The 144,179-nt window shown below is 47.1% G+C and overlaps 1 protein-coding gene and 2 pseudogenes across 8 annotated transcripts; 1 reads left to right on the top strand and 2 right to left on the bottom strand.

Annotated features, from left to right (window-relative positions):
• Positions 1 to 20,155: 20,155 nt before the first annotated feature.
• On the bottom strand, positions 20,156 to 20,945 carry LOC138443183 (COX assembly mitochondrial protein homolog; annotated as a pseudogene).
• Positions 20,946 to 30,050: 9,105 nt separating this feature from the next.
• On the bottom strand, positions 30,051 to 127,804 carry SUSD6 (sushi domain containing 6). Of its 8 annotated transcripts, XM_069595143.1 has the most exons (9): positions 127,542 to 127,804; positions 88,709 to 88,800; positions 85,001 to 85,307; positions 81,203 to 81,362; positions 80,720 to 80,924; positions 39,675 to 39,872; positions 38,552 to 38,690; positions 35,909 to 36,327; positions 30,051 to 33,886 (listed from the first exon to the last, which is right to left on the bottom strand). In XM_069595143.1, the coding sequence occupies exons 5-9, from the start codon at positions 80,838 to 80,840 to the stop codon at positions 33,861 to 33,863; spliced, it is 903 nt and encodes a 300-aa protein (XP_069451244.1). In that variant the 5' UTR covers positions 80,841 to 80,924; positions 81,203 to 81,362; positions 85,001 to 85,307; positions 88,709 to 88,800; positions 127,542 to 127,804; the 3' UTR covers positions 30,051 to 33,860. The 8 variants fall into 8 exon arrangements, with proteins under 8 accessions (XP_069451244.1, XP_069451245.1, XP_069451241.1 ...); XM_069595144.1 differs by lacking the exon at positions 85,001 to 85,307; XM_069595140.1 differs by lacking the exons at positions 81,203 to 81,362; positions 85,001 to 85,307.
• LOC138444437 (U6 spliceosomal RNA) lies at positions 123,627 to 123,727 on the top strand (annotated as a pseudogene).
• Positions 127,805 to 144,179: the final 16,375 nt, after the last annotated feature.

The following is a 144,179-nucleotide window of genomic DNA, read 5'->3' as shown; positions in this document are numbered from 1 at the left end:
CTCCACCCTGAACTCCCTCAGGGGTTGTTGAAGGTCAACAGCTATTGCAGTATGGGGTTCAATCTCCGTAGAGGCAGATGGCTGATGCCTTTCTGGTCATGCTCTTGGTAAGGACCAATTTATAGTTGACACTATACAACCACCTTTTAAGTCAACAACTCTCAAACTCAGGTAACCACAGAATCAGCCATAGGAGAGTTGGCAAAACCACGGGATTTCAGGGCCTTCCTCGACCCACGGAATCATATTCTCCAGAGGTTGAGAAAGAACCTGTCCCGAACTCAGGTGGGAATGAAACTCTGTGGTCTGGTATAGCTGTTCCTTCCTAGAACTCTGCATCTTGAAAAACACTTCAGCAATTTTCTGGTATACATTAACAGGTTTAAGTACCTTTTCTGGAATCTCACTACCCTTCCACGATCTTAGGAGGAGCCTACAGACCTTTAACCAATCCTGGGAGGTTTCTGACAATCTTTAATTGGACGTCTTTCCCCCCTCCCTCTCCTTCTCCCTTTCTTACTCACTCTCCCTCTCCCACCCCCGTCTTCTTACATTTCCCCTCTCCAGTCTCTTTCTTCTCTTCTTTTGCCACCGGTATGACAATGATGCTGATGCTGGGAAAGATTGAGGGCAGAAGGAGAAGAGGGAGTCAGAGAATGAGGTGGCTGGATGGCATCACCAATGCAATGAACACGAACTCCGGGAGAAGGTGAGGGACAGGGAGGCCTGGCATGCTGCAGTCCCCGAGGTCGCAAAGAGCCCTACACAATTGGGCGACCAAACAGCAGCAGCCAGTGACAAAGACTGGGCATCCCAGGTGGCTCAGTGGTAAAGAATCTACCTGCCAAACAGGAGAAGTGAAGTGAAGTCACTCAGTAGTGTCCGACTCTCTGTGACCCCATGGACTGTAGCGTGCCAGGCTCCTCCGTCCATGGGATTTTTCAGGCAAGAACACTGGAGTGGGTTGCCATTTCCTTCTCCAGGGGATCTTCCCAACCCACGGATCGAACCCAGGTCTCCCACATTGTAGGCAGATGCTTTTACTGTCTGAGCCACCAGGGAAGTCGCCAAACAGGAGACAAGGGTTCAATCCCTGGATCAGAAAGATCCTCTGGAGAGGGAAATAACAACCCACTCCATTATTCTTGCCTGGGAAATCCCATGGACAGAGGAGCCTGGCAGGCTACAGTTCATGGGGTTACAAAAGAGTCAAGCACATCTTAGTGACTAAACAACAAAACGGAAACAATGATTATCTGAACCAGCACTCTTCAAGAGAAATATAAGCCACACACATAATTAAATAATTTCTAGCGGCCATATTTTTTAAAAGGTAAATGAAACATGTGAAATTAATTTCAATAATATATTTCACTTAACTCAATACATTCAAAATGTTATTGTTGCGATACACAATAAATATAAAAATTATTAATGTGATATTTTACCTTTTTCCCGTCTTACGTCTTGACAATCTGCTGTGTTGTTTTGCTCGTGGGCACATCTCTACTCCGTCTTGCCATGTTTCAAGTGTTCAATAGCCATATGAGGCTTGAGTACTGTGTTAGCAGAGATTTAAACACTTTTAGTATTTCCTTTTAAAATGTCTCTGTCAAAAAAGAAGTCTTTGAATTAGGTCTTTTTTTTTTTTAGGAAATTTCCTTCAGTGGAGAAATTAGGGTGTCATAAATTAGAAAGTGATAAGGATTCAGAAACAGTGGGATTGTGTGACCTTGGCCAGGACCCCTTAGCAACATTGTTTCTTTCTTTTTTTCTTTTAAAGATTTTTGATCTGGACTATTTCTAACGTCCTTATTTAATTTGTTACAATTCCATTTCTATTTTCTGTCTTGGCTTTTTGGCCAGGAAGCATGAGAGATTTTAGCTCCCCAACCAGGGATCAAACCCGTATCCCCTGTAGTGGAAGGTGAGGTCTTAACCACTGGTCCACCAAAGAAGTCCTCAGCAACACTGTTTTAGGTGTTGGTAGAAACTGTCTGACTGCCACCAGGGCCAGGAAGTGAACTCAGGATCTGGTTTCCATTCCACAAAATGAAGCTACACAGGGAATGTCGCATCCCCAGACCCTTTAAGTCAAGCTCTGCACCTAGGATGGAAATCACAGTCTCTATGTGTTACAGTGACCTGCATGGCTCAGAACCCTGGAATGTTCCACTGGTATGGAAAAGAGTTAAAGCAGTAAAGCTTCTCTTGGTCCATGGACTTTAGAGAACAGAGTTCTCAGCCCTATGTCATTAATGCTAAATCATACAATTTTATAGTTCATAGTGGTAACAAGACTTAGGATGAGATAATGTATGCAAAGTACACAATAAGGGCTCAATAAATAAACGGCAGATGCTCTTCCTAGTGGTCAGAACACTGTTAGCATTAGCGTTTTTAACCTAGGTTTCCTGTAAAGTCATTCTTCCCTTCTGCTGCCTGGGCTGCATCCGGTTAAAAGTTGGACAATTTTCTTTAAATTTCAGACCACACGGGATTCCTCCCCATAGAAGCACCACATCCTAGTCTGGGAAGGTCTAACTCTGCCCAGAGTCACAGGTCCTTTTTTTTTCACCAGTGATAGGTGAGCACTGCTTGCTTGCCTAAGACTCCTGCTGTCTTTCATCTGTCAGGGCTTTACTTCTGGACTTTGTTGCATTTCTCATGCACAAATCACATAGAGGCTCTTTTAAAGAGAAACTTATTTTATCAGGAGCCAAGGCTTCCTTTCAACCCTCCTGCGCCAGGTCAGGGCTACTTGTCCAAAGTGCCCCCCACCCCCACACACACCGTGTCCAATGTCTCCCCAGGTTCTGTGGGGTGTTTTGGTTTTTACACAATGCCCACACCTGGATCCCCCACCTCTACGCTCGTTCACACATGACGAAACAAAGTAGTTTTCAGACTGGTTCTCCCAGTTCTTGATCTGCTTTCTCTGAAGGTAGAACCCTTTGGCCAGTTGGTGGTATTTTTTTTCTTTTTTTGGCCACATCACGCAGCATGCAGGGTCTTAGTTCCCTGATCAGGAATCGAACCCATGCCGTCTGCAGTGCGAGTGAGTGAGGAGTCTTAACCACTGGACTGCAGGGAAGTCCTTTCTTTATTTTTTTGGTGGTACTTCTTGCTTTCAAATACAATGGTACTGGAATTAGTAAGATAACAATGCACTTATTCTGATGTAACAGTGGTTCCTATCACCAGTTAATCCCCAGTTAGGACAGGCTACAGTCCATAGCTCATCTCCCTGGTGGCTCAGGCAATAGAGTCTGCCTGCAATGTGGGAGACCTAGACTCAATCCCTGGGTTGGAAGACCCCCTGGAGAAGGGAATGGCAACCCACTCCAGTATTCTTGCCCGGAGAATTTCATGGATAGAGGAGCCTGGCGGGCGACAGTTCGTGGGGTCGCAGAGCCGGACACGACTGAGCATCTGAGAGCACTGGGGACAGAGATGACCCAACCAGTCTCCCTCCTTGGGGAGCTCACAGTCTAGCCACTGATTACACTGAATCTTCCCTCTTCAGACCAAGACTCCAGCTCCTCATGATCCAGCGAGGCCTGTACTATTTGTGTTATCCCGAGAACAAGATGGTATTTGCATCAAGGGAAGGAGCCTCTTGGCTGGTTGAGGGAATTCCCCTATCCTGAAGACATTAAAGCCCCTACCTCAGTTTCCTTATCTGTAAAATGGGCTTTCTCCATCCTCAGCGTGGGGAGGACACAGTGCAGATATTTGAGCTGAGTGCACAGGCCTGAAGAGCGATCCAAGAAGGTGAGACTGGCAGGCAGAGAAGTCCTGGGAGCAGGACCCCGTGCTGGCCCCCCAAGAACAGCCTTGGACCTATGGAGAGGGCACCACGGGCAATGAAACTGCTTCAGGAAAGAGAGCAGGGCACGAGAGGATGGTCATTTCCCAGGTCACGTTCGAGTCCCTGGAGTAGCCACCAAGTGTGGGTTCTTGGCTTCACACAGGAAAGAATTCAAGGGAAGCCATAGTAAAGTGAAAGAAAATTTATTCAGAGAGAAAACACACTCCAGCGACAGAGGATACCTCCAAAAGTATGGAGTTGTCATTTCTTATAGGGGTGGGTAATTTCATAGGCTCGTGAGTGGGAGGAGTATTCCGGCTATTTTGGGGAAGGTGCGGGGATTTCCAGGAGCTGGGCCACTGTCCACCTTTTGGCCTTATGGTCATGGCACCTGGGGTATGTTACAATGAGCTAAGTGTTGCGTATGTTACATGCTAAGTCATTCAGTTCTGTCCAACTCTTTGTGATCCCCTGGACTGTAGCCCACCAGGCTCCTCTGTCCATGAAATTCTCCAGGCAGGAATACTGTAGTGGGTAGCCATGCCCTCCTCCAGGGGATCTTCACCCCAGGGATCAAACCTGCATCTCCTGTGTCTCTTGCCTTGGGTTCTTTACCCCTAGTGCCACCTGAGAAGCCCTACCAGGAGCCGACGTGCTTGTGTGCCTACGTGCTGAGTTGTTTCAGTCGTGTCTGATGCCGCAACCCACGGACTGTAGCCTGCCAGGCTCCTCTGTCCTTGGGATTCTCTGGGCAAGAATACTGGAATGGATTGCCAAGCCCTCCTCCAGGGCATCCTCCCGACCCAGGGCTCAAACCTGTGTCTCTTATGTCTCTTGCCTTGGCAGTTGGGTTCTTTACAAATAGTGCCACCTGGGAAACCCCCACAGTGAGCGTATACTGAGGCTCAAATTCAAGTGGAAGTCGAGTCAACCGTCTTGGACCTAGCTGGTGCTAATCAGTTTATGTCGCGTCTTATAACCATGTCATTATTTTAAAGATTGTGCCCTGCGCTCTTCTGTCCCAAAGCCAGACACATGGGAGACCCCCCAGGCCTCTCCCTGCCCACCTGGCTAAGGCTGGCAGAGCCCCTGCCCACCCAGTCTGTCTGTCCAGAGTAAGTGTTAGTCGCCCAGCCGTGCCCGACTCTTTGTGACCCCATGGACTGCAGCCCACCAGGCTCCTCTGTCCATGAGATTTTCCAGGCAATGATACTGGAGTGGGTTGCCATTTTCTTCTCCTGTCTGGAAGGGAGAGGCTAACCGGAGACTCCTCTCCTCTAAGGCCTTCACCTTTCTCCTTTTTTCTGAGCTGGACTCCCAAGCTGAACTGACTTGGTTCTCCTGTGGATTCCAGCCTCCAGTTGGCAGGAAAACCAGCACCTTTTCTGTGACAGCTGCAGGGAGGGCCAAGGAGGGAGGCCTGGAGGCCCCCATTCCTGTCCGGCTGACACCAGCAGCAAAGCCACCCCTGTTTCCACTCCTGCAGGTGGCTTCAACCACGGGGTGCCCTCCGGGCAAAAGTCTGGGGAGACACGCCCCTCTCCTTCAGCAAGGCTTTCTTAGCTTCATGCATTTAAGTTTGAATGAATGTAGAGTGATTCTTTCAACTAAGTGACTCAGATCACTTAACCCTCCCACAGTCCTGTTCTTTTTCCCAAGAGGCAGAGGAGACCCAGACTGCCAACAGCAGCATCTTCATGACCCCACGGACTATAGGCAGCCAGGCTCCTCTGTCCATGGGATTTCCCAGGCAAGAATACCGGGGCGGGTTGCCATTTCCTCCTCTCCAGAGGATCTTCACCGCCAACAGCAGCAGACCTGGTATATTTGACCACTAAAGTAGATCATTTTTGAACACCATCCTCTTCTATACAACAAAATTATTTTCATTAAGAATTATGGAATGAAACCAATAATAAGAATGGCCAGAAAAAAAAAAAAGACCACAATGAAGTTTGTCTTGTATTTCTCACGTTAAGCTTTGTATGTCAAAGTATATATATATGTGGCTTCACTTTTTTATTCCTTATCAATTTATTGTAGCAATAATGTATGATTTGTAATAGAGGAAGAAACACACACAATTCCAGTTCCCCCCAAAATACTACAAGTTTATTTCTCCATTGTCCACTTCCAACCTATATCCATATGAGCACATGTCTTTATATGGCTATAATGACTGCAAATCTACTTTATGCCTTTTCTGTTGCCTGTCGTACTACAAGCTTTCTCAATGTGGCAACAGAAGCTTTATAATCGTGGTTTAAAGTGCCTGAATGGAAAAAATTAGAGGTGTCCTAAGTGAACAACAGGTTGGGGAGGGTGGTCATAATGTAAATGTAACAACTCAGTGGGCTTTTTAGAAAGTAATTGGTTAATTAACTAATCTATTGGCTGCCCTGCATCTTAGCTGTGGTGCTCGGGCTCATTGCAGTGGCTTCTCTTGTTACGGAGCACAGGCTCTAGGCACATCGGCTCAGCAGTTGAAGTCTGCGGGCTTTAGCGGCACACGAGGTTAGTTGCCCCATGGCATGTGGGATCTTCCCAGATCAGGGATTGTCCCCTGCACTGCAAGACAGATTCTTGACCACTGGGTCACCAGGGAAGTCCTCAGTGGGGTTTTCTGTGTTTGTTTCAATAGCTAAAGCAACGCATCACCTTTCTCAGTAGTGGAAATATAAAATCATCTCTGTTAAAAATTTAAAATAAAACAAATATTGCATTATAGAAAACAATATTGCATTATAATATTGCATTATCCACTATTATGGATAAAACACCTTAACTACATTTACATTAGTTATGGATCAAACCATTTGTTTCATCCTTTGAATTATCTCTTCTGGGAAGAGGATTAAGGGAGAAGAGGCCGAGGATCCAATCCAGATCCTAGATTCTGTTATTGTAAGTTCCTGGTCTAGTACACACCACACATACACACACACACAGAGTTGACTATGGAGTCCTGATCTTTCATTGGAAAAATCTCCCATTTTTTACCTTACATTTCTTACTGAGATTGTTTCTTCCTCTCAGAATTAGACTACGTGCTTAGTGCACCACCTGGTGGACAAATTGCATTGCATGCTGTCTCCCTGGCTCAGAGGTGAAAGCGTCTGCCTGCAATGCGGGAGACCTGGATTCGATCCCTGGGTCAGGAAGATGCCCTGGAGAAGGAAATGGCAACCCACTCCAGTATTCTTTCCAGGAGAATCCCATGGATGGAGGAGCCCACTGTAGCCGTGCAGTCCACGGGTCGCAAAGAGTCGGACACGACTGAGCGACTTCACTTTCACTTTCACAGATACTGGAAAGCTCTATAAATGTTGGGAAACAGGTTTATCTCCCATTACCAAATCCATTTTCAGTATCTGACCACCACTCTAGTAACTTGAACATATTTATTTTGTAATTGCTTTACAATTATATGTTCAGTTCAGTTCAGTTCAGTTCATTCACTCAGTTGTGTCCGACTCTGTAACCCCATGGACTGCAGCACGCCAGGCCTCCCTGTCCATCACCAACTCCTGGAGTTTACTCAAACTCTCATGTCCATTGAGTCAGTGATGCCATCCAACCAATTCATCCTCTGTCGTCCCCTTTTCCTCCTGCCTTCAATCTTTCCCAGCATCAACATCTTTTCCAATGAGTCAGCTCTTCGCATCAGGTGGTCAAAGTATTGGAGTTTCAGCTTCAGCATCAGTCCTTCCAATGAATATTCAGGACTGATTTCCTTTAGGATGGACTGGTTGGATCTCCTTGCAGTTCAAGGGACTCTCAAGGAGTCTTCTCCAACGTCACAGTTCAAACAGTTCAAAAGCATCAATTCTTTAGCACTCTGCTTTCTACAATAGTGTGTTGGTTTCTGCCATACATCATCATAAATCAGCCATAGACATCCATATGTCCCCTCCCTCTTGAACCTCCCTCCCACCTCCCACCCCATCCCACCCTCCAGGTTGTCACAAAGTACCAACTTGAACCCATTTCTAACCTTCACCAGGGTTTTTAATTTGAAGACGGATCATGTGCCTGTACAATAAACTGTCCAAATGGAGCAAATAAGAATAGAGCTTGGCATTAAGGTTCAATAAATACACTGGAAAACCAACGTGGCTTGTGTCTGTGATAGTGCAGGAGAGTTTCTTGGCACAAGGCAAGCAACACGTGACAAAATAGTCACACTGCAGTTTGAGATATTGCCACACTCCTGTAGGTCTACCAATACACTCAATAGACTGAGTTATTAGCTATACACAGCACTCTGAACTGGAAAAAAAAAAGGAAGACATACACTTTTTTGAGACATGCAGCCTTTAAAACGGTATATGTGTATGTGTGTGTTCAGTTGTGTCCGACTCTTTGTGACCCCATGGACTGTAGCCCGCCAGACTCCTCTGTCCATGGGATTTTCCCAAAAAGAATACTGGAGTGGGTTGCCGTGCCCTCCTCCAAGGCATCTTCCCGACTCAGGGACTGAACACATGTCTCCTACATTGCAGGTGGACACGTTACCGCTGACCCACCAGGGACGCCCCTTAAAACAGTAAGCCACAGAAGAAACCTCTACAAATTCCAAAGGATCCTTATCATTCAGACTGTACTCTTTGATGACAAAGCAATAAAATTAGAAATGTATAACAAAAGCAGTTTTGTTTTTTTTTTTTAAATCTCAAGACGGGCAAAGGTTTGTGAAACATTGATGGATGGAAATAATAACTTCATTTTTTTCAAAAAACTTTGGTGGCCTCTAAAGAATGGAAATACAATATTATGTCTTCCCACTAGAGAAGTGTAAAACAGAGATTATAGAAAATTGATAACATTTTCAATCCAAAAGAAAGCAGGAAAAGTAAAATGAAGAACAATTAGAGGGTAATACAAACTAATAGATGTAAGTTCAAATATATTAATAATTATAAGGAAGATAAACATAATAAATTCATATACTAAAATAATTTATCAGATTAAGGTCCTACAAATCCAATAATATGCTACTCATGACAGATATCTGACAACAAAACCAGAAAGAATATTTGAAAATAAAGGGATGAAAAGCTAACTTAGCAACCTAACATAGGCAAATAAATAAACTAGGTGGTATTAAATTTTTAAAAAATCAATAGGGCGTAAAGAAGAAAAGTACATAATAAAGAAATATTTCGTTAAGAAAAGAGGACATCATAAGTCTGGATAGACTAAAGAGCAACTGAATTATTTCTAAGTATGCACACAAATGCTTTAACCCTCTTTCCTTCAAAAGGTGGAGCATAACTCTCCTGCCTTAATATGGGCTGAGCTTAGCGATTCATTTCTGATGAGTAGAATATGGTGAAGTATGTGATTCCCAAAATCACATCATAAAAGACATCACAGCTACTTCATTGTACTTTCTTTTCTTTTTTTTTTTTTGGTAAATTAATTTATTTAAATTGGAGGCTAATTACTTTACAATATTGTAGTGGTTTTTGCCATTGGAGAAGGCAATGGCAACCCACTCCAGTACTCTTGCCTGGCAAATCCCATGAACAGAGGAGCCTAGTAGGCTGCAGTCCATGAGGTTGCTAAGAGTCGGAAACGACTAAGTGACTTCACTTTCACTTTTCACTTTCATGCACTGGAGAAGGAAATGGCAACCCACTCCAGTGTTCTTGCCTGGAGAATCCCAAGGACGGGGGAGCCTGGTGGGCTGCTATCTATGGGGTCCCACAGAGTCGGACATGACTGAAGCAACTTAGCAGCAGCAGCAGCAGTGGTTTTTGCAATACATTCACATGAATCAGCCGTGGGTGTACATGTGTTCCCCATCCTGAAAACCCCTCCCACCTCCCTCCTCATCCCATCCCTCTGGGTTGTCCCAGTGTTCTGGCCCTGAGTGCCCTGTTCCATGCATCGAACCTGGACTGGTGATCTGTTTCACATATGGTAATATACATGTTTCAGTGCCACTCTCTCAAATCATCCCACCCTCTCCCTCTCCCACAGAGTCCAGAAGTCTGTTTTTTACATCTGTGTCTCTTTTGCTGTCTCGCATACAGGGTCATCATTACCATCTTTCTAAATTCCATATATATGCGTTAGTATTCTGTATTGGTGTTTCTCTTTCTGACTTACTTCACTCTGTATAACAGGCTCCAGTTTCATCCACCTCATTAGAACTGATTCAAATGTATTCTTTTTAACGGCTGAGTAATACTCCATTGTGTATATGTACCACAGCTTTCTTATCCATTCATCTGCCAGTGGACATCTAGGTTGCTTCCATGTCCTGCCTACTGTAAACAGTGCTGGGATGTACATTGGGGTACATGTATCTCTTTCAATTCTTGTTTCCTTGATGCGTATGTACATTCTTGAATCACTTGCCCTGGGGAAGGCCAGCTGCCATGTCAGTGGACACTCCTGCAGTCCCAGAGAGGTCTACGTAGGGGAAGACTGATGTACCAACTTGCCAACCACGTGAGTGAGCTTGGAAGCAGGTCCCCAGACCTGTGCTCACCTTTGGAGAACAGTGGCTCACCTTTGGAGGACAGTGACTCCTGCCAACAACGGCAAACTCATGAGAGACCCTAAGCCAGAACTGCCGAATTAATGTATGGAACCCAGACTCAAAAACCACGAGACTGTAAATGTGTATTGCTGCTTCAAGCCATTAAATTCAGGGGGTATTTTGTCATACAGTAGCAGGTAATTAATAAGATGACCTTGGGCTTCCCTGGTGGCTCAGCGGTAAAGAATCTGCCTGCCAGTGCAGGATACATGGGTTCAATCCCTGGTCCAGAAAGATCCCACATGCGCGGGAGCAGCTAAGCGAGAGCCACAGCTGCTGAGCTTGCGCGCTGTGACTATGGAAGCCTGAGTGCCTACAGCCCTTGCTCTGCAACAGGAGAAACCACCCCAATGAGAAGCCTGCCCAGGACAACAGAAAGTAGCCCCCCCTCACTGCAATTAGAGAAAAGGCCTTGCAGCAATGAAGACCTGGCGCAGCCAAAAATAAACAAAATTATTTTCAAAAAAACAAGACGGTCTTAAATTATAGAAAGCAAAGAGTTACTTGTTCAGTTTTGTCTGACTCTTTGTGACTCCACGGACTGTAGCCCACCAGTCTCCTCTGTCCATGGAACTCTCCAGGCAAGAATTGGAGTGAATAGCCATTCCCTCCTCCAGGGGATCTTCCCAACCCATGGATCGAACCCAGGTCTCCTGCATTGCAGGCAGATTCTTTACAGGCTGGGCCACTTGGGAAGCCCATGCAGAAAGCAAAAACTAATATAATTATAAAAAGAAATTGACAAATCACAAGGCCTAGTGGGAAGACCTAACAGCCTCTATCACAAATCAATAGGTCACGAAGAAAAAATTATAAAATGAAAAACAGTACTATTAGCTAACAGTTAAGAACTTACAGGCCTGGCACCATCCTAAGTATTTTGCCTGAATACAGAACCTTGCACCAAAAAACAGAGGCATACATTATATCAAGTATGAAAAAACCATCACAAATGTTGACCAGCTATAAAGTCACAAAGAAAATCTTAAGATAGTTCAAGTAATCTGTTATACTAGTCACTGTCTCTAAGAAGTACAATACAATTACATTTAAAACCAATAACTAAAACAACGTGGTTTTTTTAATTTTAATATCTTTAATTCTTACATGCGTTAAACAACGTGTTTTTAATTCTTATTTGAGAACTTAAAGTTTTATTTTCAAATAACTCATGGTTAAAGGGGAAATGACACTTATTTAGAATTGAAAAATGGAAATGCTACTAATCAAATCTTTCAAAATGCAGTTATAGTAGTATTTAGAGGGAAATTGGTAGCCTTAAATGCATTTCCTGAAAATCAAGTTAAAATAAATAAATTTTACTCAACAAATGGAGCCAAACAGAAATACTTAATAAACCTAAATTAGGACCAAAGAGAAATATCAATAACCTCAGATATGCAGATGACTCCATCTTTATGGCAGAAAGTGAAGAGGAACTAAAAAGCCTCTTGATGAAAGTGAAAGTGGAGACTGAAAAAACTAGCTTAAAGCTCAACATTCAGAAAATGAAGATCATGGCATCCGGTCCCATCACTACATGGGAAATAGATGGGGAACAATGGAAACAGTGTCAGACTTTATTTTCTTGGGCTCCAAAATCACTGCAGATGGTGACTGCAGCCGTGAAATTAAAACACGCTTGTTCCTTGGAAGAAAAGCTATGACCAACCTAGATAGCCTATTAAAAAGCAGAGACATTACTTTGCCGACTAAGGTCCATATAGTCAAAGCTATAGTTTTTCCTGTAGTTATATACGGATCTGAGAGTTAGACCATAAAGCAAGCTGAGCACCAAAGAATTGATGCTTTTGAACTGTAGTGTTGGAGAAGATTCTTGAGAGCTCTTTGGACAGGAAAGAGATCAAACAAGTCAATCCTATAGGAAATTAACTCTGAATGTTCATTGGAAGGACTGATGCTCTAAAGCTGAAACGCCAATACTTTGCCACCTGATGCGAAGAACTGACTCACTGGAAAATACTCTGATGCTGGAAAAGATTGAGGGCAGGAGGAGAAGGGGATGACAGAGGATGAGATGGTTGGATGGCATCACTGACTCGATGGACATGAGTTTGAGCAAGCTCCGGGAGCTGGTGATGGACAGAGAGGCCTGGTGTGCTGCAGTCCATGGGATCGCAAAGAGTTGGACATGACTGAGGGGCTGAACTACTAAACTAAACTGAAGACCAAAGAAGGGAATTTTTAAATGATACAATAACAATAGAAAGCAACAACAACAAAACGCAATAGAGAGGGGCTGACAGGCCCCCGATCTCATCATATATTTTTTTTAACTTATGAACTTCATTTAAATTGGAAGCTTCTGGGCTTCCCTAGTAGCTTAGAGGTAAAGAATCCACCTGCCAACGCAGGAGACACAGGTTCAGTCCCTGGTCTAGGAAGATCCCACATACCAGGGGCAACTCAGCCCACATGCCACAACTCCCGAAACCCATGTGCTCTCGAGCCTGTGTTCCACAACAAGAGAAGCCACCGCAATGAGAAGCCCAAGCACCACAGCACAGAGTAGCCCCTGCTCATCACAACTAGAGAAAGTCCGTGTCCAGTAATAAAAACCCAGCTCAGCCAAATAAATAAACAACAAAATATGAACAACTGGAAAACCTGGTACATCCAGAGCCTAGAGATTGTCATACTGAGAAATAAGTCAGAGAAAGAGACATATTATATTATATCCCTTATATTCAGGATCTAAAAAGAAGTGATCCAGATGAACTTATTTATAAAACAGAAACAGACTCAGACTTAGAGAAAGAACTTCTGGTTACCAGTAGGGAGGGGTAGAGGGGAGGGGTAGTTAGGGAGCTTGGGATTGACACGTACACACTGCTTTATTTAAAAGTGATAACCGACAAGGATCTAGCTCAGAGCACAGGGAACTCTGCTCAGTATTTTATAACAACTGAAATGGGAAAAGAATTTGAAAAAGGATACACGTGTATGTATAACTGAATCACTTTGCTGTACCCCTGAAACTAACACAACATTGTCAATCAACTGTGAAACAAGTGAAAGTGTTAGCCGCTCAGTCGTGTCTGACTCTTTGTGACCCCATGGACTATGGTCTGCCAGGCTCCTCTGTCCATGGAATTCTCCAGGCAAGAATAATGGACTAGGTAGCCATTCCCTTCTCCAGGGGATCTTCCCAACCCAGAGATCGAACCCAGGTCTCCTGCATTACAGGAGGATTCTTTCCTGTGTGAGCCACCATGACAAACTATGCTTCAGTATAAAATAAAAGTTTTTAAAAAATGATACATGAGTTTTTTTAAAAAGCTGATTACCAAACTTTGTTGAAACAAAACAAACAAACAAAACCCTGGTACATCTGTACAATGGGAGGCTATTTGACAATTAAAAGGAAGAACTCATTGATACATGTAAACCATGGAGAAAAATCAGACACATTATACTAAGTAAAGGAAGCCAGACTCAGAAGGCTGCATAATGTATGATTCTATTTATAAGATATTCTGTAAAGCAGAAATTTTATAGACGTAACACAAATCAGTGTTTGCCTCGGGGCTAGAGTTGGGGAGGGGTGGTTACACAGGAATACAAAGAAATCTTAGAGGGTGATGGAACAGTTTTCACTGTAGTGGTGATTACGTGATTATATTAGTGTCAAAACTAAAAATGAGAAAGTGTGAATTTTATTGTATAAAAGTAGCTGTTAATAAACCCAACTAAAACAAATGAAGCCAAAGGTAAGACTCTGGTAAACAGCTCTTGAACTCTTCAAAAAAAAAAACAAAAAGACTCTGGTGAGATTGCTCAAGAAAAAGTGGAAGTCACAACAAGTAAACAATTTTAGAAATTGAGAAATATTAAAGGGGTATGATTACAGAGTGAAAAAGTTGGCTTAAAGCTCAACATTCAGAAAACGAAGATCATGGCATCCGGTCCCATCACTTCATGGGAAATAGATGGGGAAACAGTGGAAACAGTGTCAGACTTTATTTTTGGGGGCTCCAAAATCACTGCAGATGGTGACTGCAGCCATGAAATTAAAAGACGCTTACTCCTTGGAAGAAAAGTTATGACCAACCTAGATAGCATATTCAAAAGCAGAGACGTTACTTTGCCAACAAAGGTCCATCTAGTCAAGGCTATGGTTTTTCCTGTGGTCATGTATGGATGTGAGAGTTGGACTGTGAAGAAGGCTGAGTGCCGAAAAATTGATGCTTTTGAACTGTGGTGTTGGAGAAGACTCTTGAGAGTCCCTTGGACTACAAGGAGATCCAACCAGTCCATTCTGAAGGAGATCAGCCCTGGGATTTCTTTGGAAGGAATGATGCTAAAGCTGAAACTCCAGTACTTTGGCCACCTCATGCGAAGAGTTGACTCATTGGACAAGACTCTGATGCTGGGAGGGATTGGGGGCAGGAGGAGAAGGGGACGACCGAGGATGAGATGGCTGGATGGCATCACTGACTCGATGGACGTGAGTCTGAGTGAACTCCGGGAGATGGTGATGAACAGGGAAGACTGGCGTGCTGCGATTCATGGGGTCGCAAAGAGTCGGACACGACTGAGCGACTGAACTGAACTGAACTGATTACAGACAGTAAAGTTTTAAAAATCAAAATGCTCTATGCCAACAAATTTGAAAAACATTCATTGAAATAGATAACTTTATAGAAAGAAAATCACCAAAATTATTTCAATAAAATGGAAAACCTAATTCAATCAATAATCATTCAGGGAATTGCACATATGGTTTTATAGGTCATTTTCATCTGACTGTTAATAAACCAATAAGCTTCCAAAAATTAAAAAGAGGGAAGTCACAAAATACTGTTACATGGGTTACTATAGCTCTGTGGCAAACAAGGACAAGAAAAGAAATTTTCAAAAAAATGCAGAACATGAGAGCTGTGAGTTAAATTTTATTTGGGGCCAAATGAGAATTACAGCCTGAGAGACCTCCACTCAGAAAGGGCTGAGGACCCACTCTGAAGGCGGGGCCAGGGGTGGGCAGTCATAGTATATATATGATTTTAGTGAAGGAAGGAAGTGAAATTCGCTCAGTCATATCCAACTCTTTGCGACCCCAGGGACTATACGCTCCATGAAATTCTCCAGGCCAGAATACTGGAGTGGATAGTCTTTCCCTTCTCCACGGGATCTTCCCAACCCAGGGACTGCCCCAGGTCTTCCACATTGCAGGCAGATTCTTTACCAGCTGAGCCACAAGGTGAAGGGGGATACATACAAGCAGGCACACATTTTTGGCAGAAGACTGCTGCAGGTCACGAGGAGCAGATGCTTCTGTTAAGAATTTTAGTCCTTTTCTAGCTATGAGAAGATGTGAGAAATTGAGCTCATAACATCTTCTCCTGGAAATGTCCGAGTATCTGAAGGCTTGTTCTGCCAGCTTTTCCCCAAGCACAGAGGGCCTCATTACTGATCTCTGGCCCGGAACTCCTTCTGGGGTGTGTGGAGGGTCTGCAATGGCAGGTGACAGTGGCTTCATTCTTGCAAAGCCAGATGGTGATCAGCAGCTTTTAATTGGCAATAGATGCCAATTAAACAAAAATAGCAGTGTATTTTAAAACACACAATCACACACATGCTTTTATCCTAATCAAGCTGGGTTTAGCAAGAATATAAGGATGGTTTAATAGCAGTCAATTCTATTACTATTCAATATAGTGAGTTACATTAATGGATTAAAGAAAACTATGTTATGTCTTATCTATTCTAGTAGAAAAAGTATTCCATGAAGTCAAATGCTCATTAATTATTAACAACAGTTGGCAAACTAGAAATTAAATGACACTTATCAGCTACGTTGATACCCACAACCACAGCCTATGGGGCACACACCTGAAGTCACATAGATTGGATCTCTTCGTATTTGCTGCCATGAAGGAGCTTGCGAGGGGCTTGTTTTGGAAGTATGTGTTAAGTAGCTGGGGCAAGTTTCAAGCCACTGTGGTTTTATTCTGCACTAGATGCTCTCAGAAAATGCGGGCAATTCTGAGATTGGATATTTTCATTTTTACCCAGGACGCCCTCTTAAGCCCTTTTTCATGAGTCTCTGCCTGCTTCAGTCTCTGTGTGTGTGTTAGTCACTCAGTTGTGTCTGACTCTTTGCAACCCCATAGAGTGTAGCCCACCAGGCTCCTCTGTCCATGGGATTCTCCAGGCAAGAATACTGGAGTAGGTTGCCATTCTCTTCTCCAAGGATCTACCTGACCCAGGTCTCCTGCATTGCAGGCAGATTCTTTACCACCTTAGCTACCAGGGAAACCCTGCTTCAGTCTCTACCCCTGGTAATTTTGACACCTAGTGCAGGCTTTAAAACCTCCTAAGGTGTCTGTCCACCTAGAGGTAGTATTTAAAACCCTGAGAATGGCCCACCTAGCCTTCACCATAGAGCACAGCACAGGCAGAATATCCCCCGCCACACACACACCCTCCCTTCCAGCCACACTAAACCCCTCAATGTCACAAGCCTCCTTCAGGCTTCTAGGTCACTGCTCAGACTTTTAGCTCAGCCCAGAAGGCCTCTCTTCTGCTCATCTCCTTTCTGCTGGGCAAACTCGAGTCCCAGCTTAAGGTCACCTGCTCTGCAAAAGCTCTAGCCTGTGGTCCTGAGGCCCCTTCCCCATTTTCCGCTGTGTCATCTCTCCCCTCATCCTTCCTGCAGCCCCTCCTTCCTCTCTCCTGCCCTTCCTCCATCCTCTTTTCCTACTTCAGTGAAACACCAAGTCTCTGGACCTGCCCTGCTGGGTTCACCAAGGGTGAACCAGTGACAAGACTCTTAAGGAGCCTCAAGGCCCCAGCAGTGTCCACACCTTCAGCTCAGCAAGCCTAGCCCTGGCACAGGCCTGGCACTTGGCAGACACGCTGTTGGATGAAACGAGTCTGTTGAAGGTTGAATTGCATTTCCCACTATGGTAGGTTCAACTCCTAACCCCCAGGACGTGTGAACGTGACCTTACTTGGAAACAGGGATTCGCAGATGTCCTCCTGTTTAGATGAGGTCATGCTGGATCAGGCGGATCTGAACCTGATTACTGGTGGAGATAGAGGGAATGCCGGAAGCACGGGAAACTAATACAGAGTCCCAGGCTCAGTGCCCATGAACTCTCGGCCAGATTTCCTCTCCATCACCCCTGGAGGCTACAGCTGCCCAAAACTCTGCTGCAGGCTGGACTCAAACTTTCCAGTTTATCCCATCGGCCTAGCCTAAGCCTCCCCTCTGACGGGCAGAGGACTAGTGTCTCAGTTCAGTTCAGTTGCTCAGTCGTGTTCGACCATTTGCAACCTCATGGACTGCAGCACACCAGCCTTCCCTGTCCATCACCAACTCCCAGAGCTTGCTCAAATTCATGTCCATCGAGTTGGTGATGCCATCCAACCATCTCATCCTCTGTCGTCCCCTTTTCCTCCCGCCTTCAATCTTTCCCAGCATCAGGGTCTTTTCAAATGAGTCAGTTCTCATCAGGTGGCCAAAGTATTGGAGCTTCAGCAGCAGTCCTTCCGAAGAATATTCAGGACTGATTTCCTTTAGGATGGACTGGTTGGATCTCCTTGCAGTCCAAAGGACTCTCAAGAGTCTTCTCCAACACCACAGTTCAAATGCATCAGTTCTTCCGTGCTCAGCTTTCTTTGCAGTCCAACTCTTACCAGTCGTACACTAGATGGCGCCAGCAGGCTGAGCCATCCCAACTCCCCCCAACTGTGGGCTGATCTTCCGAGGCCAAGACAAGGACCAGGCATCAACTACTTCAAGTTCTTCCCCAAGAATTGGCTTTTGTTCTATCAGAGAGAAGAAATCAGATCCTTCTGCCTGCAAATCATCCTTCCCAGCCTCAGTTTGAGGTGCTGGGAGGAAAAATAAGAGGAACCAGATTACTGCCCCCACGCCCTCACGATACCCGCAACCCTACCCTCCAGATTCTGCCTTCCCAGGTTGGGTGTGCTCTGATCCTTTGGAGTTCCCCTACATCTTCCTGTGGGAGGCCAACCAGTTCTTTTTTCACCCCAGAAGCAATTCCCTAGGACAGGCCCCTTCCCTGAACAAGTGTGATGACCCTTCCCTGAGTACGGGACCCTCAGCCTCTCACTCCTGAACCCTCTGCAAGACTCCCTACACACTCTCTTTCCAGTACTCCCTTTGTGTATTTCTCTGTCCTTCCTCTTTTTCTCCTCCTTACCATAGAGATATGAGGTTGACTCTACAACAACATGGAGGTTAGAGGTGCCCACGCTCAGAAGTGGAAAATCTGAGCATAATTTTACAGTCTGCCCTCCATATCCAAGGTTCCCCATCTGTGAATTCAGCCAACCTCAGATCCTGTTCTATTTGTTGTTGTTCAGTCGCTTATTCGTGTCCGACTCTTCGCGACCCCGTGGACTGCAGCACGCCGGGCTTCCCTGTCCTTCACCATCTCCCGGAATTTGCTCCAACACACGTCCATTGACATGTTGGATCGGCGATGCCATCCAACCATCTCATCCTCTGTCGTCCCCTTCTTCTGCCTCCAATCTTTCCCAGCATCAGGGTCTTTTCCAATGAGCCAGCTCGTCGCATCAGGTGGTCGAAGTGTTGAAGATTCAGCTTCAGCATCAGTCCTTCTGTGCTCTTTACTATAGTATTTGTTGTTGTTTAGTCTCTAAGTCATATCCAATCCTTTGCCACCCCATGGACTGCAGCGTGCCAGTCTTCCCTATCCTTTACCGTCTTCCAGAGCTTGTTCAAACTCACGTCCATTGAATCGATGATGCCATCCAATTCTCTTATCCTCTATCATTCCCTTCTCCTTCTGCCCTCACTCTTTCCCAGCATCAAGGTCTTTTCCAATGAGTCTGCTCCTAGTATTTACAACAGAAAAATATCCGTGTATCAGTGGGCAAGTGCAGTTCACAGCCACATTACTCCAGGGTCACCTGTACTGTCATTTCAACCTTTCTGTCTCTTATTCCTCTCCACCCAGTACAGTCAGCCACACAAACCTCAGATCTCTTAACCTGAACCATCTTGGGCAATGATCTCATTTCTCCACAACTTCTAATCATCTGACGGCTGATTTTTCCTTCCCTCCCAGGGTGCTTGCAGTAGTCTCCTGGGTGGGTTTCGATTCTGATTCATTGTCCACCAAGTTCTTTTCTAATATACTCAGAGCCTCTCCTGCTCTCCAGAATCCTCTGATGGCTCCCACTTGCCTAAGGGAAAGGGAAAGTTAGTCGCTCAGTCGTGTCTGACTCTTTGCAATCCCATGGACTGCAACCCATCAGGCTCCTCTGTCCATGGAATTCTCCAGTCAAGAACACTGGAGTGGGTTGCCCTCCAGGGCATCTTCCTAATCCAGGGATCGAATTCGCATCTCTTACGTCTCCTGCATTGGCAAGCAGATTCTTTACCACTGAGCCATCAGGGAAGCCCTCTTCCTTCTGTATATATGTATTCAAATTCCCTCTTCTTATAAGGACACCAGTCATACAGGATTATGACTCTAATGACCTCATTTTAACCTACTTACGCTTTTAAAGATGCTGTCTCCAATTTCAGTCACATTCCAAGATATTTGAAATTAAGACTTCAACATATGCATTTGGTCGGGGTGGGGGTGGGTGTTATGACCAATTCAGTTCATAACACTAAAGATTCTAGTCAATAGTTTTATTTTCTCCAGAAAGGCAGATGGAAATAACAGGCAATGAATATGGTTTATTAGTTCTTTTTTTTTTTTTTTTTTTTTTTTTTTGAGGTTAAAAAAAAATCTTTATTTCAGATAAAGTTATTTCCATAATTAAGGATAAAGGAAACACACTTCCCTGAGTCCATTATTTCAGGTGACTGATGTCCATGAACACTGGCGTTCCTGAGCATCATCTTGAATATCTGCCTACATACTTGTGGGAAGCTTCTGTAGCCTTTTCTTGGTAGGAATTCCAGTTCTTCTGAATTCCTCCCTTTCCTTCAGGTATTCCATTTTGCATTCTTCATAAAAGGCTGGATCTTTATAGCTTGGCCACGTCAGTGTCACAGAGCTTGTTCACAGCCTGTTTGATTTGGTGTTTGCTGGCCTTGACGCCCACAGTGAACGCCAGTGTGTTGCTGTCTTCCACTTTCTTCATGGCTGACTCGGTGGTGAGGGGGGATTTGATGATAGCATAGTGGTCAAGTTTGTGTCTCCTAGGGGCACTCTCCCGAGGATAGTTGGGCTGCCTCCTGAGCCGCAGCGTTTTGGGCCGCCGGAAGGTGGGTGACGTCCGGATCTTCTTTTTCTTGTGGCTGTGGACACCTTTCAACACTGCTTTCTTGGCCTTCAAAGCTTTTGCTTTGGCTTCAGCTTTAGGAGGGGCAGGGGCTTCCTTCTTCGCCTTCGGCGCCACTAAGAGGTCAGACAGTCTTTCAGCGCAGAATTTTCTTTCCGGCATTTTACTACCATAAGGACTCCAGAATCCTTGCAACACTTAGTGAAATCTTGAACTTGTTCAGAACATCTCTCTCGGGCCTTTTCTCTCATTATTTTAGGGATCAAAACATCTTTTTCGACGTGTCTGAGATGCTGCGGGGTCGAGCGCCATGTCCACGCGCGGGAGGCGGCAGCCGCGCGGCCGCCCGCGAGAGTGGGTGGGGCGGGGCCGCAGGGGAGGCGGGGCGGGGCGGCCCACGGGGGCGAGAGGAGGAGCGCGGCGCCCGGCGCAAAGCGCGGCGGCTGCGACGCCTCTTACTCGGTTTATTAGTTCTTAAGCAAAGCTCTTTGGGGAGCTGTGTGTCCCTTCCCAGAAGGCAGATTACTGATTTGTAACAAATGAAAAGATCAGATACATTTTCATCATTCTCTGAGAATATTTTCTGTGTGCCTCGTTATCAGGCATTTTGCTTTTTTAAGGAATAATGTATCTGGAGTGATTCTCTGTGCAGAGAAAAGGCTGCACATTGACACATGTAAAAGATCTTTTTTCTTGGGGGCGGGGCGGGGGGGTATACAAATGATAGTGTTTCAGCACCCTCTTCTGTGCCTGTTTTTTTGTTTTGTTTTGTTTTGTTTTGTTTACAACAATGTATCCTGAAGAATAGTCCAGAGCTGTTTTATTCTCTTCCCCTGCCTTCCCCACCGTGTTCATTTAATGTTTGATGTATCATATGTATTTAGCCTGTGTTGATGATCATTGAGGTTATTTTGAAGTTTTGGCTTTATTCAGTTCAGTTCAGTTCAGTCTCTCAGTCGTGTCCGATTCTTTGCGACCCCATGAATCGCAGCACGCTAGGCCTCCCTGTCCATCACCAACTCCCAGAGTTCACTCAAACTCATGTCCATCGAGTCATCTCATCCTCTGTTGTCCCCTTCTCCTCCTGGCCCTAATCCCTCCCAGCATCAGGGTCTTTTCCAATGAGTCAACTCTTCGTATGAGGTGGCCAAAGTACTGGAGTTTCAGCTTCAACACCAGTCCTTCCAATGAACACCCAGGACTGATTTCCTTTAGGATGGACTGGTTGGATCTCCTTGCAGTCCAAGGGACTCTCAAGAGTCTTCTCCAACACCACAGTTCAAAGGCATCAATTCTTCAGCACTCAGCTTTCTTCACACTCCAACTCTCACATCCATACATGACCACAGGAAAAACCATAGCCTTGACTAGACAGACCTTTGTTGACAAAGTAATGTCTCTGCTTTTGAATATACTATCTAGGTTGGTCATAACTTTCCTTCCGAGGAGTAAGCATCTTTTAATTTCATGGCTGCAGTCACCATCTGCAGTGATTAGACAACTGCAATGAACAGCTTGTATACATTTGATATTTTATGCAAGAACATCTTTCAGAAAAAAATTCCTGAAAGGAGAATTTCTTGGTCAAAGAGTACATTGTAATATTTTTTAAGTAAATAATTTTATTTAGAAACAAATTTATAAAAAGTTTCCTGAATCATTTGGGGGAGTATGTTGTTGGATCCCCTTTAACATGTGTTCCCTATGAACAAGGATATGGCCCTGAATAACCTCAGTATAACCAACAGAACAAGAAATTAACACAGATACATTACTACCATCTAATCCTCACACTGGACTCAAGTTTCACCAGTTGTCCCAATAACGTCTTTTATGTCAAAGGATTCAATTCAGAATCACGCCTTGCATTTCTCAGTGATTTTTGGCATTTTGAGGACTATATGCCAGTTTTTGTAAAAAAAATCACTGTCTGGGTTTGTATCATTTTTTCATGATTAGATTTAGGTTGAGTTTTGGTGGACGTGTCTGGACGTGATGCATTCTGTCAGGTGGTACATGATTTTTGATTTGTCCCCCTGAATGAAGTAATATCTACCATTTCCCTATATGGATTTCCGTTTACCTATATGGATTTGTGGCCTCCCATTTTATGCAATGGAGTAAAATCTATTCTCATTATTTTGATGCTCATGTCGCTCCTGATTTGGTCAGTAGATACCCTTGCAAATGGGAGTACTTTGGACATGTACCCATCATTTTCTTAGCACTTTCTTTTTAAACTTTCTGATACAACAAAATATTGCAAGTTCATCTAGTAATCTTCCTGCTGGGGCTCTGGAATCAGTCATTTCTTGCCGGGAGCCAGCGTGAGGAACTCCGCCCATGGCAAAGGTCATGAGGAAGGCGGCTTTGGCATACGCAAAGGCGGATCGAGCCTCAGGAAACCCCCTGTTCCCGAGCATCTACCCCCAAAACCAGAGTCTACCTACTTTACTGTTTCATGCTCTCACCTATACCTCTGACTTGACGGGGGGCTGACCCCCATTACCTCTCTCGGGGAAGGAGTTAACTTACAGCTCCAAGTCAATAAAAATTCCTGGGCGTGACAAGAGTGTTTCAACTTAAACCTCTCTGCTGACAGACTAGCTTGTGTGACAACCTCTCAACCATAAACAGCACAGAGAGTTTGGAGTATCTTGAAAGTCTTAATTAGCATAGGGCTTTTCTCATTGTTGAGTCAATGATTGCTGCCAGGCCTCCATATCCTTAAGCACCTGGGAATATATTAATCAATGTATTTGGAATATAGAAAAGGAAATATAGTAGTTTTTGATGTTAGCAATACTAGACTTTTTGAGTTAATGAATTTTCTCTTTTGTTATAGATCACTGTACTTTGTTATAAATCACTGTGTCCTTGTTATGCAAAAATGTAACTTTATCACTATCTTAAGACTAAATAGACTTAAGGGGAACATTGGTGAAGGGTTTTTCATTTGTTGGGCTGATGTTTGCTGCTAAATCTCCATATTCCCTGCCCTTATAATGAATATAACTAGCATATAGGAGAAATAAGTATTAACCTTTAAGATTAATCATGTTAACCTTAGGTTAAATAAGTTCCTTTCTTAGTTGTAACCCACTACACCCTCACCCTATAGGAATGCAACTTTATCTGTTACCTTCAGAGGGTGGCGCCTGGTTTAGGAAGAAACACCCTTGGAAAAAATAAGTTTTTTGGTTATCAGAAAGAAAGGATCATAAAATGTCAGCAGGCCTCATTGCCAGAAGACGATGTAAAACCCCAAAGACCTTTTTTTTTTACGTTTATGTGAAGCACCTGATTTTGATAAAGGTGAGGACTGCTGACCCCTGCATGACTTTAAAATTTCCATTTGTCTCTATGTGTAACAAAGGGTATATAAGCAAACCTAAAAAATAAAGAAATGGGATCAGTTTCTGGAAAGACTGATTTCCCCGTGTCGTTTCTTTCTTGCTCCCCGTTTTTCTGGCTGAATTCCCATCTGGAGTGTGGGTGCTCGCCATGTCTACTTACTTGCCCCTGCTTTTAAGTTCCACGGTAGAAGGAGCCCAAGGAGGGGCACCTTCCAATATTCAAGTGGTGCCGGTGGCCCAACGTAGATGGTACAAATTCCTTGTCTTGGAATTTTATTGGTATCCCACGTAAACCAAGTTATTCAGCCTCTTTTTCTCCACTAATATTTCCTACTACACTATCCGTTTCTAATCTCTCTATATATATCTGTAATTAAATAAGGTTTTTCCTAGGATGCCTATTCCATCCCCACTTCGAATTACCCTGGATCCACCGAGGCTAGACCCCAGCAATTTCTCCAAGGAGCCCAGGTTCCTTTTAGTGGCAAACAGTCTTTAAAAGCCAAGATCCAAACTTTAGGTGTGCTCACTGCTGTTGAAGTATCACTGATCTCAAATCCTCTGGAAAGAGCTTGGGAATATCTAGCTTGTGTGTGTGTATGTGTGTGTGTGTGTACCTGCATACATGCATTAGTTTATTTATATTTCTGTATTTATATAGATTGAAACCATGAAATCTTACCGTTCCAATCTGACGTTGCAGGGTTCATTGTGCTCGTTCTGTTTCCTTTTCTGATTGTGTAATTCTGCTTCCACTTTATGGTATTAGAATTGTTCAGTAAATAAGGGAAGAGAAACTGCATTGTAATTTGATGGTTGTCTCCTAATTACTCTTCATAGAGAATGTACCAATTTACATTCCCACTAGATATTTTTAAGCTTTCCCTTTTGCCAAACTGATGGGTGAAAAAAATATTACTTCCGATGTTTTAACATGTATCACTCATTATAAGAGAGCTTATTTTCCAATGTTTCTAATGAAAAAGAAAGGTGATGAGGAAAGAGTATTGTAGTTGGATGTAACCACTGTCCCTTAATTCTGCCTTAAGGAAATGACAGAAAGGACAAAAATGCCTCTTAACATTGAAATGGCTGCCTGGCTGCTGCTGGCAGAAACTTGGTTGCAAGCCCTGGGTGTCCCTTCTGTCCCCAAAGAGCTAGTGAATTGGCCCTGTACTGGAGACTTGGACCCGTTCGCGCTTTCTCTGAAGACGCCCCCTGCAGGCAGGAGCAGGAGCTGCCAGGTTGGCACCAAGTGCTCTGTTTCTGTAGGAAACAGACTCTGGGACAGGAAGTCTCAGACTCTTGTCTATGGGTATCCTGGATTTCTTTCTTGTGATTAAAGTAACTAAAGTTTAATCAACCCAGAGGAGAAAGGCATTTATAATTTTGGCAGATCTTAAGTTTTAGGTTGAAATTGCTCATACTGACCTTTTTAAATTAACCTGCAGAAGAGGCAACTTCAGATGCTTCCTCATCTTATATGCTGGTGCTTTGCTCCTATAGGTCTCTGTAGCCTGAATAGGCTTTCTATGTGGCTCAGGGGTAAAGAATCTGCCTGCCAATGCGCGAGATACAGGAAACTCGGGTTTGATCCCTGGAGTAGGAAATGGCAATTCATCCCAGTATTCTTGACTGGAAAATTCCATGGACAGAGAAGCCTGGTGGGATGCAGTCCATAGGGTCGCAAAGAGTAGGACACGACTGAATGAGCATACACACGCACATAGACACAGCCCGAAGGAACCACTTCTGCACACTCCCCACCCTACAGCTCCTTGCTGACTTACTCTCCTACCTAGAGTATTAAAACAAAATTCATCCCTTATGATGCAAAGCAAATGGCATCTTCCCTGGGGAATCTTTGCTTGTCCCCCAAGAAATGAACTCTTTACTCTTTACTCCCCAGGCGCTTTGCGGGTACTCCAATAGCTTCCTTTAAGTTCTGCCTTAAATTTTAGGCAGCTGTTTAATCTCTTTCTCCCCTATCAGTCTGCAAACTCCTTGAGGACAAAGACTGACTCTTACTCACTGCTGTACTCCTGGGACCTAGATTTTGTGTAAAGCTAACTCTAAAATAAAACAGAAACAAAGAAAGAAAGTGAAAGTGAAGTTGCTCAGTGGTGTCCGACTCTTTGTGACCCCATGAACTGTAGCCTACCAGGCTCCTCTATCCATGGGATTTTCCAGGCAAGAATACTGGAGTGCGTTGCCATTTCCTTCTCCAGGGAATCTTCCCAACCCAGGGATCGAACCTGGGACTTCCACATTGCAGGCAAATGCTTTACCATCTGAGCCACCAGGGAAGCTTTAAAACAACAACAACAACAACTGTTGAGTAAATTGGCAAATGAATGAATGACCAGAGCAGGAGTGGGAATAGCCATCCCATAAAAGGGCAACAGCACCAAATTCTGTAAAAGTCTTCAGAGCTCCATGTTCAAGGGCTTTGAGACCACCCTAGAAGTCACAGCAGCAGCCCCCATCCTTGGTGTGTTTGTGTGGAGCCGAAGTCCTTCCTTCACACACCCGAGATCACCTCAGATGCTCAGCCCAGGTCAGCAGGCTGAACCCGCAAGCATGCTGCCTTTTGCTGGAGGCTGGACAACCCGCTTCCCCAGGGAGCTCCACGGTGGGGAAGTCCACACTTGCAAAGCCTCCGCAGTTTTCTGCCAAGTTGAGAGTCGTCAGCCACCCCAGGCTCGGGAACAGTTCAAGTTACCCCAGACGGGCTGTTCAGGACATTCCTATGTTATGAAATTTCCTTTTCTGGTGGCCCTGGGGCATCATGGGAAATCTGAAATGCCAAACAGCTGTTCACCTCTGGGTGTGGGATGGGACAGTCCCCAAGCCCTGTGATGCTCTCTCTTACCTCCACAGAGCTTAGAGCAACAATCTGGGCCTGTCGTCGTGGGAATGTGCCATGTCTACCCAGGTACAGATTCATTTCTTGCCTCAGGAACTTCTCTCTCTCTCCCAAACCTGGATGCCTTGGACCTCAAACTTGGACAGTTTTCAATTGATTTTAAAATTCAACTTCATAAATAATGAAACAACTGTAGATCAAAATGCCATTTTCTCTCAACTGGCTTATTTTTTTAAAAAGGGACTTCCCTGGTGGTCCAGTGACCACCTCCTGCCAATACAAGGGACATGGTTTTGATCCCTCGTCTGGGAAGATCCAACAGGCCTAGGGGCAACTAAACCCCTGTGCCGCAACTACTGAGCCCACGTGCCCTAGGGCCCATGCTCCGCAACAGAAACGAGAAGCCGCTGCAATGAGAAGCCTGAGCCCCACAACTACAGAGGAGCCCCTGCTAGTGGCAACTAGAGAAAGTCCCTGTGCAGCAATGAAGATCCAGTGCAGCCAATAAATTAAAAAACAAGGACAAAATAACCCATGCTGGCTGGTGAGGTTGCTGGGAAAATGAACACTGCCTATGAGATTGTAATTTGGAGTAACTTTCTTCATGGGCAATTTGAACTGTATCAAAAGCCTCTAAAATGTGCTTCTTCTGATCTTGCAATTCCATTTCCAGCAGTTTATGCCAAAGAAGTAATTTAAAATACTATCAAACCATTGGTTATAAGAATTTAAAAAAACGTTTGACAATCTACAAGTCCAGATTACCAATATGATAAAGTCTATGCAACCGTTAAAAATGGTATCAATGAAATCTTACGATTAGAACATTGTCAGTAGAAGGTGGAATTATGGGTGATTTTAATTTTTTTCCTAAATTTTCTGAAATGAGTATGTGTTACTTTGGCATATTTAAAGATGTTTTAAGTAGTCTGAGAAAGCCCTGCCCTGGAGATTGTTACTTTTGTCTTTGTCTAGTAGTCTCAGCTTTCCAAATTGGGAAATGGGGGTTCAGTAGCAGGGTAGGAAATTTCTTTTCTCCCCTTCCATCTCCTTTCCAATCTGGGCCAATCACTTCAAAGACAGCCCTTCCCCCAGCAGTTCTGCAGGTTTTGTGGGCTGTTTCTTTTGTTCCCCTCCCTCACCTGTCATCAAGAGAAGGGCTGCCAACCTGTGGCTGACCCCGTTTTGACAAAACTCCCTTCCCCAGCATTCCTTACCTGATGGGATATGCTTCTCCCCTATATTCCAAAGAGAGAGATGACTTACCTCTCATTGAAACAAGCGGTCTTGTCTTTCTGGTTTTTTTCCTCCTGGAGGAACAACTTTTGCTGCTTGGTGAATTTATTTCTCATCACATTCTGCATAGCTTAAATGCCTCCTCCCTCAATGCCATGAAGGGCACATCCCAATCCTCTGAGATGAGGGTACCTCATTATCCTCATGACAGTATGCCATTTCCCTGCTCTGAAATTGAAGAGTTCTTCCTCTGTCTGAAGCTCACTGCTGAGAACAGAGACTCTGAAAGGCAGTAGGAAGGGGATGAGGGCCTTGAGAGGCAGGCAGAATCTGGTGGGGTGGGAAGTGGGCCGGGGAGGGGATCACTCCTTCAGGGCCATCTGGGTTTGAATTCAATTCTGGCTCCATCTTGGGGAAGTCAGTTCACCTCTTTAGGCCTCAATTCCATTCTATGTGATTCAGGGCTCTGGGCAGGGAAGCTATTGATACCTGCCATGTAGAGCTGCTGCGTGGGCTCCACGAGCTGGTACAAATGGAACACTTAGAACCCTGCCTGGTGAAGAGTAAGTGCTTTTTAAGGACCAACCATTACCACCATCAGGCTTCCCTGGTGGCTCAGATGGTGAAGAATCTTCCTGCAATGCAGGAGACCTGAGTTCCATCTCTGGGTTGGGAAGGTCCCCTGGAGAAGGGAATAGCAACCCACTCCAGTCTTCTTGCCGGGAGAATTCCATGGACAGAGGAGCCTAGCGGGCTGCAGTCCACGGGGTCGCAAAGAGTTGGACACAACTGAGTGCCTTTCACTTCACTTTCACTATCACCATCACTCTTCAAAGCTGGAACACTCCTCTCTCCACCCCCTTGCAGTTATGGCAGTGTTGCTTGGGCAGAGCCTACTGAAGATGGGTGTTCTGAGCTTGAGACTGGGTGTTGGCACAGATACCCCTAGAATGGTTTTCCACATGACTGTGTGTAAACACATCCTGACCATTTCCCAGGGGGACAAATCTAAGGGTGGCCTGAATTTTTATCCCAAAGTACCTGGTACATCTTTCTACTCATACCCTTACTACCTGTTGGGTACTGTTGGCCTCTCCTACCTGGCAATGACCTCTTTTCACCTCTACACTTTCTGCTCTTTCAGCTCTAGGCTCCAGCACTTCCTCTCCCCCTCAGAGAACGGTGTTGCTGTTCACCTAGCTGCTCAAACTACCTTATTCCCCACAGGACCAACAACTTCTTACATGGTCTCTCTCTTATGTATGTTTTTATACCCGTAAATTCATTCTTCTTAAGAGACAGAGAGAGCTTCCGAAAACAAAGTGGAGCTAAGTCATTCTATTAATGAAAACCATGAGGGCACTTCCTGTTGCCCTTAGGAAGAAGTGAAACGTCCCAGCGTGGCTGGCAAGCGTTTCCTACCATTAGCCTCTGTCTGCCTCCTCCAGCGGTCCCTGAGCCCTCTGCCCTCAGCCCCCTGCAGCGGCCCTAGACTCCTTTTGGTTTCTCAAACTGCAAGTGCTTCTCTGTTGCCCACGCAGACGCTGGGTCCTGCCCCTCAGTCTCACGGTTCTGGCTTCTCTCTTCTCAGTTACATGGCATTTCATCCATAAGGTTTTCCTGACTGTCCCCTCAACATAACTTCCATCACCACAGCCATCACTGGATGCCGCTCTGTCTTCCTTCCTGACATGTCAGGAATTCCATGAAGGCCCCCAACTCACCATCTTACTCACTGCTGAATCCTGGCCTGGGCACAGTGGTTGGCACGCTGAGAGTTCTAAAAAGAGGACTGGTGTGTTTTCACTTGTGCTTGTGGTCTCCCCTCCTTGTTCTACAGACCACCTCCCTGTCCTGTCTCCTCTTATCAGGCACCTCTCCCCATCAGAGCTTGTGTTTGCATCCCCTTCATGAGTTTCTGCCCCTGGGAGGGCTTCTGCAAAAACTTTCTGGAAGGATCACATCTCTCACAACTGCCTTCAAAAGAACTTTTTTTTTTTTATTATTATTATTTAGAAATGCAGTTATATACAGAGAACAATTAAAATTAAATTAAACTTTGTACAAATATTAAAATACTATCTTCACACCCACTGCAATGTACAGGATACCAAAAAATATATATATAAAATAAAATAAAGCAAACCCAAACTGACTGAGTGACATCCTGCACAGTCAACAATGCGTGCGTCATGTGAAACCACTGCTGAGACTCCACAGTGGCGTGATGAGCCGCCAGGCCACCCTCAACCCTCTCTTCTCCCCACCTGGTGATCCAAGTGCTTTGCCCAGGCGCATCCCCCCAGCTCCTAGCACAAGGCTCAACCTTGGGGTTCTCGTTCAAAATTCTCCTAGATTTTCAACTGGCGGTTAAGAGGGGTTGCTTCCCAGGAAAGCTGAGCCTGCCCTTCCCTCTCCAGGGAACTGGCTACTCTACCACTCGGTCTACAAATCTGCCACACAAAATCCTCTCCGAGCCCCTCACCAGACTCCAGTAACAACAGGCCTTGTGCTGAAGGCCAGGAGCCCTGGCAGGCTTCAGCAAAGCTCCTGGACTCTGTCCTCAGCAAGCACATCTGCAATGAAGCTGTCAAGCCTGCGTCCTTTCCCTTCTGGGCCCTGTATTTTCAAGGAGCTGGGGCGGGGCGGGGAACCAAACAAACAGGCAAGGATCTAGAAATGTCTGCAGCATCTTCCATTCTCTATGTAGGGATGCTCCCTGGGAATGGAAGTGACAGTTATGTGGGAAGCAAGTGGTTTGAGCTCCATAGGGGTGGGAAGGGAAAGGTCAAGTGCTAGGGTTCCTGTGCCACCACTGACTTAGCAGGAAAAGTATACCTTTGTCTGGCCATCAGCTTCTCCATGAAGCTTCACGGCTGGGGGAGGGGAGGAGGCGGTGGGCAGGAAGAATGGGGATGGGACAGGAGTTAAGTTCTGTTTGCAAATGGAGTGTTGGGAGAATGTACGTTGAAATGCCTTATAAAACCAAAAGAACTCACGGCCAGGACTTGGCCCATTTCACAGTTCACACCCAGTGAAATGGGAACACAGCACACAAAACTCAAAAATGGCAAAAGACAGAGCCTACCTGCTGAACTAAGGCATTGAAAAGGTTAGAAATTTTAAGTGATTTTTCACCATATACTGGCCCTTGAAAGTCACTGGAATGTGACTGCAAGTTACCAAGATATAAAACCTGCACTGAGTCAGACTGTGCATGCAAATAAAAAGAAAAAAACGCTTCTTAAAAGTCCTTTGGTGCCGACTGTTCCTCCTGTACAAGTTCTCTGCTGGGCTCCCCTAGAGGTGAGCCCGGGGAAGCCAACCCGGCAGCTTTCCCCACTGCTCCAGGACCCTCTGGTGGCCCCCAATACCACCTTGTCTCTCAGCCAGACCCCACCCCCCAAGGCTGCCGTGGAGGCCCTGATCCTTCACAAGAGACAAGGGCCAGAAGCTCTAGAAACAGCAGTTTATGGCTGATGTGGGAGACGAGAACTAACTGCCTGCGGGAAGCCGTCACGGGGGTAAGCAGGGAGGTGAGGCTGGCCCGGTACCCACATGCCAGGGGCCTCCAGGAGGCAGGCCTCATCAAAGCCAAGGACAGGGGAGCAGGGGAGGGGAGCCTCCCAACTTTTCTCTCTTCCCTTCCAGGTGGCAAGTCTGGACTTGCTATCCCCTCAGGGTGGGCGGGCAAGGTGAAAGAAGGGTTCAGAAGGCAGGCTTTTTCATTTTTTTCAAGCGGCAGGCGGATCATCTCTGTGGCTGGATAAACCGCAAACAAAAAGTGCAATCTCACGGGGAAAACCCCCAGAGTACTTCTATAAAAAAGGGTAAGAGCCCTGTTTAAAAAAATATTCTAGACTCGAGTTCAGGTGCTGGAAGATGGGGAAATGAAAGCTGTGGGCTCAGCAGTGAGACTCTGGAGGCACCCCCAAGCACCCCCCCCCACCCCCGCACTGGGCCTTGCTCCCTTCTGGAGGAAGACAAGGGTACTGCGGGTGGAGCAGAACCTGTGTGGGCTGAAGTGACTGGGGTCGTGGGGATCCTGCCCTCCAGATGGACCCCGGGCCAGCGACAGCTGGCAGGCGCATCTCTGGATATGGCCTCTTTGGAGGCCAAGGGCAGGCCTGCTCCGTTCTGCACTTTCCCTTGGGCACCTCCTCCTTACGGGCCAGGGCTGTGGGTGCCAGGTAGGGAGGAAAGAGAGACGCTTGGCAGGCGCTGCCCTTACCTGAGAGGAAGGAAGACTACAGGGGTGAGAGGCCAGGATGAGCGGGAATAAAGTGCGAGTGTTGAGCGAGGGGGCGGGAGGCTGAGAGAAGGCCCTTCGTTCCCCTCCTCTCCAAGGCCACCGGAGCTACCCTGTTAGGTCAGGAAGTGAAAACGCCCTGAGCTCGAGTATTTTCAGGCTCGGGGGGAGCAGAGGGCAGCGCTTCAGGAACAAAAGCAACAGCACATCTCGTGAAGAGGCAGCAGCCCGGCCGAGGGAGAGGCCCCAGCAAGGGCCCGGCCACTCCTTCCACACCAGGGCCCTGGAGCCAGGCTGCTCCCAAACCGTCCCTACCAGCAAGCGCACCGAGTGGGGGTGTGTGCTGATGCCTCCAGGGGGTCGTCTGTCAGCTGTGACGAGTGGAAGGCAGCAGGGGAGGGCAGGAGGAGGAGGAGAAGCAGCAGCGAGCAAGCGGCAGCATGCTTCCCGGGCACAGTTACTAAGGCACGTGACTGCGGTGATGAGGACACTCAGGACCGGGCCAGAGCTGCCTGCAGCCGTCTGGGGTTTGGTCGGTATCCCGCAGGCCCCCTCCCATCACCACGAACCCAGGACGAGGCCACTGGGCCCCAACTGCCAGTGACCAGTGGGGCATCCCATGGCATCTCAGAACTCTCACGTCCCATGGGGGACGCTGCCGGCCTTGGCCGGCAAGGAAGCCAGGGCCGCGTGGCGTCACACCCAGGAGGCAGCAGGCACCTTCCCCTTAGGCTCCAGGGAAAGAGAAAAAAAAAAAGAGGCCAGGAAGGCCAGATGCTGGAAGTAGGAAGCGAGGACTTGCATATTAGGAAGACAAATCATTAACAGCCACCTTCCTCCCCTCCCTTGGGATCTTCTGGACGCTTCTCAGAAACTCACCAGGGCCAGGAGCCACCACCTCTGAGCTAGACAGCTGGGCGTGAGGATGGCTGCGGGGTGACTTTTCACAGCCTCCATCCTCAGTCAAGGCAGCACGCCATCGCTGTCAGCCAACGGCAGGCCCAGAGCCCCACACTCTGGCCCCAGCTGAAGCCACTTTTGGATCTGCTCCTGCTAAGGGCAGTGGTGCCAGCCTCCAAAGCAAACGGGCCAGACCCAGGCCTGGCCCCCATGGGGGGCAGCAGCGCAGCCATGAAGCCTGCGTGACGGGGGAACCGGATGGGGCAGAAGGAAGGCACAAGCAAGCACAGCGTACCCGGGCCACATGAGCCGGGGCTACCACCCAAGAGCTGGTCGGGGGGACCACAGGGCTCCTGGGAGGGGTGGGTTCAACCCAGCACGCTCAGTTCACGCCCCTGACACAGGTGGGAAGGCTGGGCTGGGCAGGGAGCCGGCTCCTCCAGTCGTCCAGCAGGCAGTCGGCGAGACTCTTCCCAGACTTTCCAGTGAAGTGGGCCTGCGGGCCCTCGGAGGTGCGGAGATACAGACACACAGGTGGGCAGCTCGGGTCTCTGGGCAGGGTGGCTGGAGGACATGGTGCTCAAACGCACAGGAAGAAGAGGAAGGGCAGAGAGGAGAGGAGCCTGTGGCAGCCCTCATGCTTCTTTCAACAGTGGGATATCTGCGGGCAGAGGAAGACGGAAAGCAGAGTGGTTACCCGTGTGGGCAACGGCAGCGCAGCTCACCCTGCTGCAGGGGCCCTCTAAACCCCTCACCCCTTCTCCAGGCCTTCCCTGCTCATCTCTCCGTCTGTCTGTGTGAGAAAACCTGAACAGTCAGTCCGGTATTCAGACCCTTTCTGGTCCTGCCACCCTGCACCCTCTTCTCTGCTTTGATGCTGATGGTTTAGTCGCTTCTCTTTCTACCCTTATTCTCATCTTATGAGGCTACTGAGCCCTGGTTAAGTCTCACCTTCTTCTTAAAGCCATCCTCCAGCTGTGTGATTCTGAGTAAATCAATCCCCTTCTCTGGGTCTCAAGTCACCTCACACGTCACCTGGGTTAGACTGACATCTGAAGGGCCTGGCTTCCTTCAGAACTACCTGCCCTGGATAACTTGGGCTTAGCCTGCAACCAACTCAATAACCTATGTGTCTGGTTTTACGCACCCCTCATTCTGACATACCTATTCAACTGACATGAATTTGAGCAAACTCTGGGAGATATGGAAGACAGAGGACCCTGGCATGCTGTAGTCCATGGGGTGGCAAAGAGTCGGACACGACAGCCACCGAACAACAACATTCTGACAGGGACCCTACCATTTAGGTTCCATTTTTTTTCTCAGGTGTATGCCCCATCTTCCCAGCTGACTGACAGTCCATGCATGCAGACAGCATGTTTCGTGGTTCTTTCCATCGCACCTGAAACCTAATCCAACACCAGGCACAAGATGGGCTCTGTCTGAATAATGCTAGTTCAACATGTGGAACAAAGCCAGGGGATAAGGAGGAGAAGGGAGAAGAGCTGGCGCCCCAGGGCTCTTTAGGAAGGACAAGGGCTGAGGTCTACCTCAGTATGTGCAGACATACAGCAGGCACAGCTGGCTGCCCTGGGGGCCACTGGCTTTCAACTTCAAATCTGGCCCAAGTATTTAATGGCCCCTTCCTAGCTCTACATCCCACCAAGAAAATAGAGGAGGCATACTGCTGATACTCAGGAAACCCTAAACCTGATCTGCACTTAAAAATTTCCAACTTCTTGGCTCTCAGATATTCTAAACCTTAGACACTAACTGTGCCCAGGTCTCGCAGGAAGGAGAGAGCTCTAAAACACTTTTGGCAGAGGGGTTGGTGGGGGCGGGGGGAGCGGGATTGGTGAGCATGGAAGTCCTGACTTTCTAAAGGGACACATCTAGGTTTATTCTGCATCCTGAACCACAGTGGGATTTCATGTAAAGATGGTTTTTAAAGTGACAAGAATCAATCCCAGTGTTTGACGCTCCAGGCTCCGGTAAAGGCAGAGGTATTGGAGGCAGCAATTTCATCCTCTGACGGCTTTACCACAAAGGCCCCAGAGTTATCTGGGAGGCAGTATGGCACCACGGATTATGATACAGGCATGGGAACAGATCCATCTGGCTTCAAATCCCAACTCAGCCATTTACCAAGACTTACCCTCTTGGAGCCTCAGCTTCCCTATCTGTAAAAAGGCGTTGGTAAAAATACCTACTTCTCAGGATCACCGTGAGGTCTGACCTGAGGTAGTACAAGAAAACCAAACAGCACAGGAGGTGACAGGTTCTTATTTAAAAGGAAGCAGCAGAATGCTCTGGGAGAGAGACAGGCTCCGGTTTTTCTAAGACCCCACATCTCCTTGTCATTCCTGTCCTTTCATGAACGTAAAAATTAGAACAAGAGGACAGGCCCCACTTCTACCTCCAATTGGCTGTCTACCCCGTGATTTAGCATTTCCCTGAGGCCATGAATAGTTTCGGGAGACTCCAAACCTGTTAAGACTCACAGACAGTAGCAAAAAGTCTCCTAATACAGAGCCCAAAGGCCCACCTAGGGTAAAATCCTATTTTGTACGATAATCCCCTAGGTATTATCCTTCTTTGCCCCCAGGCACACCAATGATTAGAAAGGCTCACTATCCTTCCTCACTCCCAGCAAGGGCCCTGGGCACCAGCACAAACCACCTACCATCTCTGTAGTCCTCTGACGCGAGGCTTTGTACGTCACTGCTCTCCGAATCTGGGGCTTCTTTGTGCGCCACTCGGCTGTTCCCTGAGCCGGCCACCCAGGGAGAGGTGGCCGCCTGGTGCACCATCACAGTCTCTGAGCCCCGAGAGCCCCAGGCTTCACGGAGTCCAGACTGGCCTGGGGCCTCTTCCTCACCGCCTGCAGAAGAACAGGCCCCCTGGTCCTGCAGGTGCGGCTCCCTCGGTCCGCTCCTCCCGCTGGGCCCAGATCCTTCTGACAGCACAATCTGCACTCTGGGGTCCGCTGGCGGCACGCAGTGACCAGAACTGCCATATACAGCCTCCTCGTACGACGGGAGCGCAACCTGGACTCCGTCCACCATGATGGAGACCTGGTCCCCGGACACCCCCTGGTCACGCCTGCATCCGGAGAAGAAAAGGACAAAGGAAGAATCAGAATATGCACATGAGTGGGTATCACAATACCAACGACACCAACCATTTCTGAGGGCTTACTATGTACTAGGTACGGCACTAAGGGCTTTATACACTTCATCCTACCACATCCTCACCTGAGTCCTTCACCAAGAATGCGGATGAAGCTCCGGGGAGTTAAGTAACCTGCCCAGGCACACAGTTGGTAAGGGAGAAACTAGGATGTGCATCCATTCTACCTGCTTCCAGAGACTATGTTACTAACCTCTGGGTATACAGGCTCCTGGCCCTCTGGTCCTGTGCAAAACCTAGGAAGCTCGAGACTCAGAAATAAAGCCACTGGCTCAGCACAGCTAAGCCAGGAAAGCGGAAGAACAGGGGCTGCACGTACCTGTGGACGTACCCTGCCTGGACACTTCCAGCGGGCACACCGTATGGCACGTACATTCATTGTTTAGTTGCTATGTTGTCCCTGACCCCTTTGTGACCCCATGGACTGTAGTCCACCAGTCTCCTCTGTCCATGGGATTTCCCAGGCAAGAACACTGGACTGGGTTGCCACTTCCACTCTAGGATCTTCTCAACCCAGGGATTGAATCTGTGTCTCCTGCATTGGCAGGTGGAGTCTTCACTGCTGAGCCACCAGGGAAGCAAATTACATCTCCATAAAGCTCCTTTTTAAAAGAGGAGAAGGTAAAGAAACACCGTGATCTTGAAATGGGACACTGGACTTGAAAACTGAAGGAAGAATTCTGTTCTTTTGACTCAAGTCACTTTACTTGCCTTTTATTTTTTTAATTTTGTAAACTTAAAAAAAAAAAAAACCTGTGGATTATAACACAAATGTCAGACAAACATAGAAAAATGTATTTATTCCAAAGGTAACACTAGCGTATAGGCTTCCCTAGCGGCTCAGCAGTAAAGAATCTGCTTGCAATGTAGGAGATGCAGAGAAGCGGATTCAATCCCTAGGTCAGGAAGATCCCCTGGAGAAGGAAATGGTAAATTACTCCAGTAATCTTGCCTGGAAAATCCCACAGACAGAGGAGCCTGGTGGTCCAGGAGGTCGCGAAGAGTCCGTCATGATTGAGCGACTAAACAGCAATAATGCTAATGTAAAACCTCTATCTGGGTCAAGAAATTGAGCCCTGCCAGCACCCAAGCCCCAGCGACCCATGACCATTCCTGTCACCTAAAATCATTCCTTTGACTTTTATTTTAGTAACTTTAATGCCTAAGCATGAATTCTTCAACATCATTTAGTTTTGAGATTTTGTGACCTTTTATGAATGAGATAGATAATAAATGTGTGTGTTTGTGTGTTAATAGGTGTGTGTGGTATGTTTGGGAAATTTAGCTATGCAAATACCTTTTTTTCTGGATCACTTTTATACACAGGCTCCAGCCCCAAACCAAATAAATCCAGATGGAGGCCCAGGTGCTGGCGCCTGTGTTTAGTTCCCCACTGGAGCCTCTCTGTGCATCCAGGAGTGGGGACCAGGGAGAGAGGGCAGCAGCTTGCAAACACGAGCCTGCCCCAGAATCGCCTGGAGTGCTGATGAAAGGCAGAGTCTCTCATTCTGTCAGTCTGGGTGGGGCCTGGAAATCTACATTCCTAACAGGTTCCCAGGTGATGCTGCTGCTGCTGGGACCACATGTGAGAACCACTGACACAGTGGAAATAACACGGCACTGGAGTGAGACAGACTGGGGTTTAAATCTCAGCTCTGTCGTCACCTAGAGCAGTGGCACCCAACCTTTTTGGCACCAGAAACTGATGTCGTGGAAGATAATTTTCCACAGACAGGGGTGTGTCAGGGGGTGGTTTGGGGAAGATGCAAGTGCATTACTTTTACTGTGCACCTTATCTCTACTCTAACACTGCCACTGACCTGACAGGAGGGACTGGTCCGCGGCCCAGAGGCGGGGGCCGGGGCGGGGCGGTTCCCCTGACCTAGAGGGATGACCCTCTCTCACTTGAGCTCTCTGAGCCTTAGTTTCCTAATCTGCAACAATCCTGTGAGGATTACGATGGATGTGAAGCAAAAGCACACTACCTGGTACACCTGGAAGTTTAACACACACAGGGCCCTCCCCTTTCCCTGGGCACACACAGACCAGCAGAGGCCAGCAAGCCCACCAGCACCCCTCTGCCAGTCCAGGGCCAGCCCCCCACAGTGACGCCTGCTGCCACCACCACTGGGCTCACCGGCTGTGATGGAAAGACTTCAGCTTCGGCTGCAGCAGCACAAACAGCACCACGAGGAGGAGAATGAGCGCCACGGAGCTGGCAGTTGAGGCCACAATGGACAGTGTGGGGACCCCGAGCGACGCGTGGGTGTCTTTGTCTGTGGAAACAAGCCATCATCAGCGGTGTTTTGTACCCAGACACATGGAACGTGAGCCCCACTGCTGACCTTCAAAGGCCGCCCGCATGGTGCCCCGGTGAGACATGCCAGGTATGGCCAGTGTCGCTCTGGGGGCAACGGTGCGGAGCCAACGGCTTCTACGTCAAGAAAAATGGACATTTCCCTATTCTGTTCCTGAAACTAAAACTCCCTTCACCTTGGACCGCTGAGGACCACCTAACACCTAAATTCACTTACCCCTAGAGATCTTACCTTTATAAACCCAAGCTGATCCTGTCCTCAACAGCAGGTTGAAGACATGAGCCATTCAAACGCACACATCTTTCCACCATCTAAAGTCCCACCCATGTGGCAGGAAACTTTATAAAAACAGGGCTGTAATAACCCTCTGTTCTAAGGTCCTGCATCTTTAGCTGTATATCTAAAGCCGGTCCCCACCGTTCTCCAGGGTGTCACGGTCCTGAAACTGGGGTAAAAAGCCCAGGGATGGCTGCATGACACACACTTTCCTCAGGATGCTGGACCTCATGTCATGTACGACAGGAGGAGGCTGAGGGGGAGCGCACTTCTGCCCAGCTGGACTGCGGCTCTGTAACTAAACAGCGCCCTTCCATTCAGGGAAAAAAAATATACCACAGACACTACAGAAGGTGCCTGCATTGTGCTGTGTGTCAGCAGAACACGGTCAGAGGTCACTGGCCCTGGGCTAGAGCATCAAAGGGACTTTGCATAGCACAGCAGCCGCCTCAGTGGCTCAGCTGAAACGCCGCGGGACACGCATCAGCGATCCAAATGTATAACCGAGACGTGAAACCCCAGAGGAGGGGGGCTGCAGGGCGTCAGAGGGGCCACACTGCCCCCACAGCACAGGGCCCTCTCGAGTGAGTGCACGTCACTTCCCGGGAGCTGGAAGGGAAGCAGGAGCCCGGCACCAAGTACCCAACTCTCGCCTGCCAAACTGACCCTCGTTGAGATGGCAGCTGATCTCCATGGCTGGTTTCCACTCGCCGTTCTTACACGTCAGGTATTTGTAGTCGCCCTTCAGCATGTAGCCTTCGGCACACAGGTACTCGATGACGCTGCCAGAGTTCAGGGGGTCTCTGCAGGGCCGGGGGTGGCAGATGTAGCCACCATTCTCTGGCTCTGGCGGCAGGGAACACACTGCAGAGATGGAGAGAGAGGAGGTACCTTGGTGAGGTTTTCCAGCGGGAGTGCCCTTGGCAACATGGAGAGGGGCAATGCTGAAGGTCTCGGCAGGAAACACCTCAGGAGCAGAGCGCCAGCCCCTTGGAAAGGCTGCTGCCCAACGCTGGAAGCTCAGGTTGCCAAAGACAGAAGGAGGCGCCCTGGCAACAGGGGAAGCCGGGCTGCCAACACCACGTCCCCCTGCCCTCCCCTTCCCTACTGCCTGCAGAGAACCGCATCCTTCACTCAACAGTAGACTCTGACCAAGCCAGATTCACAGAGACCTAGTGTGTAACATGGTTTTAATAAAACCTACTGGAACACAATGAAACCAAGTGACAGGTGGTAAAACACCAGTAACCTGCACGGGGCAAAGCTAGCCTTGTTTCCAGATCAGGATCAGAAAGGACTCCTTTGTGTGATAAAATGTGCCTTCTCGGCTCCAGAGGGGATTTCTGATGCGTTTCCTGGGAGGCTTCCCAAGCCCCCGGCACCACGAATTCCCTGACCTGCGTGGTCACTGGCATCACTCAACTCCACCCTACAGTGAAGCCTGTATTTTTCACTGAGGTAGGTCTGCTCAGTTTTAAAGGCACCTTCATTCATCTCCTATCTTATTTATTTGTCCTGACAACTCTGTGGAGTAGTTATCATGCCTCCCCTTTGACGATGAGGACACTGCTCCACAAAAGTTAAATGACTTTGAGCCAAGTGTAAGGCAGCGAGAGCCAAGGGCAGACTGGGGAACAGAGCTGGGTCTCCTGATTCAAAACCTGCGCCCTTCCCACCAGCAGACACTGCTTCCACCCCAGGAGTGAGCGGCCCTTTAAGGACTGTGTATGTCAAGGTTACCGACCCTCTGAACAGGGGAGATGGTAAACGGTACCTAAGTGTGGGACACTGCAGAACCTAAGTCGCCAGGCAATAGATCAAGGGGTGTGCCTCGCAAACATAGGAAGGGGACAACAGGGGCACTCAGGGATCATTGTTGGGAAGAAGATATGCTGGCAGGTGGCCAGGCACCCACAAACTTCAGCTTAGCCCAAGGTTTTACTGACAAATACCCTGTCCCCATCAAGATATCACAAGGACATCAATATGAAAGTAAGAACCGCTGGGTTCCTGTCTTTCACTTCCTCCAATAGATCAAGTTTCTGACTGTCTGAGGTAAGGTGCTCTCCCTTCACAGGCCTGCCCACCACCGTCACCAAATACCACTTCCCTTCACCTGCAACCTGCTCTTATGTAAGATGACTGCCAACCAAGAGAGGGGGGATATGAAGTAAAAAAAAAGAGATGATGGTTCCCTCCTCTCAGGCTACTTATCACTGAGATTCAGAGAAAAGACTCCATTACTTAACCTATTAAAATAATGAGGCAGGTCCACAGGTATCAAAGAAGTCTGAACATCCTCTATGAAACTAGTAGATGAGCCCAAATAAACCCACTCAGCGCCCTCTGAGGACACACCGTCGTCTCTAGACTCTTCCCACGCCACCCACCTAGCCCAAAGGCTAGAACAGGAGGGAGACACAGGCATCACACCTCTCCTGGTGCCTCTCTAAACTCTGGCCAAGTTGCTCAAAGAGCTGGCCAGCTGGATTGCCAAAGGAAGCTCAGCAAACCGCTTTACCTTGTACACGCTCCCTCTTTTGTTCAGGGCAACAAGCCTGCCAGAGATCACCTGGCTCTCTCCAGATTGTGTCTAATTGGTTCATTTCCTCAGTGTAATTAATGCTGAGCATCTGACAGCAGCTCCCAAAAGCAGGCAGGACTCACACAGATCCAGTGTGTGAGGGAGGACAGTCCCAGGGGAAGGGCTGCTGATTCTCAAGTCATTCCAGCTCTGCTGGGCACTGCTGCCCAAAAAGCCCACATCATCATGGAATCCCTGAGAGGGCCCTGGACATCACCCGGCACTCATTATATCAGTACAAAAAGTGAGGTCTACAAAGACGCTACTTACAATTCATTTTGATTCACTAATATTTACTGATGACTGGGCAGGGATCACTGTGCTATGCTCTGAAAAAGGATAAAAAGATAAGCACTTCAGGCACATGTGTGCTCAGCTGCTCAGTTGTATCTGACTTCTGGCGACCCCATGGACTGTAGCCCACCTGGCTCCTCTGTCCATGGGATTCTCCAGGTAAGAATAACTGGCATGGGTTGCCATGCCCTCCTCCAGGGGATCTTCCCAACCCAGGGATCAAGCCTGCGTCTCCTGCATTGCAGGCAGATTCTTTACCACTGAGCCATCAGGGAAGCCCAAGCACTTCGGAAAGTGCTTGGGCTACTTGTAGCCAAACAGGGGTATGACAAATACACCACACGTGTATTTCAAAAGCTTCTTTCTTCATGGCTTCTGAGTTTTATGTCGTGACACATTTTGGAGAATATGTTTAGGACACTTTTCTAAACATACTCTCCAATATTTTCTTCTCAAGTTTTACACACTGGGTCTTTGTTATGTAAATAATACCTTCAGAAGGGGAAAAAATAATCATAGGAAATATATACCTGGAAAAAAATTCAGAAAGAAGAGGGTGAACACAGAAAAGCAAGCCCTCTTTCCCAGTCACTCAGTGCTTCTCCCCAGAAATCCTCCACACAGATTTCATCCTATACATGTCAAATAACAGGATTAGTGCTGCAAGAGGGGGAGTTCAGAGCAGGAGAGATCAACCTTGTGTGGGGAAGGCCAGGAATGGCTACTGGAAGAAGCACATTTTCAATGGGGCTTGATTTCAGCAGCAAAGGAGGTGGCAGTTTGAATCGAATGCTCCAAAGTAGCAAAGTGTAGATTAAGCCCAGAGAACATCAGGTAGCCTAGGTTAGCTTGACTGCATAAAAAAATTTGTCCAAATAAATAAATAAATAGATAAAATGATGATAATAGTAGTAGTAGAAGTAATAATATTGTAAAGAAACCATCTTGCAGAGGGGCCCTGGCTGCAACAGGAGGTGTTCATACCACATTCAATGGGTGAAATCACAAGAGGCGGGGACTTTGATGTAAGACGAAGGGAGGAGGAGAAAACCTCTGGAGAAGGCCAGCAGTCAAGCCACCCTTGCATGGGGAAATAAACTGGATTAAAACGTTCCATGAGGATCATACGAAAGAAACAAACTAGGGTACAGCAGACTCAGCATCACGAAGGGACTGCCCCACGTCAAAGGAAGAAATAAGGAGGTCTCAGAAGGAAAAACCAGAAAAAGGCAGGATTGTTTTAAGATGCCAAGAACATAAGGAAAAAATATGGCCCTCCCGCCCAATCAGAAAGCAGAGTGGGAGCGCCTTGGCAGGAGGACCCTTATGAGGAGGAGCAAATAAATCACTCGGTGGCTTCCGGGAGCCACTGTTCTGGGCAAGAGGCTGACTTAATCTGTGCATCAGGCTTGCTCTCTCTGACAGCCCCAGGTCCGCAGAGGGAGTTTCAAGATCTGTTCTTAGCCCCAAGAAGACAATGAACTCATCTGATTTGGCAAAGCTGCATAATTTTAAAAAGAAGAGGGAGAAAGCCAGAAGATGGAAATTTTACAGGAAAAAAAAAATCAATTAGCTCTCTTTAGCTTCCTTCTCTGCTTCCCATTATCTCTTACAGCCACTTTTTTTGGCCTCCCATGAGCACAGGAATCAGCGAGGTAATTCTTTAGAGGGCCTGTGGAGTGCCCAGGGCACAGCTGTCACGAAGCAGGAGACATAAGACCAGATGGGGAGGGAGCAGACGGAGGGGAGGCAGAATGATCTGGCTGGTACTCCTACCCCTGAGCCTAAACTAAGAGCAGAAATCAGTAAGAACCCCCAATCAGCCCTCAGATAATGTGATTTTCTTCTGCTGTTCTGGGGACCAGACTTTTAAGAGGAAGAGACCAATCAGAGACAAACAAATTCTAAGATTCCATAACGAATTAAAACAAGCTCCAGGAATGGCCTTGGAGTCAAAGTGTCCAGTTTAACACACTGAGCGCCTTTTAAAATGAGGTGTGGAGGGCAGGGACGGTGATCAGCTTGAGGAAGGGAAGCAGAATGCAAATACCGAGTGCAGGTAAAAAGACTCAACAGAAGAGGCTTCTGTCTGATGTCAGGCATCAAGGAAACCCTAAACTCCCACACACTAATATGTGTAAAATAGATAATGAGAACCCGCTGCATGGCACAGGGAACTCTACTCAATGCTCTGTATGACCTAAATGGGAAGGAAATTCAAAAAAGAGGGGATATGTGTATACATATAGTTGATTCGCTTCACTGTACAGCAGAAACCCAACACTGTAAAGCAACTATACCCCAACAAAACACAAAACAATACCCCCCACCAACTCCTTCACGGGGTGCGTGCATGCCAAGTTGCTTTAGTCGTGTCTGATTCTTTTGTGAGTTTCAAGTGCCTGTGCTTAAGAAACTGTGTTAAGTGTTCACTTGCAGGTTTGAAATAATGTCGTTTTACACTAAAACCAGTGTAGTGGCATTTAGAACATGATTGGGCACAGAGAAACAGGTGCTTAGTGAAGGTGCTGCAACAAAGGGTGGTCAGAGAAAACTTTCCTGGGAATTCAGAGGAGAAGAAAGTGGTTCCCCCAAACCCAGCACATCAACACAGCAGCTGTGGTCACCAGGGGACACAGCTGAGGCGGTTTCACATGTGTCCCTGTGTGGCTGTAACTCCTTGAAACAATCAGAGCGCCCCTCCTCCTAAGATGCTCTAGCAGGGCCACAGAGCTAAGCGTGACAGGACCAAAGCCTCAGAAAGATTACAATCGACAGGACACAGACATGCAGGGCTAACTCTCATGTAAATGAAAAAAGCAAAGTACTCAAAGCTGAGCTCTTCTATTGGCCCTGGGTGTCCTTCTGAGCAGGGACATCTTTTCTGTTCATCTGAGAACTGCTGGCAACCAGAGGAAGGTGAGGGCCCAGGCAAAGAGAAGCAGGTGCAAAAAAACAGAAAGGGGAGGAAGGAATGGATGGGAAGCAAACACCGAGCACAATACTGTCCCCCAGAAATGATGCTGCCACAGAGGTGCTTTTAGATTTTTCTTAGTCCCATTAATCTTAATGATATATTTTATTTAACCAATATATGCAAAATACACATCTGATATCTCAACACATAATATAAAAATTTATTAATGAGATATTTGATAATATTCTTTTCTACACTTCTGGCACATTTCAGGTCAGACAAATTGCATTTCAAGTTCTCAACAGTCACTCAAGGCTAGTGGCCACTGTACTGATGGCACAGATGATGGGGGTCTGAGAACAGAAGAAGGGTTCAGACCACACCACTAGGTGTGAGACAGGAGGGTAAGCAGCAGATGAAGACGCCATGGAGCACACAGGGTCCCTTCAGGTTGTTCTTTAAAGCACTGTTTACGTGCTTGCTTTCAAAACCCTTTCTCAATACACGAAGGTTTAATTTCTATTTCTAGCCCTCAAGGCTTTGTTAGGAATAGAGAGAGCCAGAGAAAAAGCAAGGCAAAAATAGGGGGTGGGGGGTGGGGGGGAAAGGGATTCAAATGCGCAAATTTCTTTTCAGATGTAAAACTAGGAAAATAATAATTACTGCAAAAAGCCTTATTACCTGTGCCAGGCACTCTTCTGAGCTCTCTCTTTAGAGCTCTCTCTTTACACGATTTAAACAATGAGGCTTAATATTTTTTTCCATTTTACAGATTAAAAACAATGAGCCTTAGCTGAGTTGAGTAATTTCCTCCAAGCCGCTCATCTCTAAATGACTCAACAGGTGCTTGGCTCCTGAGCTGCAGGCTTGACCAAGAAGTCCAGGCAGACATGCAGAGGAGGCAAGGGTACCAGTCCATCCCCCGATGGGCCAGGCCTGGGCCTCCGGAGCATCTCGCTGCTCTGGGGAAGGTGTGAGCTCACTAGTTCAACAGGGAGGTGATTCTCCTCAAGAAAGCCTCTCAAGGAAGTTGGAACTGGGTATTATAGACAAATGCAAGGGGCTGGGGTGGGGGTGGGGGTAGTGGGTAGGTTACCACATCTCACTGTGGTATAAAGGTTTCTTCTAAGGACTCCCTTAGAAATCTCAGTAATAACAGCTCCTATTCACGGCTGCTGCTGCTAAGTCACGTCAGTCGTGTCTGACTCTGTGCAACCCCATAGACAATAGCCCCCCAGGCTCCCCCGTCCCTGGGATTCTCCAGGCAAGAACACTGGAGTGGGTTGCCATTTCCTTCTCCAATGCATGAAAGTGAAAAGTCAAAGTGAAGTCTCTCAGTCGTGACTGACTCTTAGCAACCCCATGGACTGCAGCCTACCAGGCTCCTCCGTCCATGGGATTTCCCAGGCAAAAGTGCTGGAGTGGGGTGCCATTGACTTTTCCTATCCACTGACCATCTACTGTATGCCAAGTATCAGTCTAAGCACTTTACATGTCTTAACACATTCAAATTTCACAAAAACCCTGTAAGAAACATATTGTTATAACATTATACAGATGAGCAAACGGAGTGAGAGAGGTTAAAAAACTTGGTCACGTCACCCGGCAAGTAAAGACCTGAACCCAGGAAGGCTGGCTTCCGCTCCATGGCACTGGGCAGTAACAAGGGTTCTGTGCCCAGCTTCTCCCCTCACAGCCCACCTGAAAAAGTGAGCCCCAAGGAGGGGAGCCCAGTGACAAAGGCGATCTGGGTGCTGCCTGTGGACACTGGTCTCTCCTGGCCTCAATTTCCATACATGAAGGCGCTGAACCAGAAGGCCTCTGAGGTCTTATCTGCCATTTGCAAACCTGCATCAAGTTGGGTGGATGGCCAGCCTCACCACACCCTGAGATTCCTCTCCAGTTAGTCCTGCAGCCACTCCAGTTCTGAACTGAGCACCGTGTGGGAGGCTCGAGGAGAAGCGTCCTATCTGTGCAGAAGCACCTGCAGCCATGTCAGGGCAGAGTCCCACCTCGGGTGCACGGCGGGAGTGGAGAACCAGGCCAGAGGAGGTTGTCTGTTCCAGAGAGAACCAGGGGCTGCTTCTGCCCATTGCTTTCCCCTGCGCTCTGCTTTCCTGACCCCCTAGTCAGACAATCACCAGTCTAAAACAGGCAGCATGCGGAGAGAGGGAAGAGACGATTTCTCATGCCATTTGCAACCTTCCTCTCCTCTGAGACAAACCTTCCCAGCGGTCAGACAGGAAGCCCATTGTCCAGCCAGGATCCCTTTTCTCATGAGAACTTCCCACACGCGGGGGACGGCCAGCTGCAGGCGCTCCAGCCTTTCCCAGGGTGTGGTCCCAGAGCAAAGGGGGCTGAGCAGCAGCAGAAGCCACCGTGGCTCAGGCTGCCCTCTCACAGGGGCCCGGCCCAAGCCCTGCTCCAGGGGACTGACAGGCTCACAAGCAGGTCCAGCTTCAGAGGCTGTCCCTCCTGTTTCAGGCCTGCATCTTTCACTCCCCTCACCTCACAGGAGAGGGGACATGCCAGCCGGCAGGTCAGAGCCAACAAGAAGAAGAACATTTTCTTTATGGCACCTTGCCCCAAACATGAAAGCTCCTGTCGTCTGAGAGCGACCATCAGTGTCATTCTGAAAGAAGTGGTGCTGTTCCTTGGCCTGGAAACCCTGACCTGAAAGTACACAGGGTCAGCTGGAGCCCCACCCAACTTTCACGACTCAGTTTCCAGGTCGCCTGCCCCAGGACACCGTCCCAAAGAGAACTAAGCGGCATGGGGCAGAGCCTATCCCCAGGCCTACAGTGAGAGCAGCCGAGTGAGCTGGGACAGTTCCCCACTGTGTGGGCTTGGGCAGGTCTTCTTATTCCCCAGTTCCCTCAGCTGTAAGAGGGGGACAGCAGAGGTGTGTACCTCACGGGTGCTGTGCAGATTCATCACAATCACGCCTCTCACACACCAAGCAGTCAATAAACAGCAGCTCTGTCAACCCTCCTCTCTTCTCCAAACATCCTCCGGCCTCCCCATAAAGCACTGGCTGTACTGCTGTTTCTGCAATTATTTTCTCACAGGTTGGTCCATCCCCACCTCTCCACTAACCCACCCACATACCCAGGCTGTGGGGCAAGCATTTGTTCTGCTTCTTGTAGTTCCAGGTCTTGGTACAGAAACTGGCAGAAACTGACTTCACCTACAAAATTTTGCCCACATTTCAAGGCACTGTCTTTTTAAACGCAAAGGGTCATATGGTTTCTGACTTGAGATGAATCAGAAGCAGATAACAGCTGAAATAGGAGGGAAGTGGGCAGGCAGGGCACAATTATGACATAGTCATAGGACTATGGAGAAGGAAACAGCAACCCACTCCAGTGTTCTTGCCTGGAGAATCCTGGGGACAGGAGAGCCTGGTGGGCTGCTGTCTATGGGGTTGCACAGAGTTGGACACAACTGAAGCGACTTAGCAGTAGCAGCAGCAGTCATAGGACACAACAAAAAACTGGTTAGAACTAACAAGGCCCAATATGGTGGAAGATGAAACTTCCAGGAGACTTTGAGCCTCTTTATACACTCACTGTAATGCATTAGCTAAATGACACACCTACCAGGGCCAGGACAGTTCTGAGGCCAACCATAAAAAGTTGAAAAGTGGGTGGTGACCCAGTTCCTGGAAATCCCCGCCTTCTTCCCCAAAACAGTTGGAGTAACCCTCCCACTCATTAAGCTATGAAACTACCCAATCCATACAAAGTATAACCACACCACATTTCAGAGATGGCCCACACTCTTCTTGTCTGTGGACTGTGTTTCTCTGTAAATAAATCTACTTCTTACCTATCACTCACTGAATTCTTTCTGCAATCAGACGTCAAGAACCTGTGCTTCATTAAGCCCTGAGACCAGCTGTGTGATCTCAGTTAAAAGACCTTGGGCTCCACCCTAATCTGAGCTGCATGATTTCTAGCAGAGAGACTCCCTCAGCATGGTACATCTCATGTTCTCTGAACTGCCCTCTCCCCGTGAAAATACACTCCCAGCCACCAGAATCAGGGCCATGCAGGGTCACAGCGTGGTCTGAGGGTGAATCAGGGTTTCACCTGAGGGCCTACCGTCTCCTGAGCCTTACTCCCTAACAGCCAATACTCACCTTCGTGAAGTGCTTAAGGGGATGGATGAAACTGTGTACCTGAAAGTGTCTTGCATCATGCCCGGCACATAGTAGGCACTTTCTTTAAATTCTTTACATTTATTATTCATATTATAAATGTGATTTGTAAATGTAAACTGATTTGTATAAATGTAAACTAATTTCTTACCTCTAGTTTTTCTTTGCGACCTCGTGGACTGTAGCCCACCAGGCTCCGCTGTCCATGGGATTCTCCAGACAAGAATACTGGAGTGGGCTGCCATTTCCTTCTCCAGGGGATCTTCCCAACCCAGGGATCGAACCCAGGTCTCCTGCATTGCAGGCAGATGCTTTAACCTCTGAGCCACCAGGGAAGCCCAGTTTTTGGAACAGGGTAGGGCAAAGACTCCAGTAAAGAAAAAGGATTGCTTCAGAAATTTCTGGATGTCTGGAGAGGGACAGGCAGTGAGAGGAGTAGGATGAGCACTCTGGCTTGCCTGCTGTCCCCTCCTCCAGCTCAGTAATATGCCAGCCCCCTGCCCCACTATGTTCTCAGCAGAGCCTGAGCTGTTCTTGGCTAACAGAGAAGTGAAGAGGCTCAGTCATGTGCGACTCTTTGTGATCCCACAGACTGTAGCCTACCAGGCTCCTCCGTCCGTGGAATTTTCCAGGCAAGAGTACTGGAGTGGGTTGCCAGTTTCTTCTCCGGGGCATCTTCCCAACCTGGAATCGAACCCAGGTCTCCAGCACTGCAGGCAGACACTTTACCCTCTGAGCCACCAGGGAAGATTAATGGCCTCCATATGGCCTGTTACCCTTTCACCCCTTTTCTCACAGCTCAGGGGCTTGAGAGACATGCAGCCACCCAGGACTACCTCCTCAGCCCACCCCTACACTGTACCACTGAGAAGACGAGCAGGCAGGACGACCCTTCTGCTGCTGCTGCTCCAGGCCTGGGCCTCACAGTATCAAAGCCCTCCCACTCACTGCAGTGACTTAAGAGAGCAGCACCCACAATTTTCCACCGCCTCCACCCCAGGATGGTGGGATGCCAGCAGGGCTGTGCATTAACAAATGATACTATGTTCCCCTGAGAGCAGTAAAGGGTTAAGAGAAAACATGTTTATCTTTTCTCATCAGCGATTGCTACTTCCTGGTCTCATCTCCTTTATCCTATCATTGAAAAAGCTGCCCACGTGTCTGCTCTTACCCTCAGAATTCCCCACCTCTAAGAGGATGCAGGCTGGTCCTCTGCAGGAAGGCCCCAGTCAGCTGCTTAAGGCACTGACCAACCTCAGAAGGAGAACTGATGAGCGAGTGATAACTGACTTCAGAGTCTGGCTGGGAGCTTACGACAGGGCTGGACTCACAGCTGTGGTTTCACTCCCTGTCTACCATCTGATGGAAATACCTTATGCCAAGTCTGCTGTCAGGCACACACAGCAGGCCTTTGAGAAACACAAATTTAAATTTAAAACAAATTTAAAGATCTCTGCTGTCCAACAGGGTAGAAGTGATGAAGAGAATTAACATTTATCACCAGGCGCTATGAGAAGCACTTTAAAGTTACCATCCTATTTTTAACTCTTCCATCCTATGAGGAAAGTGGTGTCATACTCAGTCTGTTCAGATGAAGAAAGTGATGCTCTGAGCAATTCAGTAGCGGCCTGAGATTACAAGTCTACCTGGTAGTAGAGTCATTCAGTAGTGGCCTGAGATTACAAGTCTACCTGGCAGTAGAGTCTGGATTCAAACTCCAGCATGCCTTTCTCCAGCTCCTTGGTTACAGATGCCACCAAAATAGTTACCCCAAGACCTACAAAAGTGCAGCATGGGGGTGGGGTCCATCTGATGAAAAGTTGCAGTAATTCCTGTTTGGAGAAGAATGTGGACTGGTGAGTTTACTTGTGCCCAGAGAACTCAGCTCATATCTCAAGTAGGGCCACATTTTTCCAAAGAGGTGGGGGGTGGAGGGGGGGGAAGGCAAGCTGGTTTCCTTTAGTAATCTCTGAGCATTACAAACAACGGAGCTATTTAAGGAGCATGGATCCCAAAGCTGCAAGTGGGAGGGGGCATGGGGGCATTTTCAGCTTGGGAACACCCACCTTCCAAGAGGGATACATGACAGGAAGCCCGCCACTAAGAGCAGAACGGGGGTGTGAGCTACATTTAGATAAAGGGCTGCCCTGCTGCCCGCCGCCTAGAATACAGAGGATCACCACGGCAGCTCTGCCAAGGCCCAGAATAAACAGCATCTGCCGCATGCCTCCAAACAGGGAGTTAGGCAGCGCCTTGCTTATGCCAGGCGCTCAACAAGCCACTGCTGCGTACCCAGGCCCACACACCTGCAGAGAATGAAGGGGAGTAACTGTTAAACTCTAGCCACAGAGGGCGGCAGAAATCAGCGATGGGGGTCACCTATAACTGGCAGGCGCCACACTTCTTGGAAAAACACTCACCTGGTAATTGAGGGGTAAAGGTCTGAATAATCTTTTCTGAAGAAAGACATGTGACTGGATCTTGTTGTGACAGACAAGGTGCAAATAACAGACTACAGGTCAAAGGCCGGCCATAAAGTGAGCCCTGCACATCCCGGGGACTTGTGTCAGGCCTGACCCTACCACCAGACTAGGAGATATAAAAGGGAAAGGACAAGGCTCTTTTGGTTCTTCGGAGGGTGGGGTGCATGGCATGGGGAATGAAGCGGGAAGGGCCAAGGGTCAGTGCCTTAATCACCTGTGAGCCAAGAAGTATGAGGAACACTGTGACCGATGGGCCATGGGAAGATGGGAGTCAAAAGTTACAAAATCCACTCATCTGGAGAATCTTCCTCCATCTCGTGAGGAAGGAGAGAGTCTTCTTTAAACGCCTCATCAGCTTAACCACACTGTTATACAGGCACCACAGGAAAAGGAGCTTGTCCGGCCTTCTTGGTTTCCTCTGCACTTCCTAGAAGGGGAACTGCCCACCCTCTGCTATCATCAGCTGATCAAGGGTGGTGAGAAGTCTCCCCAGAGGAGTTTTATTCTTCTCTACTACCAGTCAATCCTAAAGGCAATCAGTCTTGAATATTCATTGGAAGGACTGATCGATGCTGAAGCTGAAACTCCAATACTTTGGCCACCTGATGCAAAGAACTGACTCATTAGAAAAGACCCTGATGCTGAGAAAGATTGAAGGCAGGAAGAGAAGAGGACAACAGAGGATAAGATGGTTAGATGGCATCACCAACTCGACTGACATGAGTTTGAGCAAGCTCCGGGAGTTGGTGATGGACAGGGAAGCCAGGGTGCTGCAGTCCATGAGGTCACAAAGAGTCAGACATGACTGAGCGACTGGACTGAACTGATCTTTCAGCTTGTGGGTCTTTCTAAAGTTCTGGGCCAGACAGAGCCAGAGGACTCCTGGCAGATCCCTTTCCTCCTCCCAGGCAGCAGGGAAGGCCGGAGTCTCTCTCACCTCCTGTGAATTCACTCACATCAGACCCGCTGTGAGGTCCATGGCAGGGCCCCTGCCCTCAAGCGCTTTCTCACATGTCTGGGGCCCTCAAGCGCTTTCTCACATGTCTGGGGCCTGCTTCCCCTTTGATTTTAGCCTGAGTATTTATTAGCCTGGCTGTGACAGGCTGTCAAGATCCCTTGATCATTAAACAAAGCAAACGCAAAACAGACTACTGAGCTTCAGGGACAGAGTCGCAACCGTGATTTTTATTTGTCCATCTGAGGCCCACCTTCCTGTTGCCTCCCTGCCTCTCTCAGGTCTTTGGACCCCTGCGCCTGGTAAGCCACCTGTGACTGACCAGTCAAGATTCCTGGTCAGAAGACACTGCCTGTTGCAGCCTCAATCATTTGTGCGTCAGTAGATACCTGTGTCCAAACATCACACACGTGAACAGAAAACATCCTTTAATCTTTTGTCTTCCAAATAATGGTTCAATGACTTTCACCCAGAAGAGAGTTAAAAAACACTTGCAAACCTTGATTCTTCTTCCCTCTGGATTTCACTCTAATAGGAATGCTTTCTCAATGTAACAAATTCATACCTATGAGCCCCGACCAGTGTGCCAGGTTGGTGATAGAAGTTCGAGAGTAAATAATACATCCCTGGTGACTCGGACGGTAAAGAGTCCACCTGCAATGTGGGAGACCTGGGTTCAACCCCTGGGTTGGGAAGATCCCCTGGAGAAGGGAATGGCTGCCCACTCCAGTATTCTGGCCTGGAGAATTCCATGGACAGAGGAGCCTGGCAGGCTACAGTCCACGGGGTCACAAAGAGGCAGACACAACTGAGAGACTTTCACGGTCCCTGAGGAGACTTCATACTCTTCGGGGGTACAGATGAGGCGCCCCAAGTAGGATATAATAATAGTAACATTTAATCTGTTTATCCCCCAGAGTTCACCTAATGATTGCATGTATCCATTCGTTCTTTCAACAGGTTTTTACTAAGCACTACAGCACTGTGGCAGGCAATGAGGAAGGAGGGTTGGGAAGGCAGCAAAGATACAGACCCTACCTTCTGGGAGCTCGCTGCTGCTAAGTCACTAGACGGCAGCCCACCAGGCTCCCCCGTCCCTGGGATTCTTAACCACAGGAGACACATGTTAGAAATCAATCTGGGCTATACTAGGAGGTTCTGAAGAAGGGTTAATTCAATGGGGGAAGAGATCAGAAAGGAAGAAAGAAATGATACCAGAACTCCCAATCTAGAGGTAAACAGGACTGTGACATGGGATGAAGGACTGTGACTAGGGGACTGTGACTTGCATAAAGGAGGGGGAAGAACATGCAAGGGGGAGACAAGGGCATAAACAGAGGAGCAAGAAGAGGGTGTGTGTGTAGCAGGAGATAGCTGGAAGCTCAGAAAATCAGGGAGGGCCCCAAATACAAATCTGAATAATGAAAAACTCTTGGGTTCTTCTTCCCTATAACGAGATTTTCAGGATCTTTCCAGTTCCTAAAATGCAAAGTCATGTTACTACTAATAAAACGAAAAGCCTGCTCTATGTTTCTAATTCAGCTGAAGAAGCCTTCTGAATCTCCCTGCCAACTCTGGCAACTAGTTTTCAGTGGAGCTGGGGGTGCAAGTGTGGTGGAGCCAGGGCGGCAGAAGGACCGAAAGGAAACCCCGTGAGTTCTCTGGCGCAGATGCATCCTGAGGGTTAGGTGTGCCGAGGTGAGGGGGACCGGGAAAAACTGCAGGGACTAGAGCAGAGAAAAGCAGTCCAGAGATATCCTGCGGTCGATTTCGTTCCCAGGGTTCTCTCACACGGCAGCAGATGGCCCGTCCCTGGAGGACTGAATCTCGGAAAACAGCTGCTCCCAGATCCCAGTCTAACAGCTGGGGTCACGGGACCTCTCCGCGCAAGCTGAATGCCAGAAATCAATGGGTTCCATTGTGCCTGAGCTCTCATGTCCAGGCTTATGCCCTAGGCCTGCCTGGAATTGAGGACTAAGAAAAATAAAACTATACACTTTGAAAGACTACACTTGTAAATTCATGGAAAGATATAGTATTATAAAGTCCAATTTCATTTAAATTACCTTGACTTTGCTAGGAAACTATTGAGATGCTAATTATTTGAGAGATAAAGGAGAGTGGTGGGGGGCAGGGAGCAGAGGGACAGATCATAACCAGAGGAAAACCCCAAACTGTCTCTGGCCCTCCTCGTCTTCCTGCCCACGGCACAGAATACCAACCAAATCAAAAAGCAGGCGAGATGCCCCACGTACTGGAAAAGGGGATAAAAATCCATAAAATGATGTGTGTGTACACAGAGGAGTGTAAGTGTATGATTACATAATTAGGCACATTAAAGTATTTATACTGCTGAGACTAAAAGCCCCCACTCAAAGGCATTCCACCAAAGTTGAAAGGGGAAAAAGAAAATAGAAAATAAAGCATCTAATTGCAATCTTCCACAAAGCCAGACATCCCCAGCTGGTGCCACAGCTGAATTCTCTTAATTAACATGTTGTAATGGCAAGTATGAAAGACACTGTATGCTTATCAACTCCATGCCTTGGCTAGCCAGGCATGGGAGAAGGCCGCAACACTGCTATAATTAAGGAGATTTTTCTCTTTCCATTATAATGGTACCTTGGTGTGGGATGTCAGTGGTTTTTGCTTAAAAACTTAGTTGTTTAAAGCACACATATAATAAAACTCTATACTCACAAAGTCAAGGACTGAGACTGTAGTATACAAAAGAGTTCACAGTCCAGGCACGAGTTTCTAGCTTACTTTTAGTGCTTGATTTTCTCTTACCTCCCCAATCCTGGGACTTTTCCAGTTAGAGAAAGCCAGCAGTGTTTGAGCAACCTAGCCTTTTAAATAAATGCAGCCCATCTGACAGCTTACAATCACAGGTTAAAAGTATCTAAATGTAAAAAAGATGACAGAAATCAGCATATAAATGAGCACACTGCCAGAGGAAAGGCCTTGACAGTAGGTCAATATGGACTGTGTTCCAAGGGACAGATTCAGCCCCAGAAAGGCCTTGCACCCTTACAAACAGGGTTTTGTTTTTGCACAAGTCTTGATCACAGGGGAACCTGGTTAAAGTCTTTCCATTTCTCCAGAGAGAGGCCCCCCTGAAGTCAAATGACAGGTTTATATATTATAAGGAAGATGGGCTCTCAGGAAGCCAAACAAGATGGTAAAATGCCTAATTATGCTTTGGCTTTTATTCTCTGGACAGCATAACTCAGGCATTGTTTTTTTTTTAACACTATTCTTTAACTATGTTCTTCCTCTTCATCACTGAGGAGGGCCACTGACTTAAGAGTCAGCAAATGTTCAACTGACACTAATGATTTCCGGCTCTTGGCATGCTGAGTTTCAAAATCTTCTCCTCAATTATTATCAGCTTTAGAAGACCTTTCCTTCTTATAACTACCATCAGCAATGTCATTTTCCCATTTTCAACTCATCCGTAGAGAATAAAGGGCCCCAAATCCAAGTTACTGCTGCAACATACACGACTGCACAGATGGAGTCCGCAAGGCTGCTCAGAGCGTGCTGCAGGCTGGCAGGCAGCCACACCCCAGACCCACCGCCCCTGAGGTTTCCTTCTCAGCTGCTGCACCAAAGTCCAAACTCATTTCCCAAAAGGCAACTGGGGTGTCAATTTACAATGTACCAAAGTACAGGTTGTTTCTAAGACAAACTTTTAAAAGCTGACTGCTCAGCACTGCTTCAGAACCACCTCAAGAGGTATCCGATTTGCACTCCTTTAGGCCCAAATACGAATGAGGAATGTGTCTAGGGATCACTGGCACTGAGCAATACACACACACCTGCACTTCACAAAGAAGCCAGGACTGCAGCCAGGGTGCAGAGGTTTGCACGGCACCAAGGGAAGCCAAGCACACGCCACAGGCCTGTTACTCATCCTGGGTTTCCAATTCTCTCTGCCTTGTGGATGGAAAAGGCTTGTTACATGTGCAAGTGGCAATCCTGAGTCTTTGCAGGTACTTCTCGCAGTGGAATAATGTGAGCAGAACAATAGTCTCTCCCTCCCCACCCCACCCCCAGCTGCTGGGAGTAACCAGGCCTACAGGAAGAGAATCCATGCGCTTCACAGACTCCACAGGAGTGGGTGGGCAATCCTCTGGGCTAGTCTGTTTGGACTTGCAGCCCATGTGCAAAACCAAATGGAACCATACACTCCACGATGGCAGAGAAGCTGCAGAGCAACTGATTCTGAACTGTGGGCCTGCTGCCTTCTCTCACACAATCCTCTCAATTTTCCCAGCCAGCCTCACCTCTCTGAGGGACAAAGATAATAAAGAACAGAGAGAGCTGTGTGTGTCACAGAAATCCCTTGCATTCCTATACACTAACAATGAGAAAACAGAGAGAGATTAAGGAAACAATTCCATTCACCACTGCAATGAAAAGAATAAAATACTTAGGAATATATCTACCTAAAGAAACAAAAGACCTATATATAGAAAACTATAAAACACTTGTGAAAGAAATCAAAGAGGACACTAATAGATGGAGAGATACACCATGTTCATGGATTGGAGGACTCAATATAGTGAAAATGAGTATACTACTCAAAGCAACCTATAGATTCAATGCAATCCCTATCAAGCTACCAACGGTATTTTTCAGAGAACTAGAACAAATAATTTCACAATTTGTATGGAAATACAAAAAAACCTCGAATAGCCAAAGCAATCTTGAGAAAGAAGAATGGAACTGGAGGCATCAACCTGCCTGACTTCAGGCTTTACTACAAAGCCACAGTCATCAAGACAGTATGGTACTGGCACAAAGACAGAAATATAGATCAATGGAACAAAATAGAAAGCCCAGAGATAAACCCACGCACTTATGGACACCTTATCTTTGACAAAGGAGGCAAGAATATGCAATGGAGAAAAGACAATCTCTTTAACAAGTGGTGCTGGGAAAACTGGTCAACCACTTGTGAAAGAATGAAACTAGAACACTTTCTAACACCGCACACAAAAATAAACTCAAAATGGATTACAGATCTAAACGTAAGACCAGAAACTATAAAACTCCTAGAGGAAAACATAGGCAAAGCACTCTCCGACATAAACCAAAGCAAGATGCTCTATGACCCACCTCCCAGAATACTGGAAATAAAAGCAAAAATAAACAAATGGGATCTAATTAAAATTAAAAGCTTCTGCACAACAAAGGAAATTACAAGCAAGATGAAAAGACAGCCTTCAGAATGGGAGAAAATGATAGCAAACGAAGTAATGGACAAAGAATTAATCTCAAAAATATACAAGCAACTCCTGCAGCTCAATTTCAGAAAAATAAATGACCCAATCAAAAAGTGGGCCAAAGAACTAAACCGACATTTCTCCAAAGAAGACATACAGATGGCTAACAAACACATGAAAAGATGCTCAACATCACTCATTATCAGAGAAATGCAAATCAAAACCACAATGAGGTCCCATTTCACACCAGTCAGAATGGCTGCTCTCCAAAAGTCTACAAGCAATAAATGCTGGAGAGGGTGTGGAGAAAAGGGACCCCTCTTACACGGTTGGTGGGAATGCAAACTAGTACAGCCACTATGGAGAACAGTGTGGAGATTCCTTAATAAACTGGAACTAGAACTGCCATATGACCCAGCAATCCCACTGCTGGGCATACACACCGAGGAAACCAGAATGGAAAGAGACACATGTATCCCAATGTTCATCGCAGCACTGTTTATAATAGCCAGGACATGGAAGCAACCTAGATGTCCATCAGCAGACAAATGGATAAGAAAGCTGTGGTACATATACACAATGGAGTATTACTCGGCCATTAAAAAGAATACATTTGAATCAGTTCTAATGAGGTGGATGAAACTGGAGCCTATTTTACAGAGTGAAGTAAGCCAGAAAGAAAAACACCAATACAGTATACTAATGCATATATACGGAATTTAGAAGGATGGTTAACAATAACTCTGTATGTGAGGCAGCAAAAGAGACACAGATGTATAGAACAGTCTTTTGGACTCTGGGTGAGAGGGTAAGGGTGGGATGACTTGGGAGAATGGCACTGAAACATGTATAATATCATATGTGAAACGAATCGCCAGTCCAGGTTTGATGCAGGATACAGGGTGCTTGGGGCTGGTGCACTGGGATGACTCAGAGGGATGGGATGGGGAGGGAGGCAGGAGGGGGGTTCAGGATGGGAAACAGGTGTACACTCGTGGTGGATTCATGTCAATGTATGGCAAAACCAATATAATATTGTAAAGTAAAATAATTAATTTTTAAAAATAAATAAATAAAATGAAGCATTAAAAAACAACAACAAAAAAAGAGAGCTGTGTGTGTGTTAAGTTGCTTCAGTCGTGTCTGACTCTTTGTGACCCTATGGACTGCAGCCCGCCAGGCTCCTCAGTCCATGGAATTCTCCAGGCAAGAACACTGGAATGGGTTGCCATGCCCTCCTCCAGGGGAACTTACCAACCCAGGGATCAAACCCACGTCTCTTAGGTCTCCTGCATTAGCAGGAGAGGGTTCTTTACCACTAGCGCCACCTGGGAAGCCCAAAGACAGCTGGGCCTTCTGCAAATGTGGGCTGGCCCATTAAAGTCAAATCTTGTTTTATGGACTACTCTGTTACTCAACTGTTTAAAAAAAAAGAAGGTTACTCAGAATGGTTTTAGCGTTTATCTACCAGCAATCTGAACAGAGTGTCTGGGGCCTTAGTTTTCACACACACACACACAAAAAAAAAAAAAGGGAAAAAAGCACTGGTCTTTAAAAGCAGCAACATGAGGTCAAAGCTGAAGTCTCGAGGCTTCAGGCTAAGCCCTCGTCTCTCTCCTGCACCAGGGCCCATACCCCAGTGGCAGCCGAGCCTCTGCTGGCCTACACCCTGCCCTGGAGACAGGCTGGGATGATCCCCAAAGAGGAGCCACTCACTTCCCAGGTTGCAAACCTGATACCTGCCCTGGACATGCTCTGGGTCCGTGCCAGGGAGCTTGGGGTGGGTCAGCTGGGAGGGGCAGGCCCTGCCCAGGCCCAGCGGCTGGTATGGAAACTGTCACTACGTTCCTGACTTAGGCAAACTGGGCAGTACTTCCCTTGGCAATCATTTACTCTTCCCTCTTTCTACTGGAACTTAATAGATCTTGTGATGATGTGTTTGTCCCCACTGACGCAATCTCCCTCAACAATAATTTATTTTCTCAATTTTCAGTTTCTATAAACAGTAGCTACTAGTAGTCTATTAAGAAGAGTACTTTCTGACTGATCCTCTTTGGTATTATTTGTAGTCCAAAGCTACCCAAATTCCTTATTTACAATTGCGAAGGGGTGGAAGGCACGGGTGCACCCCGACTCCTGATGAGGCACGAGGTGACCCGTGTTGTCTGGATCTGAGCGATCATCCCTGGCCAATCCCAGCCTAAAACGAGCAGCATGGGGCCCACCACACCGCGTGCCGGGCTCCACTGGGCCCACCTGGGTACAGCACCTCCACAGGGGCCCTGATCAAAGCCTAGCTCGAGCTGGCACCTAACACCTGCTCCTACTCAGCCAGCACCAACCTCGTGGCCTGAGATGCTGTGCCCTGCCAGGAGGAGCTGCAGGGGCCATAGGCCACAGGCACCGCGTGACCATGCTCACCCAAGACAGAAGCCGTGTACCGGGCCATCCCTCTCTCCAAGGACCAAGTACGACTTCCTCCCAAGAGCTGTGGATGGAGCTGAGGTTCTCCTCCTGCCCACCTGAAGGCATATTCTAGCTTACTCTGGTCAGCTAATATTCCCCAAAGCCACGTTTTTCCTAATGCTGCTGCTCTCTTCTCAGAATCTGGGAAAGGCTGACCATTTCTTTCTGTAGTATACATGTTTCTCCTGGATGTGACAGGCTCTCCACAGTTTGGTATGTCCTGTTTCTCCGACGTCAAGTCCCGCTAGGCTGCCCCCACCATTGGGCTTACTCACCCACATTCATGGCCTCAGGTCAGCCTGCTGGCTTTTCTTCCCCTCTCAATGTCCTTTCTTACCCGCCATCAGCTTAACACCCCACACAGTGCAAGGCCTGTAGGAATGCTCTCTTCTGTAGGAATTCTCTTTCCCTGAAATGAAGTGCCCACGACTTCACAATTTAGCCCACAGTTACTACCGTTTTGTTCACCGTTGCTATGTGTGAGTTGGTCTTGCCTCTCCAGGGTACCATGAGCATCTCAAAAGAACAGCGAATCCACGTTCACCAGCCTGGGCACACTGAAGGCACTGGACAAAAACGTGATAGAGTCTGTGCCCAGAAGGGATGATAACCGCTTACAACATGGACTGTTTAAATGCCTAAAAGACCCCAGTTCTTGCATCTCAGGGAGTCTCTCCCCCTCAACACCCCACTCCTGGACCCAGTCCTGGCAAATCCTGACACTTCTGCCTGCAGACAGCCAGCATTCCAGCTCTCATCAAAGCGTCAAACAAAAGATTTCACAACACCCCTATCCCGCTTCAGGCTCCAAAGCTCTTCAAGGGCACCCTGTTTAAACAAGAGGTGCGGTATATTTTTGGGAAATGATGAAGCAACTTCCCATAAGAGAAAAGAAAAAAATTCCCCAAGTGCAAAAAGGCTTCTTTAAAAAACAAATATAACAGCCTGCCTTGCCAAGAGCAGAGAGAAAGAATTTGACATCCAAGCTCTTCATCCCTGGCAAAGAAGCCTGCTGTGCAGGAGCAGAAGAGACAAGCCACGGGGGGTGGTGGGTGGGAGGGGGAAGGAGGCAAATCCTCACGGCCAGATGTAGAGCGCAGCAGTTCTCAGAGTTGGTGGCCCTACTTAATGCCTCATTTCATTCTGCCAAGGTGCCATGGAAGCTCCCCATCTCCTCCTTCTCTTCCTGGACTCCTTCAACAGCAGATGTGACCCTGTCAAGCTGGGTGCTAATGCAGTATTTCACACCCACCAGAGATACTTCCACTTAAAAGCAACTGCACAGGGAATTCTCTGGCGGTCCAGTGGTTAGGACTGGGTGCTTTCACTGACAGGGCTCAGGTCTGATCCCCAGTCAGGGAACTGAGATCCCACAAGCTGCACCACACAAAACAACTATGGTAACTCCTTTGAAGGAGTTGCTTAGTCACTAAGTCGTGTCTGACTCCTTGCAACCCCATGGACTACAGCCTGCTGGGCTCCTCTGTCCATGGAATTTTCCCAGCAAGAATACTGGAATAGGTTGCCATTTCCTTTGGAGAATGGTAAAATCCTTTTGCAATAATCACATTCCTCTTTTTTTTTAATGGGGTGGTCGGTATGTTTTGTATTTTATACATTAGGTTTGATCGTAAGGATTATTTTCTCACATATTCCAGAGTGTCTGCATTTCAGGGGAGGGTGGTATGTTTTGTACTTTATACATTAGGTTTGATCGTAAGGACCATTTTCTCACATATTCCACACTGTCTGCATTTCAGGGGAGGGTGCACCAGCAAACTGGGTTAGGAGGAGAAAATTCATATCATTTTGCTTGATCTGCAAGGCTTACCTAACTACTCCTCATCTTTCATCTTTATAACTACCGCTAATCAAACAGTACAGCAACATTAGTAGTACTCTTCAAATAAGAAGAAAGAAAAGCATCACCCGCAAAGGAAACCACTCAGGTCCATGTCCATATAAAGGCCTAATGTTTTCATACCCAGCAACCAGCATCTGTGTGTTCAGACCTCACTTTGGGATAAGCCCTTTCTCCCTGAACTTGAGAATTCATGCCCATATGGCCTGTTTGCATGAACCAGGAGGCAGCGTGCAACAGATCAATCCTAGCTTTGTCCTTATCAGCAACAGAGCAAAGAATAACTTGTCTCCTTCTGCTTCTTACTTTCCCAATCCACCTAGTGACCATTCTCAAGAACCAATGAAAAGGCCATAAACAAGCTGTCAAAGAAAGTCAAGTCTTTCAGACACAATAATGATGTGAAGAAGGCTCCTGCAAGCTGAGTCTCTGACTTGCAGCCCCTTCTTAGGTCCCCACCCCAACCTCCTACAGCAAGCACACAGGCCTGCAGGTGTTCGTGCGGAAGCCCCCTTTCTCTAGAACCATGTGGATTCCTGCTACAAAGCTCTTTCAGAAAAGAAGTTAATCTACCTAATCTGCATCTCTAACAGATTTCCATATTTCGTGAAATTTTCTTTTTTTCAGCTGCTGAAGGGGAAGCAGGAGTCTGAGCGTGGCTAAATGGGAAACACAACGTCATCCAGAATCCCTTTCCTGCGCAGCGCCTTTCCGCTGGCAGCGTTATCGCATACATACAACTCACGCAGCACTTTCAAAATAGGCTAGTCAATTTGAAATAAATGTCAGTTTATTATTTTTTTCAAAACGAGTAATAACTGTGGGGGACTAGGTGCTTTCGTTTGTCTGTTCAGCACATTCCCGCCCTTGCAAGTAAGACATACTGGAAGACAATTTATTAGGATGTCTACATCAGCTCCTTAACCACAAAAAAGAAATCCCCTTCGCTTGTGGTTACTAAAGAACTGGGGTGCAAAGTGACAGGACTCAACGAAATAAACAATTTATGGGGAAGGAACTTGCGGGAAGGGAAGGAGATGGAGCAGCTGTCTCCCAGAAAAGCCACAAGTGAAACAAAGACTAAGAAGAGGTCAACTCCAAGTCTTCATTTTAATTGGAAAGGCTGAGTTCGTGGGGATGAAAGATGAAAGGGATCATCTTCTTAGAATTTGTATTTGAGTTTTGTGGAGCCTGCCTGAGAGTCAAACAAGCTCTCCCCTGACACATGGAGAGCATACAAACACTTCTAGAACATAACTAAGGGGTAAATAATATAATTTATGGTGTTGCTTTACTGGTAAGGTCAGCAGTCAAAAGCAGCATCTGAGGTGGAGGGAACAGTATCTGCGAGGCACTGGGGGCACATTTGATGGTGTGTCATGGGAATAAACGCCCACTGGTGTTTCCCCGACAGAGCACAGGCTAAGGAAGTGGCTGGAGAGACTGCACAGGTGAGGGTACAGACCTTACTAGCGGCCTCACAGCAAGCTTTGAGTTTGTTTTTGTTTTAAGGGGAGAAGAATCATGCTAAGTCTGAGATTTTGAGTTATGCTGCCTGCTGGGTAGAAGACAGATTTGAGGGGAAGGAGGTAAGGAATATACTGGAATCAGAGAAACCAGTTAAGAGTCTAGTGAAAGGTGAGGCCTTGGATGTTAGCAGTACTTCCCCCCCACCCTTAAAGGGGGCTACCATTTATGCCCCAACTGTAGTTAACCTGGCAGCTGCCTGCCTGCACACTGGCCCCACACCCCTGCCCAGCCAGCCCGCCTGGACACAACCAGGAAGAAGAGATCTTCCTGGTTCCTTCTCTAAAAGGAACTTAAATGTCCAGTGGAAAATGGGGGCTTTAGAGAGTGGAGGCGCTTCCAGAATCCCTGTCACTGGTGAGTTCTGGTTCCTGGACAGCCAAGTTGTGATGAACTAATGAACACAAGGATCCAAAATCAGAGTGCACCAGCATCTCAAGGAGACACGGCAATAACTGGCAGAATGCGAGGACCCTCTCTTAAACAAAGGATCTGGGAAAGGTGACTAAATCCCTACCTATCCTTCCATCACCCTGCTCCCCTCACCCCAAAAAGCTCCAAAAAATTCTGCTATTAAAAAAAGGCATGGAAAATGTTCTACTAAGGCTCTACAAATGTTCTGAGAAGGTATAAAATTAAGTGGCTGAAGGGCCTGGAAAACGGCAGACAGCATCCACAAAAGTACACTAGTAAACTTCTGGAAGAGAGACTTCCCGTGGTGGTCCAGTGGCGAGTCCACCTGACGAAGAAGCAGACGCCAGCTTAATCCCTGGGGTCTCAGAAGAGTTCACAAGCTGCGGGGCAACTAAGCCCGTGCACTACAGCTATCGAGGCCCCACCCGAGAGCCCCTGCTCCACAGCAAGAGAAGCCGTGCACCGCAACTAGAGAAGGCCTGCGCTCAGCAAGGAAGACCTAGAGCAGCCGTAAAGAAAGAAAGAAATTAAAAAAAAGCTTCTAGAAGGAAATATGAGCCCATCTTTTATGAAATTTGAAGAGGGTTTCTTAAGAAAGTCAAAGAAAACACATTTCAGGAAAAAAAAAGTATGAGTAAAGGAGCAGTGGTTCTCAACTCTTTGTTCTCCCTTACACTATCAAAAATTATTGAGAATCCTCAAAGTTGTCTCTGTGTTACATCTATCAACACATACCATTGTTGAAAATAAAAGTAATTTTTATTACTAGTTTATAAATTCATTTAAAAATAATAAAATCACAGTGATTGTGTCAACACACGTCCCGTAGTCTCTGAAACTCCACTACACACCTGTGAAAGAATGAGTGCAAAAAAGGCAGACAGTATCTTAGCAGTGATATGGAAACTGTTTTAGCCTTGTCAATTGCCTGAAAAGGTCCCAGTGACCCTTCAGAACCACTGCCACAGATAAAAGTTAAAATAATCTGCAAACTAGAAGATAGTCAAAGAAATATAAAACTCAAGAGTTTTATGTCCATCAGATTGGCAAAAATTAATATCTAACAATACTAGCTGTTGCGAAACATATGGTGCTGTGCTTAGTCACTCAGTTGTGTCTGACTCTGCAACCTGCCAGGCTCCTCTGTCCATGGCATTCTCCAGACAAGAATACTGAAGTGGGTTGCCATGCCCTCCTCCAGGCACTCTTGCCAACCCGGGGACTGAACCCAGGTCTCCTGCATTGTGGGTGGATTCTTTATCATCTGAGCCACAAGGGCAGAACTATAAATTTTCATATGCATCACTCGTGGTGAAAACTCAAACAACTACTTTGGAAAGCTACTTGGTAATACACAGAAAGCTGAACACTTCTAACAATCCAGCAACTCTATCACTAGGTGTGTACGTCAGAGAAACCTTATATACATGTCTAGGACACATGTACAAGGATGTTCCTTGCAGTATTGTTTTTAACAATGAAAAACTTGTCACCTATATGTCCATTAATGAGAGAATGGTTACAAATATTCTGGTATATTAACAGTACACCAGAATTCCAACTAAAAATGGAATGCTATACCGTAGGTAAAACAAATTTATCAACATGGCTAAACCTCAAAAACAATGTTGAGTGAAAAAAAAAGCTACAGAAGATTACATACACTTTAAAACACAGAACAATATTCTGTATCACTTAGGAATGCATGAGTAAGTATGTAAAACTTGTAATATACAAAGTGCAAATAAATAAATGAAATCCGACTTCCAAAGATTGAGGGCCTTTAAAATACTAGATGTAAATGCACAGGTAAGTATGTAAAAATACAAGGGGCATGGTTAGAAGGATACATATTGATTCAGGATACTGGCTATATCTCTGCAGAAAAACATGTGAAGCAAATGAGGCAAAATATGAAATTGGGGGGCAAGTATCCAGGGATATTAATCTCTATTTTTTTAGTATTTGAAATTTGTCATTGACTAAGAATGGGATAACAGATTTAAAGTGGCTATTAGTTGAAACATATCACACATTTACTATAGGTATTTTACAACACCCCCAAACTAAGACATATCATTCTTTTGGGCCATACCCCTAGGCATGTGGGATCTTAGCTCCCCAGTCAAAGATGGAACCCAGGCCCCCTGCAATGGAAGCGCAGAGTCTTAACCACTGGACCATCAGGGAAATCCCAAGACATGTTAATTCCTAACAGGGTGTTTAGTAACTTGGTAAGTTTTCTAATCTTCACAGCCACCCTAGGTCCCATTTGGTGTCAAAATACTGACAGAAAAAAATCATAAGATTCACCAAAACTGCCAGCTTCTATGGAAAACACAGCGTTACCTTTTCCAAGGCTCTCAATGTAAATGACCCTGAATCCCAGACGAGCTTCCACCCACCCACTGACTGATCCCTGACTGCTTCTATCCCCGACATCCACCTGAAAGCTAAGCTACCACACAGCATCTATAAAAATGCTTTTCTTAAGAGTCAGAGGCACAGGCAGTTAACTCCTGAGCATGAACTGTTTAAAAGTCCTCAGCCTCAATGCTCCCACCACCTACCTGCCTTCAAGAAAGCACCCCAACTGACCCAGTGGCTATCAGAGTCACCTTAAACTTATATTAGTTAATACCATGCCTCCCTTTCCTCCTTAGTTATCCTGAACACTTAGTCCTCAGGAGTGGGGCTTCTATGGTGTCAAAACCCAGATTCTTAACCCCTAACGCTTCCTGCAGCAGAAAGGGCACTTGCTTAGGGTACAGTGTTTCTCAAAGTGCGGCCACCCTCACCGCCTGCAACAAATGAAACCTGCACCCTTGTTTTCTTCTGTTCAGGAAAGAGAACTGAAGGGAGGGGAGACTGTTTGGTATTATTTTTTAAAAACTTTTAAAGAATGCAGATTGCTGGGCTGCACTCCAGACAAACTGAATGGTTCTTTGTGGGCTGGGGTGTGTGAACCTGATTTTAAAAGCACAGGAAAGCTGGGGAAGCATCACCCAGAAGATGTTAGTTTTCTCAGTCTGATGAAGGACTAAAACCTCATCACCATTTCTGCATCCCAGAATCTCATGCCAAACTCCCCTTTCCAGCTCTCCTTGGTTTGGATCCTGCCTTCCCACCAGGCCCAGCGTGAAATCTCAGCTCTCCAGAAGCCTTCCTGGATGATGTCAGGCTTAATTCTCTTCCTTCTAATAGCACTCAGTACCTGAACCACTCAAGGGAATGAAGATGCATTCTATCTTATCTTTTCCCCCAATTAGACTATGAGGACTTCAGCTTCTGGCAGAAGGCCCAGTGCATACATAATAGTTTAACACTCAAATGGTTGATATGCTAAAGACAATGACATTGGAAAGTCAGTGTTAAACACACACACACCAAGTAGTACAAAACGTATTTCACTTGCAATGGGAGGACCTGGGTTCAAAACCAGCTTTATCCTCTACTGGCTGTGATAAGTCATTGCGAGGACACCAGAATGACATGATACACAAGAAAGCGCTTTACATTTTGTCAGCTGCCAACAGCAGGAAGCAATCATTATTTCTCTGATCTTGGGAGGTGATTCATTTTATTTATTTCTCTTTAGAGCCGAGAAAGGAAAAACTGAAACAGGCATCCCTATGATACAAACACACAGAGAAAGCCTTAGAGACAATTCCAAGGTCTGTGGTTAGTCACAAGCTCTGCTGGAACCTCACGGGCTCAGGCCTCTGCTTCCACCAGGGCAGGGAAGAGGAGGCAGGGAAACGCTCAGTAACTAGACCGTGCCTGGCACACCTCGCAGGTCTGCAAATGTTGAGTGATGAAAAGCTTGCACACACTACTGCGTTCTCACAGGGCCCCCTTCCCACCTGCACACCAAGAACAAAGCAGAGTTTTATAGGAGCAAGGTGAGTGAGCCAGAGGTCCCCAAGCGGGTGTGAACTGAAGAACAGCAACAGTCTCCGCTTCTGGAAGTACTGTCAAAGCTGGTCATTAAAATCATCCTCAAACTGCTCTTTCAATAAATGAAAAAGCAGAGTGCAGTATCCAGCTGCCTCAGATTAAAGCAGAGGAGTAGGGGGAAATGAGAAACAGAGTCAGGATTTCCAATTATTGCTAGCATGAGTGTGTTCAGAAGGGAAGAAATTAATGCAATCATCAAAAGGCTGGTGATTTCACTTAAAATGAGTTAAATCAGCCTCAATCTTCCCCTGTTTCCAGGGAGACCTCAGGCTAGTCACTGCTTGAGTTGCCTGAAAGCCACCCAGGCAGGATCAGAGCGGCTAAGTGACAGTCAGCCAAGGCTGGGAGATCTTTGGTTTGCCCACTAAGACAGAGGCTGGGGAGACAGGCCAGACAATGGTTCTGAGGCAGAACATGCTAATTTTCTCCAGGCCAGGAGTCCTTCAGCTTGCCAATAGAGAGGGCAGGAAACGGGGTCCAATTCAATCTGAAGAGTGGCAACCTCCCCTAGGATGGTGAAAACATTCTGTAACTCACAGCTACCCCAAAGTGGGCATAAGAGAGAAGGGAACAGGGGAAAGACTAGGGAGCCTGGATGTGCTCCTCATGAGATGCTAGGGTAGGACCCCTGGGAACTCCCCAGGCATACCCCAACCCCTCCACGCATGGTGCAGACACTGACAGCCAGCTGTACCAGAACGCAGAGTGGGTAAAGTGAGCAGAGAGGGAGGAGAGAGAGGAGGGCAAAGGAGGGCAATGAACACAAAGTGAGAAGGGAGAAATCCAAGGGGAGGAGGCGCATGGACGCATCCCTCTATTCCACGCACCAGCCAATACTTCCACAGGCCTGCATGAGCCCTGTGCCGGGCGGTGGAGAAGGGAGGCCAACATCTCCGGGCACCTGCAAATGAGAACTCACTCAGACATTCGGGAAACACTGCTGGCAATGAGAGTGACGATCTGGGGTCCCAGGACCAGCACCTGACAATGATGTGAAGTCACCCCTCTGTGGACAGTTTATGGAACAGCGTAACTGTAGAGGCCAGAGACTCTAAAAAGTAAAGTTACTTTAATTTCCAAACTTCTCTGGTTTCACTTTCAGACAGTCAGTCCCTCAATGGGATTCTGGTTCAATATCAACAGAAGTTTTCACACAAATTAAAGAATAAAAAAAAAAGTTAACAAGCAAGTGGAAGTTCCTGACCCTGCTGAGGAAGCCATCAGAGAAGGCATTAAAGAATGCCAGGTAGGATTTCCCTCGTGGTACAGTGGGTAAGAATCCGCCTGCCAAAGCAGGGAACACGGGCTCAACCCCTGGTCCATGAAGACCCACATGCAGCAGAGCAGCTAGTCCACGCGCTGCCACTGCTGAAGCCCGCACGCCTGGAGCCTGTGCTCTGCAGCCAGAGAAGCCCGCACAGTGAAAAGCCCGCGCACTGCGGCTGGAGAGCAGCCTCGGCTCAGTGCAGACAGAGAGAGCCCACTCGTAAGCAATGAAGACCCAGCGCAACGCGCACTGCGTCTGGAGAGCAGCCTCAGCTCAGAGCAGAGAGAGCCCACTCGTAAGCAACGAAGACCCAGCGCAACCGAAAAAGAAAAAAGAATGCTGGGTATCCAAGTGCAAAGGACCCTGGAGAGCGCTTGTCCCTGAGCAAAGTGAGGGGCCTTCAGTTACCGCTTGTGAGAGGTGGTGTACAGGCTAATGTACACCAGCTAATGTACCCAGCTCAGCACCCTGCTCTCCGTACCAGGGACCTCAAGCTGTGGAAAGACTTAAAACACAAACTTTCAGAGCTCACCACTGCCTAAGAGGGCAGAATAGGAAGTGGAAGAAGGAGATGCCCAAAGTGATGCTGCTGGGGCTCCTCAGGCCCAGCCCCTCCCTCTGTCGGATAGCTGGAAAGGACCAGAACTGGACTGGTGAAGTAAAGAGACCAGCCAGCACCTTCCTTAATCATTTAACCTTTTCTCAGTTTTCAAGTTAGGCTGGTCCACCTGCAGCATCCTATTTCTGACCTTCCTCTACCCCCAACAGTTCGTGACCTCTCCAACCCTCTGTTCACATCTTATCAAATTTGCTCTGGAAAGGTCAGGCTTTTTCAGCCCAAGTGCAAACCAGTGGTTCTCAGAGTGTGGTCCCTAGACCATCAGCAGCAGTCCTTAAGAACTTGGTAGAAACACAGACTCTCAGGTCTCACCCTAGACCTGACAAATCAGAAACTGTGGAGGTGAGACCTAGCAATCCAGGCCCCCCAGAGGATTCGAACACACACTCAAATTTGAGACCCAATAGTGCATATAATCTACAAGGGTCAGCCGCATGCTTCTCTCACAAGCAGGTGACTCTTAGCTGGCACAGCTGAACGACCTGAACTTTAAGCTAGGAGCCCACGGAGCTGCCACTGGAGGAAGGAGCTTTCCAACTCAGCCTGTCTTCCCCTACTTCTAGGTTCAAGACCTTGTACAAGAAAGTACATAAACTGCCCTTGAAGCTGTGACCAGAGGCTGGAAAGCACGAACTTGGGGGAGAAACATCTGGATGGTCCTGGAGGGCCTTACCTAGCAATGAGAACAAAACAAAACCTCCCTTCTCCAGCTCTACGCTGCTGAGACCAGACGTCAGAAGGGACAATGGTGGGTCAAAGGGCCCAGGCCTCTTCCTGACTAGAGAGCTGTCATGACTCTGATCTGCCCAGATGCCATCCTGCCCAGTGGAGGCTGCAGTATTTGTTCTGCAGGAAAACTGCCCTGGGCCAGACACTCAGGGAGGTACCTGATCCTACCTCCCTGGGGCCTTGCCATGGGACCTGCAGAAGGCAACAGGCACAGGCAGCGGGTGCCCTGACACATCCTGGGGCACGTCGGGGTGGCAAGTGGGTTTCCACGGGGGCTGGCACTATGGCGCAGAATCTGGCGCCTCAGGTACCACCAGCCACAGCCTAAAGAGAACTCTGTGTCCAGAGTTAGCTCGTGCCAGAGTTAGCCTTCTGCTTCCATAGCTGACACCAGGCCCTCATTCCCAACAGGACTCTGGGGCTTTCCAAGAGGAACGTGGGTCTTTCCAAGAGGAAGATTTCTAGGCTTCTCAAAATCCTGACTACAGCCACCTTGTCTGACATGACCATGTCAGTGGAAATAAAAAAAAATTTTTTTTTAAAGGATCCCTCCATTTCTTCTCTCACCTTCTTTATTCCCAGGAGTGAGGCAGTCTCACACTTGGGAGATCCAAGCTTTAGACTCCACAGATTTGGGCTTTAGATTCAAGATTTGGGGCTCTGTTGGAAACTTCAGTTTGATCTATACAAAGTGGGCTATTTAAAAGCCAGCCTTCTGCCCAGGGATGGATGAAGAATTACCCAGTTAGTGTTAACCAAGTGCTTCGAGCAATTCAAAGAGATGCTCTCTAAAGGAAAAAAGAAGCATTACAATAATCCTTTCCACTGGAATAGACTTTTATGGCTTACCCAGAACTTTTACATGTACTAACTCACCTAATCCTATCATTCACAATCTTAATTATTCCTGCAGGGCCAGGGCTTTCTGTTACCAGTAACAGAATTTCTGAACAAGAGGGACTGCAAAGCTTCTGAAGTGCCTGACAAGGAGGTGCTGAGAGCGACAGCGTAGAGAACGGGTCCCTCTACTAAAGGTCCCTCGTAAGAAATTTGAGACACTGGGACGTCCCTGGTGATCCAGGGGTTAAAGACTCTGCTCCTCCACTGCAGACGGCAGGGGTTCAATCCGTGGTCAAGGAACTGAGTGCCAGGTGGCCAAACCAGAAACACATCTCTACTAGAAGGCACAATGGTTCTCTGTACCTGCACACATCAAATCACAGGAGAGTCCTCACCCCAACAGCTCCAGGCACTGGCCTGACCCCAGCTGACCAGTCCTGGATACACCTGCATGCCCATGGCCAGCTTCTCCTCCCCTCTTCTCCCTTCCCTTCTCAAGCATGAGGAACCTTCCCCATGGAATTCCTGACGTGAGACCCCGTGCAGTGCACCAGACTGGCTGAAAAGCTCCCACGGGCTGGCTGGGCAGACGCAGAGGATGAGGGGCCGGCCTGGAGGGGCGGCCTCACTCAGCCAGTCCCTTCCAGTCCCCACAGGCAAAGAGTCCATTCTCCTCCCTATCTTCTCCATAGACTTGTACCAAAAGCAACACCCTCTTCCAGTCCTCCTCATTTCCTTGTTTAGACTCATTCAACCCTTAATCCATTAACTAACTGGTGTTTGTTTTTTTCTCTAACCTTTTGACCTTTAACACCAAACTTATTCCTCCTCCCTCTCCCTCCTCCACTGCTCTGACAACTCATGGACTGTAGCCTACCAGGTTCCTCTATCATGGGATTTTCCAGGCTACAGTCCTCGAGCGGATTGCCATTTCCTTCTCCAGGGGATCTTCCCAACCCAGGGATCGAACCCAGGTCTCCCGCATTGCAGACAGAGGCTTTACCGTCTGAGCCACCAGGGAAGTCAGGAAGAGCACCTACCTGCCTCCACCAGCAGCATCTTACCCCTCTCGGTGCTTCCCCCAAACTGTACTTGTGGTGATGTGCAGCCCAACCTCTGAACTCTTAGGCTAAGGCTACGCATTTCTTTTTTGAAACCCTGGCTTCCAAACATACTCCACCAAAATAGAAGAGACCACTCACTCAACCAGTATGGTAAAGCAGCAAACCAGTTTAGAGGACAGAGTATACTGGACTTCCAAAGTTTCAACAGAAGTGACGCTGCAAGTTCCAAAGGAAGGAACAGCCTGGTGAGCCCAGCAGACACGAAACTCTCTCTCTCTCTGCCTCTCCTCCCTCCAGACTGGCCCTGACGGGCTGGCCGAGGCATCACGTTAACAACAGTGATCACGGCCACACCCTAACCCCACATGGCATGTGTGCCCTTTCACATGTAGCGAGACTGAGGGACACTGAGAAACGCCTGGAAAATCACACAACACACGAGCGGCAGAACTAGGGTTCCAACCAGCCCACCTAGCCCTAGAGACAGCATCCTTGACCTGACTATGCCATTCTGTCTCCCCTGCTTGCCTCAGGTCTTCGGGTAGACGCCTCTCCCTCAGAGAGGGCTGTCGCAGCCATCTGCACCTGAGCCCAGAACCCTGCCGGTGGGTATTCCAGGGCAGCAATAGCGACCACGGGGAGCATCTTACAGAACTGGAGCTGGCACCATCGCAACCCTCGGCAGGAGCTCAACAAGAAACAGTGGACATATCAGAGTCTAAACCGCCCCATCTGCATTCCTCCTGGTGTAGAGTCCTGTTGCTGGCTGCAGACACCTGCCTCTCACGGGCTGACCCTGAGGACCGACTACATGTGACAACTTCCAACAAGAGCCAGTCCAGTACCCAGTTCCTGAAAGTCCTCCATCACATTACCTATCTGCAGCTGCCCCACCCCACCCCCGGCCCACCTTATATCATCAACACACACTTGCTAAATGAGTTGATGTCGCTTATGAAAACACGAAACCCAATCTGTTGCACGGCAACCTTGGGTGTTGGGTCTGGAACAAGTCCACAGGGTTTGTGTATCGTGATCTGCAGACAAAGGGTTCAGGTTCCCCAAGGCAGGAATTCCCAAGAAGCCTTAATGAGCTGTCCAGTCCCTTCAATAATCAAAGACGGTCAAGACTCTCAGAATCAGAATCCTGTTCATAGGGAAAACTCTCTGACATCCTCCCAAGACAAAGGGCTGAGACCAAGAGCTCCTGCTTATACCACTCAGCAAATACACACGTAGCCTAACTCTCCTTCCCTCAGACCTTATTCATTCTAGTGGTAAGGGGATGGGTGCTGTCTCAGAGGAGCTGACTTTGAACCAAATCTTAAAGGATGAAGTGAAGGGAGAAGGGGAGGGAGGGGAGACAGCGGGCTTCTAGCTACAGGAAATCTAGCCACTGAAAGAACAGGGTAAAGACAGACTTGAAGGTTCTAGTGCTCAGGGAAAGGAGAATAAGGAGTCCCTTCAGCCTTGACTTTAAGGACAGAGGTAGAGGGAGCTGTGGACGGGGAAGGGAAGCCAAACCGGTCCAGCTGCTGTCTCCCTCTCCAATGTCAGGCTAAGTTTAGAGCCAGCACGGTTCGCACATGCATTATTCCACAGGACTTCACTCCCCACATGTAATGAAAGCCTACCTCTCCTCCCTCCTCATCGCCCAAGGAAACCCTCACTGGGTTCACAGACTCTCGCTCAGGCTGAAATTTACCACACTGGGTGATGAACTCGTCTGGGCGGCCTGCCCAGCCCCACTCCCTTCCTCTCAGAAGATGCCCCCCACCACCACTACATTCACCCATTAAAGCATGAAGACACTTGACATCCTCCTCCACTCCCGAGAAGGACGGGCACAGAGTCTTCCGGGGAACCACTGACCAGGCTGCTGCTCCTCACAGGGCCAGGGACCCGTCCTGCCTGCCCTCACACATAGCATGGACCACGATCCTGCACAGGCCTACCGGGGGGGACCCCTCCCACCCCCACCTCCCCGGGACGACTCCTGGCCTGGATATAACAAAGTACAAAGGGCACTGTCCCTGCCTTCAAGGAGCTTATGTGCAAACTTCTATAAAACCAAGAAGAAAGAACATGAACTAAGATCAAGTTCCACTGCATGACGGGGACAAATCAGAGGGCCACACAATCCACTGATGTCACCAGCTAACCTCACAGGCTATTAGTCAGCAATCTGTAGCAAGCATGCATCGTCATCAGGAGCCTGAGTGTGGCTGCACTGGGTCCTCTGCAATCTGGCCTCCAAAGTAATGAGACCAACTGGGAAGCAGAAACATCCAAGGCTCCTCTCCTGTTGGCCCCGCACCTCGAAGTGTCGAGATAGGTGCTCGGCAAATATTGACAGGCGGCTCCCCACGCCCCGTTTGTCCTTGTCTGGCGCATGACAATCCCAACAACATTCTCTTAAGCCTCCCACTGCCAGAGTCAACAAGGCTGAGCTGTCGGAACTCAAGCCAGTGATAATAAATACACAGGTCCCGCCTTCTCCCAGGGAGACCTGTATCTACTGAATGTGAAGAACTGATAGTTAGGACATTTGTATTATATAAAGTGTCACTCGCTGGCTACTCAGAGTAACAAAGGCCAGAGCAGAATTATTTTATAATCTTGCAGGAGTTCTTAGCGATAACTTCCTGAAACACATTTCCCTTCTTTGGCTTAAACAGCTAAAATACTTTTTGTGAATTTAAAAAGAAAAAATGCTGTGCAAAGAATAAACTTTGAAGAGAATCTGTTTATCTTCTCTGCACTGCTTCCCAGAATTCTGAATGATTAAACAGTTGTACTTTTAAAAGATTTGGCTACTGGCAAAGCTAACAAGTTAAAGCAGTTAAAACAGGGGAAAACCTTGTCTCTAGGGAAACAAGTGAACCTAGGTAGGAAAAAGGCTCTTACAAAAAGGAATGCTGTCAAACATAGCTAAGGAAAGGAGCAGGAGGCAAAAGCACCACCAAAACAGAGAGACGAGAAGAGAGTTCTTCATTTTTAATTCCCTCTTGTATTCTCCTAGATGTGTTTAGAAATTCTGTAGAATGTAACCCTTCATTCACATCACTGTGCTGATGAAATACCTCTTTAAAGAGCAGACCCTTGGGGGACTTCCCTGGTGGTCCAGTGGCTGAGAATCCACCTTGCAATGCAAGGGACACGGGTTCGATCCCTGGTCAGGGAACTAAGATTCCCACATGCTCTGGGGCAACTAAAGCCCATGAGCCACAACTGGACCTGAGTGCCACAACTGGACCTGAGTGCCACAGCTGAGAGCCCATGTGCTCTGCAGAGCCTGCGCCCTGCAGCAAGAGAAGCAGCAGGGTGGGCCACAGCTAGAGAAAGCCCCCGCACCACGACGGCGACCCAGCACAGCCCAAAAGGTAGCGGAACAGACCTTTGGCATTCTCATTTTGTTAAGGTTTCAAAAACCCTCTGGACATTCCTAACAACCAGCAGCTTTGAGGGAACCCCAGCTCTGAGATGCCAACAAGACAGCCTCACTGAAGGGAAGGACTGGCTGAGATGGCCCAGCTGACCCTCAGCCCCAGCACTGCAAAGGGCCGCTGCTGCTCTTTTCTGCTTGGCTTCCTGTGCGAGATGCCAACATGTGGCATTTGAGAATCAGGGGCATGCGAACTGGGAAGAACTCGTCCGCATGTGTCTAAATATACTCAGGATGCTGCACTGAATTGAATACGAAAGAATCCAAGAGAGATGGAAGAAACAAGGAGCACCTTCCAACGGAGCTAATCAGCTATGGTGTCAAAAGTGTAGAATCAACTGGTGCTAGAGTCTGGTCCTCACACCTGGCAATTCTCTGTATGCCAGTCAATGTCCTTAAGTGCTCCATATGAACTATCTAATTTAATCCTCACAACAATCATATGAAGTAAGATTATCTACTGTTTTCCCTATTCTAGCGAAACACAGACAATGAGGTCAGCAAGATTATCCAAGGTAATACAGGCAGTGAGGCACCGAGGCAGTATTCATTCTCTTTGTGGAGAGTTCAAACTGTAGGTTGGCTTAAGGTGAGGTGGGTAAACAGGGCAGGGAGATCCAGCAGCAGGCATCCGTCTCAGTCACACCGCACCATGGAAGAGTCATCGCTAAACACTGCTGTTCCTCTAGGCCCCAAAGCTGAACACAGGCAGCCAAGGTCACTCCTGATCTGGCCACAGTCCAGGCAGCTGGCTACACCAGTATCAGCCACCTGGAATGGGAGGACTGCTCACACCCTTGTAGGTGCTGCTGGGGTGACGAGGAAGAAAGGAATCTCCCAGTCGGTGAGAGGTGGTGAAAGAATTCATCTACAAACCTACCTAGAACAATTAAAGACTCTGAGCACTCACCTAGTTGTTTTTTTTTTTTTTAGCACCTGTGACCCTCTTTTACAGAAAGAGGTGGGTAAGGATAACCTGTAAGCTTGTAATTAAGGACCAGGGTAGTGGGGCACCTTTGTTTTGGTAGGTGGAATTTGTGTTTAATGAGGCTTTAACCCAGAGGAGAGCCACTGAGGTGTTCAGTCTGGTAGACTTCTGGCTTGTTTTGTTCGGAAGTTACAGTGCAAAGCTCATACCATGCGCTGGCGGTGTTCTAATCATGGCACAACAATCAGCACGCAGAGGACAATTTCTCAATGTCTTTTCGTGACGCCAGGGTTCAGCCAGCTCTATAATGACCCACTCAGCATCCTACCACAATCCCCAAGTCTTTTTATAGTCACAGGTAATTACACCATGGAGAGATTACATCATGGCCTCAGCATGGTTGGCAGCTGACAGGAAGATGCTCTGCGGATGTTTTGGGAACTTCATTTAGCAAACAATTTGCTGTGGTCCCTATTGTTCCTTTCCAAAAATAGAACTGCCCTGGCAAACCCTGTGCCTGAACTGGGACCCAAACAACCAAGGGTCATTGCAGAAAAGAGCAGAAACAACCACAGAGGCAGACAGGGTAACCCAGAGATGACCCCTGCATCTTTCACCCAGGAAGGAAAACAGGAGGTGTCTCTCTTCCTCTGTCAAAGTTATCCTCTGAAGGATGCTGATCTGAGTGCACCAACAGAGAACAGTACAAGAAACAGGTCTCAGAGAAGCCGGCCACTCAGCAGAGGTAGTGTGGTTCTCACCAAGAGCATGGGCAACAGAGTCAGACAGACTGGGTACAAATCCCAGCCAGCTTCCCCACCTACAACTGTCTGCCTCTGTGCAAGTTACCTAAACTCCCTCGGCCTCGGTTTCTCATTTGTAAAATTGTTACAGGACCCCGTAGATCACAGGCATTCTGAGAACTTTTATGTGATAACACAGAGCCTGATAAACAAATGATGCTCCATACACATCACTTCCCTACCTGTCCTCTCTTCCCAGCTCAGTGTATGTTACCTCTGACTCCAAGTCCCTTCAGAGACAATGAGGTGAGCCAGGGCCACCTGCCAACATCTCTGCCACAGTGATGCTAAGGGCCAAAGCCACACCATCCCCCCGAGAGCCAAGCTCTCAACATTTTCCATCTTCAGTGAACGCTAAGCACCCAGCTTTCTCTGCCTTCCTTGCTTTAGGTGCTTGTGTGATTTTGAACACAGCCTTTAAGTGTCACGGCAACATCTTAAAGGGGGGAAAAAAATACTAAGTTTTTTCAATAAAATTGCTCAGAACAGGGAGAAAATGGAAATTAAAAGCTTTTTATATGAGTCAGCAAGGCAGCTGGCTTGGGACCATCCAACTATGCAAACAGGGAAGGTGAAAGGAATTCTGGACTTAATCAATCCTTCCTTAACTGGTCAGGTTTGACATTTCCTCCCAACCCCTTATCCTCAATCCAAGAAGTGACTCTACATCTCCAGTTTTATTTTGCTTTTTAAATATTTATTTACTTTATTTGGCTGCTCCAGGTCTTCGTTGCAGCAGGAGGAATCTTTAGCTGTGGCATGCGGGATCTAGTTCCCTGGCCAAGGGTCAAACCCAGGCCCTCTGCATTGGGAGCATGACCATTAGACCACCTGGGAAGTCTCTCCAGTTTTGTTTTTTAAAGACAGAAGAGAACGTCATCCACATTAAGTCTCCTGCCCAGAGTGACTCAACAGGAGGTCACATACCAAATCTGCTGTTGTTATTATTTAAAATTACACAGAGCACTTTATATGTCAAGCGCCTTCCAATCATTTTTATTAGTCCACACAACACCCACCTAACATCCTCAAGTGTTATATTTCTGTTTTATAGGTGACACCAAGAGGTCAAGTGATTTACCTGAGGTCATACATACAGCAAGTTTCTTAAAGTCACAAGCAAAGAGACCTGGGAGAGGCTGCTACACAGCAGGGATCCTAATTCCTCTCCAGCCCAAAAGGCAAGTTGGGTAGCATGAGCACAGGCCTTATTTTTAGACCTGGTCTTCCCCTGCAGATTGTGCCCAGGTATGAAGAGTAAGACATGCTTCCTTCTGCCACTCTGAAAAAGGGAACTTTCAGTAACTCTCTCTGTCTCTGCTAAAGATATGACCAAGGGGCAAGTTGAACCCAATCCTCTGTAACCCTGTCTCCATTCTAACTCCAAATCGATGGCTGCAGATAAGAGAGACCAGGACAGAAGACTGAACTAGGGACATGACAGATGTCACTTTACCTAGAGCTTTACCCCAGAACTCTCAAGTGCCTCTTCATGATGCTTTTCTTCTAAACCTGGGCAGTCACGACCAACTCTAGGCATGCTCGTGGTATTTACCACCAGAGACTATGCAGACAACCACCTCCAGAGGATGCCTGCTGGCCTCTGTCCAGTGAGAGTCTTGCAGTCATGTTTGTGCCAGGACACATGAACATATCTACTGGAGCTCTCTGGGTAACAAGCATCTCATTTAGAATGCCTCTGGAACGGGTGTTTCAGAGCAGCTATAGGAACAGGTAAGAAATGCAGGAAGAGACCTTTCCTGACCTTTCCTGCCCTGAATGCCTTTCCTCAACTTCAGATTATCTGAGAGTCTTGGTTTCTTGGCAAGCTTGCCCGACACACCGCTCATGGCAGGCTCGGCCACACAGGTGTGCTCTGGGTTTCAGGCCAAGCTGTGGTTACCTCCTTCCACCAGAAACCACTCCAGAGAGGAAAAAATATCACAACTTCATGCACTCGAACAAAGCAATGGTGAAACCCCTTCCCCTGTCCGCACCCTGCTCAGTGCCAGTACATAGGTTTAATGGGGAATAAAAAGACTGGGTGGAGGCGGTGGGATGGCAGGGGAGGAAGGATTCTTTGCAGATGGGGGAGGGAAAGAAAACAACAGAGCCAATTTTCCCATCCCGGTCTGAGCCCACGCTGTAGACTTATATTTTTCCATACTGGAGAATAATAATCCCTTTATCCAGCCAGTCTGGAACCATCAGTCCCTGATAATTGATTTCAGACCCTGAATGGAAAGCTGGGAAGGTGTGGGTAGCTGGAAAATGGGGTGGGGAATGGGAGGGAGCGGGGAAGCCCATAGAAGAAAGTGGGGGGGTACAAGGGATGGCCCGATGAAGATAAAGAGGCCGAAGGCAGAAGCTCTGCACTCACACGGCCAGGGAATGCTGGGATGCCTCCCCAGCGGAGCCGGCAGGAGCACGCGTGCCGGGGCGCCAGGCACTGGGCAGGGCTCTGGCCCCAGGGCTGCCGTGAGCCCAACCCTGGGCCAGTGCTCAGCCTCTGAGGTCTGTCCCAGCTCTGCCCAGTCCCTTCTTTCTTCTTACTCTGACAGCCACTCCATTCATACACATTCTTAGTCAGCATCGCTTGTTCTGGGCTGGGGTAAGCTGGCAAACCTCCTCCATAAAGGGCCAAATATCTTAAAGTGTAAATATTTTAGGCTTTGGGGACTACCTGGTCTATGTCACTATTACCCAACTCTGTCATTACAGCACAGGTGAGGGACCTGAGGCTTACAGAAGCAGAGACTTGCTCTGGGTCACAGAACTAGCGAGAGCAGGACTGGGCCCTGAACACAGACAGAGGATTCCAAAGCGCGCATCCTTACCTGCACATCACACTCTGAATCCTACACCTCGGTCCCCCACATGACTACAGCTAGGGGAGGGGGGTGGTCAAGTCACCCCTGGCAGGATCCTACACCCCCCACTTCCGGCTGGCTCCCTAGGTCCCTTGGAGCCCCCCTGCCCCCCACCCCCCTCCCCCCCCCCCCCCCCGCCCAGGACTGACTCCCGGCTGTATCAGCACCAGCACTGAAGCCGCCACCTTCTGCTCTCCCATTAACTGCTCCACAAGCGGAGAATCCCCTCTCCCAGCCTTTGGGAAAACAATGGTACTGAGACTTCCTTCACATACTCAGGCAGCAGGCAGGGGCTTACCTGAGGCAAGTCCGTCTCCAAGGAGGGTGCTAAGAATCACCAGGGGAAGGAATACTCCATGTCCCGCAGAGGCCACGGCAAACGCTGAGGTGCTCTTTGGTGCTATCCTGCCATGGCACATCTTTTATCCGTCCAAGTTATTTTTAAAAGGAAAAATGTAAAAGCCACAAGGAAGAACTCTGAAGTCAGCCTCAGGTAAATTCACCTAGTAAAAAAAAAAAAAACAAAGACATAAGTGAAAGCTTTAGCCGTATGTTAGTTATAATAGGCCTTCCTTTATGATAAAGGAAGCCACGGTCACGTACAAAGTTGAAAGAATTCTAGCAGCTGAATCTCTACTGCCAGGAGAAGAGACAAACATGTAAGTGGCTTTTCAACTCCTCCCTGGGGAAATGCCAAGGCCCATAGTAAGCTGCCACAGGCGTGGTTACCACCTGGGAGCCAGATCCTTGTGACGGGACAAGGAGACCAGAGCTGGCTCACCTGGGGATCCGTCAAGCTGGGTAAAGCTTTCAGAAACTGCCCTGCTGCCTGCCTGCCCTGGGGGCTCCAGCAGAGAGGAGGAAAGAGATGGCTGTTCACGTGCAGAGTGTTGCACCAGAGTTTGCCTCTGCCTTTGCCACTGGACTCAGAGCAAGTTCAACTAACCAGAAAAAAAAGAAAAAAAAAAGAGAACATGTGTGTAAGAGGGAGAAATGCACCGCCTAGAGAAGGAACGCCACAGCCGGTGCCAAGAGCCCCTGGCTCGGCCTGCTCAACCACCAGGGGCTGCAGGAGCCCCTGGGGATCTGGCTCTCCCCACCAAGCTCAAAAATGGACTAATTACTCAAGGCTCACCCAACACACCTGCGACCCCAGAGGCTGCATCTGTTGGCTTTACGTGACAAACACTGAGGGGAGAATGAGGCATAACTGTTGACTAGCCCAACCATCTACTCAGGCTCAAAGACTCCCACCAGTATCTTTAAAAAAGCAAAAAAAATCAGGGATCAAGACTTCTAAGGGTTTTTTCCCACTTGCTTTCAGGAAAGCAGAAGGGTTGATCATACATTTTGATATAAATCTATTATATTCTACTTAACTCATTTGATATCACTGATCCTAGTTTATAAAAGATATTCCAAATATGATTACACTTCCTCCTTAAACGCCATACACACCTCTTTCTCCAGTAAGGCTTTATGTAAACAGATAAGCAAGCCTGCTGCTGCTGCTGTTGCTGCTAAGTCGCTTCAGTCGTGTCTGACTCTGTGCGACCCCACAGACGGTAGCCCACCAGGCTCCTCCGTCCCTGGGATTCTCCAAGCAAGAACGCTGGAGAGGGATGCCATTTCCTTCCTCCAGTGCATGAAAGTGAAGAGTGGAAGTGAAGTCGCTCAGTCGTGTCCGACTCTTCACGACCCCATGGACTGCAGCCTATCAGGCTCCTCCACCCATGGGATTTTCCAGGCAAGCGTACTGGAGTGGGTGGTCATTGCCTCTTCCGGATAAGCAAGCCTGCCATCTACAATCCCAATAAAGGATGTCCCTGAGGGATATCACCCAGCCCTGACTTTAACCCATGTATGAAGCCTTTGGCTCAGGCCTACACAGCCCTTCTAAAGAGAGGTACTGCAGACAGCAATATGAACTGTCTCAGTCTAAAGGAAAAGCAGCTATGAGGGTCTTCAATGAGCATGACCAAGGGGCTCACGGAGAGAGCTAGCCCTGGGTCTTCATTCACCACCCCTAAATGGTTGGGACTGTAGAGTCCTCTGTCCTCAGCTTTTACCCACACTCCAACCTGGGCCTTCACAGCTGTAGAACAGGGATGGTTCGTGGAGAGGTCTAGGGATGGAGTCTGCTAATGACCCAAAAGGGTACACAAAACCACATGCATGTCAATGTGTAAAAACAGTTATACAGCTAAGAATGGTAGAGTCAGAATGCCAGAATTCAAATCTCTTTCCTGTGCTATCACTTGTGGCCAGTTTACTCTCTGAGCCTCAGTTTTCTCATCTGTAAAATGGAGACAGTAACCATACCATCATCTTCATAGGGTTGATGTAAGGATTCAGTTCAGTTCAGTTCAGTCCCTCAGTCATGTCAGACTCTTTGCAACCCCATGAATCGCAGCACGCCAGGCCTCCCTGTCCATCACCAACTCCTGGACTCCACCCAAACCCATGTCCATTGTGTCGGTGATGCCATCCAAACATCTCATCCTCTGTCGTCCCCTTCTCCTCTTGCCCTCAATCTTTCCCAGCATCAGAGTCTTTTCAAATGAGTCAGCTCTTTGCATCAGGTGGCCAAAGTATTAGAGTTTCAGCTTCAACATCAGTCCTACCAATGAACCCCTTAGGATCAGACAAAGTGCTCAAAACAGTGCCTGGCACTTTGCAAGTCCTCAGTAAACAATGGCACCTGTTGCTGTCATAATTATTAATAAGATCTGAGCATCAGAGGAGACCTTAGAGGTCATCAGGCTTCATCTCCTCTTCTGAAAGAAGCCAGAACTAAAGTTCAGAGAGTTAAAGGTTATGCCCAGGCCACCAGCCAGTTAGCAATGGATCCCTGGTGCTGCCACTGTGCATGCAGCCACAGCTGGAGGCCTGGGCAGGCACTCACCGCCCCAGGGGAAGAACAAGTGGGTCATGGAGGATGACACCTGCTCGAGCACGTGCACAAGTACTTCCGAGGCCAGATCAGGGTTGTGCTCAGTGTTCTGTGCATGAGTGGAGGGGGTCAGGAAAGACTACCCAGGAGAGGGGATGCTAGACAGACTACTGAATGGTGTGTCCAGTGAAGAAGGAGCACATCGAGTACAAGCGGCTGGGAGTGACGGACTCCTACACTCCCAGGAGACGCCACAGGCAGGGGCTAGGCTAAATTTAAAATTGAGCCTGAAGACCAGGACTTCCCTGGTGGTCCAGTGGCTATGATTCTGTGCTTCCATGCAGGGGCCTGGGTCCATCCCCGGCCAGGGAACTAGATCCCACACGCCACAACTAAGACCCGGTGCAGTCAAATAAATTAAAGAAAAATTAAAAAATAAAGAATAAAAACTTTATCATTGAAGACCATGTGGAGCTTACAAGGATTATACACAGGAAGTTCTAACTCCAAATTCTTTCAGGAAGATCACTGTGGCACGGATTTTAGAGGACTGGTTACCAAGTAGGAGGGTAACTTGGTATGAGGGAGGGTTACCAAGTGGTAAAGAATCCTACATTTAGCGTTTTTGATTAATGTAGGGGATTCCCCATTGGCTCAGTGGTAACGAATCTGCCTGCCAAGAGGGAGACCTAGGGAGACCTGGGTTCGATCCCTGGGTCAAGAAGATCCCCTTGAGGAGAAAATGGCAATCCACTCTAGGACTCTTGCCTAGGAAATCCCATGGACAGAGAGGCCTGGTGGGCTACAGTCCATAGGGTCACAAAAGAGTTGGACACGACTTAGCAACCAAACAACAATTAAAGTAGAGCTCTCTGGAGAACCATGTGACAATATCTAGCCCCTAAATGCACATATTCTCTGACTTATCCATTTTACTTCTATATTCTGTCCTCAGAAACCACTTGTGTGCAATGATACATATGCAGGATATTCAGTGCATTATTTCTAATTGCACAAAACTGAAGGGGACTAGTTAAATAAGTTACGTAACACAATACACGCAGTGGTTTAAAAAGAACTGGGCAGTTCAGTCTGTACTAATATGGAATGCCTTCCAAAGTTAGTATGTGAAGAAAACCATATGTGTATGTGTGCATGTGTTTTTAAAGGATAAACACGCGTGCATATGCGTGTACACACACGTGTGTGCGTACACACATACATACACACACTCTTGTATGCACTGAAAGTCTCTCTCTGGAACTGATGTACAAGAAACTGGTAGCTACCAAGTGCTATCAGGGAGGGGAACTAGGGGTGAACAGGGGAGAAGGCTCACTGTTCACCGAATGTATTCCCTTTTCATCTCCTTGAGTGTTGTATCTTGTGTATTACCTAATCAAATAGATAAAATACAAAATAAAATTAATGCAGCAAGGCCTTCCCATAGGCCACCCATCTCCTTCCTTAACAAATGAATGGACACGCCAGTAAATCTGATTTTCCCTGCCAGGAATACAGTCAGTTGCAGGGTTCAGCACAAGGGTCATCTCCTAGGGGAGTTCTTTTCTGACATGTCACACCCACCTCCAGTAGAAATAACCCTCTTCTTACTCCCCAAGTGCCCTGAGCACCCTACTCTGACGGTACCTCTATCAGGTGATTACATCTGTTTATCTGTCTTACCTCACCCGGCTCAAAGTTCCTGAAGGCAGGGACCGTGAATTACTCAACATGGAATTTTCAAAAGCCGTCACAGGGCCTGGCACCACACAGGAAGGCAGCAAATGTCTGCCAAACTCATGAATACTACGGGGAGAAGCGAGTATGGAACTGGGGAAAAGATGCATACATATAAGCTCATGTTTTGTTTTGAAGAAACAGCTGCTTCCTCCCTTACTGTTAAGCAGGCACCTGGGCCAAGGGACTAATTCCACCATGAGTCAAAGACATGATCAAGTGCAGAACAAATTGGGTGATGGAAATTCGGGCTCTGCAAAGAAAAAACATGAAAAGAGGAGAGTCAAGAAACGTTCACAAGCAAGGCTGAGCCAAGGGAGTGCTTTAGAAATAACTTGGAGAAAAGTGAGTCCCCACGGCCCCAGAGTATCCCAAAATGGGAAAACTCAGCTATTACAGAGAAAGGATCACGCTACATCTAATCATTTTAAGAAAGGATCCGCTTTGAATGCAGAATTTTAAAAAACTGTCCTTGAATTGTGGCTTTAGACCAAGTGAAAAGAAAAACACTGAAAAGAAATTAAGACTGAGTATTCATTACTATCCCTACAAAAAACCTATAGGCGAAAAATTGGGGAAAAAAAATTCATTTCACTTCAGTATTTTTTTTTTGGGGGGGGGGTGTTTTAGTGACAACTTCCCCTGATTTAAAAAATTATGATTTAGAGAAAGAAAGTAGAATGGTGGTTGTCATGGGCTGGGGGGAGTAAGGAATTGGGAGATACTGTTTAAGGCTTTGTCAGATGAAGACAGTAATGGAGACAAGACAGTGGTGATGGTTGTTCGACATTATGAATGTACTTAATACCACTCTTCAAAATGGTTTAGATAGTCAATTTTATTATATGTGTGTTTTACCACAGTAAAAACAAAAACAAAAAAACTGGGAAAAAATTATGATTAAGAGGAACTGGGAACTAATCATGCTTACTTCCAAAGCCTGCGCTCATATCCATCCTTACAAGCATCTAAACCAGACATGAGGAGAGAGGAAAGGACCAAGGGGGACCAACTGCCACCAACCAGCCTGCTGGTCAGGAACGCTCTCTGGCTTCTGTTTTCACACCTAAAAACGGCTCTAAAGCCTCTCTCAGCCACAGAATCCTCCAGAGCACATCCACGCTTCTCTTTGTACAACTCACTTCTTTCTCCAACAGCCAGCATTTCCTTCCAAAACGTGAGGTGAGGAAGAGTTATGGAAAAACCTACATTCACCCTTCTGATTCTCCTTCTTGGGATTCTTGCTGCCACCTCAACAGCCTGTGGTAAAAGGAGACCACCATGATCTGGACTGCCATAGGGCCCCTCCCACCTCTGTGAACACAGAACATCAAACGCTTCAGTGACTGTGCCCTGCTGAATGTGACGGTCGTAAACATTCATTTCCTGTCCAGAGCCAAGAGGAAGGACACTGCCCTCACCTCTGCCTCTGCTTCCTCATCTGTAAAATGGAAGCTGTGAGAACCAAGCTTGAGTTATCTCACTGCTGCTGCTGCTAAGTCGCTTCAGTCGTGTCCGACTCTGTGCGACCCCATAGACGTCAGCCCACCAGGCTCCCCTGTCCCTGGGATTCTCCAGGCAAGAACACTGGAGTGGGTTGCCATTTCCTTCTCCAATGCATGAAAGTGAAAAGCCAAAGTGAAGTCGCTCAGTCGTGTCCGACTCTTTGCAACCCCATGGACTGCAGCCCACCAGGCTCCTCCGTCCATGGGATTTTCCAGGCAAGAGTACTGGAGTGGGGTGCCACTGCCTTCTCCAGAGTTATCTCACTAGTTTCTAGTTAAGGCTCAAAAGAGACAAAATGGAAGGGACTGCTTCCTCTGTGAACTGGTAAGACTCAGGCCTTCTACTCACAGTCTCAGCCTCTAAGCCAAGACAGCAGAAGGTGACCTGAGAAGACTGCTCATGAGAACGATGACAATAAGCATGCCACGCCTCTGGGGCTGAGGACAGCCTGTAACACGAGCTCCGAATTCACACTGTTTGCTTACTTGTTGTTGCCATAGATGCTTCCAGATGAACCAAAGAGCCTGCTAAGATTAAAGGTATCCTAAGAGTCACCCTGAAAAATGGCTCACAGCCTAGACAGGCAGCAGCAGCAGCAAGGGGGAACCTTGGAACAGCCAGGGCACCCAGGGCCCAGCTCCTAGTAGCCCCTGTGCCTGGGGCCCATTCCTGCACGCACGGCCCCATTCTCCCTGCTCCTCAGGTGGAGGATGTCACAGTCCTGCTGGAGGCGCGGTCAGGTCACACTCTACTGAGCCCTCCTCTGTGGAGGCTAAGGGTCCTGACTCAGCTCCACCTGCCTCCCAGAGGCTACCTGGGTTTCTCTACGGCTCAGACTCAGTTTACATGAGTCACTCAGGACAGATTATTTCCTAAGTCGTGGCCATCTCTCCATTAGTTATAAGGGGTAAGTGAATAGGTAAGACCAACAGAAATCCTTTCCTTGCTTCAGCCTAGTCTGGAAAGGGGATGGTGGTGATGGAGAATCTAGAATAAGTTTGTTCCTTTGATTAACCATCTTCACCAACCCCCATACTACCGTGTGATGGGGGGAAGACAACAGTTCATGAAGTCAGAACAGAATTTAACCCTTGCATTTCAGATTGTACAGGAAATAAGTGTTAGCTCTCTGTGGAGTTCAGAGCTCCTCAAAGGGTGTGATAAGAGCAGCGAGTGTGCCGTGGGGCCCTCCTTGCCTCTCCCTCTCTCCCGGCTTCACTCTCACTCATCCTGATTTGGCTGGGCCGAAGCAGCAAAAGATACCTAAATGCCTCCCATTCCTCCCCCATAAAATGACAAAATTACATTACTTCTAGATGTCTTCAGTTCACTTTTTCCCTCCCTGGGGATAAACGGCTCCTTCCTATCTTACTAACCTCTGTATCTTCCCCTTTCTTTTATGCCACCAACAGCTGAATACTTCAATAGGCACGAAGTTGTCTTTTGGACTCTGAGATCCTTGAGAGTCATAATGTTACTTTATCCAGTTCCTTTTCATCTCCAGTCAAGGACACAAACAAGGTCAAAGTCCAAAGGACACAAACATCAGAGTCTTGTTAAAATTTACCTCCTACAAATCACAAAAATAACCCTCAGTTTTTTCTCAGAAAAACTTCCTGGTGCTTCCCTGGTGGCTCAGATGGTAGAGTCCACCTGCAATGCAGGCTCGACTCCTGGGTCAGAAAGATCCCCTGGTGGAGGGCATGGCAACCCACTCCAGTATTCTTGCCTGGAGGATTCCATGGACAGAGGAGCCTGGCGGGCTACAGTCCATGAGGTCGCAAAGAGTCAGACTGAGAAACTAACCCTTTCACTTTCTCAGAAACCACTGAAGCCAGGGTAAGGCATGTACGGGAGGCTTTTCTGAATTGCTCGGATATCCCCGTATTCTTGTCTTTCTTGCCCAAACTGCTCACTACAGCCTCTTGCTGTTTTGTTCTCCCTACCCTGTTCCTCAGGCTTCAGACAGCAGGAACATCAGCAGATACATGGACTCTTCCCTGTAATCACCTCTAATGACTCTTTTCTAGAACCCAGCAGGATGACTGCAGCCTGGTCCTGCAGGCAGGAGACAGCCCTCAAGTCCTAGCACCACCAACCAGCAGTGGCTGGGCCTCAGATGAGTCATTCATTCTTCCTGGCACTCACCGCATGGGCCTGGATGATCCCCCAATGTCCTTTCAGTTTTAAGCGATCTGGAATGTCTTCTAAGGAAAAGGAGGAGCCCCGAAGTATTTCCTCTGAAACAGAAGTCAACAAAAGTTCTGACTAGAAGGAAGAAATGTTAAATCCTTCTTCTTTATTCCCCAGAGCAGACATATCCTAGCATCTACCTCCCTCTGCACTGCAACAAACTCAGGAGATGCCGCTTTTCCATTTAGAGCTTAATCAATCCATCACCACATGTGTACAGGCCATCCATACCCAGTGTTCCTAAAGCCCTTTCCAAAAATAACAAACAACTAACAACAACAAGAAAAAACCCAGCCTCCACACACGCACAGGCAAGGATCACCACAGAGCTGTAGGGGCCCAGAGAGAAATAGAAAAATGCAAGAGAGAAGGATGGAAAAAAAACACAGACAGACTCAGGACAGGGAAAATGAGAGACACGGCAGAGTGCCTTGGCTCAGGCCATCCATTTCCAACCCTGAAGGCAGGAAAGTATCTCTTCTCTGGACTGACGGCCTGAACCAGGACAGAGACTTTGCCTCCCGATGCCTCTGTTTCCTCATCAGAAAACCTGAAACAGTTTCATGTTCGTCTCACGCAGAGAGGCTGGACCCATGGAAAGATGCCAGCAGACTGGGTAAGAACCTCTGGTCTGCGTGGACATTGCTAATTAGGTGGTCCAGGGCAAACTATTTCCAGTTCCCATCCACAAAATGGGTAAATAATACCCACCTTATTGGGCCGTTGGGAGGTGGAAACGGAATCAACGTGAAGGATCAGAACAGCATCTGGAATACGGGGCCCTCACATGAGCACTGCTGGAGGCCCCTTCCTGCTCTAACAGGCTGTGACTGAGCCCACACGAAACTCCCAAAGGACACTGTTGTCCTGAGAAAAGGCCCAAAACACAGTTAGTTTAGAAGAAAGAAGAGCCACGAGGTTAAACAAGTAAACCTCCAGAGGTCTCTCCCATGAAGTTCTAAAAATATATTTTTAAGGAACTGAACATGCCTCCCTCCAAATTATATAACCTTGTACGTGAGCATCCTAAAGTGATATGTGTCTAGAGGGACCAAGGAGGTTTTCCTAAATATGTCCTACAGCGTAAATATGCTGTAGGACAGGATAAGGGCAGAGTTTACAGGACTGAGATACACACACCCGCATACACTCTCTCTCATTACCTCATTATATAGGTGCCATTGTGCCATTATTTTACAGATAAATGCAATCAAAGGGACCTAGAAGTCTTTCCTCCTCCTGCTTTCATACTGCAGAGGGCTCCCTACTCTTTTTTTCCCAATACAAGGTCAAGCTTATTTGCATCTCCTCTGGGAAAACTCATCAACTGAGCCCACAACATGGGACAGCTCTTCTGAAGCCACAGCATCACTGCATGAAGACTGGGAGAACTGATCATAACCTTTCCTGTGGACCACTCACAGTTACTTAACTGTTGTATACTACATTTACTGCAGGTGGTAAATTTCTGCAGAGCTCACCAACTGCCTCTTTCTGTGCCCCAGAGTGTTCAACATTTATTTGTTCACAGAAGCGGAAAATAAAGATAAACCCCAAACCTCATAATGTGTGTAGGAAACACAAGATGGCAAAGTAGCAGCAGATATAAAACAGGAAGGGAGATGGATAGATAAATCCTGAAGTTTTGCCAGTCAGGAAAACAGATGCTTGACAGACATGGCTGTAATTGGTTCCTGGACCCAAAGATGCATCTACGTGTCATCACAGCCCTCTGCTTGGTTTCCATCAGAGCTGAGCAGAGCAGGTTTCAATACTCACTTGGCAAATAAAAGCTGGGACGCTGATTTGCTAAATCCGATTTCTTAGGGCTCTATGTTTGCAGTAACTATACTGCAATTCAGCAAATATTTACTGGCTGTCTTCAGTGCAAGGCCTGGGTGGTCACAGAGATGACGTGGGGCATAGTTCTTACTCTCAAGGAATTCACAGTCTCCATGAGAGGAATTATATGTTTATCCATATAGCACTGTGAAACTGTTACTAGGGGTTTTTTTTTTTAATTAAAAAAAAAGTGCTATGAGAACACAGAGGCCATAAGAACAAAGGATTCTGGTTGGGAGCAGGGGGAGGTGAAAGAGGAAGCTTTGAGCTGGACCTTGACGGTCATGCACAGATTTAGTGAGCTCTCTGACCCATTCTGCATCCACAGATCTAATTATAAAGAAAGAAAAAAAAAACGGAAGAACAATTCACCGAAAAGATGGCAGAGGGAAAGAGGAAAAATAAACAGTGACAATTCTTTCTGCCAAGAGCTGCTGACTGCTGCTGTCTGGCAACAGGAAATAAACGTAGCTATATATCTTTACTCAGGGGATGTTTAGGTGCTAGATTCTGGTCTTCTAAGTACATACTCACGGCTGTGCAGGAAAACACCTCCTCCAGGTCAAAAATAGCAAACCCAAGAGAACTGGCTGAAGCAGTCGTGTTTGCTTTTTACCATCCCTGTGGATCGCTTTCCAAAGGCTCTCACGTGGGAGGGCATAAACAGGTCTGTGTCACTGCCTGGTTCTCAGGCCTTCTGCTACCTTCCCAGTCAGTCTGGGAATGCTGCCTATTTAAAAATAAACTGTAAAAACTCACCCAAAACCCCCAACTCTAAACCACTCCTTACTTTGTTTCATTTGATTTCACTGAAATTAAAAGGGGTTGAGCGAGAAATGAGGCTAAAATGACCATAGAGAATGGATTCTCAGGTGAAAACGAAAATACAGGCTTACTGAGTTCAAGGTCAGGAGATCTGGATTCTACTCATGTTCTGCCTCTAACTGGAAAACCTGACCTTGAAAAAGCATGATGTTTCACCTCTCTGCACAACAGCCACTTCAGCATGAACCCCAATATAGTTATCCAATCTTTTAGACCTCCATTATCCTTATCTTTAAACTTGCACTAACAATAGCTACCTTGTAGGCATCATGTCATGTAACACATGTTATCATATGGTATGAGTATGGTGTAAGTATATCATATGGTCTAAGTATCACATGGGAATTACATGTAAAGCACTGAGCACATTGCCTATATTCAGTAAGTCGTCAAAAATAGGTGTTCTAGTTTTCACCATCTATTATTGTCATCATAATCTGAAAATGTAAAAGGCTGAGCTAGATGATCACCACCTGAACAGCTTCTCTGGCTCCAAAATCCTCTGGTTCTTTAAGTCACCTTCTCCTTTTTTTCTTTTCTTTTTTTGATGTGGACCATTTTTAAAGTCTTCACTGAATTTGTCACAGTATTGCTTCTGTTTTATGTTTTGGTCTTTGGGCCTCAAGGCACGTGGGATCCTAGCTCCCCGACCAGGGCCAGGGATTGAACCCACACCCCCTGCGCTGAAATGCACAGTCTTAACCACTGGACTGCCAGATAAGTCCCTTCTTTTTATTCTTTTCAGGCGGTTAGATGGAAAGGAAGGGAGATCAACTTGGAGAAGCATGACAGTTACCAGTATATCCTCAACGTTTATGTTAGAAACACTACAACACAATTAAGGAAATTCATCAATGAGCTGAAAGGGGCATGCTCCGCTCCCTGGGGAAGAGTCTTAGCTGTGACTCACACCGAAGCCACAACATGGACACATCTGCTGCCTCTACGCCCTTGTTCATGAAGCACAACGCCCTCCAGGGCCAGCACAATGCGACTTCATCCACCTCATCTCTACCTGTGTGCAGCTCCTCGGAGAGCCCTAAAAGACAGCACATGGCCAATCAACCCAATTCTAGTAATGACTAATCCCCCCTGCAAAGCAGTCTATTTAAACAAAAAAGTGCCTTCTCCTTAATATAATTTGAATGTGGTCAAAAATTTAACGCCCCTCCCCAAAAGTTAAGAGTGTAATCAGAGTATAGTAACAAGATCGAAGTGCTAGACTGAAATTAAATTCAGATGATATTAATAGGCACTTTCTTTTATTCACTCAGCATTCATAACATGCTAAAGACTACAGAGGATGCCAAAAACTCATAGGATGCAATGAATGAGAACCATAAAAGATGGCACCGAGGTTTCCGGCCTGTGACTGGGTGAATGGTAGACGCTACCACGAGAGGAAAGAATACATGTGGACAAGTAGGCGCTGTGAAGCACGTGATGAATGCAGCTCAGGTCGTGTCTGGAAGGACTGAACTACAGGTACTGGGAGAATATCCAGGTAGAAAGGTCTAGCAGGCAAATTAGAAATGACTATGAAACTCTGCAAAGTACTCTGAACTCAGGATGTAGCCCTGGAGTGATCGGCCTGAAAGTGATCGCTGAAAGCATGCAAAAGAGATGAGAGCTCATCTTGGTGAGAGAGCTGAGTGAGAAGAGAGTCAAGACAGGATCCTCGGGGGAACACTAACTTTCTAAAGCAGCATGTAAAGGAAAGAGAGATCATGAAAGACCCTCCCAAAAGTACAAACCAGGAGCCTATGCATCAGAGCTGTCACCGGAGGGACACAGTGATTCAAGGAGAATGTGAGGGTGAATGGCAGACCCAACAAAGGTCCCATAAATGAAGCCTAAAAGACATCCACTGGATCTGATCACAAGGTTATCACTAGTGATCGCCTCAAGAGTGGATTTATTAGAGTCGTGAGGGAAGATCATGAATTCAAAGTGAGAAAGCACAGACAATAAGGGCAAAACTCCTGGGGGGAAGGATGGTGGAACCGGGAAAGAAGGAAGAAGAAAGATGGGATGACAGCTACAGAGAATTTGTGTACTACGACTTGTACCTTCTCAGTTAAGCTAAGGTTTTCAGTTAACGCTTCTGGAACTGCAGCTCTGAGACACTCCCCCCACCCCCACCCCAATCGAGAATCCCTCTGAAATGACACCCACACACTGTGACTGCCAAAGCTAGGGAGACACTGGGGATGAATGTTTAAGACGGGCCTGCTTCCTTCTGTTCAACAATAGAGGCCTCTCCAGCCCATCAGCCCTCTTCCAAAACTACCTCTTCTGTAGGATTCATGAGTGAGAAGGAACTGTTAATCTAGTGGCAGGGCTAGAAAAGTGGCCTCTCCTAGTGTCTCTCAGGCCTTAAGATTCTCTGTAAATATGGTCTCAGTTTCTGCCATTCTCCTCCTTTCCATTCAAATGCCAGCTGAGGACTTGCCCCTGAGATTCAGGTTCAGGATTCCAAGAACATGCTCTTCACCTCCACCGACAGCAGCTTACTGTTAAATGTATACCTGGTGAGGTATACACTTAGACCAATCAAGACACTGTCTTCTAGTCCAAATGTTCTTCATCTTCTGTTAAGTTTCAAGAAGCCTCCTAATTCATAAGCAAACCATGACTCTTCCCGTCCTCCTCCTCACAAATTACCCAAACTTCCTGTAAGTTGTCAAGGTTGGACTGTGAGGCCCCAAGCAAGGAGGAGAAGCAGGAACTTGCCTACTGTTCCTTCCCCTTTGATTAGTCCCACGCCCCAGCACCACCTCTGCCCTGACACGACCCTCTCACAGTACAGAGCCATCCACCAAGGCCTGCATGCTCTAGGTCTAGCTCCAACCATACCTCTAGTTCTCTCAATGTGGAGTTCAAAGTCAGGACCTGAGAAGAAAGGATCTGATTAATGCATAGGAAGGAATAGTCCCTTAAATCTCTAAATACAGACTCAAAGTTTATTTCAAATTAGTCAAAATTCAGGCAGAGGTATCAAATGAAGAACCTCATAAAGTCCATGTATCAACCAAGATGATGTTAAGAGAGACTGTAATAAAACTCAGCAGATGAAAAAGAAGCATCGTAATTTGATGAGGGAATCTGATAGCTCCCCCAATCTTAACACCTATCTTACTGACTTCATTCAACACATATAAAGAGCACTTACTTATACTGGATTCCACAAAAGGTACCAAAGTGAGGGAAAGCTCATACCTTTAAAGAGTTTACAGTCTACAGGGGAGGTGAGACACATACGCAGATAACTACGATGAGGTAAAACGTGAAAGCCCGTGAGAGATATACAGCCAAAGCGCCACAGAGGAAACAGGGAAGTAAGGTGGAGCCAGGAGAAGGAAATGAAACAGCCAATTAAAGAATTAATCACAACATGGATTTTTTAGTCATAAGGAGTCCAGTCCTGATTCTGCCTCTTGTTTTTAGAGGTACTTAGGTGTCCTGCGTTACCTGCTGTGTCTCTGTTTCGTCATATACGGAGTTGGGGTAGCAATACCTAGTTCATAGAATTGTGACGAGTCCGTGCTTCACACATTTCCGAAGAGCTTAATACAATATTTGGCACAGTGAGACTAGGGAAGATGGAAGGGCCACTGCACATAGGAATTTAGAGCTCCTGTGTCTGCACAGAGCAGTCGGGAGCCTCACTTGTCGACAGACAGCTGAGCACCCACTATTTGCTCATCAATTGTGCCTATTAGATCAGTCACCCACCCAGGCTGAATGGGCCTGTGGTGAGGAGGCACAGGAACGAGGCTCAGAGCGCATGCATGCGTATGCGCATGCCAGGATAAACCTGAAGTACACACTCAGTGTTCTGCCTGGAAGCAGGGCATCGCAATACAGGCTAAGTTCCAGATTACACACCACATACTGCATGACACTACAGCACGCTGTTCCTGTGGACATGGTAGCTGTTTGGTAAATGTTTGGTGCAGTGACATGACCTGAACCTGGTTGAATTCCCAATGAAATCTGTCTCACTGCATTAATTTTTCAACAAGTGAACACAGGAGGCAAAAGACACCTAAAAATTAGCCTGAGGGACACAGAAGTCATAATGGAATAACAGAGACTAGATTTACTTTTTCCTTAAACAACTAGAAAATCAGAGATAATTTATGAAATAATGGTTTTCAGACATTCAAAAATAGGTAGCACAGGGCAGTGATCCTTGAAAAAAGGGAAAGAAATGCAGAGTCCTGCGGGTGCCCCAGCTAACCCCATAAAGGAGTCTTCAGACCATAGAGTAGGCAAATAAAAACCTGAAAGAGTTCAATGATTTCACTGAGTTAAAGAGACAGCTGGGAACTGGGGGATGTCAAGGAGGCTAGAATGTGCAGGGCAAAGAAACTGAGAGGAGGGAGCTCAAAGAGAAAAAACTAACCATCTGCAGAGGCTGAGTGTTGATCCGTGCACGTGTTAGAGGAAACTAACAAGGCTAAGGAAAGAACTAACCCCTGACGCTCACACAGAGCCAGAAGTTTACACATTCCCATGGGCCAGAGTGGAAAAAAATAAAAGTCTCCTGGTTCACAGGGCACTGGAAGGAATCTTCACAAGTGTTTGGCCTCAATAGTGGGACCATCCTAGCCCTAGACTAAAGGCTGTCTGCAAAAAAAAAAAAGAAAAGAAAAAGGACAAAAATAAATAAATAAATAAAGGCTGAGAACCAAGCCTTGAAAGGATCAAACCAATTCTAAGTACTAACTGAACTGCTTCTGAGAACAAAGCCAAAAAGTTTTTAAAGGAATATGGAAAGTTTCAGCACCTAACAACATACAACTCACTACGTCTAGTTTCAAATAAAAACTGAGCAGACATGCAAAGAGGCAGAAAATTATGACCATGACCTGTGGTCACAGGAGGAGAATAAACAAATAGAAACAGACCTAGAAATGACACAGGTGACAGAACTGGTGGACAAGGATGGTCAAATCTCTGTTACAAATATACTCGGTGTGTTCATGAGAAAAGAGGAAGGCACAGGCAGGAGACCACAAAGACTCAAACGTTTAAACTTCTAGAGGGAAAAATACAAATACCTGAAAAAATACAGGATGGGATTAACAGATTAGACACTGCCGAAGAAAAAATTCAATAAACTTGAAAACACAGCAACAGAAACTATCCAAAGAGATATACACAGAACATAAGTCAGAAGTATGACTGTATCAAGCAGCCTAACACGTGCATAATTGAGGCATGGGAAGAACACATAGGTATGCACAAAAAAATTTTTTGATGTAAACTATGAACTCACAGATTCAAGAAACTCATCAAACCACAAGAAGAAGTACTTCAACAAGAAAACACCGCACGGCACACTGTAATCAAAATGATGAAAATGATCATTAAAGAGAAAATATTAAAAGCAGTCATGAAAGGGTAGGAGGACAGACAATGCACCCAGAGAAACAAAGAATTACAGCAAGTCTCCTGTTATAAACAATGCAATCCAGGAGGCAACGGAGCATCATGTTCAAAGTATTGGGGAAAAAAGTCAATTTGACACTGATTTCCTAAGGAAAGTTGACGGGAACTATGAGTTCCCATCACTGGGTTTTTTGTGATCTGCAGTAATATTTTTCAGGGAGGCCTGTGCTGAGCACAAGATGTAAACACAGTGGTCTTATAAACATCTGCAAGTACTTGTTCTTTAGTCACTAAGTCATGGCCAACTTTTTGTGACCCCCATGGACTGTAGCCCACTAGGCTCCCCCGTCCATGGGATTTCCCAGAAAGAATACTGGAGTGGGTGGCCATTCCCTTCTCCAAGGGATCTTCCTGACCCAGGGATTGAACCAGCACCTCCAACATTGGCAGGCAGATTCTTTTAACACTGAGCCACCAGGGAAGCTCTTTGGAAGTACAGGATTCTATGAGGAGTAAAAAGGGGTAAAGACCCTTTCTTACTTTCGTAGAGACACATTTTATACTCTTGACTCAACATTACAAACTCAAGCTCTTATACAGTCATATTCCTTAAGACACTGGAAAAGAGACAAGCAAGGTCTATCAGAGGATCCATCCCTTAGCTGAAGAAAATCAAGGAAGAAAGAAACAGTAAACCCCATCATGGAAAGAGTCAGCCTCACCAGCATTAGGCCTCAAGACGCCCCCCTCCCTCAAGTGTGCACATCTATTGGTTAATGTGTCTGACGGGCCTTTACAGATTCAGATAAAATGTTTTTTTCAGAACGAAAGAAATATTCCTTAAGAAGCAGGTAAAAGTAACTCAAGAAGTGACACAGAGTTACTCAATCCTTAGCTATGCAACCCAGCCCAGGGTAACATAATCTTCTTCTCATTAAGGACCCTGGGCAGGCACCCCATTCTTCAGAGTCCAGCCTGGGGCTCTACCGTGGAGGGACCAATGAAAATGGCAATTTATCTGTTTTTGACATTGGCTGGTCTGGTCTCTCCACTAAACTGTAGTTAATAAACTATAAGGTCCCGGGAAGGCTGGAGCTCTATCTTTTTTTTTTGTGCTTTTTTGGAAAGCTCTTGAGACCATCACTCTCTCAAAAAACCCTAGTACAGGTGCCCAAGAGAGACTCTCCTTCCCAAAATACCTTACTGCCTGAACAAGTGGTTTTCAACGGGGGCAATTTTACAAGCCAGGGTTTCTAGCAACATTTGGAGGACTTTTTGACTGTCTTAACCTGGGGGATGCTATTGGCATCCAAGAGGCAGAGGTCCAGGGTGCCAGCGAAAATCCCATGATGCACAGGACAGCCCCCCAGAACAAAGAATTTGGCCCCAAACGTCAAAAAGGCTGCAGCTGAGAGCCCTGGCCTGAGTGATCAGCATGGAGCTGAGCAGGTACCAGCAGAAGCTGTGCACATTGTAAACTCCCTGCTGCCACCGGCAAGCCTCTTCCTATCCTGCTCTTCCTTGATCCTGCTGTTGTCCCTAACTCAGGCTTACAGTCCCTCAGAGGAATTTAATAAGAGTTTAGAGGTCTGGGTGTTCACCCCATCTCGGCCACTAGCTGTTGATTCTGGCTGTTATATATCACAAAACTTTTCTGGGCCCATTTCCTCCTCTGTAAAACAGAAGGCTTGGAAAAGATGACTGAGGAGTTCTTCCAGCTCTCAAATTCTATTTGAATGCTATCTGTCCTTATCATGAGCCAAAGAGAAAGGATCCAGCTTAGTATGCACATCCACCCCTGAAGGACAGAGGTTCTGCTATTGTAGAGACAGAATCCAGCGAAGGGGGAGCTCTGGAGAAGCCAGGAGCTCAGGTACAAGTGATCTAGAAAGGGCTCTGCAAACACTGGCTTAAAGACCAGCCCAGGCTCTCAGGTTTAAAATACATAGGAAAGTCTCCCTTCTGCCTTTTCAGGTCAATCTTATTCATCAGTGTTAAGAGGAGGAGGGGGAGGCTCGGGCCACTGAGGAGCAGCCCTGGAATCACTTGGGAGCTTAACAGAGACACTGAGTCTCAGGGTCTGCTCCTAAGTCACTTCAGTGATGTCCCGACTCTGTGCAACCCCACAGATGGCAGCCCACCAGGCTCCTCTGTCCCTGGGATTCTCCAGGCAAGAATACTGGAGTGGGTTGCCATTTCCTTCTCCAATGCATGCATGCATGCATGCTAAGTTGCTTCGGTCATGTCTGACTCTGTGCGACCCTATGGACAGCAGCCCACCAAGCTCCTCCATCCACAGGATTCTCCAGGCAAGAATATTGGAGTGGGCTGCCACTTCTTTCTCCCTCATCCCTGATCCACAGAATGAAAATCTGCATTTTAGTAAGATTCCCCTGGTTTGAGAAGTTTGAAAAGTTTGAGAAGCCCTAGTTTAGCGCATACTGCCCTTGTATTCCCTGCTCTGTCATTTCCTCACTTGTAAAGATTGACTTTCAAGACTGTCCACATTCTATTCTAACTCCACCTCCTTGCACAGTTTGTGCACATGTACACACACATACACACCAGTTCAGAACTTCCAAACCCAGAGTCACCTACAGTCATGAAGACAAGTTCCTTTCTCTTTGCCTCTTGCCTACAAGCCTTGAGTTCAGTTCAGTTCAGTCGCTCAGTCGTGTCCGACTCTTTGCAACCCCATGAATCGCAGCACACCAGGCCTCCCTGTCCATCACCAACTCCCGGAGTTCACTCAGACTCCCGTCCATCGAGTCAGTGATGCCATCCAGCCATCTCATCCTCGGTCGTCCCCTTCTTCTCCTGCCCCCAATCCCTCCCAGCATCAGAGTCTTTTCCAATGAGTCAGCTCTTCGCATCAGGTAGCCAAAGTACTGGAGTTTCAGCTTTAGCATCATTCCTTCCGAAGAAATCCCAGGGCTGATCTCCTTCAGAATGGACTGGTTGGATCTCCTTGCAGTCCAAGGGACTCTTAAGAGTCTTCTCCAACACCACAGTTCAAAAGCATCAATTCTTCGGCACTCAGCCTTCTTCACAGTCCAACTCTCACATCCATACATGACCACAGGAAAAACCATAGCCTTGACTAGACGGACCTTAGTCGGCAAAGTAATGTCTCTGCTTTTCAATATGCTATCTAGGTTGCTCATAACTTTTCTTCCAAGGAGTAAGCGTCTTTTAATTTCATGGCTGCAGTCACCATCTGCAGTGATTTTGGAGCCCAGAAAAATAAAGTCTGACACCATTTCCACTGTTTCCCCATCTACTTCCCATGAAGCGATGGGACAGGATGCCATGATCTTCGTTTTCTGAATGTTGAACTTTAAGCCAACATTTTCCACTCTACTCTTTCACTTTCATCAAGAGGCTTTTAAGTTCCTCTTCACTTTCTGCCATAAGGGTGGAGTCATCTGCATATCTGAGGTGATTGATATTTCTCCCGGCAATCTTGATTCCAGCTTGTGTTTCATCCAGCCCAGCGTTTCTCATGATGTACTCTGCATAGAAGTTAAATAAGCAGGGTGACAATATACAGCCTTGACATACTCCTTTTCCTATTTGGAACCAGTCTGTTGTTCCACATTGTTCTAACTGTTGCTTCCTGACCTGCATACAGATTTCTCAAGAGGCAGGTCAGGCGGTCTGGTATTCCCATCTCTTGAAGAATTTTCCAGTTTCTTATGATCCACATGGTCAAAGGCTTTGGCATAGTCAATAAAGCAGAAATAGATGTTTTTCTGGAAATCTCTTGCTTTTTTCCATGATCCAGCAGATGTTGGCAATTTGATCTCTGGTTCCTCTGCCTTTTCTAAAACCAGCTTGAACATCAGGGAGTTCACAGCTCACGTATTGCTGAAGCCTGGCTTGGAGAATTTTGAGTGTTACTTTACTAGCATGTGAGATGAGGGCAACTGTGCAGTAGTTTGAGCATTCTTTGGCATTGCCTTTCTTTGGGACTGGAATGAAAACTGACCTTTTCCAGTCCTGCGGCCACTGCTGAGTTTTCCAAATTTGCTGGCATATCGAGTGCAGCACTTTCAGGGGCAGCGGCCGAGAGTGCCAGGCTGCCACGGTGCAGGAACAGCCGAGAGCAGCCACCCCGCGCCCGAAGCCAGGGGCGGCAGCCAGGAGGAGCAACCCGACGTCCAAGGAGCGGTGGCTGCACGGGCGCAGGAGGGCCTAGAGGAGCTATCCCACGTTGAATGTCAGGAAGGGCGGCGGTGAGGAGATACCCCTTGTCCAAGGTAAGGAGCAGCGGCTGCGCTTTGCTGGAGCAGCCATGAAGAGATACCCCACATCCAAGGTAAGAGAAACCCAAGTAAGATGGTAGGTGTTGCAAGAGGGCATCAGAGGGCAGACACACTGAAACCATACTCACAGAAAACTAGTCAATCTAATCACAAGCCTTGAAGCACAGGCTAAATCAGAGCTTTTCTGAGCGACTGATTCAGCCCACCCCTGCTGTTCAAAGACTCCTCAGGAGGTGGGATGGGTACAAACTGATGGGAAGAGACTCGTCATTTGCATCTGAACAGACACGGAACAGAGTCCAAAGTTTCACTGTCTTCCTGCTGCCGCTGCCTTACATTACAGAAAAATTCTTGGGGCACAGGCTAAAGGGCAAAGCATACACACAGAGTAAACAAAAACACAGCAAGGGTTCTCCTAGGGGTGGGGGCAGCTGGAACAAAGCAAGACCATGGTGAAGGGTAGCCTAACAGAGCACTGAAACACAGGACAGAATGTGGGGAGAAGTGGGGTAGACTCTGCTGAGCGGCTAGTGCGGGAGAGAAGATTAGGTTGGGGCTCAGCCCCCACCCTACCCGCGGGCCTAAGCAGCAGATGGCTCAGCCCCAGGCAGCTGGCAGAGACAGCCAACTGCACGTGCCTGCCCACCCCTTCCACGGGCTGGAAATGAAAGGAGCAGGGCCCAACCCAAGCATCACCTCCAAAGATCACCCTGGGGGTGGGATGGCAAAGTCACCCAGTGCTCTGCCACCATGAGATGAACCTGGAAAACAACTCTAGTATCATCCAAGGTTCTGCACCCACCTTTGCTGCCTCTGGTCCCCTTCTTTTATCAGGAGCAGACTCATGGGGTATGTCTTGGGATCCTAACACATTACAGCCTAAAGTTCAACCTATCCATGTTAAGAGAGGGAAAGTGAGGCCTAGAGGGGGACCATGGCTTGCCCGGGGAACACAGGGCTTGTCAGTGGCTGAACCAAAACTCAGCTCTCCCAACTCTTCACGCAGCAAGGTTCCCCAAATACCTCCCACAGAGCCCCCCCAGACTGAGTGCCAGCCCCAGCACTGTTCCCACTGCTCTGTTCACTGAGCCCTCCAGGAATGGCTCCTGGCCAGGCCTCTGCTAGATGAGAATGTCCGGTAGCGCTAAGTCTCTAGGAACTCCAATGCAGCCAGAGCAGTTCAGGGGAAAAAATTCACGAGTAGCTACCTGCCTCTTCCAGAAAGGAAGCAGAAGGTACACACAGTTAACACTCAAGGAAGGCTGTAGTTTTGGGGGCGTAGGGGGCGGTGTGTGTTTGGAAACGAAAAAGGCTTGTTCTGAGCGCTGAAGGGAATTATCAGCCAACACAGACTTGGAGGCGAGTCGGAGCTAACTGCCAAACCAGACTGGCTTAATTAAGACTCTCCCACCCTCTTCCCCAGGAAACCCACCCCCTCCTCTGGCTGGTCACATTAGCCATAAGAAGCAGTCATTTCAGGGAAGCTGAAGCCCTCTCTGGTGACCTGGCCCTGGGGGACAGGCTGTCAGCCAGGGGGCCAGGCCTGGAGCTTCAGGGCCCAGCTGCCCTTACTGTCACCTCAACATCTGCCTTCAACAGCACCTGCGCTGCAGCCCACTCTGGATCACTGTGTGCGCAGAGTGGAAGAAAACACTCATTAGCTTTTCAAATGTAACCCTCTACAGAACCTAAATAGAAGGCACAGTTACTCAGCTGCAAAGCAGAAATCCTCTCGTCCTCATCAAACAAAGCTGCACGTCCACAACCAGCTATGCGGTTAAAACTGGGCGGAAAGAGGCTAAGGAGGACTGGGGTGAAGTCCGTTGACTAACTGCATCTAGGGACCTGGCAAACCCCAGCTCCGAGGCCTGGAAGCATCGGTAGTGAAAGCATCCTAATAAGAGGTCTTTCCTAAACGCCTGCGGCTTTGCTGCTGCCTCCACACTCCAGGGCAATCACCACAGACTCCTCCTGCCCCTCAGGGCTAACATCAGCCCAGGACCCTGGCCATGGATATGCGGGGCCAGACAGTGGCCTGCCAAAAAAACTGCCTTACTCAGGGGTTGAAAAGCAATGTTTGATCTAGTACAACCAAGGGGTCATAATGGGCCCTGTGCTCAAACCCCTTCACATCTGCCACAAGCATGCTGCGGGTGGAGGGGCACGGGAGTGTGGTGAGGGCAGGGAATCGGGACACTACAGCCGCACTTCCGTGTCTTCAACCCCAACATAGAGCCCCGCAAGAACTTGCCCTCCTGAAGGGCAAATGCGGTTTTGATTTCCAAACCTCACTGTTTGAGAGAACTTCTTGTTTTCTCTCTCAGCTTTTAAAAAACAGATGAATGCTCCCCTAGGGAAAAAGCAGCTGTAAATACAGGAGAGGGCAGAAAAAGAACACTGCTAGGAGTTCCAGAGGAACCATTATACTATTGTAAAAAGGCTTCTCAAAAGAATGAACACACCCCATTCCAAACAGAAAACACACAATTTCCTGTAAAGGACTTGTCTGAAAGGTAACCTTTGGGCAGATGGTTTCTCTAGGCTGCTCCCTGCTCTACTCAACACTAAGACCTTGACATGAAAAGTGAGTTAGTGATTTTCTTCCTGGGAACCTTAAAAGAACTAATTCACAACTCAGTCAGCCTGCTTGTCTATTACTATCATCACTACCTAAACTTCATCACCAAACTGCTGCAGACATTTAAACAAATTTAAGCCGTTACAATTTTAGGCAGACTGATGCCACAGTATTTACTAGTTGAGATGAGAATGGGAAGAGGGTATAAATCTGAGACGGGCAGCCTGGCTTCTGCACTTCCAAAAGGAACTGCAATGTTCAAAGGCTCAGGATTCTGGGAAATCACCCACTGGCTTATTTTACCTCTCCATCACGAGTAATGAGGCTGCCACCCCAAAACCCATCTGCCAAAAATAAAAGATCTAAAGAAGTGTTTCAGAGAAAGTTTGTGAGAAGAAAACTCAAGCTGGTTTTATTTTCAAACAAGCTGCAATTAAATGGCTTTGCCTCCGTAACCACACTTCCTACCTAGAACTCCAATTAAGTTTAGATGTGCCTCTCAGATCGAGACTGGATTACAGGGAATTTAGCTGGCTGAAACCGGTCTCAGCCCACAGACGTACTAACCTGTTTGCACAGTCCTGGTTGAATATAAGAAATAAAAGCTGGGAAGGAAGTCAGCAGTACACTTATAATTCTGAGTCAGAAGAGGAAGATACTGCTTTTAATTTCACATAAGATTCTATTATTAGAAGGAAACATGTAACATAAGCCATAAACCCCATCAGTGACAAAGCAAAGAAAAACATGTATTTATAGAATATATTTAAATCCCTAAACTTCCCAGAGGAGTTAATTTGTCACTAATACAAACAAATCAAACTGCATCTACTCACCACTGCCCCTAACGGTCTGTTCCCTTAAGCTACGAGCTTCCCTATGGCCAGGCACCTTTCACATCCTCCTTTAGAGAGGATTCATCACACGTGCACCTGGCCTCCCCACAATTCCCAAGAACACTGGCCAACTTCTAGAATGAACACAGTTCCATGTGAACCGGGGTTTCAAGAGAATCTCTGAGTGGGACAAACTCTTGGGGGACAAGCTGGACCCTCCCTGATCTTTCCATCTTCTCTCAGGTCTTGGTTTCCAGAGCCCTAAAAAAACTCCTTGATGGTCTTCCAGCCTCAGGCCACCCAAAATCCTGCCAGGTACCACACTCTCAAGCATGGTCACATTACCTTCCACCTCTGTCTGCTCTGTGCAGTATCATGTCCTATGTGAAGCCTGCAAAAGGCACAGAGACCACAGGCCCCAGTCCACTTTCAGTGGAGGTGGAGAAGCTGCCTGCCCTGACGGCAAGCAATCAAGGCACACAGTAAGGCAAGAGTGTCTATTTCAGTAGTCTATGTGGGTGCAATACAACACTAAATCATGGGGCACGCGTTTCAGAAAATAAGGAAGAACAGCAGCCACTACTTGTGTTATGGACAGAATAATGAAAGAAAAAAAGAGACAGAAATGGACCTGAACCAAGACAATTAAAGAGGGCCTTAGGGACTTTCCTGGGAACCCAGTGGCTAAGACTCTGAGCTCCCAATGCAAAGGGTCCAGATTCAATCCCTGGTCAAGGAACTAGATCCCACATGCATGCATGCTCAGTTGTGTAAAGCTGTTTGCAACCCCACGGACTGCAGCCAATCAGGCTCCTCTCTCCACGGGATTTTCCTGGCAAGAATACTGGAGTGGGTTGCCATATTCTCCTGCAGAAGATCTTCCCGACCCAGGGATAGAACCTGCATCTCCTACATCACAGGTGGATTCTTTCCCATGGAGCTGCCTTGGAAGCCCAGACAGATCCCACACACTCAACTAAAAAGATTCTGCATGCTGATGCTAAAGATCCTGTATGCCACAACAAAGACCGAGCACAGCCAAATAAACATTTAAAACGAGAGAGAGGACCTTAAAAAGGAACGAAGGGAGATCTGACCTGAAAGCCTTGAGAGCTGAATTAGTATGTAGACAGAAAGAGGGAATTTCTGGGGCTGGAAGGCATAAATAAGCATGATAAATCGGGAAGGCAGGGGTGGGGAAAGAAGCCAAGAATCAGGGGAGAACAGAAAAAAAAAATCCATTTGAGATCCTTCAGGGCAAGGCACAATTCTAACGGTTTCCCTGGTATCTATCACTTAACAGACTCTGGTTATTCCACAAAGTAAATTAAGTATTCCACTGAATACTTACTATAAGGCCAGACTGTACATCTATGAAAAACAGGCAGAGAGATTCAGCTTTGGATCCATAGGTAGTAGGGAACCAGTGAATGTTCTTGAGCAGGAAACATGACTTCATCCAACCCAACAAGTATTTACTAAAGGCCTACTATGTAAGAGGCACCGGGCTACTCAGTCATCGCCCTCAAGGAGCATGGGGGAAGAGACGGTAATATGACCTCCCGCACACACAGGGCTGCATTCTCTTCCCTAGTCTTACTTGAGATAAGAACAATGCTCAGGGGACATGAACCTGGCAAGGGAGAAGAAAGTAGCCTGGGAGGCCAGACAGGATGATTAAGGTCTGGGCCAGGGTGGTGGTGACAGAAACCTCCAGCAGAAAGAACTGGCAGGAGCTGGTTACTGATCAGACAGGAGGGGCTCAGAAGAAGGGAGTCATGATGACACAAAGTCAGAAAGCAGCAAGATTCGGTGTCAATTCCCAGATGGTAAGAGCTTCAGGCCATGCTTTGGCCCACTGACAGCCTAAGGCTAAGGTCAGTCAGCTCCGACATTCTGCCCATTTTTGGGAATAAGGGTTACACATTCCATCCTTCCCACTAGCCCAGTTTTTCATGCTAGTTGTGATTTCCTGTAATTCCCATTTGCAAGGGGGTGAAGGAGATGGATGAGTTAACAATTCCTCAGTCCATCACACAGTAATAACACATCTCAATCGTCTAGCACTAAACTGCTACTGGCAGCTCTTATTTGGGAAGAGGAGAACAGGGGGAGGAGGCATTACATTTTAAAAGCCATGAGGCAGTGTTCTCCCTACCCATTGAGCTCTCCTCCTGGGCAGAGCCTTCCCAGAGACATTTAGCAAGGCAGAGGCAAGGGATGGAGCACCACCAACCCTAAGAGCCAGTACCAGTTCCTACAGAGCAAAGAGGCCCAAGATCCCACCCCACCTGGCTATGTGAAAACTGAACGCACAATCAGGAGGGCGGAATCAACATGAACAAGGCCAAAAATGCTTGAGTACACGGCATCAAATGCAAACTAGCAGCTGGCCTTGCACAGCAACTGCTCTCAAGGTAGGAGGACACCTGAGGACTTGCCAAGTGCTTGTCCCAAAGCAGAGCTGCCCAATGTGAGGCTCTGGGCCACAGGAGGGCCATCCCAGCTCTCAGAAGGGCGGTCCCTCCTCTGAACCCTGACACCCTGCGGCCACTGCTGCCCCCGGCCATCCTAGACAGAAGTAGGACAGTTAACAGGTGAACAGTGGTGACTTCTGGAAGGGAAATCACAGGTGATTTCCTTCTTCCATGAATCAAGTAATCTGTATTTCCTAATCTTTCTTTAAAAAATAAGTAGAGGGACTTTCCTGGCGATCCAGTGGCTAAGACTGCAAGCTCCCAATGCAGGGGGCCTGGGTTTAATCCCTGGTCCAGGAACTAGATCCCACTTGCTCCGCGTGTTGCAACAAAGATCAAAGATTTCATGTGCTGCAACTAAGACCCGGCACAGCCAAATAAATTAAAAAAAAAAAAACAACTAGTAAGTTCATTTTAAAAAAAGTAGAACTTGTGATTTCTTAAATTTTTTAAAAACAAGAAGTTGGTGGGGGAAATGAATTTGACATGTGTACCATTAAAGCATAGTCCATAGATCACAGACACAATTGAGCGACTAACACACACACACACATACACACACACACACAAATACACACACATCATTAAAGTGAAAGTGCAGTTTAGCCCTCTTTCCTAACCATTAAACAAGAATAAGAGGAAAAAGAGTGGTCGACTGAATGAAGAACAAACAGCTGCGGGTTAAAACAACTTGGTGGATCCTGACATTTTCCAAACAAGTGCATCCCTCCCACCTGTGACATATCCTGACTGCTTGAGAACAGCCACCCACACCCTCCACACAGGGCCTCAGAGAACTAAAACTGGGGTGCTGAGAATATGCTAGCACAAAACATTTTCCCAGTGCTTGGTTTAGGCTTCCTATGGATGGCAAAAGGCCTTTTAGAAATCTGTGACTTGGCTGTACCAATGGAAGACAGATGTTTTGTTACCCTGCAGGACTCGACTCTGTAACCGGGGTGGTCACACTCCCAGTAACGTGGAACCTCAGGATAAGAAAAATAACACATTATTATTATTACCTAGAATCTAACTGTCTAATCACTGCACATGACTCTAGGCATTTTCCATTTAATATCTGACTTAATCCTCATAAGAACCTTAAAAGGTACTACTCCTATCTTCAGACTTCCCTAATTACTCGGATGAAAAAGAATCTGCCTGCAACATAGGAAACACAGCTTTAATCCCTGTGTTAGGAAGATCCGATCCCCTGGAGAAGAATTCTCAGTCCATGGTATTGCAGAGTCGACCTAGCGACTTTTTCTTTGGAGAGCAACTCTCTATCCAGACAAGGTATAGAGAAGTTAAATAATTTGCCCAAGGCCACAGAGATAGCAATTCATGACAGTAAGATTACAAATGAATCAGTCTGACACCAAAGCATATAATCTTGGTAGAGGTTCAAATCAATTCCATGTTCAGTTCAGTTCAGTTGCTCAGTCGTGTCCGACTCTTCGCGACCCCATGAATCGCAGCACGCCAGGCCTCCCTGTCCATCACCATCTCCCGGAGTTCACTCAGACTCACGTCCATCGAGTCCGTGATGCCATCCAGCCATCTCATCCTCGGTCGTCCCCTTCTCCTCCTGCCCCCAATCCCTCCCAGCATCAGAGTCTTTTCCAATGAGTCAACTCTTCGCATGAGGTGGCCAAAGTACTGGAGTTTCAGCTTCAGCATCATTCCTTCCAAAGAAATCCCAGGGCTGATCTCCTTCAGAATGGACTGGGTGGATCTCCTTGCAACCAAGGAGGGGACTCTCAAGAGTCTTCTCCAACACCACAGTTCAAAAGCATCAATTCTTCGGCGCTCAGCCTTCTTCACAGTCCAACTCTCACATCCATACATGACCACAGGAAAAACCATAGCCTTGACTAGATGGACCTTAGTCGGCAAAGTAATGTCTCTGCTTTTGAATATACTATCTAGGTTGCTCACAACTTTTCTTCCAAGGAGTAAGCGTCTTTTAATTTCATGGCTGCAGTCACCATCTGCAGTGATTTTGGAGCCCAGAAAAATAAAGTCTGACACTGTATCCACTGTTTCCCCATCTATTTCCCATGAAGTGATGGGACAGGATGCCATGATCTTCGTTTTCTGAATGTTGAGCTTTAAGCCAACTTTTTCACTCTCCTCTTTCACTTTCATCAAGAGACTTTTGAGTTCCTCTTCATTTTCTGCCATAAGGGTGGAGTCATCTGCATATCTGAGGTTATTGATATTTCTCCCGGGAATCTTGATTCCAGCTTGTGTTTCTTCCAGCCCAGCGTTTCTCATGATGTACTCTGCATAGAAGTTAAATAAGCAGGGTGACAATATACAGCCTTGACATACTCCTTTTCCTATTTGGAACCAGTCTGTTGTTCCACATTGTTCTAACTGTTGCTTCCTGACCTGCATACGGATTTCTCAAGAGGCAGGTCAGGTGGTCTGGTATTCCCATCTCTTTCAGAATTTTCCACACTTTATTGTGATCCATACAGTCAAAGGCTTTGGCATAGTCAATAAAGCAGAAATAGATGTTTTTCTGGAACTCTCTTGCTTTTTCCATGATCCAGCAGATGTTGGCAATTTGATCTCTGGTTCCTCTGCCTTTTCTAAAACCAGCCTGAACATCTGGAAGTTCACAGCTCATGTATTGCTGAAGCCTGGCTTGGAGAATTTTGAGCATTACTTTACTAGCATGTGAGATGAGCGCAATTGTGCGATAGTTTGAGCATTCTTTGGCATTACCTTTCTTTGGGATTGGAATGAAAGCTGACCTTTCCCAGTCCTGTGGCCACTGCTGAGTTTTCCAAATTTGCTGGCATATTGAGTGCAGCACTTTCACAGCATCACCTTTCAGGATTTGAAATAGCTCTACTGGAATTCCATCACCTCCACTAGCTTTGTTCATAGTGATGCTTTCTAAGGCCCACTTGACTTCACATTCCAGGATGTCTGGCTCTAGATGAGTGATCTCACCATTGTGATTATCTGGGTTGTGAAGATCTTTTTTGTACAGTTCTTCTGTATATTCTTGCCACCTCTTCTTTTTTTTTTTTTTTTCTTGCCACCTCTTCTTAATATCTTCTGCTTCTGTTAGGTCCATACCATTTCTGTCCTTTATTATGTAATTCATTTCAAATATTAAAATTATCCTAGATGTATTATGGAATAAGAGGGAAAATGCCCATTCACTTTGGGAAGAAAAAAAAAAAAAACAGGAAATTTTGAAAACTGTTCACACTGCAGCTTGCAGCTCTACACCCTCCTGAGTGGACTTGGACTTGGATTCCCAGCTCTACTCCAGAACCTCAGCAGAGCGAAGTGTTTTAACTTGCAGACTGATTCTAGGTAAGAATTCCTCAGTTAGAGGTGGATCAGGTGACTTAGCACACTTTGAGAAACACTGCTTTGGAGGTATTCTAGGAAACTTTCTGAAGCCACTTAAGAGATTGAGAACTAGGTCATTAGATGTTGATGGCTAATTCCCCCCAACTGCGAATGAGACACGTCACCTCAGTCACAGGCGCTGCATGTGAAGAATGCTGTTGGCAGAATGGAGTGAAGGGAAGCAGGAATTCAGAGACTTTAAGTCCCAAAGCTCTCTTTTCTTTACAGATCTGCATCTGAGGAAGCCATCTGCCCCACACCTTCCACAATTGAAATAACCTGGCTAGAAGCTGCCCCCTAAAATGAGCCTGATTCCTCTGAAAAGTAACTGCCAAAGATGGATACACTGAGTATTAATGACCAAATTCAGATATCCTTCATAGAAACTTCAATACAAAAAGGCTGACAGGAGAAAAAAAATTTTTAATATGTTTTTTTTAAAGTCCCAACACAGGGCATGTTGCCTGGGTCTTGGCACTCATTTGTAAACTGAAGACAGACGCACTTGCTGTAAGGTTTTGCCTCTCAGTGTTTTACAGTTAATAGGTATCCATACACATATGTGAGCTCACCAAGTTTGCCCTTCCTTTTTGGCTTAAATTATCTATGTCAATTGCATTACTATCCAAGAAAGATGGCTCCAAGTTCAGGACTGCTTTCGGTAATGTGATTAGGCTGTACAGAAATGCTAATGCTTTTCTGGGCACTGGGCTGACCTTTCCCTGATCCTTTCTGGTCTCTGAGGGTAAGTCCTGGCTGCTGCCTCCCTTTGAGGAAGGACACCCACCCCCATTATGATTCCTTGAGGTTTTCAGAAAGGTCACATAGTGCAGTCAAGACTTCAGAGGTGTCTGCTTCTGCTGCTACTTACCAGTTGTTCATCCTAGAAAGATGTTTTTTATCCTCTTTTGGCATCAATTCTCATAACTGTAAAATGGGTATAATATAAGCAACCTATTTTGAAGCTGCTGTGAAGATTATATAAACTATGTAAGTCACTTAGATCATCAGTGCCTGGTACCCAGAAGGCACTCAAGACATGTCATCTTTTATTAAGGTTTTAACAAGGTTTTGTGTGAATCTAGAGTTTTATACTTCTGAAGCAGTCTCAATTCATTATTGCTACAATCAGCCCTCACAATAATCGTTTACGATAGACAGGACTGAAGGTGTACGGACACGTCCTGCTATAAGGAAAAGGAACTGACCTGCTCTTTACTCGTGAGCTGCGTGTTCATCAGTTCCAGGTACTGGGTCAGAGGCCCGTCTCCGTCATCTTTGGTTACCACCCCCCACACTCACGCCAGCAGGTATCAATAAATCAAGGCTGGGCAGGACTGAGGATTTACTGCAAGGGCTGCCCGTGCTATAAACCAAGCAACCCCAGGCTTGTGGCAAGGAGCTGGAGAACAAATCAGAATCACTCTTGTAGGGAATTCCCGGCTACCCTGAACACAGAGACAAGAGGGCTGACTTCCCCAGTCCTGACTCCCACCTCACCCTCAAGAGGAAAAGCAGCAGCTGCAGGAGCGGGGGCAGCCAGAGGTCACTCCGAGGGAAATGGCAGAACTGTCCCTGCACAACCTCTGAGGCAGCCGGGAATCAGCACAATATGACGCAGCATTACCCAGCCCCTCCCGCTGGGCCAAACAGGGGACCCATAAATGTGGCACTTCAAAGGCAAGGCAATGCCGCCTTCAGTAGCCGAAATGGAGTTGCTTCAGAGTAGAGTACAGGCCAGTCTATAAATACCAGGGATTAAAAGGCTTCCTGCCGGGCCCAACTGCCACCGGCCTGAAGACAAAGGCTCTCTGGTTCTCCAGACCCCAAACAGACTCCAAGATGAGTCCTTCAGGTTAGAGCTGCCAATGGCCAATGGTCAGCCCCTCCAAAGTGATACCCAAAACTCTTTTTCCTTCTTTTCCAGCTCGGCCAGCCTCTCCTTTCCACATCCTTCACCCAGGATCACCCACTCCCCAGAACCCCTCCACAGCAGCTCCCCCACGCACTCTGGTCTCTCCAGGTTGCCCCGTCTCCCTCTCCACCTCATCCTCCACCCCAACTTCCTCATCAGTATGTATTTTTACCTGCCATGAAAACAACAAAGACTTTGGAATCATTTTAACCTTGGTTCGAGGTACACACAGTTACTTAAAAACTACTTTTTTTGGGGGGTGGGGGGGGACTGTGCCAGGTCTTATTGCTCTGTGGGCTTCCTCTAGTTGCCGCGAGCAGGAGCTATTCTCTAATTGAGGTGTGTCGGCTTCTCACTGCGGTGGCTTCTCTTGCTGCAGAGCATGGGCTCTAAGGGCTCGTGGGCTCAGCAGTTGTGACTTCCAGGTTCCAGGGCACAGGCTCAACAGTTGCTGCGCACAGGGTTAGCTGCTCCACGGCACGTGGCTGGGTCTTCCCAGGTCAGGGATCAAACCCGTGTCTCCTGCATTGGCAGGTGGATTCTTCACCACTGAGCCACCAAGGAAACCCCAGTACTTAACTTTTTTAGAGCTTGATTTTCTGATGTATAAAGTGGATACAGGCCCACCTAGCAACAGCACAAACACAGGGCCTGGCACAGAGCGTGCACTCAGGACTTCCTGCCTTGTCCCAGACCCCACAGGATTTTTCTTCTTGCCTCTTTCCTGGGCTCTGTGACTCTGATACAGTCACTCTTTCTAGGTATCATACCTGCTACATCCAAAGGTCTCAACTCAAAGGAGTGACTCAAATGACGAACGTTTTAGTCACTGATGTTATCTGTGGAGCAGACACATCTGGGCAGCCGGTCCCATCACCAACCTTCAAATTACGCTCAAGACAGGCCTGGTCACCCTCTATCTCCCCACCACAAAGGACCCATCTGGGGAGGAAAGCAACCAGAGGGGATGGGAGGACACAGAGTCGGGAGTCACTTCTGGCCTGAGGCAGGAGATAAATAAAGGCCTTGTTAAGGTAAGGGCAGCACTTCCACACACAACTAAAACCCCAAAAGAAAAATTCCCATAATTCCACATTTACATGTAAAACTCTCAAATTAATTCTGACAGCAAGAACATCTGCCAGTTTTGCTAGAAACACCATCTGGTTCATTTCTGATAAGGCCCAGGCACAACTTCACACGGGCCAGGAACTGTCTACAGTCTGGTTCCCAAAAGGTGGCATCCTAGATGACAGCTCCAAGGCAGGGTGCCATTCCCCTCTCCCTGGAGCCCCAAAGCCGCTGCTGCCAGCTCCCGATTAGGCCTGAAATAAACCCAGAGTTTGATTCTTCCCTAAGTTTCTCCTCCAAGACCTCTAGGCACTACCCTTACAACCAGGATTAATTTAATCAAGTCTGTCTTCAAAAACCAGATAAATAATACAGCAACATGAAAAACGGCCTGAACCACTTGAGTTTCAGAGGGGCTTTTACAGAGTGGGTGGGAGGGCTCCTTCCTCACTCAAGAGTCTTAATTTGTGATTAGCTAACAGTAAGAGGGTCCCCTCCACGAGGCCTTTAAGGTCCTCCAAGTGTCTTCCTTTCACCAAGCCAACAGGAAACACTTTGATGCACTTCATGAGGCCTTCAGGCTGCCATAAATAAGAAAAAGAAAGCAGCCTGGGAGTCAGAGAAGACTTGTCTCGAGGTGCAATGACTTGGCTGGTGGCAGCACCACAGCAGGCCCACTGTTCAGATCCTGATGGGAAATTAAGCATAAAATGTGAACTCAACACCCATAGCAAGGATACACTCCAAGGAAAAATGGACTACAAGGCTCACCAGCCACCATCAAATGCAAATGGAAAAGGGTGTGTTCGAAACACAGGGTAACAGGATAAAAACTGTCAAGCACGAGACTCTGCACAAGTACGCACATGCTCTCTTCCAGTACACCGGGCCAACCTGGGCTGCTGAACTGCAGACACTGCAGCACCTACACTGTTCACCAATGCTGGGTAAGGACTTCGTGACCCTATGAAGAAGGGAGCCAGGCAAATGCGGTAACGCCTGTTACGTAAAAAGAGAACTGAAAAGGGGAGGGTGAGAAGCGTACTGTACAAACCCAAGGTGAGAAGCCAGGGCAAAATCAGCTCTGGCCCCACAAGTGGGTTTGGTGACTAGGACCTCTCTCTCACTCTCCGAAAACAAGACTGGGCAGAAATCACTCAGGGTCTTTTGTTTGTTTTTTTTTTCTTCTCAAAATGTGAATACACAGAAAAGGAAGCTCAAGACTGATTTCCCACCAAGTCTGGTTTCAGCTTACCCAGTCAGCCGCACAGACAGGCAGCTAGCTGAGGAGCAGATGCAAAGTCACCAGCAGCCCCAAAGGGGTGTGGAGGAAGAAGCTGAGAGGCCTTGTGCTGGCCTTCCAGGACACAGGGAGGAGGCCTGGGAGGCTGCTGGCGTGGACTCAGCAGCAGGGCAGGTTGGCAGAGAAGGCTAGACTGAAGGAGCTGAGAAAACAGCCCACTACAAGGGCAGTGTTCAGGAGTCCCCCCCAAGACAAGCCAGGAGGATGCGAAAGACAAGCGAGAGGAAATGCACCCCTCCCTTCTGTCAATCTGGACGCCATCCATCTGCCTCGGAGAGTGAGAAAGGAAGTGGTCCTAAACCAGCCTCTTCCCTTCTCGGACAGACTGACCTTCAGTAACCCACACTGTCCAGGCCAGCGGCGTGTTTCACATCCACGGCCCTGGCCGGTGCTTCCCATCTGCCCACTCGTGAGACCTCTCTGGTTTGCAACAGGGGCCAACAGGCCACAAGAGCATTGGCATCACCATTTCTGCTGCTAACTCAGCACCTGGCCTTAAGACAGGACACCTGTCCTAAACTACACTCTGCGCCTCACATTCTGAAGCTTTCAAGTGGGCATCACTCTCTCCTCACTTCCAGGGTGACTGAGAGGATAACAGGCTAACAGGCAATAATTACTGAGCACTGACTAGGAGCCAGGCACCAGGCTAGCTGCTTTGTGTGTCTCCTCCAAACCCCTGTATGTAGTAGATATTGACTTTAATTCCATTTTCAGTTGACAAACTGGGGCTTAACAAAGAGACTCACCCAAAATACATAAGCCAGACAGAAAACCTAACGCTACAAAAAGCAAGGGTTAACTACTAAACATCACTTCTTTCCCCAAATAAACTGCCATGAGTTAGCTTTTAATTGTCAGACACCATACCGAGTGTTTTAACTATCCCATTTTATTTGATTTTCGTGACAATCCTAGGAGGAGTTACTTTTCAACATAATTTAAATAATTTAAGTCATGCATGCCAATAGTGAAAATTCAAATGAAACAAAAAGCAAGTTTAAGAAGTTATAGTTAACCACTATAAAGCAATTATCCTCCAATTTTTTAAAAATAAAACAAAAAGTTCTAGTTTCCTGTTACCCTTTATCACCCCAGAACTCCCCATCCCAGGTAATTATTAATATTCTGGTGGTTACCCCTCAAGAGACAGGTAGTGGTAACATTCTCACCTTCACTTCACAAGTGATAGAACTCCGCGTCTGAGAGGTTAAACCCACTCAAGGTCATGAAGCTGGGAAGTGGCTGAGCAGGGCCAGTATGAGTGCAAGGTCTGCTCCGACGCCTCCCACTCATACCCACTCCCCCGAACAATCATCCATTTTCATTCGCCATAGGAAAGGGGGAAACTCTGCCTGGCCCGCAGCCAGTCTCACTCCTCCACTTTCCTGACCAAATGGAAAAACAGCCAGAGCAGTCTGAGCACACCCCGCCCCAACAACGTTAGTGCTGCTTCGTGTTTTTCAACTCTAAGCTGTCCTGGGCGAGGCAGGACCTTCCCCCCAGCCCGCTCACTGTCCACACAGGCTCCTCTTCTGCCTCTGAAAGGGAGAGAGGCAGGACAACGGGGAAGAGAAGAGGAGGTCAGGCCAGGCCTGCAAGAGACCCTGGATCCCCATGTCAGCAAGAAAGGACACTCTTCAGGAGCCCCTAGGAGTGGGAGGCATCTCAGGGGGGCTCAGGACCCACAGTTGGATGTCCCAGTTGATGTCCCAGTCAGAACACACCTGCAGAAAGACAGAATAGGACTCCAACAATGCTGATACAGGATAGAACTGCAGAGCCCTCAAGATCCCTACACAGAGTCCTAGAACTTGGAATTTCTGCTCTGGCTCACCCTCAAATGGACCTTCTATTAACCCCCAAACTGCACAGGTTTCTAAATACCAGGGTGTTGCCCCTGTGGTCTCCCTGCTCCTCTGAAAAAATAAAAGTGAGATCTTCTCAGACTATACAGCAATGCTTTTTCCTTAGTTAGGAGATGCAATGTGCCCTTTTGAATTACACATACTTTCACATCTCTGTCCCACTGATACACCAAAACATACTGACATACTGATCTCGAAAGCACCCACACCAACACAGGGGTAGGGACGAGGAAAGGGTTTGCTACATTGCTTTTCATGCACAAGTTAAAATTTACCAAGTCTGCAATTCTAGGAGTTTTCTTGTTTCCCAGCAGGATACCAATGTTTGATTCAGCCTCAGCCCCAGCTGACTCAGCGGCCCTATTTACCAGCACAGTGAATTCTAAATGCCCACTGGTCACCAAAGGCCTTGGCTGTCCCATTTGTAAAATGGGACTGAAATCTTCCTCACAGTAATTATCTGATTCCTTATGTAAAGTACTTTGTAAAATAAACAGATCTTTATTGCTATTAATATGAACATTCAACCTGCCTAAGTAAATGAGGAAGAAACTTAAACCAGCCCTTCTCTCCTCTAGGGGTTTGAAATCTATGAGAGGAAAAGACTAACCAAAATACTGACGAACGATTCAAAACCTCTGTTATACTGTGCTGCAAGGAATCCCTGTGGGGAGATGATTATGTGGGAAAGAGCATTCAATACTTGTTCAATTAATAAACGAGTTCCGATGCACTGCTTGAAAAATGTCTACTTGTTACCATCCACAGGAAGTTTTACCAATACCAAAGGCTGTGAAATCTGTTCATACACTGTTTCACATACATCCCAAGAAAAGCAGTCAGCATTTGCAGAGAGCAGCCGTTCTTTCAAAGACATGATTTTTCAAACCACACACAGATCTTCAAAGCAGATGACCCACACAATTCTATTTTACAATTCCAGGAGCAAAAGTACCAACCCAGAAGAGCTCAGGTTTCCCTGGTGGCTCAGTGGTAAAGAATCCTCCTGCAATGCAAGGGACGCAGGTTCGATCCCTGGGTTGGGAAGATCCCCTGGGGGAGAAAATTATAACCCACTCCAGTATTCTTGCCCGGAGAATCCCACGGACAGAGGAGTCTGGGGGACTACAATCCAAAAGGTCACAAAGAGGTGGACATAACTGAGCATGCACCCAGAAGAGCTCGGTTCGGGAGAACAAACAGAAAACAAGCCATCTTATGTTAACTACTTCCTTGCCTGCAGCCAGATTTACAGCGGATGTCATGTATCTGTAAAAAAAAGGCCAAACAAGTAGATGGCACACGTGTAAACTGGATTAAGGGTGTGATTGATACCTCTTGAGGCTTTTAAAAGAATGACAGTTTTCCAGAAACAAAGACCTGCACCTGAAAATTAGAAGGGGTGACTCTCTGGTCTAGGATCAGAATTCATAAGGAGTCCTGTAACTTGTTTATGACTGGCCTCACTGAAACATTCTGGACAACAACCAATATCCTCTCTCTTTCCTTCCCTCCCGACCTCCACCTCCGTGGCTCCTGAGCTCTCTTCTTTTCCAGCCACCAGTCGGAATGAACTTGATGAACATTAACAGCTTATCACCCTGTTTATATTTGTTTTCCACTCAAGCCAGGCCTCCCTCAGAATGTTTCTTTTTAGAATTTCATCAATAATGCCACTCTTACATTCCTTGTCATCAAGGCTCACAGCCTCAAAGTCACCTTGCCCTCTCACCCTTTTGACTTTACTCCTCTACATCTGGTCAATTCTTAACCAGTTAATCCAGGAGCTGAGTATAAAGAAGTGGACAAGACAAGCACTGACCTTGGGGAACTTACAATCTTAGCCAAGAACCTGAGCCTACACGAGAAGTGTGCTTATTGGGACCCTTATCTGTGCCAGTAGTGTGCTAGGGCCTTTACCACCCCTGGCAGGTTATAAAGCCAGATATAACAGGAAGTGAAAGTGAAAGTCACTCAGTTGTGTCCAACTCTTTTCAACCCCATAGACTGTAGTCCATGTAATTCTCCAGGCCAGAATACTAGAGTGGGTAGCCTTTCCCTTCTCCAAGGGATCTTCCCAACCCAGGGATCAAACCCAGGTCTCCCACATTGCAGGCAGATTCTTTACCAGGTGAGCCACCAGGCAAACCCAAGAATACTGGAGTGGGTAGCCTATTCCTTCTCCAGCAGATCTTCCTGACCCAGGAATCGAATCAGGGTCTCCTGCACTGCAGGTGGATTCTTTACCAGCTAAGCAACCAGGAAAGCCCCATAACAGGAAGAGATACTGCAAATTAACATTATTTAAAATTGAGACAAAGGAAATGGAGAATAAAAGATTCCCTAAGGAATTCACACCACTGATCCTACTCCCCTCCCAATTTCTCACTGTTAAACTCACACAGGCTTTTCTCTCTAAACTAAAAGAAAGGGGGCAGGGTGGAGGGAAGATACTTCAAGGTCAAAAAACATTCACACATTAAAAACTGATTGGGACTTCCTGGCAGCCCAGTGGTTAAGATTTCATACTTCCATTTCAAGAGGCACAGGTTCGATACCTGGTCAGGGAACTAAGATCCCACAGACTGTGCAGCACTCAAGTAAAGCCAGAAAATGGGCATACAGACTCCAAACTCCTAGATCGAGTTTGCTCTACAGAGAAAGGCAATTTGCTCTCTTGCTAGGGAGGCCAGGTAGAATTCTCAAAGAGAATGTTTCAAGCCCTCCTCCTTTCCAAGGTGATTGTGGGTTTGGAGCACAAATGTCCCTGAAAAAGCCAGAGCCGCTCCTTTTGAGTAGCCAAGCTGAACGCCTGCTTTACACAACAGATTCCTCCAGCACTGCTGTCATATTAAATAACCCATGGGTATTCCCCCGGACTGTTAACCTCATGAGGGCAAGTGCTGTGTCCATTTTGTTCTCTGTTCACAATGCCTGAACAACCACAGGCATTCACTAAGTACCTGCCACACAAATGACCTGACTTCCTTCCTTCCTCTTGGTTTCTGTAGCAACCCTCTGCCCACCTCCCACCAGTCTGACATCACAGCCCAACCAGATTTTCAGCTCACAAATGATCAGGACTTGAGGGCGCACGTAAAGGGGAAACTAAGATGGACCAATGAAATCTTATGAAACCCAGAGCCTGTTTTTCTTGCCATCCTGCTGTGTAACAAGCAAAATCCCCCACAGGACCGAAACGAGGAGGTAGACGGCCTTCCCATGGCACAGTTTCTACCTGGGGGTGGATGAGAATCAAGGATTGATAAAGGTGTGGACCAGCCAACACACCATGTGTTAACCCTCTAGAAATGCCTTGAGCATGCCAACTGAAAGAACAGCACCTACTGAACACAAAACTGCTCACTGGCTATCTGGAGAAAGAGAGTATATGTGGCAACTCAGCCCAAGAAGTCTGTTTCCTTCCTCGCTGCCTAAAGACACAGTTAGAGACCTTGTTCGCACTGCATGTGGATGGGTGGCTGACCCACATAAATAAACCTGAGGAAACCAGAGCCAGGCTGCAAGGGGTTTCGGTCTGCTAACAGGGTGGGAAGGAGAGGCAGTCAGCTCGCCCAGACAGCATGTTCTCAAATACTCGGCAGTCCGCCTACATCCAGGATGCCACCAGTACCTGCCACCGTCTCACCTGGGTGAGACAGACCGCAAGGGGAAAATGACTCAGAGAACACATCCCCTCGGCCTGGAGTCAGAGTGTTTTTTAAATTGTAGGGAAGCACACTACAGAGATAGAAGAGTTAAGCAGGCCAGGCTAAACACAACAACTCCCCTTTTAAGAACAGTTCTTCTTCCGAAGAACTGAATTTAGAGGCTCATTCTCTTTTGTAATTTCACTATTAAAGACTCAGAAGCCACAATCACAGAGGGATATGAGTTTGTTCCTAACGATATGAACCATACACCCTTTTGGGCTCCAGCCTTCTTTCCTGGAAGAGGCCCAGGGAAAAGAAGCTGATCACACTGGGACAGAAAATGCACCAGACTAGGAATCTGAAGCCCTGGCTTCTGCCCTGGCCCCGTCACCACTCTAGGAAATGAGCTCTGAGCAACCATATCCCATTTTTCTCTATAAAGTGAGGTGGTGAAATGAGACCATCCTCAAGTCCCATCCTTCCAACTTCGGCATTTCACGAGCTCTCTCTGGTCACATGCCTGGCGTGCTGTGCAAGTAACATCTGGATACTATCTCCTCACTCTTTTGAGACTCCTAGTACTTAGGAACAGAATTTAAATTAACAGGTAGTGAAAGTGAAAGTGTTAGTTGCTCAATGACTCCATGGATTGTAGCCCATAAGGCTCCTCTGTCCATGGGATTTCTCAGGCAAGAATACTGGAGTAGGTTGCCAGGTCCTTCTCCAGGGGATCTTCCCAAACCAGGGATCTAACCCAGGTCCCCAGCATTGCAGGCAGATTCTTTACCATCTGAGCCACAAGGGAAGCCATTAACAGGTAAAGCCTACTCCAAATCTAAAACTTTCGGCACTGAACAGTGGCTGTGAAGTTATGGCTGCACTCATACACATTTACACACATACACATACACATACATGAACTTTCTGGAAGAACTGGTCCTGGGACTTAGCTACAGGTACAGGAACCTGAAACAGGTACAAGGGAAAATAACTCAACTTCCTAGTTTTTGTCTGGCTTGTGGACAAAGGGCATGTGCCCTGTGGCCCACACATTTCTGAGGCAGAACTATCTGGACTCTCGGATCCTCAGGTGGCCTATACATGCACACTTTCAGGAGATTCTGGTAGGAATCTAGGAGCAGGAGAAGCAAGACCAGCTACTGATCACAAACGCGAGGAGTTCCAATCAGGACAAGGGCGAGAGTAGGCATGGCATATTTCAGTACTGAGGCTGCTATGATGCAAAGCCACCCAGGGGCAGATTCTGTAGAGGAAATGACACTCCCAGCAGCACCATCTGCTCCTCTTTGTGTCTGGCATGATCTATATTTTAAACCTTGGGTGCAACTAAGGTCTGCCTGTAAAGCTGTTCTAAAGAATATTTTTTCTAGACTTGTGTTTACATAGACTCTCACCCTCCCCCATCACTGACTGGCTTTCTCTTCAGTAGGCATGCCACTCCCCAGCCCAGCAGCAGCCTCAAGCAGGTGCATAGAACCCTTGCATGCAATTTTTCATACAGAGAGGAAAAACTTTTGAGAACTATAAATTACATTGATAAGGAAGGCTCTGTGGGGTTCATGGTAACTCTCTCTCCAAAAGACATGATGATGCAATTTAGATCTGGGAGGCTTCATGCTAAACCACCCCCTCCCACTCCCCCCCTTTTCTTTTAAAGTAGAAGTACATGAACATTGAATTTAAGCACTATTGCATCTATTAGCTCTCACTACTGTTTATAAAGTTCTGCACCAAAGATCTGGAAACAATGCTACTGGAGAGTTCAAACTTCTTAAATATATGATATAGACAGAAAGATAGGGCACCTCTTCTTAAATTCAGGGCAATACTTTCAACATCTTTCGGCAGGAGATCTCACTATACTGTTCTTACCCAAACAAACAACATAACCAAGTAGAACATTAAATCCAAAATAAAAATACAGATGCAGCTTTAAAAACAATTCCCTGAGGAATGAAAAAATCTATGCCTACACAAAACTATGAGTTCACAGCAGCACTATTCATAATCACCGAAACACAGAACCAACCCAAATGTCTGTCCACTGATGAATGGATAAACAAAATATGGTATATCTATACAACAGATCATTCAGCAAAAAAGCAAAGTGAAGTAATGACATATGTTACAACATGGATAAGCGTCAGCAACATTATGCTAAATTAAAGAAAACAATCATTAAAGACTGCATAATATATGATTCTATTCAAATGAAATGTCCTAATACGTAAACTATAGACAGAGCGTAGACTACTGGTACCCCTGAACTAGAGGAATTGTAGAGAAACAGGGAGTGATTACTAATGGAGTTGCTTTGGGAGGTGACGAAAATGTTCTAAGATTAGATTAGATTATAGTGATCACTTGGTTGTGATTGTTGTGAAGCCATTCAGTCGTGTCCGACTCTGCAACCCCATAGACTGTAGCCTACCAGGCTCCTCTGTCCATGGAATTTTCCAGGTGAGAGTACTGGAGTGGGTTGCCATTTCCTTCTCCAGGGGATCTTCCTGACCCAGGGATCAAACCCAGGTCTCTCGCATTGTAGGCAGACGCTTAACCATCTGAGCCACCAGGGAAGCAGATGTATAAGAAAGGGTATTTAAATCACAGCTGATCTAGTTAACGGAATTTTATAAAGCCACTAAAACTAACTATAAAAGTGATGTGTCATTACAAGAAAATGTTTATGCTGTAATGTTAGATGATAAAAAGAAATAGAAAATTGAATGTACAGGACTACCACAGAATAAATACATGGACATGTTTGTGTTAAGATGGTAGAATCACAGTGGTTCCCCTCCTCTATTTTCCAAGTTTTCTGTAATCTTGTCCCAGCATATTAACAATTAAAAAAAAACAAAACCTCAGTCTCCCCTCTTCCCTCAGTTTGTCTTGACTACAACTTAAAATGCAAAATAAGCAAAACCACCTTGTTCTCTTTTTCAAGTTCTCTTTTTTAAACTCCCATCAACTTAGTTTACTGAGATCAACTAAGAATAACCCAAAGAAGGAAGAAAGGGATGAACACTCCTTCTTTCCCATTCCCAGAAGCAAGTTTCATGGGCCTCAGTTCAGCTCCGTCGCTCAGTTGTGTCTGACTCTTTGCAACCCCATGAATCGCAGCATGCCAGGCTTCCCTGTCGATCACCAACTCCCGGAGCTTATTCAAACTCATGTCCGCTGAGTCAGTGATGCCATCCAACCATCTCATCCTCTGTTGTCCCCTTCTCCTCTTGCCAATCTTTTCCAGCATCAGGATCTTTTCCAATGAGTCAGTTCTTCGCATCATTAGCCTAGTCTAGCCAAAATTTCAGCAAGGAGAGTCTACACATAGGGCAATTTACGCTCTCTTCTTCCACTTCTGTGAATGAAGGCAAGTCACTGTTGGCGGGAGGCTGGATTTGGAAAAGATTAGACTTTCCCCTTCTTAAAAACGGACAGAAAGAATGCTTTAGCAGCACTATACTAAAACTGAAATGACACAGAGAAGATTAGCATGGCCCCTGCGCAAGGATGACACGCAAATTCGTTAAGTGTTTCATTTAAAAAAAAAGAAAGAAAGAAACAGGAAACTGGGGGAAAAACCCCTATCTGTGTCTCTTCGCTGAGGTTCTGTGTTCAATCACCAACTATAGGAGGAATGAATCCTGAGTCATCAAATTTTTCACCACAGAAGATCCTCTTGGGTAATAAGGAACTGTCAGTCACCACCTCTGCATCTACAAACCCAGGCTAACTTTCATCAGGAATCCCAGGCTAACTTTCCCCAGATTAAGCAATGAGGCTCTGCCAAAAATATTAATAATAATAATACTTGTATATGCATCGGGGAGGAGTACACTTATGGGCACACTGCTATCAGGTAATTTTATAAGGATCCACTAACACTGGCGACACTAACAGGGAACTACATCTGTTTCTGCTTGAGAAAAATGCTTCAATAATATCCTGTTTCTGGAGGACTGCATGAATTCTTGGCACGCAGCTTCTGATGTTTCAAGGGTGGCTATTTTCCTCTTTTGAGATGGAAAGAGTCAGGGAGGCAGAATACATCACAGGCACCAACGGAGTCTGTGAAACCCACTTAGTTTTCACCATGGCCGCTGCATTTCCCGCTCCTGCTGTTCCAGCACCTTCACAGAGACTCGACCGTCCCCCAGCCCTGACAGCAGCACAGGTGGCCGTCCACGGCTGCAGCGACCCAGCTCAGCACCACTGTAGGGCCTACCAAAGGAGTGGAGACTTCCGCACTCAGGCATGAACCAGAAGATGAGAGAGCAAACAGGAATCCTACTGGTTTCTAGGCCCAGGAACTAAGAGGGAAAGAAAAAGGCCAGCATCACAGACACAGGTGAGCACAAGAAAAGGGAAACATCCGTAGGTGCCCACAGGCTCTGCTGCTAAAACCTAGCCCTTGTCTGAGGTGCCTCTTTCCCCAGAACCTCTACTCTTTCAGATAAAGATTTTACAAAGAGACACAGGAACTCATAGCCATCTAAGGGTACAACGGCTGCTGCCGTGAATCCTAGTCAGGGCAGGAGCGAACGTGTCTTGATGCTCAAGGATGGTCATCCCCATGTTGTCCTGAGACTGCTTCACTGGTCTCAGATCCATAGCTGTTAGCAGCTTCCAACACTCATCACATACCCCCAGCCCCAGCCTCCAGTTGCATCCTTCATTCCAACCAATAAGGAAACAACACCGGCATATTACGGGCCTTATTTCTCACCGCTCTAGTTTCAAGTTTCCTGCAATGTGGCAATGTAACTTAAGAATATTAAGTTTTTAAAAACTCACTCCATTAAGTTAAGCCTCACCCTAGTCGGATATGTGGGTGGACCCTAGCCTGAAGCCATCTCAACCAGGAGAAAGAATCTCTATCAACATACAAGCATTTATCCCAATGCTTACTCTTAGCCCAAGAAGCAAATCTGCACTCAAGTCTACACCACAGTAATATCTGTCTTCAAAGTTAAAAACAAAAAAGGCACTGGGCTTCTCCGTCTCCTTGTCCCTTCTCCTGTTTCTCCTACTGCCTGAGGGAATACCCCCTCGACAAGACTTCCTTACTGTCCAGGCGGATGGAAGAGGGAAAAGGAATCCTGCTTGTCAGCTTTCACTAGGAGATCACATGTCAGTTTAGGAGCTCAATAAAGTGCTTCCTGCATGGCAATTACACAACTGGGCCTGGTGGGTCTGCAGACATTCAGGCCTCCAAGTGGGCACGTCAAGCCTGGACACAGGCATCATGTCCCTCTCCGCAAATCGCCCCTTGGTCAACGGAGAACTACAGAGGAAGATGAGGACATGTGCTCTCCGGCCTTTCTTCTCGGCCTACAAGAGGCTCTGCTAAAGACATTCTCCCCAGTTCAACTGTTTTCGTACAGAAATGAGGAAGATTACATGACTCACGAATTTTTTCAAAGACACAGTACTATAATTCTCCAGGCCACAGACAGATACCAGTAGTTATCTGGTTATCAAAGAGCTAAGAATGTGGAAAAAGAGAACAAGATTTAAAACATAAGGCAAATTTTTTTCCTGGAGGATGGAAACGCATAATGCTGAGTAGCAATAAACTTGAAATATGTTCTTACTTTTAAGAAGTCAGGTGAATAATTCCCTTTGGAGGGTGCATACGTGTGTTATGGGGGGTGGAGGGGGGCAGCTATAGAGATTGCTGCCCTGGCCATCGCAAGGGAGGAAATCCCCTACGAAGAGACCATTACATGACAGCACAAGTTCAACCACCACATGGTGGAGACCAGCCAGGAGACCAAAGTGCTGAGGGCTCATCGTCTGCCAGCCTGCATCTGTAACAGCTCATTCTACGTTTCTTCCTTTTGTTTCTATCTGCCCAAATTGTGACCTTTGAGCAGGCAAGCCTCCAGCAAATAAGCTGAACTCTGCCATCTGACAACAGGTTTGCTCGGAGGGTTTAAGCACGGCAGGGTGGTGGTGGCGGCGGAGGGGGAGCCCTGGGATGTCTTACTCTGATCAGGGACCCGCCTCATCTAGCTGTAGGTGAGGTTTGGTTTCACAGAACACTTCTACTACAGTACCCAAAAAGCCACTCTGTGGACAGGGATTTCTATTTATCAGGCCTTGTACCAGTACTGTCCCCTATTAACACACTGAGCAGAACTTCCTTAAGCAGCAATGGCCACCAGTGAAAATTACCAACATAATCCCAAATGAGTTGATTTAAAAACTGTGAACTCTGTAAGGAATGGCTGGGTTCTGTCTTATTCACTGCAGTAACCCGAATACCTAGCACACAGTGCCTGGCATATATTCTATATCACCAATACTTCGAGAAACTAAAGAAAAGAATGTATGAATAAGCCAATGTTGTGCAAACATACCATCAATGTGGACCTGGAAGAAAGAGATAAGGATGCAAGTGATCTGAGAAATAGCCAGAGGAAGTACCTGCCACCAGAGGAGATTCTAGGGAACAGCAGCATCAGGCCTCCTTGCTGAACTTCCCTTGAACCAGCTATAAAGATTTGTTTCCACGATTCTTTTCTCTTGGGTCTCACGGTGCCCCAAACCACCTCCTTCTCCTGACCTCCCGTACGGGGTAACTTTTCTCACTTCAGCTGCCCCCACAGTCACAACCCTGTGGGAGGGTCAGACCGACACCAATATTTGGAGTTTCTAAAAACCAGAAATTAAAAAGAAAAAAAAAAGTCTACATACACAAACAGGAAGTGGTTTCGGTGCGTCTCAGCCCGGATAATAATGAAGTTTTGGAGATTAAAGACCAGACGAGACGCGGGAGCTCCAGAAAGCTCCGGGGCTTGCACAACTGGGCTCCAAGGTTGTCCTGCGAAGTCCACCATCGCTAAGCTGACCCTGCCCCAGCTCGGGACCCGCCGCTTTCGTTGGCCCTGACGCGAAAACGGTTAACAAGTAATAAAGAAAAGCAAGCCTCTGCCTACCTCCTCTCCTGCGACCTGCAAAGTGCGGTCTCCACCTTGAATTCCGGCCCGGAACGCGACCCCGCACGGTCGGCGAGGCCCCTAGGCAGCGCGCCCCGGTCCCGGCCAGCAAGCTCCCGGCCGTACGCCTGCCGGTCGGTGCTCCTCCCGGCCTCGGCTCACAGCCCACCCCGCCAGCCCTCCCGGCCCACGCCAAGCACGGGGGCTCGCCGCCCGGGGAGTCGGGGTGACAGCCCGGGGCGCCTGGGCAGGAAGCGCGGACAGCAGCCGACTCGGGACGGCCGCCCGGGCTCCCCAAGCCGTCCCCCTCCTGGGCGGTGCGCGCCGGCCCCGCGCCCCTGACAGCCGGCCCGGTCGGGCGCTTCTGTGACACAATGCCCGGCCCCGCCGCCGCTCCCCGGCCGCGGTGACAACTCACCGGGGGGGACGGCGCGGCGACCTCCGGGAGGGGGGCGCTCGCAGCTTCCGCGGCGCTGGGATCCGCTCCGTCGCCCGCGCGCGCCCGCAGCCCTCTCGGCTCTACGCGAGCCCTCGCGCGCGTGCCGTCGTCTGGCCGGCGCTGCGTGAGGAGGAGGCCGGTGGCAGGGGGACGAGACTGTCGCCGGCTGAGGAGAATGGAACACCGCGGCGGCGGCGGCGGCGGCAGCAGTGGCAGTGCTCGCGTCACTGGGCCAGCTGTACGGCGCGGGCGGGGGAGGCCGCAGACGGGGGAGGGCGCAGACGGGGGAGGGGAAGGGGCGGGAGAGGGGCGGGGCCACGCGCGCGCACGTAACGAGCGCCGGCGTCGCGCCGCCGCGATCGTCCCGTTGGGGAAAAGGCCCGGCCGGTAGACTGCTGCCAGCGCGCACGCGCTGCCGGCCGGCCCGCACGCCCCTCGGCAGGCGAGACCGAGGAAGAAAGGGAGTTCTTAAAGGGACCGTCACGCCGACTCCGCTAGAGTAGACTGGGTGGAGGAGTTGCGGACTGACTGCGACGGCTTTGCGCTTAGCCTTTCCAGTTCTTCTGCTCTTATTGTTTGTATTATTATTTGTATTATTCGGCTATGGTTTGGTTTTTTGGAGTACTGTTATTTGCAAAGGATCGGTTTGCTCTCCGGTCGACTAGGCGCTTTCGTTCCTGCTGCCTTAGCTTAGGACTTAGGAATCCCTCTTCAGGCCCGTCTCTAAGCTGTTGTTTTTGTTGTTGTTGCGAAGCCTACCAGCGTCACATTGTCCCGGGGGTAGGGGTGTAAAAGGGTCCCTCGTTCAGCCATTCTGATTCAAAAAGGCTACGACTGTAGTCTTTAAGCCGGTTAAAAATCTATTTTAACAGGCTTTCCTAAAAGGGATTCCTTGGCACTCTAAAAACACGCAACGGATCTCAAAGTTGAGAAAACTGAAGTTCAGCGCGAGGGCTGTCAGTGTCGGCCCTAGTACCTCGCCGCATTCCTGGCTTTATTTCCCAGCCTGAGCTTTGTCTCCCAGGGCTATTTTCCAACATACAGTATGCAAGCAGTTTGAACACTTTATGGTTACAGCATCTCTCTCTATATGTAGGTGGTCCCCCTGCGGCCATAGGAGATAAGTCCTCTGCTTGTGTTTACAGGGCTTTATTGCTGTTTTAGTAGCTAAGTCGTGTCCCACTCTTGCAACCCCATGCACTGGAGCCCACCAGGCTGCTCTGTCCATGGGATTTCCCAGGCAAGAATACTGAAGTGGGTTGCCATTTCCTTCTCCAGGAGATCTTCCCAGCCCTGGAATGGAATCGCGTCTCCTCTATCCGCAGGCAGATTCTTTAGCACTTCACCACCAGAGAATAACCCCTTAATGACAAAAAGTTTTGATTTTATATCTTTGCGCCCCAGGGTCTTGAACAATACTTGTCTCAGAGGTGCTCAATTAACGTTGAGGCGTTCCTACTTGATAGGCAGTGCCAAAGTCTGGGCTTGGACCCAGAGCCTCTGCTGCAGCTTGGGTCAGGCAGACTCTCTCAGGGCCTCTCACCCAGCCCAATTCTAGCTTCTCTAAAAAAGTGCTGTGATTAACCAGTCAAATGTTTGAGGTAGTTCAAATAAAGCAAGCAGAATGTCCACCACCCAGCATACACACCTATCACAAGGAAACCCTGGAGAAGGCAATGGCACCCCACTCCAGTACTCTTGCCTGGAAAATCCCATGGATGGAGGAGAATGGTAGGCTGCAGTCCATGGGTTCGTGAAGAGTCAGACACGACTGAGCGACTTCCCTTTCACTTTTCACTTTCATGCATTGGAGAAGGAAATGGCAACCCATTCTAGTGTTTTTGCCTGGACAATCCTAGGGATGGGGGAACCTGGTGGGCTGCCGTCTATGGGGTCGCACAGAGTCTGACACGACTGAAGTGATTTAGCAGCAGCAGCAAGGAAACCCTCCCATTCTGGGCCCTGCATTACCGCTGCTGCTTCCTTTTCCATAAGCCTGTCCTTGTTCTGCCTTCTTTCCTCCCTAAGTTCTGTTAAAGAGAAAACCCACAGGCCCAAAATGGCGTCCTTTGTGCTAAAGCCCATGATTCCAAAGCTAGATTTAATACCAAGCCCAACTGCAGTTTCAATCTTTACCATAAATGTAATCTTAACGAGTTTGGAATTTTCTGGTCAGCACCAATGAGGAGCTGTCACATAATAACCTGTCACAGGGACCTTCTCTATTCCCCAAGAGAAAAAGAAACGATCTGCGTAATAAAACCCTTGGCACTTCTTCCCTCCCCACCACTTTCTTTTCTTTAACAATAGGTCCCTTGCCCCACCCTTTCCCCCCCCACCCCCCCCACCCCCCCCACCCCCCCCCCCCGTAAAAAACCTTCCATTTTGTACAGCCCCTCTGAGTGCCCTTATAGTTGGGATTAGGTGCCCTTATAGCTAGATGGGATTCTCCCTGATTCCTGAGCCATTGAATAAAGTCAACTAATTCTTCAAAGTTATTGGGTTGAATTTTGTTTTTTAACATTTCCGAGATCCAAACTCACTGCAGAAGGTGGACACCCTCCCTCCCTGCTCAATTTCCTCCTCTAACAAACTGGAAAATTCTTAAAGAGATGGGAATACTGGACCACCTTACCTGCCTCCTGAGAAACCTGTTAGAAAAGGCAGAGAAACCAGAGATCAAATTGCCAACATTTGTGGAATCATGGAAAAAGCAAGACAGTTCTAGAAAAGCATCTGCTTCATTGACTATGCCAAAGCCTTTGACTGTGTTGACCAAACAAACTGAAAATTCTTAAGGAGATGAAAGTACCAGACCACCTGACCTGCCTCTTGAGAAGTCTGTATGCAGGTCAGGAAGCAACAGTTAGAACTGGACATGGAACAACAGACTGTTTCCAAACAAGGAAAGGAGTACATCAAGGCTGTATATTGTCACCCTGCTTATTTAACTTCTATGCAGAGTACATCATGAGAAACGCTGGGCTGGAGGAAGCACAAGCTGGAATCAAGATCACCAGGAGAAATATCAATAACCTCAGATATGCAGATGACATCACCAAGCGAAGAAGAACTAAAGACCCTCTTGATGAAAGTGAAAGAGGAGAGTGAAAAAGGTGGCTTAAAACTCAACATTCAGAAAACTAAGATCATGGCATCTGGTCCCATCACTTCATGGCAAATAAATGGGGAAACAGTGGAAACAGTGACAGACTTTATTTTGGGGGGCTCCAAAATCACTGCAGATGGTGGCTGCAGCCGTGAAATAAAAGCTCTTTGCTCCTTGGAAGAAAAGTTATGACGAACCTAGACAGCATATTAAAAAGCAGAGACATTACTTTGCCAACAAAGATCCGCCTAGTCAAAGCTATGATTTTTCCAGTAGTTGGGTATGAATGCGAGAATTGGACTATAAAGAAAGCTGCTGCTACTGCTTCAGTCGTGTCCAATTCTTAGCCACCCCATGGACTGCAGCCCACCAGGCTCCTCCGTCCATGGGATTTTCCAGGCAAGAGTACTGGAGTGGGGTGCCATTGCCTTCTCTGAATAATGGCATTTACACTACATGAAAACAAAAGTTTTAAACTAACACACACTCAAAACATAACACTTCCTAATTTTACTACATTGTACTCTTATCTGTGCTTTCACATTTATTTACATCTATTATGCATGTATGTTGGAAATCCTATATCATATTATGCTATTTGAGCTTCCCCAATGGCTCTGCAGGTAAAGAATCTGCAATGCAGGAGCTGCAGGAGTCAGGGGTTCGACCTCTGGGTCAGTAAGAGCCCCTGGAGGAGGAAATGGCAACCTACTCCAGTATTCTTGCCTAGAGAATCCCATGGACAGAGAAGCCTGGCGGGCTACAGTCCACGGGGTCGCGAAGAGTTAGACACTACTAAGCACATATGCACAATGACGACTGTGCTATTTAGCATCTCTTCCCAATTCCAGGTTCAGTGACATCTCATTAGTAACTGAAATCAGAGTGAAAGTATTTACGTCACAGAAATTAGTAAACACTACAAATTATCCGCCCCACCCCCCATCTCCCAGAACAAGTTGGTAAACATTTACCAGCATGTGTGTGTCTATAGAAGTCACCATGCAGGAACAGTGAATCCAGCAGAGATGGCCCGGGGTTGGATACACTCCCCATTAAAGCCAGTGAGTGAATGAGGACAGAGAACATGGGTTACCCCTAAGAGACAGCCAGACCCTAGAGATTCTCCATTTTACAGGGAAGGTTGAGTGAAAAAGATTTGATGCCCCAAAAGTGTGTTGGTTCCATTGCCCCCTCTGAGGTGCAGTAAGAAGATTTTGTTTAAATTCCCCTGGCAGAGTTGGATCTCCAGTTACCAACGAAGAAGGGACCGGAACCTGAAAAGGAAGGTTGAATGGAAGACGGGTGGCCAGTCCCTGTCCCTTGTGAATGCCTGACCTCTAGTGGTGGAAGTGAGAATGCAGCTCTCTGCCCTTCAGTCTTTTATTTATTTATTTATTTATTTATTTATTTATTTATTATTGATTGATTTAATTTTGGTGGGGAGTGCTCTTGCCTGGAAAATCCCATGAACGGAGGAGCCTGGTAGGCTGCAGTCCGTGGGGTCGCGAAGAGTCGGACATGATTGAGCGACTTCCCTTTCACTTTTCACTTCCACGCATTGGAGAAGGAAATGGCAGGCCACTCCAGTGTTCTTGCCTGGAGAATCCCAGGGACGGGGGAGCCTGGTGGGCTGCCGTCTATGGGGTCACACAGAGTCGGACACGACTGAAGCGACTTAGCAGCAGCGGCAGCAGTAGCATACAGCATCTTGTTTACCCAGAAGGGATCAAACCCATGCCCCCTGCATTGGGAGCACAAAGTCCTAACCACCAGACGGACTGCCGGGGAAGTCCCGGCCCTTTAGTCTTACGGCAAGATTCTCAGAACTCCCTCCTCAGAGCTCAGCCACAGCACTCCCTAGCAGGAAGCACATGACAGCAGGGACAGTCTCTGTGGGGCAGAAAATGGACCATGGACAGAGCCTCTGCTTCAAACCAGAGTCTCAACTGTTCGCTCAAACCTATACTTCCTTTGGATAGTATTTTGTAACCCCCTCTTACTGCTAATACTTTGGCCACCTGATCCAAAGAGCCAGCTCACTGGAAAAGACCCTGATGCTGGGAAAGACTGAAGGCAGGAAAAAGGGGTGACAGAGGATGAGCTGGCTGGATGGCATCACTAACACAATGGACATGAGTTTGAGCAAACTCCGGGAGATAGCGAAGGGCAGGGAAGCCTGTCGTGCTGCAGTCCATGGTGTCGCAGAGTCGGACAAGACTTAATGACCGAACAACAACAACTTCCTACTATGGGATGAAAATCACAGATGCCATAAACTGCCTACACACATACTTGCAGAAATTAAATGCATACATATGTTACCCAAAAACAGCTATCAAAAGAATATTCATAGCATCATTATTTGCAATAGCTCAAAACTGGAAACAACTCAAAAGTCCACCTACAGCAGAAGGGATAGATCCGTGTGGTATGTCCATCAATGGACTACTACGCAGTGACAAGAGTGAACAGGCTTTCAGTTCACACAACCATCTCACAATTTTAAAAGAAGCCGGACACTAAAGAAGCATATACCTCATGATTTCATTTATATAAAGTTCAAAGATATATAGGCAAAATGAATGTAGGGTGTTAGAAGTCAGGATGGTAGCTGGTTACCTTTAGGGTGCATTGTGACTAGAAGGGACTTACGGGGTGCTAAGAACATTCTGTTTCTTGATCTGAGTCCTGGTTAGACAAGTGTTCATTTTGCAAAAGCTCATAAGGTGTATACTTATGATTCATTCACTTCTTTGAAGTTCATAGTTATTCAAAACAAAGTTTACTAATAGAAAAAAATCAATCAATCCAATGCTTGCATCTAGAATCATCATAACTTTGGTAACTATAAACACAGATGGATGTAGGTATATGGGTTTAGAGACCCAAATGCCTTGAGCAATGTTGCTGCCTGTTGATTTTTATGAAATGGTGAGCTCTTTTCACCAGTTAGTGAAAATAAAACTCTTCCTTCATTTATGTGATCGTTGTATTTCTGATGGTTATAAACAGAGGCTTTTTTTTTCTGCATAAGCATCCAACAGAGCATACAAGAAACTGCAGTTTCTTACGATGCAAGGCTGCTCTGTCCGTTGCTGACCTACTAGCATCCCCTCACCCACCCTACCAACTGTGAAATGGGTATGAAGACAGTGTCTACCTTGTAAGACTGTTGTAAAGATTAAATAAGTTCCTTTCAATAAAATGCCTGGAAGAGAGTCTGGCACACAGTGAGCACAAAATAAGTGCTTAATATTACTTTTATCATTCTGACTCGCTGTTCAGTCCCTCAGTCATGTCCGACTCTTTGCGACCCCATGGACTAAAGCACACCAGGCTTCCCTGTCCTCCACCATCTCCCAGAACTTGCTTAAACTCATGTCTATTGAGTTGGTGATCATCCAACCATCTCATCCTCTGTTGCCCCCTTCTCCTCCTGCCTTCTATCTTTCCCAGCATCAGCGTGTTTTCCAATGAGTCAGTTCTTCGCATCAGGAGGCCAAAGTATTGGAGTTTCAGCTTCAGCATCAGTCCTCCCAATGAATATTCAGGACTGATTTCCTTTAGGATGGACTGGTTTGATCTCCTTGCAGCCCAAGAGACTCTCAGGAGTCTTCTCCAACAGTTCAAAAGCATCAATTCTTTGGCTCTCAGCTTTCTTTATGGTTCAGTTCTCTCATCCATACATCCGTCCATATCATTCTGACTACCCCCACCCATTAAATGCCAGTGGTACTGTTAATACTTATAATAACCAAAAATACTCTCACAGTTGTCCAAACATCTCCTAGGAGGTGACACTGCCCATAATGAACCATGGTTTTAAACCCACGAGATGACCACGGCTTACAAGAAGTAGCAGCAGCATTCATTCATTCGTTTACTCACCAACCATATGTTAAGGACAACTTGTTTCAGGCCTCGTCCTCAGGTTGCTACCAGGCCGAGTGGGAAGACAAAGATGTCCACAGATAGTGACAACACAAGATAGCAAGTGTTTGCATAGACGAGCAAATTGCCTATCGGCGATGCTAGCCTCCTGTACAGGAGTGTGGTCAGCCTTTGGTTTGTTTTAATTTTTTAATTTAGTTACTAATATTTGAAAAGGAGATTTCACATAAAAAGCAAGACTTTCTGCTTCTCTTTTAAAATCCAAAGCTTTGTGCACACTGGGCCGGCATTTGTGTGTCTGGTTGAGAGCTCTGCTTGTGCCACAGTCTCCACCTGGCCTGCATTTACTTTCCCTGTTTCGAGGACCCTGGAGCTTGGGGCCGCTGTCATAGATCTGTCTGCTGGTAGCTATGGGAACCCCAAGGAAAATGAAAACTCTCCAGGATAAGCAGGTGAGTGAGTCTTGAATGCTCGTTGCAGGCATACTTAGTCATGTCTGACTCTTTGTGACCCCATGGACTATAGCCTGCCAGCCTCCTTTGTCCATGGAATTTTCCAGGCAAGAATACTAGAGTGGGTTGCCATTTCCTTCTCCAGGGGATCTTTCAGACCCGGGGATCGAACCCACGTGTCCTGCATCTCCTGCGTTGGCAGGCAGATTCTTTACCATTGAGCCACCTGGGAAGCCACCTTGAATGCTTGTTGGGAGGCAAACAAAGAGGAAAAGGACAGGGATTTCCCTGGCAGTCCAGTGGCTAAGAATCTGCCTGCCAATGCAGGAGGACCCAGGTTCTATTCCTGGTCTGGGAAGATCCCACATGCCACGAAGCAGCTAAGCCCATGCACCACAATTACTGAAGCCCTTGAGCATAAAGCCTGTGCTCCACAAACTAGAGAAGCCACCGCAATGAGAAGCTTGCACACTGCAACGTGGAGTGGCCCCTATTCACTGCAGCTAAAGAAAACCCACACGCGGCAATGAAGACCCAGCACAGCCAAAACTAAATAACTAACTATAAAAGTTAGAAAAAAGAGAGAGAGAGAGAGAAAGGACATTTCACTGGAGAAGGAAACGGTGTGTTTAGCAGCTGTGGTCTGAAGCAGGGGCGTGCCTGAGGACCAGTCGCTAGGACATAGAGGCCTGTGGCAGAGTCCTTGGGCCACTGCAACAGAGGGTGGCCTGGGACCAGCTGGAAGCCAGGCCAGAACTTGGAAGTTCCCAGGTCTGAGATCAGCCTGCTGTCTTTCTCTGCATACTTGCTTGACTTGAGATAGTTCAAAACCAGGGTGAGTGCCAGGGCTGAGGTGCTGTCAGACACTGACCACAGTGTCCTTGCACCTGGGATTATCTACCACATGTCTGGGGATTGGGGCTCAGGAGATGAACAAGAAGAGAGAATAAAGTGGCAGGAACAGCATAGTCCTTGGGGTCCTTGCAGGGCTGGTCTAACCTGGCATGACTGAAGGGGTCAGAGACAGCTTCTCAGCTCCTCTCACATGTCTAAAATACACCATTCACATCCTCTAGCTCGGTGCTTCTCAAACTTTTCTGTGCACACGAATCACCTGGCTATCTTGTTAAAAGTGCCCATCCTGACTCAGCAGGTCTGGGGTGGAGCCTGAGAGTTTACATTTCAAACCCACCAGGAATGCTGTTCTGCTGGTCCAGAATCACACTTGGAGATCCCAGATAGGAGTTTCTCAACTGCCCCACTATTGGTATTGTGGACCAGATAATTCTTTGCTGTGGGGAGCTGTCCTGAACATTGTAGGATATTGCAGCAACCTTGACCTAGACTCACTAGATGCTGATAGCAGTCCCCTAGTGTTCTGTGCTAAGTTGCTTCAGTGTGTCCAACTCTTTGTGACCTTATGGATTGTAGCCTGCTAGGCCCCTCTGTCCATGGGTTTCTCCAGGCAAGAATACTGGAGTGGGTTGCCATGCCCTTCTCCAGGGGATCTTCTCAACCCAGGGACTGAACCCGCGTCTCCTGCACTGGCAGGTGGATTCTTTATCACTGGCACCACCTAGGAAGCCCACAGTCCCCCAGTTGTGATGATTAAAAAAAATGTCTTCAGATACTGCCACATGTCCCCTGAAGGAGGGACAAAATAGACCTTGGTTGTCTATGGGCTTTACTGAAATTTAGAGAGCCTTCAACGTACTGAACAGGGAAGACTGCATAATTTGTAGGGCCCAGTACAAAATGAAAATCTGGGAGCCCCTGTTCAAAAAGCAAGAAAAACATGCCAGTAATAATCACGATGGTGTGATCACTAATCTAGAGCCAGACATCCTGGAATGTGAAGTCAAGTGGGCCTTAGAAAGCATCACTATGAACAAAGCTAGTGGAGGTGATGGAATTCCAGTTGAGCTACTTCAAATCCTGAAAGATGATGCTGTGAAAGTGCTGCACTCAATATGCTAGCAAATTTGGAAAACTCAGCAGTGGCCACAGGACTGGAAAAGGTCAGTTTTCATTCCAATCCCAAAGAAAAGCAATGCCAAAGAATGCTCAAACTACCACACAATTGCACTCATCTCACATGCTAGTAAAGTAATGCTCAAAATCCTCCAAGCCAGGCTTCAGTAATATGTGAACCATGAACTTCCAGATGTTCAAGCTGGTTTTAGAAAAGACAGAGGAACCAGAGATCAAATTGCCAACATCTACTGGATCACCGAAAAAGCAAGAGAGTTCCAGAGAAAAATCTATTTCTGCTTTATTGACTATGCCAAAGCCTTTGACTGTGTGGATCACAATCAACTGTGGAAAATTCTGAAAGAGATGGGAATACCAGACCACCTGACCTGCCTCTTGAGAAACCTATATGCAGGTCAGGAAGCAACAGTTAGAACTGGACATGGAACAACAGACTGGTTCCAAGTAGGAAAAGGAGTACATCAAGGCTGTATACTGTCACCCTGCTTATTTAACTTCTATGCAGAATACATCATGAGAAATGCTGGGCTGGAAGAAGCACAAGCTGGAATCAAGATTGCCGGGAGAAATATCAATAACCTCAGATATGCAGATGATACCACCCTTATGGCAGAAAGTGAAGAGGAACTCAAAAGCCTCTTGATGAAAGTGAAAGAGGAGAGTGAAAAAGTTGACTTAAAACTCAACATTCAGAAAACAAAGATCATGGCATCTGGTCCCATCACTTCATGGCAAATGGATGGGGAAACAGTTTCAGACTTTGTTTTTTGGGGGGCTCCAAAATCACTGCAAATGGTGATTGCAGCCATGAAATTAAAAGACGCTCACTCCTTGGAAGGAAAGTTATGACTAACCTAGACAGCATATCAAAAAGCAGAGACATTACTTTTGCCAATAAAGGTCACACTAGTCAAGGCTATGGGTTTTCCAGTAGTCATGTATGGATGTGAGAGTTGGACTGTGAAGAAAGCTGAGTGCCAAAGAATTGATGCTTTTGAACTGTGGTGTTGAAGACTCTTGAGAGTCCCTTGACTGCAAGGAGATCCAGCCAGTCCATTCTAAAGGATTTCAGTCCTGAGTGTTCTTTGGAAGGAATGATACTAAAGCTGAAACTCCAGTACTTTGGCCATCTGATGCAAAGAGTTGACTCATTGAAAGACTCTGATGCTGGGAGGGATTGAGGGCAGGAGGAGAAGGGGATGACAGAGGATGAGATGGCTGGATGGCATCACCGACTCAATGGATGTGAGTTTGAGTGAACTCCGGGAGTTGGTGATGGACAGGGAGGCCTGGCATGCTGCCATTCATGGGGTCGAAAAGAGTCGGACACGACTGAGTGACTGAACTGAACTTAAAGGTACTAGAATGTAAAAGTTTTGCCTTTACAAATATTTTTATTACTTACGGAATCTATCAGGGGTAATAAAGACACATAAGTAACAAATAAACTAACACATTGTAAAAAAGTATTTTTGGTGTCATATTTTATATAATGCAATCAGTTCAATTCAGTCCAGTTGCTCAGTCATGTCCGACTCTTTGCGACCCCATGGACTGCAGCACACCAGGCCTCCCTGTCCATCACCAACTCCCAAAGTTTACCCAAACTCATGTCCATTGAGTCGGTGATGCCATCCAACCAGCTCATCCTCTGTCGTCCCCTTCTCCTCTTGCCTTCAATCCTTCCCAGCATCAGGGTCTTTTCCAAAGAGTCAGTTCTTTGCATCAGATGGCCAAAGTATTGGAGTTTCAGCTTCAGCATCAGTCCTTCCAATGAATATTCCAGACTGCTTTTCTTTAGGATGGACTGGTTGGATCTCCTTGCAGTCCAAGGGACTCTCAAGAGTCTCCTCCAATACCACAATTCAACACCACATACATAGCCTTGACTAGACGGACCTTTGTTGACAAGTAATGTCTCTGCTTTTTAATATGCTATTTAGATATAATGCAATATATAATAATAATCCATTAATGTTAGATATTGATTGAGCATAAGAAATTTCTGGCTTGTTTATCTGCAAGTTCATTTATTAGCTCACCAAAATTTATAATTTTCACAACTTTATTTTCAGTCAGTATAATGGAGAGTGATGTTAGTTGCTCTTGCAAATGTAAGATAGTAAATATTTTCAATAATTTTTTATTTTGAGAAGTTTTCTGCTGATGCAGCTGTTACTGAAGCTGTTAAGAATATTTTATGGCCTGTGAATACATTTTTGATAAATTATTTCAAAATATAAATTTTGGTACATTTAGATCTGATGATTCCCATGGAACAATCTTTCTAGGCAGATTTAATTCTTCATACGAATCAGTTTCATCTAAGTTTGAATTTGTTTTTAAATGTAAATTTACACCACGCCTCTTTAATGTTTCCTTTGACTATTTCTGTACCTTGAGGTCATATAAGAAACTGAAAGTGGCCTCATTTTTGGCATGTAACTTAAAACACCTATTTATGCACTCTTTCATTGTATCTTAAGTGACAAGAAAACTTAATTTTGAAGTTACCTTGCTTGTTAGTAACTGGTTTAATTCAAGCTTCATATGAATATAGCGTTCTTTTCCACTGAATGAAAAAATTCAATTTGAATCTAATTTCTCTTTGTAAGCCTGTGAATATTTGCTTTGCAACTTTGTAATAATTCTTGAAGATTCTAAACTCCTTGAAGAATTCTAATAATTCCTTGATATGCTCTATTATAATATCTATATATATATATGCTCTTATTTTGTAATAATTTATTGACAAAATTTACTGCGTAAAGGCCAGCAATTCTTTTCTGGGAGCTCAGATGCAAGAGTTGTCCAGGCACTGCAAGGATGGGCTCCAGGGGCAGAAGCAGGCCTCCCAGGGGGGATCCGGTGCTGCCTTCCTGTGAGCCCCTCCCCCCGCTCCTGTGGTTTCTGCCGCCGCCCGCTGTCACTGCCACCAGTATGGGTCCAGGTCTGACTGGGGCCCAGTGGTCTCCTAGACTTTGCCAGGCATGCATATACTTGCAAGGCCACCAAGCCTATTGCCTTGTGTTCCTGTTGCTTGCCCCCCTGGGGTCTTGTCTCATGTATGCTCCATCAAGTCATTGGACTTCACTTACGAAACACTTACCCATTTCAAAGATTAAATTATTAGAAGTTTCAAGATGGAGACAGAAAAAGAGCATTAAATCAAAGCAGATTTAATGCTCTTTCTGAGCATAAGACCTGTTATAACCACCCAAGCTGCACACCCAGGAACCCAACCCCACACTGGGTAGTGATAAGCAGTTCGGGAAATGGGGCTTAGTGAGAGAGTGGTTACCAGGAGAACCCACAGGCCTCTCAGAGGCAGCAGGAAGGCCGTGGAAAGGAGAGCCAGGGACTTCCCTGGTGGGCCAATGGTTAAGACTCTGCGCTTCCATTGAGGGGGGCATGGATTCAATCCCTGGTCGGGGAACGAAGGTCTGGCATGCCCTGTGCTACAGTTGGGAAAAAAAAGACAGAGAGAGAGAGAGCTAGAAGACTCTGAGGGCATACAAGGAGTTGAATTTAGAATCTACAGGCAGGCAGACCCTGCACAGTTCCATGGAGGCAGGCTACTCTGGTGGGGACAGGAGGCGCTGGGAGAAAGCCCATTCACAGGGACTGCTGGCTCCCACAGTTACTCAAGGAGAGACCCTCTAGGTTCAAGGCCCTCTTCCTCTGCCTTCTAGCTTCCTGCACCTTCTCTATTTGCTACTTTCACATCATTTCTTTTCCTAACTTCACTCCAACTTTTCTCTGCCTCTTCCTCCTCTATCCTGCCCTCCTTTGCAAATGTGTGTATGCAGGGCTAGGGGGTGGGGCAGGCCTAGATCTTTCTTGGTGGTAAGAAACTCTTCCAGACAAAGATTAATTTCAGAAAGATGGAAACCTTCTCCCCAAGGCCAAACATAAGTCGGCGGCGGCGGGGGGGGAGGGAGGCGGGGGGGTGTGGAAACATGGCAAAGGAAAATTGACCTCAAAATGCAAATACCTTTGGAAAACTTGAGTGAAATTTTAACACCAGCCTCTCAATAGCTTGCACGGAAGGTCACCACAGCTTCGGAAGGAACTGCCCAAGAATAAGCAGGGGACTTGGGCTGAGAAGAGCGATCACAGCAGAGAGAATCTGCTAGGCAAATCGAATATCCCGTCCACGACAGTGCCACTGATGTTCTGGGCTGCCACTACTGATAAACTACACGTGTGCTCAGGGCCTCAGTAAAAGGGCATGTTCACGTTCACAGCAATCCTGCAAGGCAGGAGTCAATTCCCTGCTTTAGCAATGGAAAAGTGGGGGCTCAGAAAAGTCAAGTAACAGGCTCAAAGTCATGCAGCCAGTAATTGTCAGAGGCAGGATTCAAATGGCCATGTACCTGACTCCAAGTCCGGTATCTGTTCTGTGTTGTTTTTGTTTTTGTTCAGCCACTCAGCTGTGTGTACCATGGGATAATGTCTTTGTCCCAAAGCTGCCCTTAAGCAGATCAGCGCAGTCAGCAAAGTATATCTTTCACCACAACTTTTTCAGCCTCCTGGCCTCTCCTTTTGGGTCTTCTTTGACCTGATATGGCCACCCAGTGCTACCAACTGAGAGTGGTGGAATTTCAGGCATGGGAACACGCCGGTGGAGAGAGACATCTTCTGGTTGGCACACCTCTCTGGCCCCCCATTCACCTATTCCAAAGGGCAAGATCAGCTCTGTCTGAGCTGCTGTGTTCTGTGTACAAAACCATCATTTATGGGACTTCTTTAGTGGTCTAGTGGTTAAGACTCCATACTTCCACTATAGGCATACGGGTTCGATCACTGGTCGGGTATCTAAGATCCCACTTGCTGCACAGCATGGCCAAAAAGAAACAAAACTATACCATGGTTTATGGCTATGTCCCTACATTAGTTCCACTGTTTATCAAAGTCTGACTCCTTGGCAAACTTCAGGCATTCAGTTGTTCCCCGTTTCCAAATGGAGAGGCTGAGCATAAAGCTGCAGGAAAGAATGATATCCATGGAGTGCCGTGTGGGTGGGGTGTTGGGGAGGCACTCATGGGAACGCCTGTTCTGTGCCCTTTCTGCCTGAAGTGAGTCACTGTGATGCCAGTCTCTGAAGGCACTGAGTGGGGCTCCCCTGGAGACCCCTGACACCTGACCCTTCCTTGGCCTCTCCTTTCAGAACAGGCCTCTCCAGGTCTTTGCTCAACAGTTTTGTGAGCTAGCCGAATCCCCATCCATGCCAACCGCCCGTCTAGCTCTCGGAATGCTGGCGAGCCACAGGCAACGTCTGCTCCAAAGGCTTAATCCAGCCTTTGGAAGCTTTCCCTTCCGAAATCTCTGGCTTGGCACCACTCCCAGCCCCAGTCAGAATGGAGCTGCCGCATCACTGCGGCTTTTCCAGCAATGGCTTTGTACAGTCGAGGGATCGGCTTTGATCTCCGTGGAGCTGGAAGGACTGGGGATGGAAGAAGGAGGCCAGAGATGAGAAGGCAGAAGAGCCTGTACACGCTTGCTCAGGACTTTCCGCCCAGCACCTGTAGGCTCCACACAACCCCAAGGAGCTGACAGATGTGACTTACATAGTCACAGTTCAACTTTGATACTAACCCTCAGGCAGAAATAGCTGTCGATTCTAGCAGTATATCAGGGAATTTGGAATTAAGAAGGATGTCTCTGAATGCGCCTTTTCATCCAGTCATAGGCATTTTGATATTTTGTAATCATATTAACAAAGATGCTCTGTCTACAGTTCTGCTCTCCAGGTTCCCCAGCTTCGCAGATTAAAGTACTCCTCTCTAACATGTCTTGAAAGAAGATAAAACTTTTGTGACAAGGGATAACATAGATACTCAAAAAAAAAAAAAAAAAGAAGTAATCTGTCAGAAGTCACAGCAGTTTGGGGAATTCCTTGGTGGTCCAGTGGTTAGGACTCTTCACTTCTGCTTCAGGGGACACGGGACAAAGATAGGCTCTGTCCCTTCAAGAAGGTCCTCTGCGGGCCATGTTCCGCTCTCCCTGCCACTTTGGGAAGGCCTTCAGCAGTGTTGCTCCCTCTCCATTCCATGTCAGAGAGGATCTGCAAGAAGACCCAGGCCTCAGAAAAGATCCTCAGGGCTCTGATGGAGGTCCCGTCCACCTAACCAGCAATCCAGCCACATGTGCTGTGCGCACAGGGCTTGCTCTTTCTGCTCTGTATTGCACAGTTTGATCTCGTTGCCACCGTGAAGGTCTCAAGCTGACGTTGCTCAGCATGGTTAATAATGTGCTTAAATCTGAGTATCTTTAGGTGGAGCAGGCCCGTTCTCCTGCTGCCATGGGTGGACCCTCCACTCTACATTGCAAGCACTTGCTATAGAGGATACAATTATCCGGCTGGTAGACTAACAGTTGTTTTTAAAAATGATGGGCCTTATTCCTTATACATATTTTTAAGTCCGGCCTTCTCTGGGAGGTACAAGGAGGGTATTCTCCAGCAACTGACTCCCTCTCCAGGGCTGTTGGTCTTTGAACATCTTTGCATCAATAGCATGGCTTTGAGCTGATCTGGATTTTAATCCTGGTTTCACTGATTAGCTGGGTTTATAGGACTTCTCACTGAAAACCAGAGCTCACTTCTGCTGATTCATTGATATGCATCAAACATCTTTAAAACGCCCATGAAAAGTGAAAATGTTAGTCGCTCAGTTATGTTTGACTCTTTGCGATCCCACAGACTATAGCCCACTAGGCTCCTCTGTTCATTGAATTCTCCAGGCAAGAATACTGGAGTGGGTAGCCATTCCCTTCTCCAGGGGATCTTCGCAACCCAGGGACAGAACCCGGGTCTCCTGCATTGCAAGCAGATTCTTTACTATCTGAGCCACCAGGGAAGCCCCACTAGTTAAATTATTAAATTATTGTCCATCCTTAACAAGAAATACTGTGCGGTGATAAAGATAGGAAGTATCTCCAAGATATATTGCCTGCGTGCTCAGTCACTAATGTAACAATAAAAAGGGAAAGATGTGCTTGTAGTATACCAATTTTAGTTTTCTAAAGAAACGTGGATTATACAGACATATAACTGTTATTTACACCAATTATCTCTGGGAAACATACACAAGAAAGCAATTTTGGTTCAGAGTGGGAAATTGGAAACCGGTGTCAGAAAGACCTCCTTCTCACTGTGTATATCTTGTA

This window comes from Ovis canadensis, chromosome 7 (genome assembly GCF_042477335.2).
Source record: "Ovis canadensis isolate MfBH-ARS-UI-01 breed Bighorn chromosome 7, ARS-UI_OviCan_v2, whole genome shotgun sequence".
NCBI lineage: Eukaryota > Metazoa > Chordata > Mammalia > Artiodactyla > Bovidae > Ovis > Ovis canadensis.
This window is presented reverse-complemented; position numbering and strand designations above follow the sequence as displayed.

What these genes read in the sequence shown, in the direction of transcription:
- SUSD6 (XM_069595149.1), bottom strand. Translation starts at nt 80,840, where the DNA reads ATGTGCCATGGCAGGATAGCACCAAAGAGCACCTCAGCGTTTGCCGTG. An exon ending in TGGAGACGGACTTGCCTCAG is followed by an intron (nt 39,873 to 80,719) that starts GTAAGCCCCTGC and finishes CCATCTCTGCAG; the next exon opens with TGTGTTCCCTGCCGCCAGAG. An exon ending in CAGCTGCCATCTCAACGAGG is followed by an intron (nt 38,691 to 39,674) that starts GTCAGTTTGGCA and finishes TTGTTTCCACAG; the next exon opens with ACAAAGACACCCACGCGTCG.